This window comes from Biomphalaria glabrata, chromosome 16, assembly GCF_947242115.1.
Source record: "Biomphalaria glabrata chromosome 16, xgBioGlab47.1, whole genome shotgun sequence".
Classification (NCBI taxonomy): Eukaryota; Metazoa; Mollusca; class Gastropoda; family Planorbidae; genus Biomphalaria; species Biomphalaria glabrata.
This window is the reverse complement of record NC_074726.1, coordinates 19,468,117-19,612,295: the sequence shown is the minus strand read 5'-3', so window position 1 is coordinate 19,612,295 and position 144,179 is coordinate 19,468,117. Positions and strand designations below refer to the sequence as shown.

The 144,179-nt window shown below is 35.8% G+C and overlaps 5 protein-coding genes and 2 long non-coding RNA genes across 9 annotated transcripts; 4 read left to right on the top strand and 3 right to left on the bottom strand.

Annotated features, from left to right (window-relative positions):
• Window positions 1-42,189: 42,189 nt before the first annotated feature.
• Window positions 42,190-46,150, top strand: LOC106073526 (proline-rich protein HaeIII subfamily 1-like). The gene is made up of 3 exons (XM_056014368.1): window positions 42,190-42,285; window positions 43,900-43,954; window positions 45,204-46,150. Exons 1-3 carry the CDS (start codon window positions 42,190-42,192, stop codon window positions 46,148-46,150), a joined length of 1,098 nt encoding a protein of 365 aa, XP_055870343.1.
• An 849-nt stretch (window positions 46,151-46,999) lies between these two features.
• Window positions 47,000-47,776, bottom strand: LOC129923451 (homeobox-like protein HDP1). Its single transcript, XM_056014360.1, has 2 exons — window positions 47,747-47,776; window positions 47,000-47,455 (listed from the first exon to the last, which is right to left on the bottom strand). Exons 1-2 carry the CDS (start codon window positions 47,774-47,776, stop codon window positions 47,000-47,002), a joined length of 486 nt encoding a protein of 161 aa, XP_055870335.1.
• Window positions 47,777-93,097: 45,321 nt separating this feature from the next.
• LOC106076654 (alpha-crystallin B chain-like) lies at window positions 93,098-95,336 on the top strand. The gene is made up of 3 exons (XM_013237473.2): window positions 93,098-93,533; window positions 94,337-94,513; window positions 95,035-95,336. The coding sequence occupies exons 1-3, from the start codon at window positions 93,402-93,404 to the stop codon at window positions 95,155-95,157; spliced, it is 432 nt and encodes a 143-aa protein (XP_013092927.1). The 5' UTR covers window positions 93,098-93,401; the 3' UTR covers window positions 95,158-95,336.
• Window positions 95,337-100,076: 4,740 nt separating this feature from the next.
• On the top strand, window positions 100,077-103,858 carry LOC106070252 (heat shock protein Hsp-12.2-like). The gene is made up of 3 exons (XM_013230100.2): window positions 100,077-100,500; window positions 102,172-102,348; window positions 103,241-103,858. The coding sequence occupies exons 1-3, from the start codon at window positions 100,357-100,359 to the stop codon at window positions 103,361-103,363; spliced, it is 444 nt and encodes a 147-aa protein (XP_013085554.2). The 5' UTR covers window positions 100,077-100,356; the 3' UTR covers window positions 103,364-103,858.
• On the bottom strand, window positions 103,847-105,859 carry LOC129923322 (uncharacterized). 2 transcript variants are annotated; one of them, XR_008775254.1, is made up of 2 exons: window positions 105,775-105,859; window positions 103,847-105,617 (listed from the first exon to the last, which is right to left on the bottom strand). It is a non-coding gene; the product is annotated as an uncharacterized LOC129923322 (long non-coding RNA). The 2 variants fall into 2 exon arrangements; XR_008775255.1 differs by having other exon boundaries at window positions 105,779-105,821.
• A 20-nt stretch (window positions 105,860-105,879) lies between these two features.
• LOC106070250 (pre-mRNA-splicing factor CWC25 homolog) lies at window positions 105,880-129,802 on the top strand. 2 transcript variants are annotated; one of them, XM_013230099.2, is made up of 9 exons: window positions 105,880-106,167; window positions 118,042-118,105; window positions 118,656-118,771; window positions 118,884-118,977; window positions 119,912-119,981; window positions 122,967-123,950; window positions 125,428-125,579; window positions 127,744-127,899; window positions 129,016-129,802. In XM_013230099.2, the coding sequence occupies exons 2-9, from the start codon at window positions 118,047-118,049 to the stop codon at window positions 129,128-129,130; spliced, it is 1,746 nt and encodes a 581-aa protein (XP_013085553.2). In that variant the 5' UTR covers window positions 105,880-106,167; window positions 118,042-118,046; the 3' UTR covers window positions 129,131-129,802. The 2 variants fall into 2 exon arrangements, with proteins under 2 accessions (XP_013085553.2, XP_055869602.1); XM_056013627.1 differs by lacking the exon at window positions 105,880-106,167 and adding an exon at window positions 115,643-115,722.
• LOC106070251 (uncharacterized) lies at window positions 129,472-136,240 on the bottom strand. Its single transcript, XR_001218233.2, has 2 exons — window positions 135,928-136,240; window positions 129,472-131,299 (listed from the first exon to the last, which is right to left on the bottom strand). It is a non-coding gene; the product is annotated as an uncharacterized LOC106070251 (long non-coding RNA).
• Window positions 136,241-144,179: the final 7,939 nt, after the last annotated feature.

The window sequence follows — 144,179 nt, the reverse complement described above, 5'->3', positions numbered from 1 at the left end:
AGAAGAGGGAGTTCAAACAATTATTTGGCGTTAGTAGATTTTTAAATAAATTCGGAAATTTCTGGCGACGAATTGTAAGAAACAAAATCCGGAACTTTCTTTATCGATTACAAAACTTCTATGTTATGTTTTACAAGAAAATTAAATGTCTAAAAAGTAATTTTCAGTAATCAATTCTAGTAAATTACTTTTTTTAAAAGCCTTATGCGATTTCAAACAATCATTAGGCATAATTCATGTTTTATAAAACAATATCCGGAACATTTTTACACTTAATGAAATATAAGTCAGTATAGAGATTATGATTTAGCATTAATATGCTATTTACATAAAAAACGGAACAACATATTATTGATAATGTGTTTTTGCAACGTTTAAGCATGGAAATTGAATGTAATATAAGTTAGAAGAGCAAACAAACATTTGTTGGCGTTGATTAGTTTTGCACAAAAAAATCCGGAACAATCAATTTTAGATACTTAAAACTATTGTGATGTTATGGGAGGAACATTAAAGGGTAAATCAGATTTTCAATAGCTTTTAGAGTTCTAGTTTTTTAAATCTAATCGTGACGGACAGACCGACCAACAGACAAAACGCACAAAAATAAGCTTCTTTTATTCGGATGGGGGCACTAAACAAAAAATAAATAAAATCTGATTTTTAAAAAAAGTTTAAGGAATTGGTTTAGCACCTGATCATGTTGCGACGTTACGCTACTGCACGAAAATCGCTGCATAAAAAGTCCATTTAAAAAAATGTGCGTGATATTTACATACAAAGTGCATTATTAGCCTTTATAAACAAACAGAAATGTTTTCTTTTAATTTTAGCAGCTAGTTGACCAGAAAAAACGTCTTTAACTATTATTTGTATTTGTTGTAAACATTTCCTGTACATTTTAAAAATATATTTGACTTAGTGATACTGAAAATACACAAAAATTGTCCATCTTTGTTAGCATATTGTAACATTGCCTCCCTTACATTTACGTAATTGTTTTAGAATTGGTGTATTTTTATGAAAAAATCGCTTGCATAATTAATTTTATAAATTAAACGGTTTGCTTTTAGAAAACCAAAAGTAGCCGTTGCACCTAAACTTTTCAAGCCGGATTTAATGATGAAATAATATTTTTCATATCTCTTCTAGTTTTTGAGATCTGAGTGTGACAGACGGACAGACGGACAGACGGACAGACGGACAGACGGACAGACGGACAGACGGACATTTTGCACAAACCTAATAGCGGCTTTTTCCCCTTACGGGGGCCGCTAAAAAACGGCAAAGCAGGATATGTTTTAATGGCTTCTTAGAAAAATGCATAACTTTTTAAAATTCTTATGATATTGTTGAAAAATTGATTAAAAACTAAATTTATTTTAAAACATATGTAACACAAAAAGACTTTTTTTCTGTTAGAGATGAAATATTATTTCAAAATTGTCTAGTTATGTAGCTTATGAGGACATATAGGAAACCATCAGTGGTTGGACGCTACAATGACTTCATAGGTAATATAGAATAAAGAACAAATCTATTCACTATTCACATTGTGAGTTATGATACACAAGAAAAGTTTAGCCCGCAATTTCATTTCTATTTGAATCTAATTATAAAACTTTAAATAAAATACAAACCCAAGCCGAAAATAAGCGCATCTTTCAACAGTTTTGTGAAACAAATGATGAAAAAGATGTTAGACACTTGTTGTAAACTGAAGTTCGCTGGACTTCGAAAGGGGTTTGTTAATTTTATGGCTCGTTTTTTTAAGCTCTTAAATATTTTTTTTTTTTTTTTTTGAGAAACGGGAAGATTCAACGGTTGGCGATGACTTAAAGCAGGTTAAAAAACATTGTTTTACATGGTAGACATCTAACTCAAATGAATGAAACGAACCCCCGACTGCTAGGAAAGAGATTGACTTTTATTGATAACATCATTTTCTCTTTTATCGAGATATTAAATCTATTTTAAAGAGTTTTACAATCTCACATAACTTGTTTGTTGACAAATGAATTACTGCCCAAGGGCACCGATATCTATGCAATTCACATAACAATGCTCTATGAAGAAATTAAGATTCGCTTCTAAAATTAAAATATATATATATATATATAAATGACAATTGTTAAACATCTGTTACTGGCGTTCAAATTGAGTTGCATGAAAAAAATAGATTTACAAAACTATGTCTTCAGTAAAAAGAATGTAAACACAGAAGGCACACAGTGGCGTAGCTAGGGTGGGGGGAGGGGGGAAATTTGAAAATCACCCGGGCCCCCATTTAAAGGGGGGGGGCAAATTTTTTAATTAATTAAATTACTCAAAATGCAGCGGCCCCCAAAGATGTCAAGCACATTGGCCCCCAAACGAAGGAAATTCCTAGCTACCCCCCTGGAGGCACAACAGAGATGTGGCTGCATTGAAATGTTTCAGTAAAATACCAAAACTGTGGTCGAAATTGGAATTATGTTTTAGCTTTTCAATAAACATGGTTAACCTAGATTTAGTGCGTAACAAAGTTAATGAATAAGCAAAGATATGGACTGGATGTAGCAAATAGAGGAGACCTTCGCCTTGCCATGGCTAACTTAAAGCTTGAAATTTTTAATATTGTCAGACTGCAGGAGGCACAAGGTTACCATTAGCTTAATATCATTTTGCAGTGAATTCAGCAATAATAATATTTATATTAAAAAATAAAACTAAATTTACAATTAAACCTAAAAACAGTACGCCCTAATATTCAAAAATTTAAAAGGAGAGTATTCTTAGGATTTGAAAGAAAGTCTTTACAATTAATTTTTGTGTGTAATCCCTGTAAATTATTTGACATAATTCTTTCATAATGATAATATTGGCTGTTTTTGCCTTTAATTCCGAAGATTACGGTTAGTCCAGTGTTTTTCATAACTACGCAAACCGAACTGCGACCTACATATTTTCCCGAATTTTATGCAGACAAAGCCGTTGTATGCTGGCTTTTCTTTGAGCATCAAATGTTTGTCCCGCAAGAGCTCTCGAACTGTTTCTCTCAGAGGCTATCTGCTGCCAGAGAATGCTGCCAGGTACTTTCCTCTATGCCAGTGAGAGCGAAATGGCGCCTGAATAAATCTTTATAGCGCTCACGGGGAAGAGGGGCACCTCAAAGCTCGTCAGTCATAGGCCAAGCAGTTCACAACAATCGCCTTTGGCATGCGGTCGTCTCTCAAGCGGGATATTGACAGCATAAAAATTAATAGATAGATGATATTTTGTTCAAATTTGCCTTCTCACGCTTCTTTATAACTGTTTTTCTTTGAGGGGGGCGCTGGCGGATTTTTTTAAAGAAAAAATTCGAAAAGGGGGCGGTAGGCCAAAAAAGGTTGAAGACCACTGTATTTTAGACCATTCAAAGTTCTGATGCAACTGCTACTTTTTTTTTCCTGAAAGCGAAAATTCTAATTTTTAAAATTAATTATGCAAGCAGTTTTTTTATAAGAAAAAGCTAATTAGTATGCATTATATGTTAGACCTAATTTAAGACGAATAGTAATCTTATAAATATCATTTTCGTACACATTTTTCTATATATCAATAATTTTTTTTTTTTTTTTTTTGAGGATTCGAATATGAGAATGAACCTTTTCAAAACAATTAACTTATTTAGTTCGAACCGAGGGTCCCGGGTTCGAATCCTGGTGAAGACTGGGATTTTCAACTTCTGAGTCTACCCAGCTCTAATGGGTACCTGACATTAGTTGGGGAAAAGCAAAGGCGGTTGGTCGTTGTGTTGGCTACATGACACCCTCGTTAACCGTAAGCCACAAAAACAGATGAACTTTACATCATCTGCCCTATAGACCACAAACTAGTTAGGCCAGGTTCACATCTAACTTTAAAATTCACTTTCACGTATCCTTTGATCTGCGGGACGGTTGGGGCACTACACAAGATCTGTTAACCTTCTTTCTCCATTCTTATCTCTCATTTGTCTTTGATATAATTTCATTCGGATTTTCTTTCTGAAAATATTGAAGCCTACCTGGGTGGACCACTGGTCGTGCGGTTTGCGCGCTGGACTGTCGTTTGGATTTATCGACGATCGAAGGTTCAAACCCTGCCTGCTCCCATCCCCCGTCGTCCTGCGGGAGGTTTGGACTAGGAAGTAAACTATCTTCAACTCTGAAGGATTATCCGAATTATGTAAAACATTTTATTTCGGGGGCCGATTTTGAGTTTGTGTTTCCACACAAACTGTCTTTTGTAACCTTGTTTTTTTTTCATTTTGTATTTCGATGAAAAATCTGCGTGCATAGTTAATTTTAAAAAATCAAATGGTTCATTTTCGGAAAAGAAAAGGTAGCCGTTGCTTCACAACTGGAATGATCTAAAATAAATACTTTCACTCAATATAAGCAAGACTTTAAAATATTAGTTTTTTAAATCCCAGAATCAAAAGGCCCGCAACCCACAATTCGACTGACACACACGAACACTTCTTTGCCCATTAGTATCAAAGTAAATAAGTTCCCCTTACAAACCGATCTATAAGGCAGATGATGTAAAAGTCATCTGTTTCTGTGGCCCACAGTTAACAAGGGTGTCATGTGGTAAGCACAACAAACAACCGCCAGCTATTGTCAGGTACCCATTAGAGCTGAGTGCACTCAGAGGCTCCCAAAGATGCTGAAATTTAAAAATCCTAATCTTCATCAGGATTCGAAACCAGTGCCTCGGTTCGGTAGCCAAGCGTTTTACCGCTCAGCCATCGCACCTCCCAGTAGTTAAGTACTAATTAGAAATACATATAAAATCATTGATTTGTTTATGGATTTACAAACAATTGCAATCATAAGCGCTACTTTCATGCTGATAGCATGCTCAGAGCGCTTTGGTCCAATCTCGTGTGTGGACCAGTGAGGGTGGAGGGGGTATCTGGGAGAAGGTTTTCCGTGCTGCCTTTAGGCGCTCAGTAAACACAACTCTGCTTGAGTCGGGTGTCCAACCTCGAGCCCCCTTCATAAGTAGCAATGTCAAGCCAAGTTCAAGTGTACGTAGCCTCTTGACCACGCTTCTATAACCCCCAACACTGGAATGTATCACATAGTTACAACAGCCGTGGACAAAGCAAAGCTTTGCTTTAGTACCTTGGTTGTGATGTGGGGCTAATCGAAAAAAATCCCTTGACTTCCTATTAGAGGACTTGAGTTCCAATCATGATTAAGAGTTTCATTGTGTTTGCTGAGCGCCTAAACTCTGCAAGGAAACCTTCGGCCAAATATCCCCCCCCCCCCCGCTGGTCCACAAAAGACATTGACAAAAAAAAAATGCGCCATACAAAAGTAATTTAATACAAAAAATCAAGAATGCTTGGAGACTTTGAACAAGTCAACTTTATAAATAGCTTTCACCCTGTTGACACTATTAGATCGTTCTCTCTGCCACATACTACTCTCTCAGTTTGTTCAAACTCAAATTCTACCTTAAGAAATGTTATAACTACAAACGTGCCTAAAGTTTCGGCATTGAAACCAAGCTTATTGTCCCCGACCCTGGATTGTATCTAGCTAGGAGATCACCGAGAGGCTTTCGTGACCAACAAGAAAGCTTAAGCCCTAAGATTAAACAAAAAAAGCTTGAAGTTAATTAACCCATTGCTACTTCACAAGAGACCACGTGTTTATCCATCTCGACCAATAGGAACACAGATGCAAATCAACAAATCAAGTCAGCGATTATATTGTGTTTAACAGGGGCGGACTGGGTATCAAAATCGGCCCGGGCATTACCATATAAACCGGCCCACAAATGGCATGTCATATATTTTCGGTGGGGGGGGGATTTTACCTCACTCCGCAATTCATATACATATATATTAGTGTGTGTGTGTGTATATGTAATTAACCTTCATTACATTCTGATCTTTCAATCTTTCAAACGTTTTTTTTTTTCTAGCCTAGAATACTCTCTTCCTATAATTAGTGGAAAGACAGTACACACCGCCAAAGGGCAGCTAGGAAGTCCGGGGAATCCCCGGAACAAAGAATTATTTCCGTTATTTTAAGCTTTAAAAATGCATATTCTGAAGTATCTACAGTGCAATTAGCCTGCTACTCTTCCGCTAAAAAAATTCAAAAACCAAATCTGCTATTCAATGGAGTCCAGCGACTGGTAGAAAATGGTAAAATGCTTTAGTTTTTTTATTGGAGGGGGAAGGGAAACCACAAAGCCCCTTTTGGCTACGCTCATGAAATTTGGTGACTGTAGTTTGCTTAAGTTGGCTGCACTGGGCAGTAAGTAAAATTTCCTTTTCAGACAATGAGGTCTGAGGCAAGTGATGGTTTGAAGACCCTCCCCTCCCGGCTACGCCTATCTGTTATATTATAGGTGTAAGCCTAATTCTCTACAAAATATATAAAGTTTGATAACGCATCGAAAACTGGATGTTTATACATGTATGTAGTCTGAAAACTATAAACAATACAATAGCAGCCTAATGAGTTTGAAGCTTTTTGGTATTACTTACAGATTACAGACGTTTCTTCAAAAAATAAAATTGTTACGTCTTACGCATTTCATGTGTCAATCTAGTCATGTATGTTGATCTGTGACTTAAAATATGCTAAATCATTGGTTTTCCTGGCTGACTCAGGCAACCCATTCCATTAAAAGACAAGAGAAAGTAGAACGGTTAGAGAGGCACTTACTTAATGTGAAAAGCTCTTGCTTCCTCCAAGTACATTCTCAAAAACGCCATTTGTATAGGAATATACCATGACCCATTATTGAAAATATAAAACTCCTTTCATTAAATATCGGATGTGACAGCGCTATATAAATTATTGTAATTATTGTAATAATTTTCATCATTAATGAGTTCATACTAAGTTGCTCGACCGACTAACCCACTCTTTAGTGGACGAGGTCTTATCTGAAAGCCAATGTGGTTTCAGAGCCGGTAGAGGTACATCTGACATGATATTTGTTCTGCGACAATTACAAGAAAAATGCAAAGAGCAGAACCTCACCAATGCTTTCGACACAGTCAGTCGCGATGGTTTGTGGAGGATTTTAGCTAGGTTGGGATGCCCACCTACGTTTCTTTCCATTCTCAAGCAGCTTCACGTGGGAGAAAGAGGCCAGATCAGACTCAATGGTGCCCTTTCTTATCACTTCCCAATAGAAAAAGGTGTGAAGCAGGGCTGTTTACTTGCTGCTACTCTATTCGCTATCTTCTTTGGCGTAATGCTGGGTCAAATGAGGCAGCGATTGAACGAAGGCATCTATATCCGGTTTCGTTCTGACGGCAATGTGTTCAATCTTCGACGTCTACTATCCCATACAAAAACAAAGGAGATGATCATAACGGAGCTACTCTATGCCGATGATTGCGCCCTGCTAGCTCATGAACATGACTTCCAGAACGCGGTAAACGAATTTGCATACGCTGCCGCCTCATTCGGTCTATGTATAAACCTCGGGAAAACAGAAGTCATGTTCCAGAAGTCACCCAATAAAACATACTCAGCCCCAAGGATCACCGTAAACGGACAGCCCCTTAATGTGGTAGACCACTTCACATATCTAGGTGTGAAATGTGTCTAGTGTCAAAAAATGACGCCTTACTTTCAAGGGAAGTTGATAACCGTCTGGCCAGGGCCAGTAGCGCTTTTGGACGCGTTCAGGCGAGAGTTTGGTGGAACAGATCGCTCCGCCTGCCTACAAAAATCAGTGTCTACGAGGAGGTGGTTCTCTCAACCCTTCTGTATGGCTCTGAGACAGGAAACATCTAAGACTTCTTGAGCGCTTCTACCAAAGATGCTAGCGCTCTATCATGGACATACGGTGGCAAGACCGCACTACAAACAGCGATGTCCTCTGCGAACGCCGGTATGGACAGTATAGAGGGACTTCTTTTGGTTCGACAGTTACGCTGGGTAGGGCGCGTATCCCGTATGGGAGACGAACGTATGCCATAGGCAGTTTTTTTGGTGAGCTAAAAGGTGGTCGATGTAACAGAGGCGTCCCACGGAAACGCTTCAAAGACCAGCTTAGGCGTCAACTTTCCTTGGCTGGCGTAGAAGAGAGCACCTGGTTGAATGCGGCCTCAGAACGAGACAGCTGGAGGTCACTCACGAAGGCCGCGGGATACACATTTGAGACCAAAAGAAAATCTGCTGCCGAGGACAAACGCAGACGGCGGCAGATATATCTAAATCGACCACCTGCGAACAATGGTTATGTTTGCCCTGGATGTGTCAAAATATGTTGGTCTGAGCTGGGGCTGCGCAGTCAAGGGAAATACTGCATTCCTCTCTAATCTTCAGACTCGAAGACTAGCCTTATTATTATTACTAAGCATAAGTTTGCCATTAATTATAATAGTATAAAAATTGATTTAGATGTAGATTTATTTTTTTATTAAATATTTTAATTAAGTGTAGTATTTTTAGATCTATGTTATTAAAAATAAACAAAAAGAAAGAAGAGCTTTATACCCCTATTGAGCTGTGAATAAGTAGGGTTGTTTGCAATTTCGCGGCTGTGTGTATGTGTTAAAGTTAATTTCTAATTGTCGCGCCTATCTTTTTTTTTCAGCTTTATAGCAATGTTTTCTAACTTAACCTCTCTCATCCCTCTTTTTGGTTAAATTTCATTGGAACCATTAAAAGACAGGGGAGGAAAGGAGCAAAAAAAAATGTCAGTGCCATCAAAGGTCCATGCCGACCAGCAAAATGATTAGGCCAAACACAGTCTCGAAGACTTCAAAGCAGTCCATGCCGCTCGTGCATTGCAGAAAGTACGGTCTAACGTTTTGCAAATGATAATACGTAGGTTACAGTGTATAGTGTATTTTTTTTTTTGTTGATATTCTTGATGAATTTCAAACAAAATGAATTGTAATAAGAATTTAAAAAAAAAAACAACAACAAGAAAACGTGTTCGGGCCTTTGTGTCTTGCTGCTGTCACTTTTTAAAAAGTTGTCTGCGTTAAATTTTTTTTCTTTGGTCGCGACCAGACCGGCCCATTTGGTACCGGCCCACCGGGCATTTGCCCGTTTGCCCATATAGCCAGTCCGCCCCTGGTGTTTAAGGAGTCTAGATTTACAAGTATTCAAGTCAAGGGATATAACCGGTTAAATCTCTGTGAACTTTAAACATTTAAATCTAACAGGTTAAAGGATAAGTCTCAAAGGATTAACTTACTACTCAAAGGGTTTACGTACCATCAAAGACCGCATGTTTAAAAGTGTAGGCTTTCAAATAGAAAAAATTAACAAGATACAGGTCTACAGCACTTTGCATGTTGTATTGACCTCATCGATGCAGTTCAACACAGACTTATAGTTCAACAATTGGAAGTAAACATTTTGGGCCAATGAATATTACCCTCTTTTAATAACAAACAGAACATTCGTTTCAAATATTAACACTCAGGGCCGGATTTAGGTTAGTGGAGGCCCCTACACGTTGTCAAAGTCCACTAAGTATGAATAATAAAACTTGTATTTAAATGTATGCCATAGTTTAAAAGAAAGAAGTGGAGAACTTATAATTGTAATCTCATTCGACTCCATTATAAAAAGCTAATTAATATGTATTCTAGTTTTAAGATATAAATATAGATGACCTGCAAAAAGAATTCAAGCTGTTATCATTTTTCAAAAAAAAAAAAAAGAAAGAAAACTTATATTTGGCTAGCTGTCCTGACATATAGATCCAACATAGGTTTTGAAAGGATTATCGCCTTGTTGAAATGACTATTGCTTTCGGGAATTTCGGAATGCTAGGCTCCTCTGACTGAAGAGTTCAATAAATTAATGTCCATGAACATTTTGCACATCGTCTTCTAAGTTTAGATCTCAATCATAGACATAAATAAATATAGACTGGAAGTAGGAGGTTATTTTTATTTGGGGGGAGTCAAAATGTTTTATGTACTATATCTATGTGAAAAAAAAATGGCGGCGATTGAGCTATAAATTCTAGGACTAACATTTCAGCCAATATATACCTTTGATCTTTAGTTTTGAAAAGTGCAAATCTGCCATATTCCCAATATTTTGTCTTTGTTTTATAATCATAGACATAGGCAAATATATATAGGTTTGTGATGTGGATCTACACACTTATCTTTTCCCAAATATTTCCGATAATAATTTGTTCTTTATCGTCCAGTCTATATATATATGTCTATGATCTCAATGTATATCATTGGAATTGTATAAAGTGTATTATATTTTTATACATTCGATGAACCAGGATTCTTTTACGGGAGGAGGAGGGGGCGGATAAAAATTTTTTTCCAATGTATTTAAATCTAACATTCATTATTTTTTTAAGAGAAGAACAATTGCTCCATAAGTTGCATAAAGGAGGTGTAATCTTTTTAGAAAAGTATTTTGAATGTTTTTCTTTTTATACTTTAATTTTCTTGTTCTTGTGTCGCTTCTTCATCTAGACCAGTGATTCCCAAAGTGGTCTATATAGACCCCCAGGGGTCTACTAGGAGCTACGATTATAGATTTCATTTAAGCAGGTCGTGCCTTTAATTTTTACATCCCGTTAATGTAATTATTTCATACGCTAATATATTATTTGTACCATGGGCGTAGCCAGGATTTTTTTTCGGGAGGGGTTTTGGGGGGGATGCCCCCCCCCCCCCCCGCGGAAAAAAATTATATGTGTGTGTGTGTGTACATAATTAATCTTTATTACATTCTGACCCTTTCGGAAGACGTTTATTGTTTATTGTAGACTCCCCGCCCTTGCTAGCAAGGGGGTCTGGTGGAGCTCGCAGCGCTCCCCCAGCGCGGGGCGAAGCCCCGCCGCCGAGCACTATTTCTGGTATTGAAAGCCAACAAAATGCATATTCTGAGGTATCTACAGTGCATTATCTTGCTATTAAAAAGTTTTATTTCAAAAAGCTAATGTGCTATTCTTACTGACTTAGACCCTCTCGCGCCGTTCGGCGCATTTTCCGGAAAGCTGTTTCCGCAACTCTTATTTTGCGTAATTCATTTTGTCGGAGAACATGTCCCGCAAAACCTCATGCGACGCTCTGTCACAACCTTACTAAGGATTCGACTCCCAGTTCGGCATATGATTTCTTTGATTTAGACCCGATCTCTATGACTGACTCCTAAAATATGTCTTAGCCATCTTTGTTGAGCCACATTTAATGTTTTTCAATTTCGGCAGAAGACTATTCACACTTTATTAATGGAGCCCAAGCCACTGGTAGAAATGTGTAACCTTTCTTGACTACGCTTTTGGAATTACAATTATTACATGCCTGTATTTTGCTTTAGATTTTATATCGAAAAGGAAAGTTTTTTCGTCAAATCATCTGTTGAGGGGTTAAACTAAAAAATCTCTCTGGAGTTTTTTTTTTTAATTCAAAACCCCATTTAGCTACGATCATAGAATTTGGTGACTGTTTTTTGCTTTAAAATAATATTGAAGAGAGAGGTTTTCAACTCTAAACGCTCTGTAGGGGAATTTTAAACTCAAAACCATCTGGAGGGGTTTTTAACTTTAAAGAAAAAGCCATCTGGAGGAGGGGATTTAAACTCAAAACCCCTTTGACTGCGCTCATAGATTTTATAGTGTGTAATTTGCTTTTTTTTTTTTTATATTGAAGAGGTACTTTTTAGCTTCAAACCCCAACTGGAGGGGGGGGGGGTTAAACTCAAAACCCTTTGGCTACTCTCATAAAATTTTGAATGAGTAATTTGCTTTTTTATATTGAAGAGGGGTTTATCGTAAATTTTGGAGAGGGTTTTAACCCTAACTCTTCTTTAATTGTGCTGTTGGAATTTGGGGATTGCTGTTTGCATTTTTTTTTGTTTTTTTTTATAGAAGAGGGGGATTTAACTGCAAAAACCTCTGGTAGGGGGTTTAAAACTCAAAACCCCTGTAGGGGGTTTTAAACTCAAAGCCCCTGGTAGGGGGTTTTAAACTCAAACCCCCCCTGGTAGAGGGATTTGTATCTCAAAACCCCCTGATAGGGTTTTTTAAAATCTCAAAACCCCCTGGTAGGGGGGTTTAAACTCAAAACCCCCTGGTACAGGGTTTTTAACTCAAAACCCCCTCGGCTGTGCTGTGGTAAGTGATGATTTAGTATTAAAATCTCACCTAAAATAAACAAAATGAAAGCAAAAATCGGTCACTTAATTCCGTTCCCCCCCTGCGGGGGGGATTTCATTTCGGGGGGGGGGTTGAACCCCAAGAACCCCCCCCCCTGGCTACGCCCATGATTTGTACCTTAGTTAATCATTTAAATATTTGTCTTGCTATTCAAATGAAAAATTGTTGTATTTAATTCCAATAGTTATTTAAAGAGCTTATTTTTGTTTACATGTAACACATTTTTAACAAAAAGAAATGTAGATTGTACAGCGTTGGTTATTTAAAATTGGGATTCCTTCCTTCCTTGTCAAACAAGCGGTTGCTAAGTGTCTTATTTATGGCGATATGAAACCAATTACGCTGGAGGATCATTTGAGGCAATGTCACCCTTACAAAATAGATACAGATTTGAAAAAACTTTCGAACACTCAAAGATAAAAAAATAGAACCACAAAATACTCTTCGACATCATACAGAGAAAATGATGGTTTGTGAGAGTCATACAATATCTCTTGACTTATAGCAAAATACGGAAAACACAATATATAAAACATTGATTTTACCAGCCGTTGTAGTTTTAAAAACTGCTTTAGACAAACCTACATCTGATATAATTAAACGAATTTCTTTAAGAAACATTACAGTTCAATGGCACATTAGTTATAAAATTAAAAGCTTCTTATTCTTTGCATATATACAGTTTTGGATCAGCGGTGTCGCAGGCTCTGACAGGGTGTAGCACTGTTTGCTGCAAACTGCCTTAGGGTAGCCGGCTCCTAATTTTTTCTCAGAGTTGACCCACGAAAGCTTTCCTATGTTTTGGTATAGTTGCAAGTTAGCATAAGTTTGAATTCATGTGGGTAGCAAACCGAGGCTAATGAGCCCTTCCTGCTCAAAGCTTACAGGTTTAGAAGCCAGTTACTCACCTTCGACTCTTCTCCCTTAGTGACAACAGTTCCGCGGGCTCAATATTTGCGCCGCACGTGAAAGACTCTCAAGAAATACACCAGAAACTGCTCATTTCGAAAACTTTTACAATGATACTTAAGGCAAATTAATTAATAAATTAATATTTAATGTTTGAAGGACTACTTCATAGAACAACAAATTCTTATATGAAACATAATATCCTTAGCAATGGATGATTAATCCGGGAAAAAATCTCCAGTGTGTTTGATGATTCCAATACATATTTGTTGTTACTTTAATTGGTTTAAATTTGAATTTTATCAATAAAAAAGATAGATCTTGATTTGTAACTTTATATTACTTTTTCAATCTTCAAATTACTGAAGTTAGATATGCGTTTTTTTTTAATGTTAATGAATTGGCGAAAAATGCAATACAAATTAAGCAGGGGGTCTACCAAAAACCAGAAAACATGGCAAGGGGTCTACGAGACAAAAAAGTTTGGGAACCACTGATCTAGAACGTTATTCCAACACTGTGACTGGAGTTGTAATAACATATGGGTGACAGAAGTTTCCACACATATTTAATAGGAAATATTCACATTTTGGAAAGCAAAAAAAATAATAATAATTGGAATAATAAAAGAAATTCATCATCGGTGTCAATAGCATCAATCGCTTATATGCACTTGTAGATATAATTATGTGGCTGTCCCGTGGGCTGATTTTCTGAGGAGGCCTGCACATTTTGGAGGAATTTGGGAAGCTTGAATAAAAATACAATTGTTAATAAAAAAAATATGTATATCTAAAAGCAACCCATATTTTAGTAGGAAGAATTAAATCACTTATACATTGAATCTCATTTCCCTTCTTTACAAAAAATATTAAATATGTATATTTAAGTTTTAAAAACTGTATACTTTCAAGTTTGTGGAGTTTAAGTCCCATGCTAGACGCACTGGCGTAAATTCGGAACTGCCTTTACATATTTTGGGCTTTCTACAAGTGGAAACTTTTTAATCACAACAGTATTGCCAGCCGTAAGTTGGTCAGATTTCAAGTGTAAGCGGTAAAATTGCGATAAAAATGTTAGAGAAAAATTCAAAGTTTCTCTTTTGTAGAGGCCCCTTTCTTGTAGAGTCTCCGGGGCAGTAGTCCCACCTGCTCTCCTTTTTTTTCTGGCTTTGGTTCTGTAAATTATTTGATCCTAAACATTTTTTACGGTCTATAAATTATAAACCTTATAAATTGTGTTGCCCTATAAATTTTGTTACACTATAAATTTGTTTAGCCTTTAAACTGTGTTAGCCTTTAAACTGTGTTAGCCTTTAAATTGTGTTTTTTAATGTTAACAATAGCCTAAGTCTTTATTTCCACGACCACAGAGGAACCAGTAGAATAAAGTGACAGGTAAATGTGTAGCTCACCTTGCTTCCTGAGGCGTCATTATCAAGTTTTAAAACTAATGCATTGCACACATTGTATCTGACAGTTTCTGCACTTTCCTAGTCAGATAACTCTGTGGGATTCTAAAAGTAATCATTTTATTAAGCTTAAAGTTTCATGAAGAATGAATCAGAGTGATTCTAAAAATGATCATTTAATGATCATTTAAAGATAAGAGTGATTCAGAAATTCTTTAGCGAAATACTGTAAGTTTTAAGATGAGTGAATCAGAGTGAATTTAAGAGTTATATAAAATAAACTTAAAGTTTTAAGAGTGATTCTGAAATTCCTCAGTAAATGTACTTCATCCTTAGATCTTTCATGATGATAAAATCAGAGTGATTCTAAAAGTCATCATTTCGTTTTAGGAAAGTGAATCAAAGTTATTCTGAAAGTCATCAATGCATTAAACAGAGGCGGTCTAGGGAGTTGGCAAGTGGAGCAAGGCGGCCCAGACTGTGGGCCTTAAGGTGCCCCGCGATAAGGAGAATCTTTTGTCAACGCCAACCCTTCTTATAAATATTTCTGGTCCTGATAGTAGTGATATAACAATTGGGCCCACAGTCACACGCACAGCCGCCAAGGCATTAACTCATAAGATTTAAAAAGAATAAACCAAGAGTGATTCAATGTTTACTCTCACTTAGATCTTTGATTCAAAAGTTTCACATCGTGAGTTATAAGAACAAAACAAAGACGTGGAAACTGAAGGTATTGGTAGACCTAAGAACTACTCGAGTCTATCAATCAACATTTGTCTGGAGTTGCTTCCAGTGTCTCCCCTTTCCCCTTGCGTCTTTTCATCAGCCCAGCCCCTCACATTTTTAAGATTTTTTCATTGTTTCGTTGAAAAGTTTGAAACATGTTTTTAACTTGCTTCACTTGGAAGAAAAAAAAAGTTCTTTTATATTTAAAAGAATTTCACAGTAAAATGTATCCTCGGTTATCTGCTCTTACTTTACATTTGCTTCTATTTTACGTTTCTTGAGCTATACAATACAAATAAGGGAGAAAAAAGATGAGATTCAATGCAAGCCAAAGAAAAGTTATTTTGAATCAAATAGACTAACAAAAATAACAAAAATACTTTTAAAAATCTATTCCATTAATAGTATATATACAAAGCTTATATCAACTCACTCACCATTTGCCTGGTAAAAAGTGTGTACACGTCATTTCTTCCACACCCAATCTAGGATCAAGCTGGACCAGTTGAGAAAATGGGGTGGGGTGGAAGAAAGGGATATGTGGGTGGATTTTACCGTAATTGTATTTTTAATGCCTCCTCGGGCCGACATGCTAAGCACTCTGCTAGTGAGGTACCTTTGACTAGAGAAGATATATTGTTTCCGTTTAGAGCGGCGACCTATAAAAATAATATCTTTATTATCCATAAGGATACTAATTCAGCTTATACCATACCACCACTTCAATCAAGTACAACGTCTTTCCCTTGTTCGTGATACCAAACAAAATAATTAATTACCAATAGTTAATTAATTAATTGTCTTTTTTTTATTGATTCTTGTGTTGTCAGGTTAAAGAAATAATTCTCCCAAATTTCACCGTGATCCGAGATTGGGTGTCGGAGAAATAACGTGTACAAAATTTCTACCAGACAGAGACAGTGTGTAAAAAGTTGTATGGACTGTTGCCAACTAGTAATTAAACATTTACTTTGTACTGCAAGCGAAAGAATTTTAAAATTTTAATTCTATATTGCCAAAAAGTGCACAAAATATTGTAGGCTTTGATTAAAATACTTCGCTTATCAATAGCTCTTTAATCTGTGCACTCTAGTCACCAAATAGCTTGCTATTTTATCATTTACCTGTATGTATGAACATTTTCAACGCACGAGAAAGGTTTAGGAAATAAATACGCTCTACATAGCGTTTATATATTTTTTTAATCTTACCTCTATTCAAGTCAGAGCTTCATGGAGCCTTCAGGAACCATGGTACCCGAACACGGATGCTTATCTTAAAATCAACTCTAACAAATTTTCTAGAAATTCAATAGTTACCACTGAGAAAAGTATTTATTACTAGCTCTTTCGCCACTTGGGGAAAACTCTATGTTGACCGTATAATTTTTCAACGTAAAATATAAATATATGTAAATTAGGCTTGAGAACTAGACTTAGATTTAGAGCCAACATGGGTTTTGAAAGGACTATCGCACTATTTGAAAGGACTTTCGCGTTCGGGAAGTTCCGAATTTGCGGCAATATTGATTACAGAGTTTAATAAATTAATGTTCAGGAAAATTAGATTTAAAGGCCGATCATTGGAATTTTTTTAATAATAATTTTTAAAAAATTACATAGTCAGCCTTAGAGAACCGATATTATGCGATAACTGAGTAAATTTCCCTTTGCTTCAAGTTTATTGAAAGATTAGCCTAATATATAGGCCTATATATATATTTTTACGCAGATCTAATACAGATTTGATCTAGAGTCTGGGTCTAGTGTCAGATCTAGATGTCCATATGATAAAAATATCAATAAATATTAACAAATTATCTCACAAGTTTGCATTGCTCGCTTGGAGAATAGGAAACATTGTTCGTTCAAGCAACTGACGGTGTGAAAATCACGGGTTCGATTCCCGGTTTGATGGACATTTTTAATTTTTTTAAATTCTATTATAGTTTAAGTAGTTAATGGAAGTATTGTCTTTTAAAAACTTGGCTAATTATATATTTTTGTATTATGTTTGTCTTGTTTATATATAAAATGGGGGCGTTCTACACATTAAACCGAGTTTTATATTATGAACTAGCCAATTTGCATCAGAATGTTAGAGTGAATAGTATCTCTGTTACTTATTTGAGATTTTAACCTATGGCTATAACCAGTGATTTTTTTATTTTTTTTTGTAAAAAAAAAAATAAGTGCCGGTGCTCAGTGATTAGGTGCCGGTGCTCAGTGATTAGGTGCCGGTACTCAGTGATTAGGTGCCGGTACTCAGTGATGAATGGCCTAACTTTTAACTACTAATATATTCTTAATAAACGTTAAAATACAAGAACAGTAATATTTTTCCCCACATTGAAAAAGGTGCCGGGACGCCGTACTGGTGCGTGAAGTCTCAAAATAAAGCCCTGGCTTTAACTATAAATAACACTAATATGTGCTGTATCCTGTGTACAGAATGTAGGAAGTATTCATAAGCTCTGTAATCTAGAAGGTACATGTTAAATTGTGTACACGTTTTAGCACAATTAAATCCCATTTCTAATCCCTTTGGCTTTTAAAAAATTATTATTCAGTTGGCAACAGTGATCTTTAAATCTCAAGTCCTTGACATTGTCTAGAATCGTACATTTAACGGGAAAATCCGCAAAAGTATGTGAACATTTGTGAAAAGAACCTTCTGGTCTCAGCTGGAAACACTTAGGCCTACTGCTTTCCCTCCTGGGAATTGAGATGGGAACAAGGAATCCTATAAAAATGAAAGCTTCTAATAATACTAATGCTACGATATGAAACTATGAATGCTAGGATATCAGAGTTAAGAATGAGAACCCTAACCCTAAGAATGTTAGGATAACAGAGCTTAGATAGGTAGGATAGCAGAGCTAAGAATGCTAAATACAGAGCTAAGAATGCTAAATACAGAGCTAAGAAAGCTAAATACAGAGCTACGAAAGCTAAATACAGAGCTAAGAATGTTAAATACACAGCTATTGGTGCTAGGGTAAGAGAGTTAAGAATACTCAGATACAACATTAAGAATACTCAGATACAACATTAAGAATACTCAGATACAACATTAAGAATACTCAGATACAACATTAAGAATACTCAGATACAACATTAAGAATACTCAGATACAACATTAAGAATACTCAGATACAACATTAAGAATACTCAGATACAACATTAAGAATACTCAGATACAACATTAAGAATGCTAAGATGCAAAGCTAAAATTCTAAGAAAACGCTAGCAATGTTAAGAATGCTAAAAAGCTGGACTGCTCTTCAAGGTCTTTCAAAAATATCTTCACTGCATGGGGCCCCGTATCAAACTTTTCAGGTAACAATTTTAGACAAGCCACCATGCCATAAATGATAGGATGTGGCAACTAAAGAAATAAGACGGTGGGGGGGGGGGAGGGGGAAACAATAATATGGAAATTTGTCCTACCTAATTTGTATCCTTGAAAGACCTCCCTCCTTACCCTATATTAGTTAGCGCCAACTACTGTTATTATGTTTTCAAGCTGTCAATTACGTAACTTTTGAGAACAGACTTTTGGTAAGAATCTTCCTTGTCTTTAACTAATATGTGCGTGTTCAGTGTATACAATGGAAGTGAAGTGTTTGTTGTTATACCAATACTGTGATACTGGGGGACCTTGTCCTAAAAATATCAGATGATTCTCGATTCATTTTGTATGTACCTGGCATTAAAGTCCAATAATTAATCATTTTGATTTAAGATGCGTATCTGTATTGTGTATTGTGTATTGCTTGTGTGTGTGTGAGAGAGAGATGTAGTGAGGTTTCCTGGGATAGATAGTGTTATAAGTAAATTTTATAGCAGGTCTATAAAGGATAAAAACATTTTTGTAAAATTATAAATTTTTTTCGAGTGATGTGCAAATCAGATCGTTGTCATTCTGACCTTAGTTCAAACTGGTTTACCCTTAATCATTGACGTCATACAAAGGTTGAGCGGTAAAGCGTTTGGCTTTCGAACCGAGGGTCCAGGGCTCAAATCCTGATGAAGACTGTGATTTTAATTTCGGTAGTCCACCCAGCTCTAATGGCTACCTGACATTAGTTTGGGAAAAGTAAAAGCGGTTGGTCGTTGTGCTGGCCACATGATATCCCCGTTAACCGTGGCCACTGAAACAAATGACCTTTACATCATCTTCCCCCATAGATCGCAAGGTCTGAAAAGGGCAATTTTTATTTTTTTTAAAATCCTTGACAACATACAGAAGACGTTACAGTCTACAAATCTGAATGAACAACAGAAATGTTTATAACAAATGTCATGCACCGGGAACAAATCTGCCAACACTATTTCTGAAGGAGAATAGAGACGCTCACTCTAAAAGAAAAACTTGTTAGTGTAATGAGCAGAGACATTTGAATTGTCATAGAATTAAATCTTCCATTTGTGTTATGTAGATCTTGTGGTTTATGTTAAAAATGATTATTCATTGCAGGTGATATAATCACCGAGTTAAATGAATGCACATTGGAAGGTTTCTCAGAGACGAACTCCTAACTCCCATAACCACCTGTAACACACAATCTAATTAGCTGTCAAAAAAAAAAAAACCACTTCGTCTGATCAGCTTGTCAAGGTCACTCTGTACAGTGCAAATTTCAAACTTCCTTTCAGTTCTGGTGCTAACTGTTAAGTCGGGGAAACTGACTTTGACACGTCATTTATAGAGACTCGGGGAGCGAGAGAAGGGCTTAGTCTCATCAGGAGGTATACACTTGGTATTGGATTGTTTCCAGAACACAGGAGTAAAACTAACACAAGTCACAGCTTGAACGATTTGAAAACATATTTAGAAAACTGGTTTTAAATCTTCGATAGTAATTAAAGAGAAAAAAACAAAACGAATGACAGGAAATGTATAAATATGCTTTTAAGCAAAACTGAATAGTTTTTCTTGTATTTTTCTTGAATGTAATGTGTAACCAGGTTAAAAACAGAATCCTCATGTAATAATGCGAACTTACGTAAGTAGCATAGTCAAGGTGCTTACGCTAGGTTTAGTGGTACTTTGGGCAGGTGAAGTGTTGCCCAAGTGGTCTATAGGGCAAACGTTGTACAACCCGTTCACCTTAAGACTTAGCGGCATAGATGACGTGAAGTTTCCTCTGTTTCCCCACAATGAAATGAAGATGTTCACCATTATCTTTGAGTGTCTCTAAACACGTCTGCGTGATAACTGCGTGCAACAATTTAATCTTAGATTTAAATTAAAAAGTCTTAGAACGAGCTTTGTGCTGATGTTGATTAGAATGGAAAGGCCAGAAGCGAACAGAGAGAATTGCTGGATTAGTCTGTCACTTTAAAGAAGGCGCTAGATCTATTTGGCTCTTTAATTAATTTCACAGATTCACTCAGCGTCTGGGAATTATGGAGCTCATAGATAGGTGTGTATTATATTTGTGTATGTGTGTGCTTTCTGATGTGAGTGTGCTTGTTTCTAAGTAAATATGTGTATGTGGTGAACTCTTTTTTTTCCTGTTTTTTATTTCTTTATTTCTCAGCCACACTTAGGAAACGCCTTTGTTCTTTTCTTTCTACTTCTTTCACACGAGCGCCGCCTCTCAAGTTTGTAGTAATCTCTTGAAACTGGTCCAGCCAAAAAGAAGATCTTCCCGTGAGTCTAGCGATAGTTTATATTTCAATTGGCCAGCAGCTAAAAAACTTCAAATACAGAAAAAAACTGTTACTATCTCTGTTTTCCATTCTATACTTCCATCTTCTCAATCATTCCATCTACTTAATCATTCGATCTTCTCATTCAATCTTCTCAATCATTCAAACACTCAATCATTCGATCTTCTCATTCAATCCTCAATCAGCCCATCTTCTGAATTATTCCATCTACTCAATCATTCGATTTTCTAAATCAGTCCATATTCTCAATCTTTCCATATTCTCAATCATTCTATCTTCTCAACCATTTCATCTTCTCAATCATTCCATCTTCACAATCATTCCATCTTCACAATCATTCCATCTTCTCAATCATTCGATCTACTTAATCATTCCATCTTCTCAATCATTTGTTCTTCTCAATCATTCGTTTTTCTCAATCATTCCATCTTCTCAATCTTTCCATATTCTCAATCATTCTATATTCTCAATCATTCCTTCTTCTCAATCATTCGATCTTCTCGATCAATCCATCTTCTCAATCATTCGTTCTTCTCAATCATTCCTTCTTTTCAATCATTCCATCTTTTCAATCATTCGATCTTATTAATCCTTCCATCTTCTCAATCATTCGTTCTTCTCAATCATTCGATCTTATTAATCATTCCATCTTCTCAATCATTCGTTCTTCTCAATCATTCGTTCTTCTCAATCATTCCATCTTCTAAATTTTTGCATCCTCTCAACCATTCTATCTTCTCAGTCATTCGTTCTTCTCAATCATTCCATCTTCTCAATCATTTCATCTTCTTAATCATTTCATCTTCTCATTTATCTTCTTTATCATCCAATGTTCTAATACATTTCATTTTTTCCACGTCAGTTTTAACACTTCAATCAGTTTTATCATTTCTATCTTTCACTTCTTTACCCATTTATCTTTCTATCTTTCCTTTCTTCCCCCATTTATCTTTGTATCTTTCCTTTCATCACCCATTTATCTTTTTATTTTTCCTTTCTCCCCCCCATTTATCTTTCTATCTTTCCTTTCTTCACCCATTTATCTTTCTATCTTTCCTTTCTTCCCCCATTTATCTTTCTATCTTTCCTTTCTTCACCCATTTATCTTTCTATCTTTCCTTTCTTCATCCATTTATCTTTCTATATTTCCTTTCTTCCCCTATTTATCTTTCTATCTTTCCTTTCTTCACCCATTTATCTTTCTATCTTTCCTTTCTTCATCCATTTATCTTTCTATATTTCCTTTCTTCCCCTATTTATCTTTCTATCTTTCCTTTCTTCCCCCATTTATCTTTCTATCGTTCCTTTCTTCCCCCATTTATCTTTCTATCTTTCCTTTCTTCCCCCATTTATCTTTCTATCTTTCCTTTCTTCCACCATTTATCATTTCTATCTTTCCTTTTTTCGCCCATTTATCTTTCTGTCTTTCCTTTCTTCACCCATTTATCTTTCTATCTTTCCTTTCTTCATCCATTTATCTTTCTATCTTTGCTTTCTTCGTATATTTATCTTTCTATCTTTCCTTTCATCCCCATTTATCTTTCAATCTTTCCTTTCTTCACCCATTTATCTTTCTATCTTTCCTTTCTTCGCCCATTTATCTTTCTATCTTTCCTTTCTTTCCCCATTTATTTTTCTATCTGTTCTTTCTTCCCCCATTTATCATTTCTATCTTTCCTTTCTTCCCCCATTTATCTTTCTATCTTTCCTTTCTTCCCCCATTTATCTTTCCATCTTTCCTTTCTTCCCCCATTTATCTTTCTATCTTTCCTTTCTTCACCCATTTATCTTTCTATCTTTCCTTTCTTCACCCATTTATCTTTCTATCTTTCCTTTCTTCGCCCATTTATCTTTCTATCTTTCCTTTCTTTCCCCATTTATTTTTCTATCTGTTCTTTCTTCCCCCATTTATCATTTCTATCTTTCCTTTCTTCCCCCATTTATCTTTCTATCTTTCCTTTCTTCCCCCATTTATCTTTCCATCTTTCCTTTCTTCCCCCATTTATCTTTCTATCTTTCCTTTCTTCCCCCATTTATCATTTCTATCTTTCCTTTCTTCTTCCATTTATCTTTCTATCTTTCCTTTCTTCACCCATTTAAGTTTCTATCTTTCCTTTCTTCATCCATTTATCTTTCTATCTTTCCTTTCTTCATCCATTTATCTTTCTATCTTTACTTTCTTTACCCATTTATCTTTCTTTCTTTCCTTTCTTCCCCCATTTATCTTTCTATCTTTCCTTTCTTTACCCATTTATCTTTCTATCTTTCCTTTCTTCATCCATTTATCTTTCTATTTTTCCTTTCTTCATCCATTTATCTTTCTTTCTTTCCTTTCTTCCCCCATTTATCTTTCTATCTTTCCTTTCTTCCCCCATTTATCTTTCTATCTTTCCTTTCTTTACCCATTTATCTTTCTATTTTTCCTTTTTTAATCCATTTATCTTTCTTTCTTTCCTTTCTTCCCCTTTTTATCTTTCTATCTTTCCTTTCTTCGTCCATTTATCTTTCTATCTTTCCTTTCTTCACCCATTTATCTTTCTATCTTTCCTTTCTTCACCCATTTATCTTTCTTTCTTTCCTTTCTTCCCCCATTTATCTTTCTATCTTTCCTTTCTTCCCCCATTTATCTTTCTATCTTTCCTTTCTTTACCCATTTATCTTTCTATTTTTCCTTTTTTAATCCATTTATCTTTCTATCTTTCCTTTCTTCCCCTATTTATCTTTCTATCTTTCCTTTCTTCCACCATTTATCATTTCTATCTTTCCTTTCTTCACCCATTTATCTTTCTATCTTTCCTTTCTTCACCCATTTATCTTTCTATCTTTCCTTTCTTCACCCATTTATCTTTCTATCTTTCCTTTCTTCACCCATTTATCTTTCTATCTTTCTTTTATTCACCTTATGTCGTACTTTAACATAACAAAAACCATGTTAAATCTAAAGCTTTGTTACACTTAAAGACAGACAACTACACACATAATATATGAACAATACACAGTCTAGCAAATGTCAACAAACGATAGGGTGGACAATCGAATAAACAAATTCACGACACCCATTTATCTTTCTATCTTTCTATTCTTCATCCATTTTTCATTCTATCTTTCTCTTCTTCACCCAATTATCTTTCTCTTATTCACCAATTTATCTCTATAGCTTTCACCTCTTCACCCATTTATCTTTCTATCGTTCTCTTTTTCACCCATTTATCTTTCTTTCTTTCTTTTCTTCACCCATTTATCTTTCTCTTCTTCATCTATTTATCACTATATTTTTCTCTTCTTCATCTATTTATCTTTCTATCTTTCTCTTCTTCACCCATTTATCTTTCTTTCTCTTTTTCACCCATTTATCTTTCAAACTTTCTCTTCTTCACCCATTTATCTTTCTAACTTTCTCTTTTTCACCCATTTATCTTTCAAACTTTCTCTTCTTCACCCATTTATTTTTCTGTTCTTCACCCATTTATCTTTTTATCTTTCTTTTTCACCCATTTATCTTTCAAACCTTCTCTTCTTCACCCATTTATCTTTTTATCTTTCTCTTCTTCTACGATTTATCTTTCTCTTCTTCTACGATTTATCTTTCTCTTCTTCTACGATTCTTAACTTTTGTAAGTCTATTGATCCTCGCCTATAGAGTACATTGGAATACTTCTATTGCATGGATCACATCAAACGGAAAGCCAATGGAGACCGATATTCCAGGTTGAGAGCCTTTTATTTAAACACTTAAACAGTCGGCCCACACGACAGATAAGCCAAAACCTAAACCTTGGTCTCATAGAGCCCAGACGTGGGTCAATGAATTAATGCTTTGACTCGTGGAGCTCAAGTAGTCCAGTGGTAAGCTATCACCCAGGATCGGTATAAGACGGTAAACAAACTATCCGCCCATGTCTCATGATCTGGGGTTTGAAGGTCTTTGACCTTTACTTTATCTGACCGTTTAGGAAGGTCCACTGAGCCCATGGCTGGTCACGTAAATAAGCCTCACACTGTAGGGAGCCTGTTGTGTCTAGAAAACAAAACGTTTCATTGAAGCCTCTTGGCTCTACCAAACATGAAGCAAAAGGAATGGACGGGATGACAAAAACAACAAGATCTAGAGCTAATACAAACCCAGCTCAATCAAGCTCTTCGTTCGAAATTACATTCAGCAAGATTGTAAATAGGTAGGTAACAATTTGGTTGGTAGTCAAATAAATAAGTACATAGATATGTTGGCTGGTAGGTAAGTCTGTAAGTAGATAGATGGGTTGGAGGGTAGTAAGGTTTATACCTATAAAAGGCAGTTAGGTTGTTTGGTAGATGGATAGATAGATAGATTGATTGATTGATGGATTTATTGATTTATCGTTAGACAGGTAGTTAGTCAGGTAGATAGATAGATAGATAGATTGATTGATTGATTATGAATTTATTGATTTAAAGTTAGATAGGTAGATTGATTAATTGATTGATAGTTAGATAGGTTGTTAGTCAGATAGATAGATAGATAGATAGATAGATAGATAGATAGATAGATAGATAGATAGATAGATAGATAGATAGATAGATAGATTAACGCTATCCAACAGTATCAGACTGACATTCTTACATCAATGCATTGCTAAGTCTATAGCTACACCAAATGTTTCTATTTCAAGTTCTTGGTGTGAGTGTGCATATGTGTGTGTGTGTGTGTTTTGTCTGCAAGTGCATGTGTATAACGATCTAATTTGTTTCATGCACGTAACAAGTGGCTTGGAACAATCTAGAACAAATACATTAGAAAACAAGATAAACATTGGCTATTTAAAAAACAATTGTTAAACAAGATGAGAAGAAAATATTGTTATGTATTCAAACAAAATGTGTGCAAATAGTGAGCCAACAAAAAGGAAAACATTTCACATCGACAGTTTACTTTAAACTATCAAACTATTTTGTTTGCGTTCTTTTGGAACTGAAATATATTTTAATTATGCATTTAATGATTTTTCTATAACGAAATAAAACTTCTAAGAATAGATATTGTTTATTCTCTATATACATTGATATAAATATATATATATATATATATATATATATATATATATATATATATATATATATATATATATATATATATATATATATATATATATATAGATAGATATAGATATAGATATAGATATAGATAGATAGATTGATAGATTGATAGATAGATGGATAGATAGATAGATAGATAGATAGATAGATAGAGAGAGAGAGAGGGAGAGAAAGATAAGTATAGCAAATATATTCAACAATCATTCAAGTGTTATATATACTCCGTGTCAGATGTAAGTTATAATAATGCTTATATTAATTAAAACCTGCAGTAGCTCTAAACTATCCTTGAGAAACTCCAACTCAAAAGTTAATTAGAGTATTTGTAGAGCCAGTAGGATTAGATCTCTAAGAGCCCATTAAGAAATCTATTGATCTACTCTTGCAGTGGGCCTTAAAGGCCGAGACATTTTTGGGTCCGCTAAAGAGTTCAACTCAATAAATTCTTTCCAGACATCTGTTAGCTCATTAGTGTGAGATCTTTTTCAAACAGCAACTCTACAACTAATACATTGGATCTTAGTTTATGTTTGTGGGTGGTTTCAAGATTATCTTATTTTCAATTATTGGTGAAGTATGCACTTAAACTACGCTCTAGAAGAGTGGGAGTGAGCTGCTCGCCAACCAAGTTCGTTTTTGTAGGTAACAAAGAACTTCTTGTCAAGATTTTGAAGGCTATAGTATATATTCACTTCTTGCTTTGATTTGAAGACTATGATATTTATTCACATCGCAATGTTCTTAGAACTGAAGCTGAAATAACGCCATATAGCAATGCTTTGTTATTTTATATGTATCTATATGCCAAGGAGTTCTCTTTTCTCTCTTGTTTTTGTTTTTTTCATTTCATTTTAAATCTGGTGCTGAGAATGTTCATACTGTACATAGAATTAGACTTTAGTCATTGTAATGTACAAAGCATTGGAGGTAGGCTGTTGTATTGTACATAGAATTAGTCTCTAGTTATTTTACTGTACATAGAATTAGTCTCTTGTTATTGTATTGTACATAGAATTAGTCTCTTGTTATTGTATTGTACATAGAATTAGTCTCTATTTATTGTACTGTACATAGAATTAGTCTCTTGTTATTGTACTGTACATAGAATTAGTCTCTAGTTATTGTATTGTATATAGAATTAGTCTCTAGTTATTGTACTGTACATAGAATTAGTCACTAGTTATTTTACTGTACATAGAATTAGTCTCTAGTTATTTTACTGTACATAGAATTAGTCTCTTGTTATTGTACTGTACATAGAATTAGTCTCTAGTTAGTTTACTGTACATAGAATTAGTCTCTAGTTATTGTACTGTACATAGAATTACTCTCTACTTATTGTACTGTAAGTAGAATTAGTCTCTAATTATTGTACTGTACATAGAATTAGTCTCTAATTATTGTACTGTACATAGAATTAGTCTCTAATTATTGTACTGTACGCACAATTATTCTCTACTTATTGTACTGTACATAGAATGTGTGTTTAGTTATTTTACTGTACATAGAATTAGTCTCTTGTTATTGTACTTTACATAGAATTAGTCTCTTGTTATTGTACTGTACAAAGAATTAGTCTCTTGTTATTGTACTGTACATAGAATTAGTCTCAACTTATTGTACTGTACATAGAATTAGTCTCTACTTTTTGTACTGTACATAGAATTAGTATCTAGTTATTTTACTGTACATAGAATTAGTCTCTAATTATTGTACTGTACGCACAATTATTCTCTACTTATTGTACTGTACATAGAATGTGTCTTTAGTTATTTTACTGTACATAGAATTAGTCTCTTGTTATTGTACTTTACATAGAATTAGTCTCTTGTTATTGTACTGTACATAAAATTAGTCTCTACTTTTTGTACTGTACATAGAATTAGTCTCTACTTATTGTACTGTACGCAGAATTATTCTCTAGTTATTGTACTGTACGCAGAATTATTCTCTTCTTATTGTACTGTACATAGAATGTGTCTTTAATTATTGTACTGTACATAGAATTACACAGTAGCTTCCTTATAGGTCTCCAAGTCATTTATTGTAAGATATTGATTTATTATTTGATTTGTTGTTGTTGTTGTTTTTTTTTTTTGGGGGGGGGGGGGGCGGGGGGGGGGGGAAAGATGACAGTATTTGTGTAAAGTTCTATAAGAACGAATGGTCTATTGTCGAATAGATGACGCAGTATTTATAGAAGTATATTAAGTCTAGTTTTTCAAAAAAAATGTTTCGATATAGTTTATCTTTCCTACTTCAAGCGTGTTCAGTGTGTGCTCTGGTCTCACCTCTTTTGTGAATCAGTGGGGGGGGGGGGTATCTGCTTTAGGCGCTCAGCAAACGCAACTCTCCTCCGGTCGGGATTCGAACTCGAGCTCCCTCGATAGGCAACCAAGTGGCTTAAACCACACGTCCAACTTTCAAAGATATGATACAATATTTATTCAACTTTATAGGTCTAGAGTCTTCTTACAAAGAGAAGTTGCAGTCTAATGATGAATGTCAAGGACATTGTATGCAAATTTGTAGTCGTTTTAGAGTCTACTAAGTAGGTTTGAAGTTTTTTGCAATAACATTGTTTTGATTTATTTTTGTAAATAATAGAACAGAGGAAAACTCAAACTGAAACTGAAATGTAGGCGAAGTATTAAAAACTTGAAACTATCAATGACACACTGTCAACCTTGAAGACTTATGTATAAACAACCTACTTTTAAAAAAAAATTATAAGCTCTAAACTAATGACTAATTTGAACTACTCTAAATCATGCAAAATAAAAAAATGTGTACCGAGACCAAAAGACTATAACTTATAAACTACTAGTGTAAAACTTAGGTTTTAAAAACTATAGGATCGCACAGGATCTTGATTACATAATTGTAATTCATTCGAATGACAAATTTCTTTAGAAGGTTTTAGTTACTTCTGAAATTCACGCGAAAACCCCAAACTGAATCACTCTGAATGTCAGAATCATTCCAACAGTATGTGTGTGTGTTTGTGTTAGTATGAGTACACACATAAATATTTGTGTGGGGTATGCGTGTGATGTATTTATCTTTAGATATAAATATTTAGCCATAGATATGTAGTTATGAATCAAAGAGAAACATGTTTTGAGGGCTATTGGTATATAGATACCTCCATGCACAAGAAAACACACAAGAAAACAAACTGATGCACACAAAAAGGGAAGAGGCAGGGGAGAAGAAAACATGGAGCAAACTTGCAGACGACCAGCTCTTAAAGATAAACAGGGGCGTATCAACATTGAAACGGTTGGCTAAATGAAAGATTTAGTATTAGAGAATGACGTCTGGAGATAAACTGACAACGTAGGAGATATTCCAGATGGAGAGAGAGAAAGAGAGAGAGGAAGAGGGAGAGACAAAAGAGAGAGAGACTGCAGATGAGTGTAGTCAGTACAAAAGAAAAAGGTGAAAATAACGCTAGAATAAAAGTACTGAAAGATAGACAGAAAGGAGAAGGGTAGTAGTGTGTACATCTGTACATGATCTTTCAGCATGCCATCAATAATTTCAGCCATTAAACTTTTCCTAGGCCAGGAAGCCGTTGAATAGAATAAAAAAAAAGTATACATGTGGGTGAATTTATATTTCTTATACCAGTACCGAATTGCATTTTGGCGTTTCGTCTAACCTCTGTAAACGAGATGAGAGTACATTATGAGAGTACAACATGAGAGTACAACATGAGAGTACAACATGAGAGTACAATATGAGAGTTCAAGATGAGAGTACAAGATGAGAGTACAAGATGAGAGTACAATATGAGAGTACAAGATGCGAGTACAACATGAGAGTACAATATGAGAGTACAAGATGAGAGTACAATATGAGAGTATAATATGAGAGTACAAGATGAGAGTACAATATGAGAGTATAATATGAGAGTACAAGATGAGAGTACAATATGAGAGTATAATATGAGAGTACAAGATGAGAGTACAATATGAGAGTATAATATGAGAGTACAAGATGAGAGTACAATATGAGAGTATAATATGAGAGTACAAGATGAGAGTACAATATGAGAGTACAACATGAGAGTACAACATGAGAGTACAAGATGAGAGTACAACATGAGAGTACAAGATGAGAGTACAAGATGAGAGTACAATATGAGAGTACAATATGAGAGTACAAGATGAGAGTACAATATGAGAGTACAATATGAGAGTACAAGATGAGAGTACAAGATGAGAGTACAATATGAGAGTACAATATGAGAGTACAACATGAGAGTACAATATGAGAGTACAATATGAGAGTACAACATGAGAGTACAAGATGAGAGTACAAGATGAGAGTACAAGATGAGAGTACAATATGAGAGTACAAGATGAGAGTACAAGATGAGAGTACAATATGAGAGTATAATATGAGAGTACAAGATGAGAGTACAATATGAGAGTATAATATGAGAGTACAAGATGAGAGTACAATATGAGAGTACAATATGAGAGTACAACATGAGAGTACAAGATGAGAGTACAATATGAGAGTACAATATGAGAGTACAAGATGCGAGTACAACATGAGAGTACAATATGAGAGTACAAGATGAGAGTACAATATGAGAGTATAATATGAGAGTACAAGATGAGAGTACAATATGAGAGTATAATATGAGAGTACAAGATGAGAGTACAATATGAGAGTATAATATGAGAGTACAAGATGAGAGTACAATATGAGAGTATAATATGAGAGTACAAGATGAGAGTACAATATGAGAGTATAATATGAGAGTACAAGATGAGAGTACAATATGAGAGTACAACATGAGAGTACAACATGAGAGTACAAGATGAGAGTACAACATGAGAGTACAAGATGAGAGTACAAGATGAGAGTACAATATGAGAGTACAAGATGAGAGTACAAGATGAGAGTACAAGATGAGAGTACAACATGAGAGTACAATATGAGAGTACAAGATGAGAGTACAAGATGAGAGTACAATATGAGAGTACAATATGAGAGTACAAGATGAGAGTACAATATGAGAGTACAATATGAGAGTACAACATGAGAGTACAAGATGAGAGTACAAGATGAGAGTACAAGATGAGAGTACAATATGAGAGTACAATATGAGAGTACAAGATGAGAGTACAAGATGAGAGTACAATATGAGAGTACAACATGAGAGTACAAGATGAGAGTACAATATGAGAGTACAATATGAGAGTACAAGATGAGAGTACAAGATGAGAGTACAATATGAGAGTACAATATGAGAGTACAAGATGAGAGTACAAGATGAGAGTACAATATGAGAGTACAATATGAGAGTACAAGATGAGAGTACAATATGAGAGTACAAGATGAGAGTACAATATGAGAGTACAAGATGAGAGTACAAGATGAGAGTACAAGATGAGAGTACAATATGAGAGTACAATATGAGAGTACAAGATGAGAGTACAAGATGAGAGTACAATATGAGAGTACAACATGAGAGTACAAGATGAGAGTACAATATGAGAGTACAATATGAGAGTACAAGATGAGAGTACAAGATGAGAGTACAATATGAGAGTACAATATGAGAGTACAACATGAGAGTACAATATGAGAGTACAAGATGAGAGTACAACATGAGAGTATAATATGAGAGTACAATATGAGAGTACAATATGAGAGTACAATATGAGAGTACAATATGAGAGTACAACATGAGAGTACAACATGAGAGTACAAGATGAGAGTACAAGATGAGAGTACAACATGAGAGTACAATATGAGAGTACAAGATGAGAGTACAAGATGAGAGTACAATATGAGAGTACAACATGAGAGTACAAGATGAGAGTACAAGATGCGAGTACAACATGAGAGTACAACATGAGAGTACAATATGAGAGTACAATATGAGAGTACAATATGAGAGTACAATATGAGAGTACAACATGAGAGTACAATATGAGAGTACAATATGAGAGTACAAGATGAGAGTACAAGATGCGAGTACAACATGAGAGTACAATATGAGAGTACAAGATGAGAGTACAATATGAGAGTATAATATGAGAGTACAAGATGAGAGTACAATATGAGAGTATAATATGAGAGTACAAGATGAGAGTACAATATGAGAGTATAATATGAGAGTACAAGATGAGAGTACAATATGAGAGTACAATATGAGAGTACAAGATGAGAGTACAAGATGAGAGTACAATATGAGAGTACAATATGAGAGTACAACATGAGAGTACAATATGAGAGTACAATATGAGAGTACAACATGAGAGTATAATATGAGAGTACAATATGAGAGTACAATATGAGAGTACAACATGAGAGTACAATATGAGAGTACAATATGAGAGTACAACATGAGAGTACAAGATGAGAGTACAAGATGAGAGTACAACATGAGAGTACAATATGAGAGTACAAGATGAGAGTACAATATGAGAGTACAAGATGCGAGTACAACATGAGAGTACAAGATGAGAGTACAAGATGCGAGTACAACATGAGAGTACAACATGAGAGTACAATATGAGAGTACAATATGAGAGTACAACATGAGAGTACAACATGAGAGTACAATATGCGAGTACAAGATGAGAGTACAAGATGAGAGTACAACACAAACCAAATAAGTCTTTAATCTATACACAAATATTATACAAGACAACGAAAACTATTTTCCAACTGTGGGGAGGGGGGGGGAAGAAGGTAAGAACAACAACAAAAAAAAAATGAGCAACAGAAGCAACAACTCAAATATAGTTACAAGAAGTCGCAGTGAAATCTATTTGTTGAATCGAGTCGGCGTACAATCATAAATCTTTCTCTCTCTCTATCTCTCTCTCTTTTTCTCTCTCTCTTCTCTCTCTCTCTCTCTCTCTCTCTTTATATATATATATATATATATATATATTGGAAGAATAAAATTAGGTCAAAAGGGAGGAAATTCTATTGATAGAACGGCTAATACAATGTCCTTGATATGAAACGCCTACGAAACACATGTCAAACTTGACCTACATCGCAAGCAGCTTAGGCTGTAGCTATATGCTACAGAAGGATCCTAGGTTCTACGTACAAAGACCGCAAAGACTAGAGACAGAATCACGAGTCCCCCGATGACTTGCTAACCAGCGTAAAAAAACGCAATCAAAAGCTTTATGGCCATATCACAAGGCCTTATGGCTCGCAAAAACATTCCTTCATGGTACAGTTACAGGAAAAAGTAGAAAAGGCTGAAAGAGAACGCGATGGAAACATTAAAAAATAGACGGTCCAGTCATTGAAAGGGACAGAGAGGAATGGAGAAAAACATTTAACAGATCATGGGTGGTGCCCCAACGGTTCATTATACTAATGTCACTAAGGGATATGTGATGGTGACAGTGTGTAGCAAGCAACAGAAAACAAAAATCAATCAATATTACATGTATCGATCTAATACGTTTTTAACAAATCACATGTTGATCTAATGAAATGCATTATTGAAAGGATGTTGAAACACAAATGTGAACCTCTATTCAAATGTAGGCACATACACTTATTTTATAGGCTACACTCGAGTGGTGAGTCATATTCAATTCAACTCTACATGCTGGGCAAAATGCCCCTTTTGTTCCATTTCCTCTGCTTCCGTCTGTGTCTTGTCCCAAACAGACCCATTTTGTATGCAATATTTCAGTCTGTGTCTTGTCCCAAACAGACCCATTTTGTCTGTAATATTTCAGTCTGTGTCTTGTCCCAAACAGACCCATTTTGTATGCAATATTTCCGTCTGTGTCTTGTCCCAAACAGACCCATTTTGTATGCAATATTTCCGTCTGTGTCTTGTCCCAAACAGACCCATTTTGTATGCAGTATCTTAGTCTGTGTCTTGTCCCAAACAGACCCATTTTGTATGCAGTATCTTAGTCTGTGTCTTGTCCCAAACAGACCCATTTTGTCTGTAATATCTCAGTCACAATTCACATTCCGTTGTTCGCCATTCAAATCTTTCACTCATTTCCTAACTTTGCCTTGTATCTCCTTTGTTCCCTTTCTAGTGCCCCATTATCTCTCCTCATTGCCCTGCTTCACTCTAATGCCCCACCTTCTGCCCTCTTGCTTATTGCTCCAATGGCCTCCCCCTTTGCCTCGATCTTTGTGTTTCCCTTGTCCACGCCTATACCTCACATGGTGAGCAAGAAAGATGTACGCAAGAAAAAAAAAACTTAACAAAAAGCAATGACGTCATTGTTTCGCTTTGCATTTCACCCTATCATCATTGAGAACATGCAGTCTGTAGAGGTTTAGAGGTTTATCCTTACTTCACGTATACAAAGTCAACCTTAAAAAATAATGACGTCATTTTTTAAAATTGTATTTTCCTTTTTGTTTTATAGAGTCAGGGAGTCTACAAAGTGAAACTAATCGCATATCGTTATATATATATACTTGTTATCAGCGCGATAAACTCTATTTCAAGAAGCAGCCAGTAAATATATTTTAAGCTCTCAATTACTCTTTGGTTAGAGTGACCCACACGTAAAATATGTATGTATACAATGGTGAAAGGTTCTTATCACAACTTCTGTCCTGGTTTTTGACGTAAACACATACAAACAATAAGTTTAAAGGTAGCTCTTTATAAAAGTAGAATGTCACTGTAATAAATAAACTCAAAGTTTATGTAAATATGTAAAGTTCAAACAAAAGTCAACCAATCAGATCGCATGATGTGCACTGATGCACGTCATAGAAGATTTGAGTTGTAGCAATGAAGATGCACTAAATATCCAATGTATTTAGGGGGAAAGTTACAAAGTTTAAACAAAAAAGGAATGAAAAAAATAATTGATTTCAACAAAACTTGGTTGAAGTGGCGTTTTTTTACATTTGATAAAAGGCCACATCATTATTTTAATCTTCAACATATGCCTACATTACTCAAAGCCTTGCATACAAAAATAGTTTTAACAGAACTAAGAAAATCTATGTATTGATTGATTTATATTTTATATTTATATCACGAAATGTATAGGGAAATAAAACTACTTTCAAGTTTTCAAGTTTTGAAGCTCTCGACATCATTTAGTTTACCTTGTATTTTTCGTCTGACAAGGGACATTTAGTTTACTTTGTATTTTTCGTCTGACAAGGGACATTTAGTTTACCTTGTATTCTTCGTCTGACAAGGGACATTTAGTTTAACTTGTATTCTTCGTCTGACAAGGGACATTTAGTTTAACTTGTATTCTTCGTCTGACAAGGGACATTTAGTTTAACTTGTATTCTTCGTCTGACAAGGGACATTTAGTTTAACTTGTATTCTTCGTCTGACAAGGGACATTTAGTTTAACTTGTATTCTTCGTCTGACAAGGGACATTTAGTTTAACTTGTATTCTTCGTCTGACAAGGGACATTTAGTTTACTTTGTATTCTTCGTCTGACAAGAGACATTTAGTTTAACTTGTATTCTTCGTCTGACAAGTGACATTTAGTTTACTTTGTATTCTTCGTCTGACAAGGGACATTTAGTTTAACTTGTATTCTTCGTCTGACAAGGGACATTTAGTTTACTTTGTATTCTTCGTCTGACAAGGGACATTTAGTTTACTTTGTATTCTTCGTCTGACAAGGGACATTTAGTTTACTTTGTATTCTTCGTCTGACAAGGGACATTTAGTTTACCTTGTATTCTTCGTCTGACAAGTGACATTTAGTTTAACTTGTATTCTTCGTCTGACAAGGGACATTTAGTTTACCTTGTATTCTTCGTCTGACAAGGGACATTTAGTTTTCTTTGTATTCTTCGTCTGACAAGGGACATTTAGTTTACTTTGTATTCTTCGTCTGACAAGGGATATTTAGTTTACTTTGTATTCTTCGTCTGACAAGGGACATTTAGTTTAACTTGTATTCTTCGTCTGACAAGGGACATTTAGTTTAACTTGTATTCTTCGTCTGACAAGGGACATTTAGTTTAACTTGTATTCTTCGTCTGATAAGGGACATTTAGTTTAACTTGTATTCTTCGTCTGACAAGTGACATTTAGTTTACTTTGTATTCTTCGTCTGACAAGGGACATTTAGTTTAACTTGTATTCTTCGTCTGACAAGGGACATTTAGTTTACTTTGTATTCTTCGTCTGACAAGTGACATTTAGTTTAACTTGTATTCTTCGTCTGACAAGGGACATTTAGTTTAACTTGTATTCTTCGTCTGACAAGGGACATTTAGTTTAACTTGTATTCTTCTTCTGACAAGGGACATTTAGTTTACTTTGTTTTCTTCGTCTGACAAGGGACATTTAGTTTAACTTGTATTCTTCGTCTGACAAGTGACATTTAGTTTACTTTGTATTCTTCGTCTGACAAGGGACATTTAGTTTAACTTGTATTCTTCGTCTGACAAGTGACATTTAGTTTAACTTGTATTCTTCGTCTGACAAGGGACATTTAGTTTACCTTGTATTCTTAGTCTGACAAGGGACATTTAGTTTAACTTGTATTCTTCGTCTGACAAGTGACATTTAGTTTACCTTGTATTCTTCGTCTGACAAGGGACATTTAGTTTACCTTGTATTCTTCGTCTGACAAGGGACATTTAGTTTACTTTGTATTCTTCGTCTGACAAGGGACATTTAGTTTACCTTGTATTCTTCGTCTGACAAGGGAAATTTATTTTAACTTGTATTCTTCGTCTGACAAGGGACATTTAGTTTAACTTGTATTCTTCGTCTGACAAGGGACATTTAGTTTACCTTGTATTCTTCGTCTGACAAGGGAAATTTATTTTAACTTGTATTCTTCGTCTGACAAGGGACATTTAATTTATCTATAAAAGTTTTCAGAAAGATTGAAAACCTTGGGAAGAAGTCTCTATTTGAAATCAAATCCCCACGACCAGTAGAGAAACTTTTGACTTTGTTCTACAACACAAACACAGACACGAATTGTTCTACAACACAAACACAGGCACGAATTGTTCTACAACACAAACACAGACACGAATTGTTCTACAACACAAACACAGACACGAATTGTTCCACAACACAGACACAGACACGAATTGTTCCACAACACAGACACAGACACGAATTGTTCTACAACACATCTGTCCTAATATAACGCTTAACTAAATTACCAACATTTCACAAGAGAATAGATGTTGTAACGCTAAGCATGCAGCTAGTTATACTTTCAAACTTCAGCACTGTTAGTCATATGGCTAGATCTAAGACACCTTACTATGGATGAATCTTGCGTCTGAGTTATCTCCCTTTAAAACCTTGTCATAATCCAATCGAATGAGAATTGTAACCGATAGTACAAAGCACTACTAACACATAAAGCAATCGTAACATTATATAAATATTGTAACACTGTAACAGGTAGAGATCGATCTTAGTATACTACACAATCATGACACTCATAATAAATAAATCTTATATCTAAAATATTAGTGGTAGTGAATCGAGCAGGTAGTTTTCACCTCCAGACTACAGCTCCGACAAATATCAAAGTGACTCACTCCAAAAAGTTTATTATCAAACTTAAGCGTTGAAACACTTTGAAATTGTGTGAAAACAAAAAAGAACACTAAAATGACTTCTCGAATGATACACATTTCATATCAACATAATTAGAAGATATTTTTTTCTTACTGAAAGTAAGAATACGGGAAAAGATTTGCATGGTGAGAGCAGTCTAGGTAGACCTGAGTTCACCTCACAGTGCCTGCAGACACAACGACAATAGCGGCAACCATCAGAAGAAACGAAAAGATCTGGAAAAGAAAAGAAATGAAGGTAGAAGAAGAAAAAAAAATTCAAGGTAGTTTTTATCTCTTGCTAGTCTGTCTCTTCATCTCTTCCTTTCCACCTGTGCTCAGAGTTAAGTCTGCAAAACCTAAGGGGAAGTAACTGACTAAATGATGCATGCCAAGGGTTACAACCACTTGAAATGCAGCGTGGACCGCAAGGTTAAAGCATGAGTGGACCGGGGGGGGGGAGGATTTGTGGCTGAATGTCGGGTATACATTGACTGACCCTTGGAAATAAATTATATTATTTATTTAAAAAAAAAATGCTGCTCTAAATCCCCAGTCTTTAGTACAAAATAACCAAACTCAACAATTAAGAAACATCTTTTAAGATTGTAAGATTTAAAATAATAACTACAGCAGTGTGAAAACTATTTGGGACTATTTCCATCTCCAAAACCTTCTGCCACATTCCAACAGATTTTCTATTTCTGTCGAGGTAGTGGCTTTCTTACTGTCTTTGAAATAAAAAAGAAATAATTTGTAATGGACCAAAAATCAATACATCGACACACCAATACATCAACACACCAATACATCGACACACCAATACATCTACACACCAATACATCGACACACAATACATCGACACACCAATACATCAACACACCAATACATCAACACACCAATACATCAACACACCAATACATCGACACACCAATACATCGACACACCAATACATCAACACACCAATACATCGACACACCAATACATCGACACACCAATACATCGACACACCAATACATCAACACACCAATACATCAACACACCAATACATCGACACACCAATACATCAACACACCAATACATCAACACACCAATACATCGACACACCAATACATCAACACACAATACATCGACACACCAATACATCAACACACAAATACATAAACACACCAATACATCAACACACAAATACATAAACACACCAATACATCGACACACCAATACATCGACACACCAATACATCAACACACCAATACATCAACACACCAATACATCGACACACCAATACATCGACACACCAATACATCAACACACAAATACATAAACACACCAATACATCGACACACAAATACATCGACACACCAATACATCAACACACCAATACATCGACACACCAATACATCGACACACCAATACATCGACACACCAATACATCGACACACCAATACATCAACACACCAATACATCAACACACCAATACATCGACACACCAATACATCAACACACCAATACATCGACACACCAATACATCGACACACCAATACATCGACACACCAATACATCAACACACCAATACATCGACACACCAATACATCGACACACCAATACATCGACACACCAATACATCAACACACCAATACATCAACACACCAATACATCAACACACCAATACATCGACACACCAATACATCGACACACCAATATATCAACACACCAATACATCGACACACCAATACATCAACACACCAATACATCGACACACCAATACATCGACACACCAATACATCGACACACCAATACATCGACACACCAATACATCGACACACCAATACATCGACACACCAATACATCAACACACCAATACATCGACACACCAATACATTTTCATGATAAAATGTCATTTTAAAAATAACTTTCTTATACTGCAATGAAAAATTCTTATTCAATAGTTTTGTTGTTCTTACAAAGCTTCTATCAACTGGTTCTGTCCAGCTGTGTGGTCAAAAGTTTGTCCACGTTATTTCTACAACACTCCTACTCGGATCAAGCTGAAACTTTAAACAATTATTTATTTTACCTAAACTACATGGATTTAAAAAAAAAAAACAAGAAGTCAATTAATTATTGGTAATTAATAAAGGAAATAAATTCAACATTATTGACTGATACAGTTGTAAGTGGGGAGGGTTTTTTTGTGTGTTTTTTTTGTGTGTTTTTTTGTGTTTCATTTTCTTTTTATTTTTACAGTTCCTACGAGTAGCTTGACACTTTTGACATTAAAATATTGGAAGTTGGTCAGAAACTCAAGTTAAATAAATGAATTATTTATTTCTAGCTTAAATATCGCACCTATTAGTGTGGCTGAATAGTTCAGTTGATAGAACGAGATGTTTACTGTGGGCTCGACACACACTGGTCAATACTTGGTTTGTGTTTAGTTTTCAATGCTAGAAAAATATGAATCTTTAGTTTACTGTATTATATACACATAATTTAGGAATTGCTTTAAAAAGGTGTCCTTCGGTTGCTTTAAGCTGTGCAGGTAATCTTTAATCCCTATACAAAGTTCTGGTCGACAAGTTCCTTAATGGGGAGACAACTTCAAACTGGAATAATGATATCATTAGTCCTAATGTACAATTCTAGGAACACATGTAGTAACTTTACAAACCACTAAGTAACGCATAATGTCCTTACAATGTACCAACAGGGCCGGCCTAGGCAGATACCTAAGGGCCTCCAATTGGTGGTAGCCTCACACAGGACATATTACTTTCATTTTAGAGAAGAAATATCGAAACTAGACTTTAGTAAATATAGGTCGTGTGAAACTCAAATAATAGGTCAAAAAATGCTTTTTCTAAGAGCTTAGATAATAATGAGCAAATAGAATCCATTTTATTATGCTAGGACAAATTTGTACAAGTGCGCCTTCTTTCCTAATGCTATTAGAGCATGAAATAGGCTACCTGAATCAGCCAGAAAAATCAACGAATTGTTAAATTTTTAAGTCACTGATTAACATGCATGACTAGATTGACATTAAGACACGAGTAGGACTTAATTATCCTCTCTTTTAAATGAACGGATGTAATTATTTCGCTATGGATGTAATGGCCACTGAGTTCAAGACCCATACTAATGTTCATGAAATAGGATATAGTTTTAGTTATAACATCAAACAAAGGTTTGAAGATTTCAATGTTTTGATGTTTATTTGTTTTATATGTTTCGGATGTTCCTTCAGAGTTGAAGATAATTTACTTCCTAGTCCAAACAACTCGCAGGACGACGAGGGATGGGAGCGGGCAGGGTTTGAGCCCGGGGCCATCGATTAGTCCTAACGGCAAGTCCAGTGTGCAAACCCCACGACCAATTGCCTTCTCTGTCTGCCTCTTCTTCTTTACCTGGCACTGTTCCCTGAAGGAAGGACTTTGCGAGCCTTGAGAACCATGTGAAATGGACATAGAGTTTTAGTTTGCGTCACCAGTTGCCCTATATCGCTGTAGTAATCCTATTTCTAATCGTGTTTCTTATGTAATTCTGTAGGCAAACCTTAGGATCCTTCATCTCAATTCCATAGCTAGCGTCCTCCTCTCTAGTTCTGCCGTTTTCATCCAGGCTTCACAAGCAGACATGAATGTGGCCATGACCAGGGAGCGCATCAGTCGAATTTTAGAGGACTATTCCTTTGTCTTTCCATATTGTTTTGAGCTTTGCAAGTGCTGCTGTAGACTCTGGCCAGTTGTTCAGGTTTGGTTCCTACGTCTGAAACGCTAGCTCCAAGGTAAACACTTGGCAGCTTACCTTTAGGAGCGGTGATCAAGTCATTAAACGTATTTCAGTCAACGCAGTAGCTATGTGGCATTTATGGAATATTTGTTTCTTAACAATTATAATGATATTTGATGGATCTATGTGAACTTAGACTACAACATGACAAATCTAGAAAGTGCGGCTTCGCATGCTTTGCATTGTTTGCTCTATTCGTGGCCATAAAATATTTTAGTGATTCTAACTGTAGCAAGATACTTCTCAGACCTGAAGGTGTTAAACAGACATATACTTCTCAGACCTAAAGGAGTTAAACAGACATATACTTCTCAGACCTGAAGGTGTTAAACAGACATATATTGAGCTTGCGAAACAAATGGGAGAATAAATATCTCAGTCTTTCTATTTCAAGTTCTTTACTGTGTCTTTCACTTGTTTATGCTGGCGTGGAGTCGTGCATTCCATCCCTGGCAGTACTCTTAACAACTCAGAGTTCAAAGATCTAAGAAAGAGGAGAGGCATAGTTGAGTGTAATTGAGAGGATCAAGACAATGGCTCTGTTAGTTCCGGTATATACACTCTGATCACTTATAGAGACTAACACAGATGAAATAGTTAATATTTGATGGCAATGATGAGGCTGATAAGCTAATCAACTCTTGAAACTTAATGAAACAAATTTCATCCTTTAAAATAAAAAGAAAAAGGCCTATTTATGATTTTCTGATCTATTTTCTTTATTTGTATAAACAAGCTTTCTTTAAATTGTCGTTATCTAGCGTTTTTAAAATAACATGCCTGACACAGATCTTCAGAACGCTAATATGCAAAGTATACAAACCATTTAGATGCAGTCATAACTTAGTAAGCAGGCCAGGTGGGCAAAATAAAAAAGAAAAATGTTTGAATTTCAAAGAATTTTTTTTTTGCCAGCTAAGCGATGGAAAGACAGCTCTCAACTTGTAAACTCATTACAGAATCTGACTCTTGGGACTGTGAGACTACAGAAAGCGACAGAGCAACACGGCGCCACACTGTAAGTACTGGAGCAAGACTGGCTGTAGGGGCTGAAAGAGGCGAAAAAGAAATTTGACAGAAAGAAATCACACTGCCACCAGCTGCCAGTTACAACAGCTTGCTCCGATCACACTGCCACCAGCTGCCAGTTACAACAGCTTGCTCCGATCACACTGCCACCAGCTGCCAGTTACAACAGCTCCGAACTCAGACCTCGACAACGAAAGACGGGCAGACAAATTAATCCCACAAAAAACAAGAAAAATATAAATACACTATAAACAAGGAAACACAAACTCAAAATCGGCCCCCGAAGTGGTCCACCCAGGCAGGCTTCAATATTTTCAGAAAGAACATCCGAATGAAATTATATCAACGACAAATGACAGATAAGAATGGAGAAAGAAGATTGACAGATCTTGTGTAGTTCCCCAACGGTCCAGCAGATCAAAGGATAAGTGAAAGTGAATGTAAAGTTAAATGTGAACCTGGCCTAACTAGTTCCTCTTTCAGACCTTGTGGTCTATAGGGCAAATGATGTAAAGTTCTTCTGTTTTTGTGGTCTACTGTTAACGAGGGTGTCATGTAGCCAGCACAACGACCAACCTCCTTTACTTTTCCCCAACTAATTTCAGGTACCCATTAGAGCTGGGTGGACTGAGAGGCGCCCAAAGATTCCGAAGTTGAAAATCACAGTCTTCACCAGGATTCGAACTCATGGCCCGGTTCGAAAGCCAAACGCTTTACCGCTCAGCCACCGCGACTCCCCTGGCCTAACTGATGTCTTATAATTGATCTAATTGTTTTGAAAAGGCTCAATCTCTTTTTCGAATCCTCAAGAAAAAAACAACATTTTTTTTAAAAAAAGCTTTTTAGCTTTTGACTTCAGTTGTCGAGTTGTTTACATCCTAGGAATCCTTGGGCTTTTGCTTCTTTTCTTTTCCCCGTTTTTGGGCATTGCCTCTTTTTTGGGCTATTGGCCTCTTTATTGGGCTTTTTTCCCCCCTCTTTTCTTTTTAACAAAAAGATACATATTCTATTAGTACAAATTAAATAGTTACATTATAAAGTACAATGATTTACAAACTTGAAAAAAACATTTCCGTTAAAAAAGTGCACTGTGGAAATAAAATAACAATACAAATATAAAAACAAAAATTTTTGACAAAAATCTACAACTGTTTGCATAAATGTGTTGAATATATGGACGGTAGTTGCCTTTTTAATAACGAGCCACAAGTGTTTGAGTGTTTAATAGTTAATAGTTGTAAATGTGGTGTATTTTTATGAAAAAACTGCTTGCATAAGTGATTTAAAAAATTAGATTTTTCGCTTTTAGAAAAGAAAAAAGTAGCCGTTGCATCAAAATTTTGAATGGTCTAAAATATTGTGATGTCGGATTTTCACTATCTTTTCTATTTTACGAGATCTAAACGGGACGGACGAACAGACGGACAGACAGTTCACACAAAACTAATAGCGTCTTTTCCACTTTCGTGGGTCACTAAAAAAAAAAACACAAAATTATATTCAATGTAATTGTATCATTTAATTTGGATCAGTCATGTCATTAAATTTGTATTAAATCTAGACTAACAAAATAAATTAATTGTTACCAATTGTTTTTCTTTAGCTCTATTTCAAGCTGTTAGCTTTTGAAGACGCTATGATCCCATCACTTGGACTAGGTGTGAAAAGGAGGTAAAGAAGAAAAAGAATGGGGTAACTATCTAAATGTTAAAGTGATCACTTTTTAAATGCACTTATTTAAAAACAAAAGTTGAACGACCTGAGTTTGAACTTAAGAGCTAAAGCCTTTCAATCCTTCCGAGCCGATACACAAGCCACTGTCCGCATGAAAAAAAGAAGTTTTTTTTAGTTATTTATTGTTAGTTTCAAACTTTTCTATCTACAAAGTATAAAGATACTAATTCAACTTATACCACCAAATCAGTCAAGTACAATTTCTTAACCTTGTTCGATTTTAAACAAAATAATTAATTATCAATAGTTATTCAATAACTAATTTGTTAATTTTTTAAAAATTGATTCTTGTTTTGTCAGGTAAAAGAAATAATTTAGCAAAATTTCAACTTCATCCCAGATTGGGTGTGGGAGAAATAATGTGTACAAACTTTTTACCAGACAGACAAAACAGACAAAACGAGTTGGTATAGGCTTTGTAAAATTGATATTAGTTAAAATTAAAATAATATTTTTCAATTGTAATGTTCTCTCTAGAAACTAAATAGATTCCATCAGTCCATGTTTGACATAAAGAGAGCAAGAACTGAGTTTGTATTTCTTTTTCACTGAACGACTGAACATTGCCAACTTTAGTTTTTACTTTCCCCAGGCACTTTGTTTATACAATATGTCATTCAGTTAGGTTTTCTCTCTGAAGAGATTTGAGTTGATATTTTTTGGGCTGTCAGAGAGACAGAACGAGAGGCAGAAATAGAGGGTGACAGTGAGAGAGAGAGGCAGAAATAGAGGGTGACCGAGAGAGAGAGAGAGAGGCAGAAAAAGAGGATGACAGAGAGAGAGAGAGAGAGAGAGAGAGGCAGAAATAGAGGGTGAAAAAAAAGGATTACATTTTGCCACCAACGGATCAAACTAATTACCTTTGTGTGATGTGTTACTGAGAGGGGCCTATCCCATCCTGCTTATAATTTGTGTATCGTTGATGATAATGATCAATAATTTAATTATTAATATAATGCCTGTCTTAGTGGCATCCATACGGCCCTTTCTATGGCCCTACAGACCCATTCGGGTACGGACCCACTGGCCATTCGCACAAATGTAGCTAGAGGCAGTTTGCTCCGGGTGGCTGTGTGATATACTTGGCTACCTATCAAGGAGCCTCGTGTTCGAATCCCGACTCGAGCTGAGTTGTGTTTACTAAAAGAAGCACGAAGACCGCCTTCCCCACAGGTCCACAAAGACCTCCACCTCCCACAGGTCCACTAAAACCTCCACCTCCCACAGGTCCACAAAGACCTCCACCTCCCACAGGTCCACTAAAACCTCCACCTCCCACAGGTCCACTAAGACCTCCACCTCCCACAGGTCCACTAAAACCTCCACCTCCCAAAGGTCCACTAAAACCTCCACCTCCCACAGGTCCACTAAAACCACCACCTCCCACACGTCCACTAAAACCTCCACCTCCCACAGGTCCACTAAAACCTCCACCTCCCACAGGTCCACTAAAACCTCCACCTCCCACAGGTCCACTAAGACCTCCACCTCCCACAGGTCCACTAAAACCTCCACCTCCCACAGGTCCACTAAGACCTCCACCTCCCACAGGTCCACTAAGACCTCCACCTCCCACAGGTCCACTAAAACCTCCACCTCCCACAGGTCCTCTAAAACCTCCACCTCCCACAGGTCCACTAAAACCTCCACCTCTCACAGGTCCACTAAGACCTCCACCTCCCACAGGTCCACTAAGACCTCCACCTCCCACAGGTCCACTAAAACCTCCACCTCCCACAGGTCCACTAAGACCTCCACCTCCCACAGGTCCACTAAAACCTCCACCTCCCACAGGTCCACTAAGACCTCCACCTCCCACAGGTCCACTAAAACCTCCACCTCCCACAGGTCCACTAAGACCTCCACCTCCCACAGGTCCACTAAAACTTCCACCTCCCACAGGTCCACTAAAACCTCCACCTCCCACAGGTCCACTAAAACCTCCACCTCCCACAGGTCCACTAAAACCTCCACCTCCCACAGGTCCACTAAGACCTCCACCTCCCACAGGTCCACTAAAACCTCCACCTCCCACAGGTCCACTAAAACCTCCACCTCCCACAGGTCCACTAAGACCTCCACCTCCCACAGGTCCACTAAAACCTCCACCTCCAAGATAGACAGACAGACAGACAGACAGACAGATAGATAGATAGATAGATAGATAGATAGATAGATAGATAGATCTTATACACACAATCTATATGCTCATATCACTCTAAGTTTCTAAAGTCTAAAACTGGTTTCTGTATTCTATGATCATGTACTACACGAGACTTGCTGAAACCTGATTAAGAAATAAATCTCAGATTTCTTACGAAAACTAAACATCCCAAATTTCAAATGTCAACAAGAAATATTTTCTTTAACAAAACACAAACATACAAACATACAAACAAAAGCAACCAAAAAGATTAAGCAAACCAAAATCTGGGCAGCCATTTTGAAGTCTCTATAAACTAACAAAATAAACTGAGATCACGAGAACAAAAAAACCCCAACAAATTACTTAACAAGTTTGAAAGCAAGCAGAAAAGATTGGAATTACCTGACCTGCCCCCACCCTCTCTGTTGTGTGATTATTAGAGCCATGGATGATGGAGATAGTGTCTACATAGATACACTCACGGCTGGAAATGGTTTTTACATTACTCGAAGAATTTTAAAGTTGCTGGTGCTTGCGGTTTGAAACCAATGTTTTTGTGCTAACTTGACTGGTAGTTATGAGCTGGTTATCACCAAGATAAAAGTACCATAGTAGATGTAGACAATACAGAATATTTAGTCAGCAAAAAATTGAACATTCTACTGTTCTCTCTCTCTCTTTTTCTCTCTCTCTCTCTCTCTCTCTTATATGTATGCACAGGCCGCGCGTTTCTCTCAATTTATTTGATTTATTTACATCCAAAATGAAATAGTTTCTGGCTTTTATTCTTTGGATAGCATCGCTAGTTGACATAGTCACATTCTTATCCATCTTCAACCAACTCAATCAATTCATTCAACTCATCCAACTCAACCAATTCATTCAACTCATCCAAATCAACCAATTCATTCAACTCATCCAACTCAACCAATTCATTCAACTCATCCAAATCAACCAATTCATTCAACTCATCCAAATCAACCAATTCATTCAACTCATCCAACTCAACCAATTCATTCAACTCATCCAAATCAACCAATTCATTCAACTCATCCAACTCAACCAATTCATTCAACTCATCCAACTCAACCAATTCATTCAACTCATCCAACTCAACCAATTCATTCAACTCATCCAAATCAACCAATTCATTCAACTCATCCAAATCAACCAATTCATTCAACTCATCCAACTCAACCAATTCATTCAACTCATCCAACTCAATCAACTCATCAAATTCAATCAAGTCATCAAACTCAATCAACTCAACAAACTCAGCCTAGTCAAACAGCTCATCAAACTCAACTCAGCCAAGTCAAGCTACTCAACCAACTGATCGTAACTTTTGAACTGACAAAATGTTGTCGAACCAAGCCCAATGGACACTCATCGTTTCCATGCATGCAAGAGATGAAGTTTAAAACAAGAACACAAACATTTCTCTCGGCAAGAAGTTTCCAGACAAAATCAATCTGACAACAAAATTGAAAAAAAAAATATTAAAAAAACAAACAAATTGTGTAACACGTTTGACAAATAGATTCCTTTGATGTCTGTTCAATAGAATTACAAGAACAACAGAGATTCCCCACAGATACATCGTTTTTCTTAATAATCTTGTTTAGAGAAAACTCAGATACAATAAGATTGATGAAACTTGTTTTTAAAGTTATTATCGTTTTTTTAAATAAAGATTTCAAGAAAATGAATTACCAGGTATTTACTGAGGTCGACTTGACCTCAGTTGGGAGTAAAATAGCTTAACAAGAATAAGTTGGCGGGAGCCCGCATGTAGCATCAAAGTTCACGGTAGAATCAAAAGTTAATGACTAACACTTGAAAGTGATCATCTGGTTTCGCTCAAAACTTCATCAGTCTTGAAAGCCTGATCTAACCCTAACTTTAACCCTAACTCTAACCATTCTTTCCTAGTTTTTTTTTATCTTTTATAAAGAAGAGCTCATAGAAAATGATTAAAACTGCAGTAGTTCAGACCAAAGATTTCTTTGAGTTTATTGTCTAATGACTTCCGCCTGATTGCTAGCACATTGATGAAATGCGATGTCCGCCTGATTGCTAGCACATTGATGAAATGCGATGTCCGCCTGATTGCTAGCACAATGATAAAAGCCAAGGTGATGTTTCAAAGAAAACTAAACTTGAAGATAATAATGCATTTGAGATTGAGTGTTGATTGAATATTAAATACTTTGCTCTGAGACACAATATATTGTCTTTTCTTGGCATATCTGACGTTCAGAATTTATGAATTAGAAGTAACGAATTAGAAGTAATGAATTAGAAGTAACAAATTAGAAGTAACAAATTAGAAGTAAGAAATTAGAAGTAACGAATTAGAAGTAATGAATTAGAAGTAACGAATTAGAAGTAATGAATTAGAAGTAACGAATTAATAATGAATTAGAAGTAATGAATGAGAAGTAGTGAATTAGAAGTAATGAATTAGAAGTAATTTATGAATGATGAATCGCTAATAACACATGAATTTATTAATGAACTGATCGTTTTGGGTTATTTATTTAAATATTAGGCTAGTATGAGGCTAGTATGAGCCAGTTAAACCTCATAAGATTTGTATTCAATAGTACTCTTTTGTACTTTTTTATTTGGGGGGGGGGCGGGGGTGTTATTAGTAATTAGTGATTAACATCTTAAAAGTCTACCGGAAACCTTATTGAGTAGTGTACACCCACATAGGCGCGTACACACAAACACATACACATTCCTTTGCTTGACACACAATCACTGTTTTTCTGTTTGTTAGGAGACACACTTGGTCGACCAACTTTCTTTTAAAACGAACTAGAAGAGATGACTTCAGCGCCTCAGAACGTGCCCGAGTCCAGCCACAGCTCTAACCGGACAGTCCTAAAGGAAAAAATAAAAGCAATAGGTCGTTGTGCTAGCAGCAATACATCCACGTAGGTCATAGCAACAGGTCAGCTCCACATCCACGTAGGTCATAGCAACAGGTCAGCTCTACATCCACGTAGGTCATAGCAACAGGTCAGCTCTACATCCACGTAGGTCATAGCAACAGGTCAGCTCTACATCCACGTAGGTCATAGCAACAGGTCAGCTCTACATCCACGTAGGTCATAGCAACAGGTCAGCTCTACATCCACGTAGGTCATAGCAACAGGTCAGCTCTACATCCACGTAGGTCAAAGCAACAGGTCAGTTCTACATCCACGTAGGTCATAGCAACAGGTCAGTTCTACATCCACGTAGGTCATAGCAACAGGTCAGTTCTACATCCACGTAGGTCATAGCAACAGGTCAGTTCTACATCCACGTAGGTCATAGCACCAGGTCAGTTCTACATCCACGTAGGTCATAGCAACAGGTCAGTTCTACATCCACGTAGGTCATAGCAACAGGTCAGTTCTACATCCACGTAGGTCATAGCAACAGGTCAGCTCTACATCCACGTAGGTCATAGCAACAGGTCAGTTCTACATCCACGTAGGTCATAGCTACAGGTCAGTTCTACATCCACGTAGGTCATAGCAACAGGTCAAGTCTACATCCACGTAGGTCAAAGCAACAGGTCAGCTCTACATCCACGTAGGTCATAGCAACAGGTCAGTTCTACATCCACGTAGGTCATAGCAACAGGTCAGTTATACATCCACGTAGGTCATAGCAACAGGTCAGTTATACATCCACGTAGGTCATAGCAACAGGTCAGTTCTACATCCACGTAGGTCATAGCAACAGGTCAGCTCTACATACTCGTAGGTCATAGCAACAGGTCAGTTCTACATCCACGTAAGTCATAGCAACAGGTCAGTTCTACATCCACGTAGATCATAGCAACAGGTCAGTTCTACATCCACGTAGGTCATAGCAACAGGTCAGTTCTACATCCACGTAGGTCATAGCAACAGGTCAGTTCTACATCCACGTAGGTCATAGCAACAGGTCAGTTCTACATCCACGTAGGTCATAGCAACATGTCAGTTCTACATCCACGTAGGTCATAGCAACAGGTCAGTTCTACATCCACGTAGGTCATAGCAACAGGTCAGTTCTACATCCACGTAGGTCATAGCAACAGGTCAGCTCTACATCCACGTAGATCATAGCAACAGGTCAGTTCTACATCCACTTAGGTCATAGCAACAGGTCAGCTCTACATCCACGTAGATCATAGCAACAGGTCAGTTCTACATCCACGTAGGTCATAGCAACAGGTCAGTTCTACATCCACGTAGGTCATAGCAACAGGTCAGTTCTACATCCACGTAGGTCATAGCAACAGGTCAGTTCTACATCCACGTAGGTCATAGCAACAGGTCAGCTCTACATCCACGTAGGTCATAGCAACAGGTCAGTTCTACATCCACGTAGGTCATAGCAACAGGTCAGCTCTACATCCACGTAGGTCATAGCAACAGGTCAGTTCTACATCCACGTAGGTCATAGCAACAGGTCAGCTCTACATCCACGTAGGTCATAGCAACAGGTCAGTTCTACATCCACGTAGGTCATAGCAACAGGTCAGCTCTACATCCTCAGTTCCACACAAACCCTAAGTTTCATATCTCAATTTTACTCTTCGCGTTTTTCAATACATTTAACCGAAGACAAACTCTACAGCTACACAAACACTCTCTTAGTTTGTTTGTTTTTTTTTTGTTTGGTTTTTGTTCCAGCTTGACACAGCAAAAAATAGAATGTATTCAAGAAAAAAAAACCAAGACAAAATCAGACAAAAAAAAAGTTTGAGCTATCAGGTTCGTTATGACGGTGTGCTACGGTTCAATCCCAACTGCAACTTTCAGTAGAATACATCACACGATTCTTTCATGGCAGACAAAACATAATCCTTGAGCTAGTCCTAGAACAGCAAACTCTACAAGCAGATAGTTGCTACTAACTGGAGTTAATTAGATACTTTTTTTATTCAGTTACTTTTGCACTAACACGCCATTTTCTTTGCGAGTCGCTCATTTGTTATTCTGTTGTTTGAGACTAAGACTAAGACTAAGACTAATTAATTGCCTTTAAATTCTTTGTTTATCGAGCTACCTATCGCTCCCTCCCTTTGTTATCCCATCGATCAAGTCCGAGGTAGTCTCTGATAACAAAGTAAAGAACGGGGACGTACGCAGTGATCAATGCAATGTTAATGTCTGACTTCAACCAGAGGAGACAACTCTGGTACACACAGCGCTTATCTACCAGCACCCATTAAAGAAGAGATAACTGGGCGTCTTGATATCTTTGAGATTTAAAGCAATGTAGGGTCTAATTTAAAGAAAACAAATTAAAAAGAAAGCACAAAACAGAAACATTTAGTAAATATTTAGTAAGGGACATATTTGCATAGCCTATATTGAACATATTTATTCAAATGGTTCTAGATTTTTAAAAATGTTTTTTAACAAATGTGTATCAATAAATGAAGTGTTTTCTGTCCTATAAGTTACTTCTAAAAGTAAAAAAGTTCACAAACATTTGTAATTACGTACAATGCTCTAAAGGACATTTTATTTTTTCAAGAGATTCAATGCTCTAAAGGACATTTTATTTTTGGCTAAAGAGATTCAATGCTCTAAAGGACACTTTATTTTTTTTTTATAAATAAAAAAAAAAATCCTAAAAAAAGGACACCTTATGGGAAAATACAATTTTAAACAACTGTAAGTTCGACTCAAGCTACAGCGTATTGGGTACGTGACAAACGGCTGTCTCTGGTGTCAAAAGTGAAATCCATGCAGTGGTTGTTCTCGCCTGTTACCTGATATATCAACAGGGCATGGCCATTTTTCATGGTGGTTCATCCAGCTTACATCACAGCTGTAGAACAGGTGAATAACAAGTTGCCGGTAAATAAACTTCAGAACTAAATCACAGAAGAAATAATCTATCTGAAGTTCTTGCAGTGCAGATATGCCTAATTAGGTCAAGTTAATTGTAGCACTTAGATAACAAGTCCAATGCTAAAGTAGATACACTTTCTTTCAAAGTTTCAAAGAAATATTTACACGACAGGATCCGTGGTGGCTGAAAGGGCAAGCGCTTAGCTTTTGAACTGGGCGTTCCGGGTTCAAATCCTGGTGAAGACTGGGATTTTTAATTCAGGCTTCTTTAAGGCGCCTCTGAGTCCACCCAGCTCTAATGGGTACTTGACATTAGTTGGGGAAAAGTAAAGATGTTTGGTCGTTATGACGGACACATGACACCCTCGTTAAATTTGAGCCACAGAAACGATCTTTACATCGTCTGTCCTAAATGTCGCAAGGTCTGAAAGGGGAACTTAAGGCACAGGATGAAAACAGTGTTGAATTGAAAGAACCAAATGCACGACTAGTTTTTATTGAGTTTCTTCTATTCTCAAGCGAGTTCAAAGGTCGAAGTTTTTTTGTTTTTTTTTTTGGAAAGGAACAGGTGGTGAAGGTGCAAAGTGCATTGTGTCATCCCCTAGATCTCGGGTTCAAAGTGTGAAGGATAACTAAATTAGCCCTCAGTACTGGATGCCCTGCTCATGATGCCAAACTTCTTCCAATAAAAACATGGCACCGATTGATGCGAAGAAGGCTGTGCATTGTGTTTTCAACACAACATCCTCGTAATCATGTTTACTAGGAACCTGGATAACCCTGCGTCACCTGCTCTTTGCCACTTCCACTATCTTTACTTTCTTTATTTGTTGGGGGGGGGGGTGATGAAGGGGGTGAAATTATGATAAAATTAAAAATATCATACACACACAGCCAAAGACATATCCCGCTCTTCTATCTCTCCTAGTTTCCAAACAGCACCATCCTATGTTGTGGCTACTGATTGATGAGAGGGTCGTCTGCAGCGATCAAAGCCCAGATTCAAAGAAGTGCTAGTCTCCCCTTGTTGACTAACATCGCCCAGTAGTACAAGTCAAAGTCTACTACTTTTTAAGTAGAAAGGTTAGACGGAGTTGTCCCGCCTCTTCACCAAAGCTCGCTACAGAACGTGTGGAAAAGACATATGTGTGTTGCATGATGCGTTGTGTGTGTGCGCGAGTGTGTGAGTAGAAGACTTTCTACCATAATTCTTACCGCAATCATAAACAACTTTTTCGGGCGGGGGGGAGGGGAGAGTTTCTATTGAAAAATGTCTTTGTCAATTCTTTATCAAAGTGACTTTTTTTTAACACGTTTGTCAATGGTTTCTTTAGTTGTTTGTAAAAAGCTTCATACAACTCACTGTCTATCTGTCTGGTACAAATATGTGACTCGATATTTCTCCCATTTCCAATTCTCGGATTAAATTAAAGCTTTGCACAATTATTCATTGTCCCTAACAAAATATAAATAAAAGAAAAGTAACCAATTAATTAGTTAATTACAGGTAATCAATTAAATTGTTTGACTAGAGAAAAAGTAAAGTAATTCTCACAGTATTGATGGATTTGGCTGTGAATGTGCAGTTATTTCCCTTTTATAAGCTTTTTTTGTAGTACTGTTTATACTATTTGTCAGGCTATGTAAGTTCACAACAAAATAATTAATTACCAGTTGTTAATTGACTAATTGATTAACATTTTTTATTGATTCAAGTATTGTCTTCGCCAATGAACAATTGTACAAAATTTCAACTCTATCCGAGAATGGGTGTGGGAGAAAATAACGTGTAAAAACTTTATACCAGACAGACACACGGACAGACAGAGATGATATAAAGAGTAAATTCGGGTTTCTTTATTTGAAAACGTTCGTTCTCAGTTTAGTAATTCAATTCATTTATATTGTGTCTCTATACTTCTGGTTGTGTCTCTATATTTCTGGTGTCCTGTAGGATTATTTGTTTCCAGGATCAAGTCTGCGACATGAAATGATTTCATTTTCTCAAGTGGATTTCTTACGCTGGAATGTTATGTCACAAAATTCAAAAGTAAAGATCTAATTTTTAATAGCAATGCCCCAAAGATAAGACGTTGAGAATAGCAGTGCCCCAAAGATAAGACGTGGAGAATAGCAATACTCAAAAGATAAGACTAGGAGAATAGCATAGCTCAAAAGATAAGACGTTGAGAATAGCAATGCTCAAAAGATAAGACGTTGAGAATAGCAATTCCCAAAAGATAATAAGACGTGGAGAATAGCAATGCCCAAAAGATAAGACGAGGAGAATAGCAATGCCCAAAAGATAAGACGTTGAGAATAGCAGTGCCCCAAAGATAAGACGTGGAGAATAGCAATACTCAAAAGATAAGACTAGGAGAATAGCATAGCTCAAAAGATAAGACGTTGAGAATAGCAATGCTCAAAAGATAAGACGTTGAGAATAGCAATTCCCAAAAGATAATAAGACGTGGAGAATAGCAATGCCCAAAAGATAAGACGTGGAGAATAGTAATGCTCAAAAGATAAGACGTGGAGAATAGCAATGCTCAAAAGATAAGACGTGGAGAATAGCAATGCTCAAAAGAAAAGACGTTGAGAATAGAGATTCCCAAAAGATTATAAGACTTGGAGAATAGCAATGCCCAAAAGATAAGACGTTGAGAATAGCAATGCTCAAAAGATAAGACGTGGAGAATAGCAATGATCAAAAGATAAGACGTAGAGAATAGCAATGCTCAAAAGATAAGACGTGGAGAATAGCAATGCTCAAAAGATAAGACGTTGAGAATAGCGATTCCCAAAAGATAATAAGACGTGGAGAATATCAATGCCCAAAAGATAAGACGTTGAGAATAGCAATGCTCAAAAGATAAGATGTTGAGAATACCAATGCCCAAAAGATAATAAGACGTTGAGAATAGCAATGCTCAAAAGATAAGACGTGGAGAATAGCAATGCCCCAAAGATAAGACGTGTAGAATAGCAATGCCCAAAAGATAAGACGTTGAGAATAGCAATGCCCCAAAGATAAGACTTTGAGAATAGCAATGCTCAAAAGATAAGACGTGGAGAATAGCAATGCCCCAAAGATAAGACGTGGAGAATAGCAATGCCCAAAAGATAAGACGTAGAGAATAGCAATGCTCAAAAGATAAGACGTGGAGAATAGCAATGCTCAAAAGATAAGACGTTGAGAATAGCAATGCTCAAAAGATAAGACGTTGAGAATAGCAATGCCCCAAAGATAAGACGTGGAGAATAGCAATGCCCAAAAGATAAGACGTGGAGAATAGCAATGCTCAAAAGATAAGACGTTGAGAATAGCAATGCTCAATAGATAAGACGTGGAGAATAGCAATGCCCCAAAGATAAGACGTGGAGAATAGCAATGCTCAAAAGATAAGACGTGTCAAGGTGGGGATAGTAAAATGTGACATCGATGCTGAAGGGGTGGGGTTGGATTGGAGAGGTGGTGGCTGTGTTTTTAGCGCTTGATTGGCTAAATTAGTAAAATTGATTATTAATAGCGTGCAAATAAATTAATTGAATGCTTAGACCTGAGTGATATCTTGAGTGAGCTAAAACGGTTCGTCACAATCCTCCCCGCGAAAGATAGGTCTTTGTTAAAAGATCTATAAAGTGCTAACGTTGATATCACTCAAGTTTCGTCTACTGTCGGTCGTAGCATTTAAGAAAATGAGAATAGCAATGCCACAAAGATAAGACGTTGAGAATATCAATGCTCAAAAGATAAGACGTTGAGAATATCAATGCTCAAAAGATAAGACGTGGAGAATATCAATGCTCAAAAGATAAGACGTGGAAAATAGCAATGCTCAAAAGATAAGACGTTGAGAATAGCAATGCCACAAAGATAAGACGTTGAGAATAGCAATGCTCAAAAGATAAAACGTGGAGAATAGCAATGCCCAAAAGATAAGACGTTGAGAATAGCAATGCTCAAAAGATAATAAGACGTTGGGAATAGCAATGCCCAAAAGATAATAAGACGTTGAGAATATCAATGCTCAAAAGATAAGACGTTGAGAATATCAATGCTCAAAAGATAAGACGTGGAGAATAGCAATGCCCAAAAGAAAAGACGTTGAGAATAGCAATGCTCAAAAGATAAGACGTTGAGAATATCAATGCTCAAAAGATAAGACGTTGAGAATAGCAATGCTCCAAAGATAAGACGTGGAGAATAGCAATGCCTCAAAGATAAGAAGACTTTGAGAATAGCAATGCTCAAAAGATATTAAGACGTTGAGAATAGCAATGCTCAAAAGATAAGACGTGGAGAATAGCAATGCCCCAAAGATAAGACGTGGAAAATAGCACTGCTCAAAAGATAAGACGTGGAGAATAGCAATGCCCCAAAGATAAGACGTGGAAAATAGCACTGCTCAAAAGATAAGACGTGGAGAATAGCAATGCCAAAAAGATAAGACGTTGAGAATAGCAATGCTCAAAAGATAAGACGTAGAGAATAGCAATGCTCCAAAGATAAGACGTGGAGAATAGCAATGCCCCAAAGATAAGACGTGGAAAATAGCAATGCTCAAAAGATAAGACGTGGAGAATAGCAATGCCAAAAAGATAAGACGTTGAGAATAGCAATGCTCAAAAGATAAGACGTAGAGAATAGCAATGCTCCAAAGATAAGACGTGGAGAATAGCAATGCCCCAAAGATAAGACGTTGAGAATAGCAATGCTCAAAAGATAAGACGTGGAGAATAGCAATGCCCCAAAGATAAGACGTGGAGAATAGCAATGCCCAAAAGATAATAAGACTTGGAGAATAGCAATGCCCCAAAGATAAGACGTGGAGAATAGCAATGCACTAAAGATAAGACGTGGAGAATAGCAATGCCCCAAAGATAAGACGTGGAGAATAGCAATACTCAAAAGATAAGACTAGAAGAATAGCATAGCTCAAAAGATAAGACGTTGAGAATAGCAATGCTAAAAAGATAAGACGTTGAGAATAGCAATGCTCAAAAGATAAGACGTTGAGAATAGCAATTCCCAAAAGATAATAAGACGTGGAGAATAGCAATGCCCAAAAGATAAGACGTGGAGAATAGTAATGCTCAAAAGATAAGACGTGGAGAATAGCAATGCTCAAAAGATAAGACGTGGAGAATAGCAATGCTCAAAAGAAAAGACGTTGAGAATAGCGATTCCCAAAAGATAATAAGACTTGGAGAATAGCAATGCCCAAAAGATAAGACGTTGAGAATAGCAATGCTCAAAAGATAAGACGTGGAGAATAGCAATGATCAAAAGATAAGACGTAGAGAATAGCGATGCTCAAAAGATAAGACGTGGAGAATAGCAATGCTCAAAAGATAAGACGTTGAGAATAGCGATTCCCAAAAGATAATAAGACGTGGAGAATATCAATGCCCAAAAGATAAGACGTTGAGAATAGCAATGCTCAAAAGATAAGATGTTGAGAATACCAATGCCCAAAAGATAATAAGACGTTGAGAATGGCAATGCTCAAAAGATAAGACGTGGAGAATAGCAATGCCCCAAAGATAAGACGTGTAGAATAGCAATGCCCAAAAGATAAGACGTGGAGAATAGCAATGCCCCAAAGATAAGACGTTGAGAATAGCAATGCCCCAAAGATAAGACTTTGAGAATAGCAATGCTCAAAAGATAAGACGTGGAGAATAGCAATGCCCCAAAGATAAGACGTGGAGAATAGCAATGCCCAAAAGATAAGACGTAGAGAATAGCAATGCCCAAAAGATAAGACGTTGAGAATAGCAATGCTCAAAAGATAAGACGTGGAGAATAGCAATGATCAAAAGATAAGACGTAGAGAATAGCGATGCTCAAAAGATAAGACGTGGAGAATAGCAATGCTCAAAAGATAAGACGTTGAGAATAGCGATTCCCAAAAGATAATAAGACGTGGAGAATATCAATGCCCAAAAGATAAGACGTTGAGAATAGCAATGCTCAAAAGATAAGATGTTGAGAATACCAATGCCCAAAAGATAATAAGACGTTGAGAATGGCAATGCTCAAAAGATAAGACGTGGAGAATAGCAATGCTCAAAAGATAAGACGTTGAGAATAGCAATGCTCAAAAGATAAGACGTTGAGAATAGCAATGCCCCAAAGATAAGACGTGGAGAATAGCAATGCCTCAAAGATAATAAGACTTTGAGAATAGCAATGCTCAAAAGATATTAATGCTCAAAAGATAAGACGTGGAGAATAGCAATGCCCCAAAGATAAGACGTGGAGAATAGCAATGCTCAAAAGATAAGACGTGTCAAGGTGGGGATAGTAAAATGTGACATCGATGCTGAAGGGGTGGGGTTGGATTGGAGAGGTGGTGGCTGTGTTTTTAGCGCTTGATTGGCTAAATTAGTAAAATTGATTATTAATAGCGTGCAAATAAATTAATTAAATGCTTAGACCTGAGTGATATCTTGAGTGAGCTAAAACGGTTCGTCACAATCCTCCCCGCGAAAGATAGGTCTTTGTTAAAAGATCTATAAAGTGCTAACGTTGATATCACTCAAGTTTCGTCTACTGTCGGTCGTAGCATTTAAGAAAATGAGAATAGCAATGCCACAAAGATAAGACGTTGAGAATATCAATGCTCAAAAGATAAGACGTTGAGAATATCAATGCTCAAAAGATAAGACGTGGAGAATATCAATGCTAAAAAGATAAGACGTGGAGAATAGCAATGCTCAAAAGATAAGACGTTGAGAATAGCAATGCCACAAAGATAAGACGTTGAGAATAGCAATGCTCAAAAGATAAGACGTTGAGAATAGCAATGCCACAAAGATAAGACGTTGAGAATAGCAATGCTCAAAAGATAAAACGTGGAGAATAGCAATGCCCAAAAGATAAGACGTTGAGAATAGCAATGCCCAAAAGATAATAAGACGTTGAGAATATCAATGCTCAAAAGATAAGACGTTGAGAATATCAATGCTCAAAAGATAAGACGTGGAGAATAGCAATGCCCAAAAGAAAAGACGTTGAGAATAGCAATGCTCAAAAGATAAGACGTTGAGAATATCAATGCTCAAAAGATAAGACGTTGAGAATAGCAATGCTCCAAAGATAAGACGTGGAGAATAGCAATGCCCCAAAGATAATAAGACTTTGAGAATAGCAATGCTCAAAAGATATTAAGACGTTGAGAATAGCAATGCTCAAAAGATAAGACGTGGAGAATAGCAATGCCCCAAAGATAAGACGTGGAAAATAGCAATGCTCAAAAGATAAGACGTGGAGAATAGCAATGCCAAAAAGATAAGACGTTGAGAATAGCAATGCTCAAAAGATAAGACGTAGAGAATAGCAATGCTCCAAAGATAAGATGTGGAGAATAGCAATGCCCCAAAGATAAGACGTGGAAAATAGCAATGCTCAAAAGATAAGACGTGGAGAATAGCAATGCCAAAAAGATAAGACGTGGAAAATAGCAATGCTCAAAAGATAAGACGTAGAGAATAGCAATGCTTCAAAGATAAGACGTGGAGAATAGCAATGCCCCAAAGATAAGACGTTGAGAATAGCAATGCTCAAAAGATAAGACGTGGAGAATAGCAATGCCCCAAAGATAAGACGTGGAGAATAGCAATGCCCAAAAGATAATAAGACTTGGAGAATAGCAATGCCCCAAAGATAAGACGTGGAGAATAGCAATGCACTAAAGATAAGACGTGGAGAATAGCAATGCCCCAAAGATAAGACGTGGAGAATAGCAATGCCCCAAAGATAAGTCCATCTCTAAAGCAAAAAATTATAATTTTATTGTTTCTGGATATCGTACAATAGGCTTAGTGACTCATGTCATTTGGAGAAAAGCATATTAACTCCAGGTCGTTCGTTTTCAACGGTTGGACTGAACATTGGAGATTGTTTCAGAACGGTATCGTTAGAAAACTTTCAAGTCTTTTATTTATGATTATGATTTCATTGTTCAGGTTCTTGTTTGAAGATTTCCAGATTTCGCGTTATCATAATTTGTATGGGTTTTTTTAGCGGCCCCCGAAAAGGAATAGACGCTATTACTTTTTTTTTCCGTCCCGTTTAGATCTCGTAAACTAGAAAAGATATGGAAAATCCGACATCATAGTATTTTAGACCATTCAAAGTTTTGATTCAACGACTACTTTTTTCTTTTATGAAAGCGAAAATTTTAATTTTCAATATCAACTATGCAAGCAGTTTTTTCATGTGGCCAGGATTTTTGGGCAACTTTTGTAATGTGGGATTCATGGTCAGCTTTTGGGCCAGCTTTTATATTGTGGTACATATGGTCAGCTTTTGGGCCAACTTTTATGATGTGGTATATATGTTCAGCATTTCAGCCAAGTATTGTAATTGTGGTATATAACCCACCGTTGAGCTCAGCGAGTTTATATTTCACAAGAATTCAAACCTTGGACTTTCATGTGTGCATCCTTATTCCGTACCATCTACCTTATACCTCCAACGTAAGACAACGGTACAGTCGTCTATAACAGACATGCTCAAGAAATGATAGAATAGAGAGAGAGAGAGAGTGAAAGTCTGTAATACAGCGCACTGAATGTCAAGTTGTCATTGATGTTCATGAATGTGTGACATTTTGAACAAGGGAAATAACTTGCAAGAACAAAGAGGCGCCGAGTGGCAAGGGCAAGTCATGACGTTACCAGCGTTACGGACAAAATGCTGTGACCTTTCACCTGGCAACACCTTGTTTACACGACAACGTCTCTATGTCCCTATCAACAATGATAAAGCGAAGCCTGTGCAATTTAGTTTATGACATCGCCATGTATACTGTATAGACGAACTAATATAGGCAGGGGCGATTCGATTTTAGGGGCAAAAGGATCACGTCACACCTATGATATTGGGACTTCAATCATTTTCTTCAATTTGTAAGATTCAGATCTTCTGATTCCTTAGTTGTTTTATGTCATGTTTATATTTCTATGACAACAATGATACGACTAAGCTCGATAATTACAAATAACTGACAAAGACAAGTCTTTTAATTATACTCAATAGAAATAGCTCTTTGCGTATGAAATTCGTTCATTTACTTGTAAAGCTTTTTAACTTTAGCTATAGATCTGTTTACATGTAATAAGTACAGTAAAGTTCCACTTTCAGACCTTGAGATCTATGGGGCAGATGATGTAAAGGTCATCTGCTTCTATGGCCCACGGTTAACGAGGGTGTCATGTGGCCAGCACAACGACCAACCGCATTTTCTTTCCCCAACTAATGTCAGGTAGAGCTGGTTGAACTCGAGGCGCCCGAAGATCCCAAAATTAAAAATTCCAGTCTTCACTAGGATTCGAACCCGGGTCTTCCGGCTTAGAAGCCAAGCGCTTTACCGCTCAGCAACAGCCTCCTGATTACATGTAATCACTGTTTGTAAGATCCTGAAGTTAGTGGCCCCAAAACGCAAATACGTTTATTTTTCAGCACTAACAATCAATAAGATTGAACGAATTAAAAAGTTTGTCTTTCCAATAATGTGAAACAAAACCTTTTTTTTTCTGTTGTTTATGAGAAATGTTTATAACGGAGGCCGACTTTGCGCTGTGTGACACTCTGTGAATATCACCATGGCAACGTCGTCTTCTGTTTACCTAAATAGCTGTCAAACAAAGGGAGATGTGGATACACACTCAATTGTATGAAGTCAGAGTTGCCTACAAGTACACATCTCACGTATTTTGTACGCAAATGGACACGAAAATACGCGAGTACGGTTTATCATCTGAAAATACGCATTTCCCCATCTACAGCACACCCCCCCCACCTCGAAAAAAAAGTAGTTATTGCTAATCCTATATAGATCAGCGCATCAATGTCTGGCAATGGACTATTCTTAATGAATGTACCACGAGATAGTATCTTTTCCTTTTCGCGCGCACTGACGCGCGACGGTTTAAATATTTACTAGATCTTACTGATCTAAATAAAGCGGAGTTTCTTTCGATGTGTCAGTTTATATGAGGTCTTCAAACTGATTGAAAATTAATAGATTGATTAGATCTTATTCATCTAGACTGGATTTAGAACTAGCTAGAGATATTTTACAATGTCAGGCACCTATAATAGAATTTACATAAATCTAGATTTAGAATTAATATCTAAGATCCAAATCTTATTCTAGATCTAGGCTAGATGGGACCGTGTGTTTACTATACATAGATTTAGAACTAATCTAAATTAAATAACATCTAATAATAGATTTAGACTACTGACTAGATCTTGGTCTAGTAGCTCAAGGCTCTGGATATCTGTAACTAGATCTAGATCTTCTTTAATTTCAGCCATCTTATAAAGAGATTTATTGATCTCCTTACCATTTATGGAATCTAAAATAAAAATACGGTCAAATTGGCTATTCTAACTTTCTATAGGTCTAGATCTAGACTAGTATTTCACGACAGAGCTATTCTAGATATAGATTTGATTTTTTTTAACCATCAAATTCAGGAGAGATTTCTTTTGAGATGGAAGTAAGAAGGGCAGAAGTTTTAATATGGGAGAAATATTGGTTGAGCTTAATCTCTCTCTCTCTCTCTCTCTCTCTCTCTCTCTCTCTCTTTCTCTCTCTTAGCATGATAAAAGGAATCAAACTGATGTTCCCTAGCTTACAGAACGTATCTTCAGTGTTAGATCAAGGGCTACTGTTATAGACACTAACGACTAGCTAGGTTTCATTACTTATGAAGGCCTAAATTCAAAGAATGAAATCAGGGGCATTCAAGGCTGAGTGTGTTTGCAAAAGAAAAGCTTTAATTATGCTGACAAAACTTATTAAATTCTTGATTCCTTGCGCCCTCCTTCAACACATCTGTTTTGTTTTATAACACAACTTCAAGCACCAGAAACCAGAATAAATAGCTTTATCTCACAATAGCTATTCAGCAAGAGTCAATAGCTCAGCTTTATATTAGAAACACATTTAATGACTAATTAGGATGACCTGCCTAAAAAAAAATTCAAATGTTTGTTGTTTGTGATTGTAGAGGATGCCAAAACTTTCATTGCTAACTCTGCAATGAATTGTCTGAAAGAGGAAAATCTGAATTTTTTGTCAAAATGTGATAAACTATTTTCAGTGTCTGGATAACTTTTAAAGAAATTACATATAAACAAAGCTACTTTGATAGAATTTGATGTCACTGATCCAGCTAAGCAAGTCATTAGATCTGGTGTAAGTCTAATTTCACTTGTATCAAAAATTCCCATTCTTTTAAAGGAATTTTCTGTTGCGCTATTAAGGAATGTGGAATACATTAGAGACATTAAGATCATAAAATCATTCCCAAGTCACAAGAACGTCATCATTCTAACATAGTCTACAAAGATTAAAAGTGTAAATATTTTGACACATGTACAAAATGTCTTATGTAACTTTACGCTGTTTTAGGATTGCTACATTTCGTGTATGTTACGTGCTTGGATGAATATATTTCTTTTTATTTAGGAAAATACCCATTTGCCCCTTCAAAATACACATTTCTAGGTCTGGAATACACATTTCCCTTTTGGTATGTAGGCATCTCTGATGAAGTGCATTCTCGTGCAGTTATCTACTGGCTCATTCGGGTCACGTGTCTCTTGTTTTCATCACACTCTCAATTCACTTCTAAGTCATTGTTTGCTTTTCTTACAAATAGAACTTCCCACAAATAGAACTCCCCACAAATAGAACTTCCCACAAATAGAACCTCCCACAAATAGGACTTCCCACCAATAAAACTCTCCACAAATAGAACTCCCCACAAATAGAACCTCCCACAAATAGAACTCCCCACAAATAGAACTTCCCACAAATAGAACTTCCCACAAATAGAACTTCCCACAAATAGAACTTCCCACAAATAGAACTTCCCACAAATAGAACTTCCCACAAATAGAACTCCCCACAAATAGAACTTCCCACAAATAGAACTTCCCACAAATAGAACTTCCCACAAATAGAACTTCCCACAAATAGAACTCCCCACAAATAGAACTTCCCACAAATAGAACTTCCCACAAATAGAACTCCCCACAAATAGAACTTCCCACAAAAAGAACTTCCCACAAATAGAACTTCCCACAAATAGAACTTCCCACAAATAGAACTTCCCACAAATAGAACTCCCCACAAATAGAACTCCCCAAGAATAGAACTTCCCACAAATAGAACCTCCCACAAATAGAACCTCCCACAAATAGAACCTCCCACAAATAGAACCTCCCACAAATAGAACTTCCCACAAATAGAACTCCCCACAAATAGAACTCCCCAAGAATAGAACTTCCCAAGAATAGAACTTCCCACAAATAGAACTCCCCACAAATAGAACTCCCCACAAATATCATTACTCGCACACGTCGCAATAGATATAATTCAAAAGAAAAAAATTAATAAATTTCTAATTACTATTGCTACTGTGGCCAATCATTAGCGTGTACATAGGAGATATTGAAAACGTTGACACACACTAGATGAAGCAGTATCATTAGGTGAACATTCAAAGAGATAATTGAGCAATTATAAATAAAGTTTTATGTAAGTGTTTTAAAATGTGAATGCACATTTACCTAAAGGTTTTGTAAGAGCTTTAGCCTTGAAATGAAATGTTAAGAACAAATCTTGGAATCATAAAACTGAGATAATTCAAGGGAGGTAATAATAATTTTAACAAAATCCACCTTGTTAAATTTGAATTAACTCCCTTAACATAGAATGAGAATTATTTTCGATGAAATTTAGGAAATTGTGTTGACACATAGAAAAAGTCTTAGTAATAAATCGACTAAACATTATTTCTAGATGAGCCGTCAGCAAACTCGAAAGCTCATATTGTGTTTATATTGTTTGGATGTTTTATCAGAGACAAACACAAACATCTAGAGTTTAATAAACATGCCAAACACTCACATGACGAGCTATATATCCACTTACTCCATTTGTTATCAATCCTTGAGTCCTGTCTGCAGTAGCCACGCCGTTGAGTGTCTGGGGTAATGTCTTTAGAAAGTGTTGGACATGTCTACGTCACATGTCATGTCCAGACTCTACTTTCACGTATCAACGTCTGCCTGGTACTGGCCTGTGAAATGTGTAACAAATAAAGATGACGTCTGCTATAGATATTTAGAAAGCCTTCAGGACAGAAGACGCATTAGTAAAGTAGCAATCATACATAAAAAACTGAACCATAATCTTCAAATACAAAAACAAAAATTTTATAAAATACTCAGAAAGACACAAAGATAAAGGCACATTTCTCGTTCCATATGCTAGGACAAATTTGTACAAATACTCCTTCTTCCCTAGTGCTATTAGAGCATTGAATGGGTCTCCTGAGCTAGCCAGGAAAACCAGTGACTTGGCAGAATTTAAGTCATTGGTTAATATGCATTACTGCATTAGTTCTTTTTAAAGTAACGTCTATATTATATAAGATACGATAAGATAGATAGAGGGTTGAATGGAGGGGACACATATTTAGGTCGGATACAGAAAAAAAGGCGGGGCTTGTTTTCTTTCCTTTGAATGCTGTATTTTCTAGAACTTTGTATGCTATGTAGTATATGTTGGAGTATATTATGCTTTGGGGAGGGGGGCGCAATGGCTGAATGTTTAAGCACTTGGCTTCCGGACCTGGCGTCCTGAATTCGAATCTCGGTGAAGATTGGGATTTTGAATTTCGTTTTTTTTTTAGGGCGCCCCTCAGTCCACCAAACTCTAACGGGTACCTGACTTGGGGGAGAGTAAAGGTGGTTGGTGGTTGTACTGGTCACATGACACCCTGCTCGTTAACCGTTGGCCAAAGAAACAGGCGACCTTAACACCACCTGCCCTATAGATCGCAGGGTCTGAGTGTGGATCTTTACTTCTTTATTATATTATGCTGTGCCTTTTTATAAATGTTATATGTATATATATGTAATCTATGTTATGTATATGTATATATGTAGTTCTGTATATTTATGTATAAATGTATATATATATATATATATATATATATATATATATATATAAACTTGACCAAAGTTAAGGACTTCTTCCAGAGGCCATGAATACGAGAATGGCCATTCACCACTCCCACTGTCCATAAATAAACCATCAATTAAATGATATTTCAATCCCATTAGTTAGGCCAGGCTCACCTCACACTGAATCGTGTCCTAAAGGTTGATGTGTTGTTTTTTTCTTGGTTTTTCTTTTGACATATCGAACAAAGTTTTTGTTTAAAGAAAAAGACACGATATTTATTTCTGTTTTTAGTCTGTCAACCAAGTCCGTCAGTCCGTCACTTACCTCCCTTCAGTGCAAAATGTGCGCGAGACTTTTGCGACTTCATTGTGCACTGTTATGTCCAGAGGTCGGAGAGGATTCCCGTGCAGTTGTTAGAGCATTACTTTATCACTCAATGTCGCTAATTTACTAATACTTGTTGAACTTCTGACAAAAAAGTAAAGTTTACATTTTTACCAAGCTTACATCAACTCACTTTGTCTGGTAAAAAGCATGTACACGTTATTTCTCTCACACCCAGTCTTGGATCAAGCTGAAATTTCTTTTACCTGACAACACAAGAATCAATATGAAAAGAAAATAGTTAATTAACTTATAGTAATTTATTATTTTGTTTGGTATATCGAACAAGGGAAAGATATTGTACTTGAGTGAAGTGGTGGTATAAGCTGAATTAGTCCCCTTTAAAGGTGACCGCTCAAAAGTACCTCACTAGCAGAGTGGTTAGCACGTCGGAAAGCAGGTTTGAGCCATGAGTTCGAATTCAGGTCGTTCCCCCCCCCCTTTTTTTTTTCTAAATGCTTTTAAAAAACAATTATGGTAAAATCCTCCCAGATATCTCTTTCTTTCGTATGTTTTCTTGTTAAACATATGTTTTATATCTAGTATTATCTGGTGATAGTCATAAAGACTGTCATAAAGACTGTAATAGTAGTACGTACTAAGACAAGATTGAATAAATGTGAAACATTTAAATTCATTTACTATCTCTTTGGTCTCTATAAAAGTATAAGCACTCTACAGGCAGTCCTTCCTAAAAAAACACTTGCTCTGCAGGTCACAGATCCAAGTAACAACAAAGGTCATATAGTACGAATCTAGTTTAATACAAGGGGACACATAATAGCTGTACTGGTCAGCTGGTCACTATCACGATCAAGGCCTTTTCTGGCCAATCACATTCTTTGAATGATTTGAAACTAAGATCCATTGGCTCGGTATTTTATGTATTGATAGTTTTGCTTTTCGTTGATTTTATTTGTTGATCTTCTTATTTACGAACTGTCCTTAAAATATGGTATGAAATGCTGTGTATCAAATAGATTTACTTTGTTGAAGACTGAGGATTTAATAATACAAGAATTGTGTATCAAAATCTAATTTAAAAATTTAGTCAAATTGTATTCGCATATCACAGTGTGACTTAAAATATTTTGTCTATATATAAAATCTCATTTTAATTATAAAAATAGTTTTTATATATATGCATATGGGCATTTTCTAATTTCGAGAGTATAACGTGACAGTTTGTCTGATATGAAGCTGTGATTCGTTACTTTGCACTTTCTGCTGACAAGAAGATATACACTGCATTTGTTTAAACATAGACTGTGGTTTTAACGAGCAACGCAGCAATGTTCCTGTCTCGTGGTGCGGTCCTTATTTCTAGTTTTTAGATTTCTTACTTACTTCATAGCACTATCTACTTGGTCACTTCTCTAAATCTACAAATCAAAATCTCGCGCCACAGTTTAAATGTAATTGAAAACTATGTCACTACAAACCTTACAAAACAAAAGCAGCAAAAATTCACGAAACTTTAAACCATAAAAAAAATGTTTTATAAAAAGCTTCTCCTATTATATGTTCAATTAATATGGTTCATTAAACTATAACAATTTATTTTTCATAATTTGGGTCATGGAAAATTATTTTTAAAAAATATACCTTTATGGAGGTTGAATTAAAAACATTCGCGTTATTAGCACGACGCTCTAACCACTGAGCTAACACAAATATCTAGATCCAGACTTATAGCTCAATGAATGGAAAATAGAAGTAGCCATCCAGTAAATCTGAACAGTTCTTTTCACCTAGCGTAAAAAAATGTTCATGAATCCAAAAATGTATTAAGTGATCTTTGTAACATTTTAATTAAATGTGTTGTCGAAGCTGGTTGGGGGCCTAGGCCCCAGAAGAGACCACAGGCAGAGATGAGTTGTCGAAGCTGGTTGGGGGCCTAGGCCCCAGAAGAGACCACAGGCAGAGATGAGTTGTCGAAGCTGGTTGGGGGCCTAGGCCCCAGAAGAGACCACAGGCAGAGATGAGTTGTCGAAAATGTTAGCCAACAGTCAAAGGAATTGAAAAAATAATTAAAGATTTAGAAGTGGAAAGTTAAATTTTGTTATTACCAACACTTTAAATCTTATTTTGTCTTATATACTACAGACGTTACTTCAAAAAAAAAGAAGATGATTAGCCTACGTCCTACGCGTGTTCCTATGTCAATGTAGTCTGCTAAGTCGTTGGTTTTCCTGGCTGATTCAGGCAACCCATTGCATTCTCTAAAGGTACTAGGGAAGAAGGAGCACTTGTATGAATTTATTTTAGCCTTAGGAATAATAAATGTGCCTCTATCTTTGTGTTGTTCTGAGTGTCGTGCGCGCGTGAAGTTTTCTTTGCATTTAATATTGGTGTTTTAGCGTATAGGAAGTAGTTTCTTTTAAGTGCGTTTTGTTGCCTAGAATATTGTGTGTGTGTGTGTGTGTGTTTACGTCATCCTTAGTTCCCGCAAGAGAGAGAGCTTCTTTTGTGAGCTAGGTAGCTGGTTGTTTGTTTTCCCCTTGTAAGGGTACGTAAGTATATAGTTTTATTAAGTAGGCTGATCTTTCGGTACGAGTGTCGCTATTGAAAAGTTCTTTCTTGTAGCGGCATCGCTAGATCTAGGTTTTCTTGTCGTTTCAGGGTGTTAGGCTTTGGGCTATGGAAAAATGTGTCGCCTCTCCGCCCTTGGAGTTGTGCAGTAACTATTGTTGTTGAGGTGTAGGGAGTTGAGGTTACGTTGGGCGCCGAGATGGAGTGTGAGCGTGAAGGTGTGTTATGGAAACTTATTGGCGTGATATTAGACTAATTATTAATTCAATGATGACTTCAATGATAGTGATGTATATGTAAATATGTTGATAACTTATAATTCATTATTATTAAATATTGTTCATATTGATAACTGTTGTTATTCACTAACTGTTCAGTTGAATAACTGTTATTCGATGTTCGTATTTTACATGCCATTACCTTTAGGTTCTTGTGTTACTCTGTTCAGGCTGGGGATACGGGACCATCATATCATACCCTACTTAAGCGACTAAACCCACCTGACACTGAGTATTTCATTAGGTTTTGTTTTTCTATTTGTAAATTATGGTATAGTGTTTTATGTATTATAGCTACTTTAAATTTTATTCTTCTGTCCTGAAGTGTCTCTAAGTTAAGTCAAATTGAAATATTCTTTTGTTATCAATCTCACTGTTCTATTCTGTATTTGTTCTAGTATCTTTATGCTTTCTTCTTCTCATTAAGGGAACCCAAACAGAGAATATACATTCTAGTATTGGCCTAGGCCCTAACTAAAGTTAAATAGCATTTTAATTTTATGTTATTGTTTGATTTGTAATTTTCTTTTTAAAACCCTAATGTTTTGCTTGATTTTTTTTTTTATTTTATCAATTTGGGGATTCCATGATAATTTTTTATTTATTATTACACCTAGATATCTTGAGTTTTTAGTCTGTGTGACTGGTTTACCGCGAATAAAGTAAGTAGTTGTTGTTGTTTTTTTAAATAGTTTTTTGTTACTTTTTATAACTGGCATTTTTCTGCATGGAAAGGCATGCTCCAATCTGATCCCATGTCTGTAATTCATCTAATTCTTTTTGTCAAATTTCTGTATCTTTTTACAGCGCGTTGATCCTACATTTTGTTTGTTAACAGCGCTTCATAAATAAAATTATTATTATTATTATTATTATCTTGTGTTGTATTTACTGTTCTATATATTATGCAATCATATGCAAATAATCTGACGTCTTCATATCAGGCGATATCTAGTCGTTTCCTTAATGAATGATGCATGCAAGTTACATCTATACAAAGACAGCACTATGACCACATTTTTTATGACAGAAAATGGGGAATTAAATGTAACGAAATAAGGGACCGCACTGACCAGGGCACAAACCAGTGACCCTTGATAGGGCAACACCGCCTTTATATTTGTAATATGTAAGCATTATTCATTGTTTCAGCACTTAGCTTCTCATTTTATACATAACTAGGACAATTAATAACATGAACCACTAAGTCACAAAATTGAGCTGTGAGGTTCATAATAAACGAATATTCACATTTGACAAGAGCAGGGATGGGCAACCTTTTTCAACCGAGGGTCGCATTAATAAAATTTGGGGACCAGGCGGGCCGCATATATATATATATGTAACGTGAACACAAGAGTTAGCAATTTCTTGAAATAATTTTACGAATTATGTATGGTTTAAATTATGGTATTACCCATTTACATCCATCATTTCAACACGAATGTATAGTAGTACTTAATATGAAGTATATAACTGTTTACTCTCGTGCATAATGTTCCGGAACCATGGAACTAGCTTACTAGTTGTTTTTCTTGTGACTACTGTCAAATTATTTTCAATAAGCATGGATCTGTTCTAACATTTGATAATTTCAAACAAAAAGAAAAGATGAATGTGGTTGCTTAAAATGTGAAAGTTTTAAGTTTCTTAAAGTGTGGATATACAGCTTCTGTCACCCTTAAAACTCCCGCGAAGGAACTGACTATAACTTCTCTTTCAGGTCATAATTTGCTTGGAGGTATGTCATCTGGAGCTGAGTCAGCTTCTGCATTAAATGGTGAACTGAGGCTATTGAAAACTGGTTTCAAGTTCTTGAGGTCATAAAATTTGTTTTAAAATTCCACAATCAAGGAATCCAAATAAGTCTTGTACTTTTCAACCATTTCACTAGAAATAGTTTCACCTTTCAGCTAAGGTAAAATGATAAAGCCTTAATTTCTTATGCTGGCCTCAAGAAATGGAATAGCTTTGTTTGAAAAGATTTAAGATGCACGTACATTTCATGTGCAAACAACAAATTGTAATGTTTCCGATGATAAACATGAAGTCTCTCTTCAACTCTTGATTAGAAATATTAGGAAAAGGTCACAGTCGATGTCCATCAAGGAACCTAACATTTTCTACCTTGAGATTCCATATTGATCTAATGATTGGCCAGCGGATACTACTGTGTTACCGAACATCAGAATGTTTTGTTTCCAAATCTTCACGTACTTTTCGGAACTGCCAGTCGGGGCCGGCCTTGGATACTTGGAGGCCATAGGCGAAGTGAATTTGGGGGCCCCGAATAAAATATAAAAATACAAAATAAAGGGAAAAAAATAAAATTATGCAATTTAATAAAGACCTAGTGTACTTCGAACAATAACATTGAATTCAAGTTTAGCTGTTTTCCTTCTCTATAAATCGAAACGTATTTCCTTTGCGAAGTCCCCATCAGTCATGGACCTTAGCAGTTGCATACTCAGACTATGCCTAGGGACGGCCCTTCGCGTAATACACGTTCCTCCTTTTATCGTATCAATACGTTAGAATTCAGTGTAGTTTTTTGTAAAATTTTTAGTTACTAGTTTATGGTTGGGATATTTTCTTTATTTTATGAAAAAGGTTGTTTTTCTCAGTCAAAGCTCCATCAGTTGTTACCCTTGCCATCTTGTACAAGCCAACCCAACTCTTTCAACACAGTTCTTCATAGCATTGAATAAATACTGGCCTGGGCTTATGTCTTTTACTGAATTTATCAAAATATTGCTATTAAATATAATGTTCGTTTACTTTAAACTTTTTATAAGGACGTTTAGAGACAATGTTTCTTTAGCCTCTTCATTATAAGTGATAAGAATCAAAAGTTTCAATAATTTCTATAGATATTTACAATGATTTATTTTTAACATATTTGCAATTTTATGTGTAATGTGTGGGCAAACTTAATTTATTTAGGTTTTCGCGGGCCGCATAAAACACTTCGGCGGACCGCATGTGGCCCGCGGGTCGTAATTTGCCCACCCCTGGACTAGAGTAACACCTTTAGTAAAAACACTAAATGTAGAATAGGACAGAAGACTTAAAAGTAAAGTAGCAATTATACATAAAACACTTAACCATAATCTTCAAATACAAAAACAAAATCTAATAAAATACTCAGGAAGACACATTCCTCATTCCATATGCTATTACAAATGTGTATAAATGCTCCTTCTTAGAGCATGGAATGGGTTGCTTGAGCCAGCCAGGACTAGATGCATGACGCGTAGGACGTAATCTTCTTCTTTTTTGAAGTAACGTTTGTATTATATAAGATAAGATAAAATTTGCATATTGTGGCATGCCCCAGCCTTTAAAAAAATATAACAGTGTTAGAATAAATTTAGTTTGCCCCATCATATTATAAATAATACTTCAAAATCAAATATATTTGGATTTCAGGTTTGCAAATCTTATAGTATATTTTCATTGATCAAATTAAATTTACGAATCAAACAGGGACATATATAAAATACTATTAACCTTGGTTAGACCAACATTAAAATATGCGTCCTCTGTTTGGGACCCCTGAACTCAGGAAAACAGATTTAAAAACTAAAACAAAGGCAAACTAGAGCCGTGAGATCCATGACAAGTCAATAGTCATGTTTCATTTGATTAACACTAATAGTAAACTTAGAGACATGACAGAAAACTACAAAGTAAATTAGAAATACACAAACATAAAGGCAAATTTCTAATTCCATTTGGTAGGACAAATGCGTACAAGTGCTCTTACAGTTGTAAGAATCAGTCTATGATTCAAGTCTCTATTTATCGAGCACGTCTATAAGAGTATAAGAATACGCGTAAGAATATTTTTTTTCTTTTTGAACGTCTTCAACTTATAAGATAAGACGATAAAATAATTTATAACATTTAATTGATGTTTGAAGTAATTGACAAAAAACTCGAATTAATTTTTGTTCATGTTGGTGTTGGTGATAATGTTAATGATGATGGTAATCCTGATGTTGATATGTTGATATGTTTGCGTTTGTTTTTTAAAGTATGTTTTATTAAAAATATTGTCAGTACGATTCCAATAAAAGCAATACTAGTGTTACATGCTAGGATTACCTGTTTGTTAATATCTCAGAAATCTTCAATGGATGTCACCCGTCGCCTGCTTCTCGTCCACTGGAAGTTGGAGCAAAGTTTTCCAACACTGCGAAGAGTTCACGGTGGGTGCCGCAGGTACAGACGTGCGCCAGTGCAGGATCGGCCCGTCAGCCACCTCACTAAATGGTACCATCTTCACCGGGGGGTGCATCAAACGCTGCCGGTGTTTACGTCCTGGGACTCACCTGTGAACACCGGAATCATTGCCATATTGCTCCAGACCCGAGTTGAGGGGGCCCCTAGTCAATGTCGCGACAACTGTTGCCAGTCAGACACGTGACCAAAAGTTTTGTTTGTTTTGACTCATTGGTAAGTTTGAGCTTTAGCCGATTAACAATGGGGAGATAACCGAAGAGGAACATAAGAGTTTTTAAGAAACTGTCTAGCCAGACTAGTCTTGATGCTTATTTTAATAAACGTTGTCTAGGCAGGCTAGATTTGATGATTATTGATCACTATAAAACAGAGATTATAAGCAATAAGTAAAACTGGTAAAAAAGTTTGACACGTTATTTCTACCACACCTATTCTAGGATCAAGCTGAAACTTGGCACAATTATTCATTGGCATAGACAAGACATGAATCAATTTTAAAAAAAACAAAAAACAGTAAATTAATTTCTGGTAATAAATTATTTTGTTTGATACCAACAAGGGAAATTAATCCTTCATTTTTTACAGATACGGCTAAATATGTAGGGTTTCGTTTCCTCACCTTTGATAATATAACACGTTATTTCTCCTACACCCATTCTCGGATCAGGTTGAAACTTTTAACAATTATTTATTGTACCTAACAAAACATGACTCAATTTAAAAATTGGTCAATTAATTATTGGTATTTCATTATAGTTTTATTTCCAGTAAGTGAAATAACTTGTATGTTATAGCCGATAGTGCGTTTTTTTTTCCTTACATAAGTTTTTTTTAAGGATTTGTTTGTTGTTGTTTTTTCCCTTGTTGCCAATTGTTTTTTTTTTTTTTTTTGCTTGTTGCCAATTGTTTTGTTTTTTTTTGCTTGTTGCCAATTGTTTTTTTGCTTGTTACCAATTGTTTTGGGGTTTTTTGCTTCTTGCCAATTGTTGCGTTGTTGTTGTTTTTTTTTGCTTGTTGCCAATTGTTGTGTTTTTTTGATTTGGTGTAATTTCGTGGTTTTGTCTTTCTCACTACGCTATGATCATATCACTTGTCTAGACTAGTAGGAAGGGCGAGGGGAAAAAAGAATGTGATATATGCGTGATCGCTTTTTAAATGCATTTATAAAATAAAAGGTGAACTACCTGAATTCGAACTCAAGGGCTAAGACCTCCTCAGCCTCATCAAGCCGATACACTAACCAGTGTGCCAGGGAAGTGCTTATGAAAATAGAAGGTTTTAGAGTTATCTATTGTTAGAAAAAAAAAGCACCACAAAGTATTAAGGAATCACGCGGACTAATTCAACATACCACCTTATCAGTACAATTTATTTCCCTTGTTTGAGACACCAGACATTTTTGGTAATTAACTAATTGGTTAATTTTTGTATTGATTCTTGTTTTATCAGGTAAAAGAAATAAAAATCGTGCACTATTTCAGATTGATCCGAGATTTGGTGTGGAAGAAATAACGTGTCCAGACTTTTGACCAGACAAACAGAATGAGTTGATATAAGCTTCATAAAAACGAATTTCCTCAGGACCTAGATATGCCTTTAAACTGGTTTGTCTCAGTTTGTCAGAAGCCTCCAAACTTCTTAAACGATATCTCGTTGAGCTCTTGTGCTTTATAATAATCAATATCGATTAGAGGATCTATAGTTTTATATTGCCTCGCCTATTTCTGACAAGGTCGGTATGTGTAGCTACATGCGAGCAAAGTGTTTCCAAAACTAAAGCTGATCAAGAATTAATTGCTATAAAGGATGACAACTTTACGACTTTCTAATTTCATGAATAAATTTCGATAGTTTTTGTATTGATAGTTTTTGTATTGATAGTTTTTGTATTGATAGTTTTTGTATTGATAGTTTTTGTATTGATAGTTTTTGTATTGATAGTTTTTGTATTGATAGTTTTTGTATTGATAGTTTTTGTATTGATAGTTTTTGTATTGATAGTTTTTGTATTGATAGTTTTTGTATTGATAGTTTTTGTATTGATAGTTTTTGTATTGATAGTTTTTGTATTGATAGTTTTGCTAACAAGAAGGCGCGTAAAAATTCAATTGAAATATCTTTTTGTATAATAATATTTTTGCGTATACTCTTAACAATAAACACACATTATTTTGGGGAAAATGGTCTTTTTGCAGTTTTATTCAGATTTGTTTTATAAGGCCATCATTAGGAGTTGCCGCACCAGGCATCACATACCCTAGCTACGCTACTGATTTAACCAATTACAAACAATGTGCTTTGCGTCTCACGTCGGGAATTCCGTCATTTGAATTGATCTTGTTGTACTGGTGCGTTTCTTTAAGCACACCATGGGAAGCACTCTGGTGTAAACAAATAATTATTGTTGTCAGTTTATTATATCTTTTCGAACACAATGGTAATACATTACAGACATACAAATACAAATCGAATCTGTTTTCTGAACGTATGAATGTCTAAATGTTTATATATTGCACAAGCTTCTTAAATCACTGGTCTAGATTGAATAATGTCTATTTGTGTTTGGTTTAAAACCACATGCTTAAATTTGGTTAAAAGAGACGATATGAAATTTATAACAAGATTGAAACTCGTGTGTCCCCCCCCCCCATCCCCTTTTCTTAAGCTAGATAAACTAAGGAGTGCCGGATGTTGGCTTGGATGCCCCCCGCCCCCACCCACACACACCAAGTCTTCGAGTCTTGTCCTACAGGAATTGATTGTATTCCTAAGTCATCAAGTAAACTGTTCTTTGTTTACAGTTAAATTTTGGTTGTTAAGATCTAATTTACTTTCTGTAAGTGAATACAATATAGTGAGTCAGTCAGTGAATACAATCTAGTGAGTCAGTAAGTGAATACAATCCAGTGAGTCAGTAAGTGAATACAATCCAGTGAGTCAGTAAGTGAATACAATCCAGTGAGTTAGTAAATGAATACAATATAGTGAGTCAGTAAATGAATACAATCCAGTGAGTCAGTAAATGAATACAATCCAGTGAGTCAGTAAGTGAACACAATCCAGTGAGACAGTAAATGAATACAATCCAGTGAGTCAGTAAATGAATACAATCCAGTGAGTCAGTAAGTGAACACAATCCAGTGAGACAGTAAATGAATACAATCCAGTGAGTCAGTAAATGAATACAATCCAGTGAGACAGTAAATGAATACAATCCAGTGAGTCAGTAAATGAATACAATCCAGTGAGACAGTAAATGAATACAATCCAGTGAGTCAGTAAGTGAATACAATCCAGTGAGACAGTAAATGAATACAATCCAGTGAGTCAGTAAATGAGACAAAAAGACATGAAAGCGAGTTGGAAGAAAACAAGAAAGAGAAAAATGGTTTTTAAAAAGCTTATCTGAGGGAAAGAACCGCTAATTACTGCCAATTATCTCAAGATGGTATGGTTAAGCTCCCCTTCTGCAAATTAAAAAAAAATAAACTATAAGTAATAATTGATTAACTAACTGGTTAATTTTTTTTATTGATTCGTGTATTACAATCGACTATAAATAATTATGCAAATTTCAACTTGATCCAAGAATAGGATGTGGAAGAAAAAACGTAAGGAAACGTAATAAGGGGATTCACGCCATATATACATCCGCATCTCTCATTAAGTAACATTTATTATCCCTTTAATTAATTACCTATTATTAATTAACTAATTTGTTTATCTTTTTGATTGATTCATGTTTCGTCAGGTTCAATGAATAATTTGTGCAAAGTTTTAACTTGATCTGAGAATGGGAAGTCGGAGAAAAAAACATGTTCAAACATTTGACCAGACAGACAGATAGACAGACAGATAGACAGAGAAATAGACAGATAGATAGACAGAGTGAGTTGATACAAGCTTTGTAAAAATTATAATGAAAAGAGAAATATTGGGATTAAGATAAATCAACACAATGTCAAAGACACTATTTGGAAAGATCACTTTTGCCAGCAGCGCTTTGGACTATGAGCATAACAGCTTAGAAATTCTGCAGGGCTAAAAAGTAAAAAAAAAATACATGCTTTAGAAAAATAACTTAGCTTATCAATACTTCTGTTGTTTAATTGTTGTTGTTGTTTTTTGTACACCTGACACAATAGAGTCCATTATTACAAATCCTCTTTAACCTCTGTTGATGTGCTCCCCAAAACTTGGGCAGGTCTCAGAACAAAGTGTTCTTTGCAATCTCAGTCTGATGTGAAATGTTTGCTGTCCGTGGGACAGATGATGCATTGCTTGTCTGTGTCTGTCTGTGTCCATTATATTTGGATTGATTCAAGGGCGTAACCTAATTTCAAAATTTCAATTTTTACTGAGTTTGGAACTGGGGATCCATCGGCGCGTAAAGCACTTTACCAAATAATTCTTTTTTTAATTCTAGTTAAGGATTACGACAAAATTTAAAGACAGAGAAAGAGAGAAATAGTGACACAGAGAGAGAGAATGTAGAAGATAGGGAGAGAAAGAGAGAAAAAGAGAGCTGGACAGAGAAAAAGATAACACAGAAATAGAAAGAAAAACATATAGAAAATGAGAGACTTAGAAACAATGAAAGAGAGACAGAGTGATAAATGGAGATGAAGAAAAAAGACAAAGACAGAGAGAGAAACAGACAGACAGAGAGAGAGACAGACAGACAGACCGACAGAAAGAGACAGACAGCCAGATAGAGACAGAGATAGAGAGACAGAGAGACACAGAAAGAGACAGACAGAGAGAGAGATAGACAGAGAGAGAGATAGACAGACAGACCGACAGAAAGAGACAGACAGCCAGACAGAGACAGAGAGAGAGACAGACAGATTGAGAGAGCGACAAACAGAGAGACACAGAAAGAAACAGACAGAGAGAGACAGACAGACAGACAGGGACAGACAGACAGAGAGAGACAGACAGAGAGACATACAGAGAGATACAGACAGAGAGAGAGGCATAGAGAGATATACACAGAGAGAGAGAGACAGACTGAGAGAGAGACAGGGAGAGAGACACACACACAGACAGAGAGAGACTGGGAGAGAGACAGACAGACAGACAGAGAGAGACAGAGAGAGAGAGAGACAGAGAGAGTCAGACATAGAGAGAGAAAGAGAGTCTGAAATGAAGTTGACGTCATTTCTCAATAAAATTTTCCTTCCCATCCATCTCTCCCCCCCTCTCTTCCCCAAAGTGTCAGAGGCGGAAGAGGGAAGTGGGCGACACAAGTCTACACCCTTAACAATAATCTACGTCTTGTTTACAAGTGTATAGAAATCTAACTTAACATAATAAACAGATCTGCTAGGATCGCCTGACGGTGCTGTGATCTCCCAGGTAGGCACCTGTACCACCTGATGTGTGTTTTCTTGCCTCTTGATTGGATTCAATATTTGATTGTATTCAGATTGGACACCTGTAACGTTTTAGTATCACTACGTAACAAGGATATTGTAACAATATTACCTGCTTGTTATTCTTGCCCAATGACGTCTTGTATATTGTTGGCAATGTGCATTCTCAGACCAGACAGAGTTATGGTTCTTGTTGAGTTTTAACATAGTTTGCTATTTTAACTCTCGGTGGCGCTCTTTGATCCGAGGTATCCCTCTGTTGGTGTCAGGGTGACACATCACAACTTTCAAGAAGGTTTAAAATGTGTTCTCTTTTGTTGTATCGACTCTACTTCTATAATGTTAACAGAGAGACATAAACAAACACACCAACACACTTTTAAACTTTGTTGTAAGCTTGAACTTAAACTAACACATGGATATACGTAGAACGCAGTCATAATATATAATTATATATTGTAAACACTTCAATCCACTGTACTTCTCTACACTTCACTTTATTACTTCTCTGCCCTTCACTTTACTTCTCAGCGCTTCACTGTACTTCGTTGTACTTATCTGGCCTTCACTTAATTTCTTTGCCCTTCACTTAACTTCTCTGCACTTCACTGTACTTCTATGCACTTCACTTTACTTCTCTGCCCTTCACTTAAATTCTCTGCCCTTCACTTAACTTCCCTGCACTTCACTGTACTTCTTTGCGCTTCATTTAACTTCTCTGCACTTCACTTAACTTCTCTGCACTTCTATGCACTTCCCCTAACTTATCTGCTCTTCACCTAACTTCGCTGCTCTTCAACTCACTTCACTGTACTTCTTTGCGCTTCATTTAACTTCTCTGCACTTCACTGTACTTCTCTGCACTTCACTTAACTTCTATGCGCTTCACTTAACTTCTATGCGCTTCACTTTACTTCTCTGCTCTTCACCTAACTTCTCTGCTCTTCACTTTACTTCTCTGCACTTCACTTAACTTCTATGCACTTCACTTAACTTCTCTGCACTTCACCTAACTTCTCTGCACTTCACCTAACTTCTCTGCACTTAACTTAACTTCTAAGGGCTTCACCTAACTTCTCTGCACTTCACTATAGCCTACTTCTCTGCCCTTCACTTAACTTCTATGCACTTCACTTAACTTCTCTTTGCTTCATGGTAATTCTATGCACTTCATTGTACTTCTCTGTACTCCACTGTTCTTCTTTGCACTCAACATTTCTGAACTGTATCGACCATTTCCCGCTCTACTCAACTGTATCGACCATTTCCCGCTCTACTCAACTGTATCGACCATTTCCCGCTCTACTCAACTGTATCGACCATTTCCCGCTCTACTCAACTGTATCGACCATTTCCCGCTCTACTCAACTGTATCGACCATTTCCCGCTCTACTCAACTGTATCGACCATTTCCCGCTCTACTCAACTGTATCGACCATTTCCCGCTCTACTCAACTGTATCGACCATTTCCCGCTCTACTCAACTGTATCGACCATTTCCCGCTCTACTCAACTGTATCGACCATTTCCCGCTCTACTCAACTGTATCGACCATTTCCCGCTCTACTCAACTGTATCGACCATTTCCCGCTCTACTCAACTGTATCGACCATTTCCCGCTCTACTCAACTGTATCGACCATTTCCCGCTCTACTCAACTGTATCGACCATTTCCCGCTCTACTCAACTGTATCGACCATTTCCCGCTCTACTCAACTGTATCGACCATTTCCCGCTCTACTCAACTGTACACATCTCACATTAACTCAGTGTCGTAGCTAGAGATTAGGGTGTCCTATATTGACATTCAGCATCATGACATGATATATTGCTATTGCTAAATATATAGGTACAATTTCCAATAGTTACAGTTTATAAAAATAAAAAATTAAAAAAAAAATCTTTAAGATACTTTTAATGAATAATGCCGGGGAGATAATGCACAAGTGACAAATATCAATTCATATCGCCTCGTGATGTGCTTTCTGTGCAGCAAAAGCATCCATAACATCATCTAGATTCTAGATCAATGCTGTTTAGTGTTATTGTCTCCAAGTGAATAGCAAGATTTCATGACAACGGCGTAATATTCAAATAAAATTTGGACATTCTTTTGGGGGCCTGAGGCACTGGCGGATCCAGTGGGGGCGGTTAGGGCGATCGCCACCCTCCCAAGGGGCCGACCCTCCACCTGGGACAGATGAATTTTATCAGAGAATTTATTTTTTACAGTGGTCAGCATGTCATCGTGGATTCCAATAGCCGTTGTGATCCTGATTTTTTTTTTTTTTGTCTCCTTGTTTGTGATACGTTGTAGATAATACCTAAGATCTTTCTTTCGTATCTCAACTAAATTGTTAGGGTCACCCTGTCGAGTTCTGCAGTCAGCTTCTAAGATTCGCAAGCATATAAAAATGTGGCCATGACCATGGAGCGCGTCAGTCTGGTTTTAGTGTTGAGGGCTATGACTTTAGTTTTCCAGATTTGTCTTGAGTTGTGAAAGTGCTGCTTCGGACTTTGCGATTCGTGCGATTATTTCAGATCTGTACCGAATTCTCTTGTCCTGTTTCAGAAACTGGCTTTACGGTGGAAGAAATGAAGGGCAAAGGGACAATGAAAATCAGCCTTCTTCCATTTGATATTCGTTATTCGTAATTTAGACAATCGTCTTCGCCAACGACTTCTGTACGGGGAGTTAAGTGCAGGAAAGCGCTCTCAGGGAGGTCAATACCAGCACTATAAAGACTTCTCAAGAGCTCCTTCAAGGAATGCGATATCGACATTCACGGCTGGGAAGCACTAGCTCTTGATCGGTTCTCATGTCATGAAGCTGTGAGTCTCGGAGTCTCAAGATTCGAAGCAGGAAGAGTGGCCAGAGTGAAAGAGCGCCGAACCAACAAAAAGCTGAGAGAAGAAGCAGGCCTGTTTGCAATAGACCAAACCCACCCATGCTACGCATGCGGCGGCTTTTTAAAGCGAGGATTGGACTTAACCGTCATCTTTGAGTTAATAGAATAATGAGAAATGTGCTCATCTTCGATCACGAAGACGCGGGCTGAAATATCAATATGTAGCATATATAATTTATATAATCAACTATTTTTTTTAAACAAACGTATAATTTCTTCACACACACACTTGGCCTCACGCCCTCAAAATATTAGCGTCGGTCAAGTAGAGGAAGGGGAACTTGCATCTATCGATTTCACTCTGACAACACACCTCCAATCCGACAGTGAATCAAGACATGCATTGTCTTGTGTTGAAATGTTGGGTGGGGTCACTCCAGATAGCATGCACTCATGGGAATGAAATCTTTTTCTTTACAGTCAAATGCCAAAGATACCTTTTATTTCTTTGATATTAAGAAGAATATCTTTTTTTGTTACAAAGCTGCGAAATAAGTTAAGAAGGATAACTCATCTTGGCTTACATTTGACGTAAAATATGCTTACTTCCCTTGATACAAGGTAGGTTATTATTCGAAAAATAGTTACGGGGTTTTCCCAGGAAGCTCGTCAGACAAAAGGTCGCAGGTATTATGTCTTTTTATCTATAAATAGTATCCTTTACCAAACTGCAGCACATTTGAAGCTTGTATGTCTGTAAGTGATCTACGGCAAATCATTAACATTTTGTTTCGCGGATATTCTTTTTATGTTCCTTTGATACTTATTGACCATATCTCTCTAGAATATAGATTCTTTTAGTTTGTCTGGCATCAGTAATAATAAATAGGCAATAAACAGAATCAAAGATGTCATATACTGTTTGATTGCGTTAAAAAAAAGGGGGGGAGCTGTTTTACATCAAAGAGTTGAACTGTCTTATCTAGTAGCTATAGTTAAAATATGAGAGAAAAACAATAGATGTAAATCGTGTATCTTGTATATTTGCGTAAGGAAACATTCACATATTGTTGTTTTGTTTTGGATCCATCGGCGGCGTCCTCTGCCATTAAGCAAATATTGGCAACAAGTTGCACATGTCTGGTGAACATACATGCAAGTGTCAAGTGATAATATGATGCAGCACTCGGTAGACGTACATTGGTTGTGGGAGACAATGATGAGTTCAATGTGAGGAAATAATGGAAAGACCTGACCAGGGCACGAACCACAGACTTCCTGCCACTGCAGAAGTTGATGGTGATGCGGCTGTGGCGTTGTGTAGGCGAGGTCTCTCTGAAGCTTGATGCAGGTGCAGAGCCAGCATTACATTTTCTTTTGGTTGTGTGGGGTGGGGGGGAGGACTTTGGGGTACGATGGAGGGATTCGCTGCGCTGGCTCAACCGAAAAAATGACGAAATAGCAGGTCCATGAACATGCGAGAGCAGCCAGGAGCGCTCCAGGGAGCATAGAAGAGAGCTGGGCACGTCGTCCTCTTTACACAATCTGTCGTGCTGACAAGCGCGAGGCTCAGAAACAAAGGCAGTCATGGCGTACGATGAGCGCATCAAGCCCAGACGCCGCGTATTTATGACAATGCGATATATTCCATTCCATTGAGAAGTCCAAGGAAAAGAATGCGAAGACCGTTTGACTAAGCTTGTATGACTTCTGAACTGACCAGAAGTAGAAGACCGTTTGACTAAGCTTGTATGACTTCTGAACTGACCAGAGGTATATTTTTCAGGCCCTAACCCTGGAAACAGATAAACTAACATGGAAAAGAAACATTTCTTCAAGTGGGCAGCCACGGAAAGTTCTAGCAGACGTTACAAGTGAAGAGGAACTTAGAAAAACTCCTCTAAACCATCCAATTCATCATGTAGTTCTTACGGCCCTCTTACGGTTAGTGGGGGCACATTATAGGAATATTAAAGAATTATAGTCGACCAAGTGGGGAATCGGCCTGGTTTAAGAAGTCGTCAACCACACTAAACGTGTATGATAAATATTCATATAGTAATTATAAATGATGTGACACATGTATATATATAATTAATCTTTATTACTTTCTTTCGGAAGACGTTTATTGTACCCTAGAATAGGTTCTTCCTGGAGTTGGTGGAAAAAATGTAAACACCCAGCTCCGCCTGTAATGAAATTTTAAAAAAATGCATATTCTGAGGTATCTACAATACATTATCCTGCTATTAAAAAGTTTTAGTTCAAAAACCTAATCTGATATTCTTACTTACTTAGGACTTAGATGATAGATCCTCCCAAGCCGTTCGGCGCATTGGGCGGCAAGCTGCCTCCACAAAATTCTGTCACTGGCAATGTCTGAAACCTCGTCTCACTTGGAGTCCACTGCTCTAAGTTCCTCGAGATTTAAAGCAAGAAGAGTGGCCAGAATGAAAGAGCGCCGAACCAATAAAAAGCTGAGAGAAGAAGAAGGCCTATCTGCAACTGACCTAACCCACACATGCCACGTATGCGGCCGGCTTTTTAAAGCGAGGATTGGACTTTACAGTCATCCTCGAGTCCATTGGAAATGAGAAATGTGCTCATCTTCGATCACGAAGGAGGAGCTATATAGTATTTTTTTCAATTTCGGCAGGTGACTATTCACTGCACTTTCTTAAAGCAACGACTGGTAGAAGTTTGTGACTGTAGTTTGCTTTAGAACAATATCGAAGAGATGGGTTTTCAACCTCCAAACTATCTGTATGGGGATTTTAAAATCAAAATCTGGAGTGGTTTTAAACTTAAAGCCCTCTAGAGGAAAAGGGTTTAAATTCAAAACCTACTTTGGCTACGCTCATAGATTTTTAGTGTGTAATTTGCTTTTTTTTTTTTAATTGAAGAGTTTTTTTTTAGCTTCAAACCCCACTAGAGGAGGGGTTCTAAACTCAAAACCGCTCATAGAATTTTGAGTGTGTAATTTGCTTTTTTTTTTTTTTTTTTTAATGTTGAAGAGGTGGTTTTTAGCTTCAAACCCCGCAGAATGGGGTTTTAAACACAAAGCTCCTCTTAATTGATACAATTACACTTAGTAAAAGGTGGGGGGTGTTGTCGTTGTTGTTTTTTTTTAGTACTTTGTATGTTTTTCTTGTCACATAATGTAAATATCTGTCTACGAAACATTTTTGGGTTTCCTTCCAATACTTGATCTACTTATCAGTTTATTTGAGTTATTACAGAACATAGCATTATATATGTATTCAATGCATACTGCATAGACGAATCACTTAGCTCTCACTATATAGAAATAACATTGATAAGTGTCTCTATCTATATCGTCATCTAGTTTTCTTTTTCCACTCTTGAGTATACTATGACCAAATTCTAGATACAAGTACTGGGCCTAGGCACGTTACTTAACTCTTTCTCTCCTAACTGACGATACCAACGTTGATTCCACTACAATGTGATACATAATTACGGAGAGAAAGAGTTAAAAGTAAAATGAGTGATTCCACGAGATATGCCTTCCCTTATTAAATACGTCGATGTGTATTTCAGCCGAAACAAAACATTCATGATAGATAGAGAATAAGACACATTCCAAACATTGGTCAACACCTCGCGACAAATCAGCGCTGCATGCAATTAACAACAAAATTAGTTTATTGTTGAAGATAGCAGTCCATCATGACCTCCTAATTGCTTCTACTGATTCCAACGTACCTCAATGAGATATCTCATTGCTTTATTTGGGACCAAAGGTTTGACTATTTGCTGACGATTGCAGAGTATCAGTGGCGTGCGGAAGGATTTATGAGCGTGAACCAGCAAGGGGCAGGGGCGGACCGAAACACTAACGTTATTCTCTATAGTCATTCTATTCTTAGTTTACTTTGTAATTTGGAAAGTCCATGCATATCTTTGAATTTATTTGTATTGCATACAGCAGGGGTGGACAACTGTTTGTCATGTAAGGCCGCATAAAAAAATGTGTTTTTGGTATGAGTGGCTGCATATGTCTGTGTCAGTGTTCAGTTTCCATATCTTCAAGTAGTTCTCTGAACTGCCTTTTTGTTTCAACCCCTAGCCCTGATAAAGTTGAACACTATAGGTCAATACATGGGCGTAACCAGGATTTTTTTCGCGACCCCCCCCCCTTCCCGGCCATAGATAGATAGCGAGAGAGCGAGATATAGAGATTTAGAAATGTGTGTGTGTGTGTCATGGGCGTAGCCAGGGGGGTTGGGGTTCAACCCCCCCCCCCCGAAATGAAATCCCCCCCTTGGGGGGGGGGGGGAATCGGAATTTAGTGAATGATTTTTTGCTTTGATTTTGTTTATTTTAGGTGAGATTTTAATACTAAACCATCACTTACCCCAGCACAACCAATGGGGTTTTGATTTAAAACACCCCTACCAGGGGGTTCGAGTTTCAAAACCTCTACCAGGAGTTTTGAGTTCAAAATCCCCTACTTGGGGTTTTGAGTTTTAAACCCCCTACTTGGGGTTTTTGCAGTTCAATCCCCCTCTTCTATAAAACAAAAGAAAAAAAAATGCAAACGAAAATCCCCTAATTCCAAGAGCACAGTTTAGGGAGATTTTGATTTTAAAAACCCCCTCCAAAATGTACGATAAACCCCCTCTTCAATATAAAAAAAAGCTAATTACGCACTCAAAATGTTATGAGGGTAGCTAAATGGGTTTTGACATAGTTTTGAGTTTAAACCCCACTTCAGCGGGGTTTGAAGGTAAAAAATACCCCTTTAATAATAAAAACAAAGCAAATTATACACTCAAAAAGTTATGAGTGTAGTCAAAGGGGTTTTGAGTTTAAACTCCCCTCCAGTGGAGTTTGAAGCTAAAAAGTACCTCTTCAATATAAATAAAAGCAAATTACTCACTCTAAAATCTATGAGCGCAGTCAAAGGAGTTTTGAGTTTAAACCCCCCGCCAGGGGGGTTTGAGGATAAAAAATACATCTTCAGAGTAAGAAAAAAAGCAAATTACGCACTCAAAATGCTATGAGCGTTGCCAAAAGAATTTGAGTTTAAACCCCCATTCAGAGGTGTTTAATGCTAAAAAATACCTCTTCAATATAAAAAAAAAAAAGCAAATTACACACTAAAATTATTTGAGCGTAGCCAATCCAATCGGGGGTTTTGAGTTTAAACCCCTCTTCTACAGATGGCGTTTGTTTAAAGTTTAAAACCCATCCAGATGGTTTTGAGTTTAAGATCCCCCTACAGAGCATTTTGAGTTGGAAAACCCCTAACAGATGATTTTGACGATAAAACTTCTCTTTTCGATATAAAATCCAAAGCAAACTACAGTCACTTAATTTCAAGAGCGTATTCAAGAGAGGTTACACATTTCTACCAGTGGCAGGGCTCCCTTAATAAACTGCAGTGAATAGTCATCTGCCGAGATTGAAAAACACTAAATGTGGCTCAACAAAGATGGCTAAGACAGATTTTAGGAGTCAGTTATAAAGATCGGGTTTAAATCAAGGAAATCCTATGTCGAACTGGGAGTCGACCCTTTAGTAAGATTGTGAGAGAGCGACGCATGAGGTTTGCGGGACATGTTCTCCGACAAAATGAATTACGCATAAGAAAAGTTGCAATGATATCCTAGTACTACTTGACGCCACACATTCATGGAGGTCCTCAGAGCAGGTGGGAAGAGGCTTCAGACATTACCAGTGACAGATTTGTATGGAAACAGCTTGACGTCAAATGCTCCGAACGGCGCGGTAGGGTCTAAGTCAGTAAGAATAGCACATTAGGTTTTTGAAATAAAGCTTTTTAATAGCAGGAAAATGCACTCTAGATACCTCAGAACATGCATTTTGTTGGCTTTCAAGACCAGAAATAGTGCTAGGCGGCGGGGCTTCGCCCCGCGCTAATGGAGCTCCTAGCGCTCCCCCAGACCCTATTGCTAGTAATGGCTGGGAATCTACAATTTTATGGAAACAGCTTGACGGCAAATGCGCCTTTCAGTATCAGAAATAGCGCCGGGAGGGAGGGGGGTAGGGGGGAGAAAAAAATCCCCCCCAAAACCCCCCCCCCCCGAAAAAAAATCCTGGCTACGCCCATGGTGTGTGTATATATATACATAATTAATTGTTATTACATTCTGACCATTCATTCTCTCGGAAGACGTTTTTTGTACCAACCACAGTGAGTGCTCTGCTAGAAATGTAGATCACAGTTTTCTGTTGCACGTGTGGATAAAACCAAGCACCAGATTGCAGATCGTCATTTTCAATTGAAGCTACTATAAAGCCTCCATTAAAATATTCTCCTACATTTAAATACTTGTTATATAGATCAATTCGCAGCAGCTAAAGATACTTTTGCCTATCATACAGTTTATCATCATGACAGTTTTCAATCAATGGACTTACTGCACTCTGAAATTACTTTAAAATGTATGGACCCCCCCCCCCCCCCCGAAAAAAACAACAAAAAAAAAACAACGTGTAAGAACCAAATGTAAACAATCGTTACAAAAGGTTTGGCTCCAATATAATGAATAAAGTAAAGAAGCACGTTAGTGATGCCCAGTTTTTGACAGTGGTTCACGGATGCTTCGAGCACAAACTACAGTGAGATTGTTTCAACTGTTGATTCAATTCTTTGAGCCACTTTAAAAAAGAAAAGAAAAAACAAATTCGTTGATTTAGAATAATCTGAATATAGCAGAATTTCAGACTATGGAAAGACAGGTGGTAAGGTCTGAAGCCTTCGATGCAGAGATTATTTAAAATTATTCTTATTTGAAATCATATTTCTTTTCACAAGAGAGGTGCTCCACATAATCAAAAACTTTTTTGAAAACCCGTGTCAGAATTGTGGCTACAGTTGATATACAACAGTGATGCCCAGCCTAATTCTACCTGCGGGCCATTTAAGTTTGCGACACTAGTGTCACATGACCGAAAAGTACAAAAAACGTAATGAAACGGAACTAAAACTATTTTATTAGAAACCCGTGGATCTAGCACTTACATTAATTAGTGAGATGTTTGAAGTTTGTCTTCTTTTCTACCCTTCGGAACAATGGCTTCATTTCTCTACGTACAAAGTGAGCAACATTCTATCTAGCTTAACCACCGACTCATTTTCTTATCTCTTTGTGGCAACTATTCAATCCTTCAATCTCTAGGCGTAGTTTAACAATATTTTATTCGCGGATCAAATCAAGAATGCTGCCATATTTGTTTGTTTTTTTAAAACAGCCACACTTTCTTTACAAATCAAATACATTGGCTCATTGTCATGTTCCGCAAAAAAAAAAAAAAAAAAAAAAAAAAAAAAAAAACTGTTAGATAATACATTTAGTCTCATTTCATAAACATACAAAGGTCATGTTACCAATCCATCAGAGAAAAAGTTAGGGCCCTAACGTAGGTAAAAATAACTTTATCAACCCTTTGGAGAGGGGATTTCCTACACTTTGTGCCGTCGTTTCGAGGGGCCGGATGGAAACACTTTGCGGGCCGGATCTGGCCCGCGGGCCGTATTTTGGGCATCACTGATATACAACATTCCGCCAATATTCCATGTAGCAGTTTTGCTTATTGAGGCACATAATTGTCAGTCCTCTTGAAGTCTCTTCTGCTCCTGAAAGAATTACGCATGCGACTTAACAATTGGATGACGCGAGCTGGTTAGAAAAAGGGATGCAGCAGTGACAATTGTAAACTTGTACGAAAATTGTACCGAGTATTTCAGAGACAGAAGCGGCCTATTATTAACACTTTCAGATAGATCCCACAGAAATATGACCTATCTTGGAAAAAACTTTCAGAAAGTCTGCAATTATTTAAGTTATTGTGTGTAAGTCTAAATTGTGTTTGACGGTGAACGATTTGCCTGTGAATGATTTGTCATGCAACCGCCAAATTCATGTCTCTAAATGTTTCATCAACATTTATAAACAGATCTTTTCCCGTAGATGTTTAGTGTATACTGACTAATCGACAAGTAAATGCACTAACATACTTAGTTTAGAGATTGTGACTATGCAACCACTAGTTTGGGTCGTTTTTTATTAGAAATGTTGCACTTATTAACTAGGTACACGCTGACAACATGATTATGACACTCTCCTAATGCACTCTCGGGAACCGCTTGTGGACGCAGAGTCTCCAATCTACCAAGTCAAGAAATCGGAAGAGAAAGTTGAATTTAGAATTTGAGTTTTCCGCTAGGCTGCAATAAAGTTTTCATTTTCATTTTTCATTCTTTCTAAAATGCTTTAAAGTATTGTCAAAAAAGGGAGATTTCTTCAGACTCATACGGGACCAACCTAGTCCTCTGTACAAGAACCGCACGCCACTGCGCAGTATGTAGAACATTCTAAAAAAATGAAAAAAATATTGCTAAAGAGAGTTAGGTCAACTATAAAAATGAGAATCAAATTAAAACATGTCTTTCTACACATAACAATGACAATTTTTGAAGATATCCATGAAGCCTGCCTAGCATAGCCAAAAAAAAAATATTTTCACACCACTGCTGCCGAATGTCCAAGTAGGTCTGTCTATGTTTACTGTTTTTAACAATGATTATTTATCTAATGTTGGTACTAAATGAAACGTGAGTAAGTACATCTTCATGTATCTTATTTAAAGTTTTACCAGTGAGTTTTCTGACGTCATGTGACCCATGCCTAATTTCTTTGATGCTGTACAAAAACTGCCAAATGGATTCTCATCTCATTTTGAGAACTTTCATGCTTATGAAGCTAGAAGAATCCATTGTCAGCTGACATCCAGGATACAAATAAAATCATTGGGCTGCAAATGAACAAAGCTGCAGACACTTCATGGAAGACCATCAAGCGATATATTTTCACTGCTGAAGAAGACGTTAGCAGCGTGAATGATTCTTGCAGATCATACAAATGTAAAGGAACATTTTCAAGATTAGATTTCCGCAAGAATAAGCTGTACTCCATGTTCTCCTATGAGACTAGACATCAACAATTCAATCTTGCAACATTTTCAAGATCACGTTTAAAGAATGCAAATAAAATAAACTCGCAGAAATCAAATTAACATTAATATCTATTAGAATATATAGAGAGTTACAGAATCTGTTGATATTTCTTTTTAAAATTTAATTTACAGAAATATCTATAGAATGTACAACAGCTGAATAATTAAATATTCAAAGACTGCATGTACTATTCTACTTATCTTCTGTAGCATTGTACCAATTTTTTTAACTGCCACCCGTCATTGGGTCTTTAAACAAATGTGTGACCCGCCAAGTTAAAATACTTGCCGACCTCCGACTTTGCATGATTGTAAGAAGATACATGCACATACATACGTCGTGGAGGTGGGGGGTTGGGGGGGGGCTTCCATAAAAGATCATTCTTACAAGGCATACACAATACAAAATCCGGCACTAAAACAAAACAAACAAAAAATATTGAAAATAGATTCCCCCTGTAATACGTTTTTTTTTTTTTTAAACAGGGTAATTTTTTTTTTGAGGATGCTACATTACTATGAGTTCCAAGATACACTATGTACAGCCATTGTATGTAAAGTAATAGGCCTACTGTGTACAGCCATTGTATGTAAAGTAAAACTGTGTACAGCTATTGTATGTAAAGTAAAACTGTGTACAGCCATTGTATGTAAAGTAAAACTGTGTACAGCCATTGACTACTTAGTCCATACTGTGAACAACCATTGTAGACATACTGTGTACAACCATACTTCATACAACAGACGAATACAAAAAGAAGAGTTGTGATCGATTGGTCTTAGGGCAAAGCTATTGCTGGGTCAATGGCTGGATAAAAGTGCAATAGTACACAGAAACAAGGGTTGATAAGTGTCTCGTGACTCGTGTTGATACACATTTTTTGCAACCGAAAGTGTAGCGCGACCATTACTAAAAATTGTGTTGTCCGATAGTAAGCTTATCAAAATGTGTCGTCTTAAAATGTCTTTAGTAAACATTGTTTGGGCTTGTCCACAAGCACACTTTTCTATACAGGGCGACAGTCAGGTTGAAACACACTGGTGTTTATATCACTGTCCTGCAAACTTGGAAGCAGCAGGTCGTGACCTGCTTGGAGCAGACATGGATGACGTAATTGTCCACTTTTCACTTGGGTTCAGTTTAAAAATAAAAAAAAGCCACGAGATTTCATAATTAGTTGTGTAAGAAAAACTGACCAGTAGCATAGGGCTTACATATAATGCATTTTTTTTTTACACAAGCAGACTTGTTTTTCAGTAGGTAAATTTTTATAGGCCTATCTAATAGCTATTCACAGGTAGCCTATCGTATGCATTCTCTATGCATACAGACAAGAAAATCTTACTGAATTCTGTTTATATCGACCTGTGATACGCATTACAATAATGATGTCACGTGACCTTGATATCTGCTTATGACACGCAAGGATATGTTTGTTAGTTGTGTTATTGTTATTTTTTTTTTGTATTATTATTATTTATAGCTTATTTTGTTCTTATTGTTATAAAAAAAATGGTGATCGTTAAAATGTGGCCCATTTATTTAATTAAAATAAAAAAGAAATGGAAAGGATGTTCCCGCCATGATAAACCATATAAAGCCTGGGAATAAATTTACGGGCGTATTCGGTGTGTAGTAGCTCTTGGCCTACTATTATCCAATATTTGTAATCTAAAAACAAGTTATTTAGAATAAGAATCATTCGGACATTTATCAAAAGAAATTAAAATCATATATACTACCCTACCCCCAAGCAGGTTAATCGTGCTCCACGAGAGGGAAGGGGGTAATATCTAGTTATAGTAACCCCTCTGTCCCCAGAATAGTCGCACACACCCCCCTTTTTTAAATCTAAATGTGTCGCGTCAATAATTTGGATGCAGTATTGGTGAATTCGTTATCAAAACAATACTTCAATATTACTGTAAAACACTGGCTTATGTTGAATTTGGGGGGGGGGGGGAGCTTGCCTTATAGACAGATTTCAAGTTAACCGTTTAATTAAGTTAAAAATTTGATACGCTAATATATGTATTATAATATTAAAAGGCGATATGTTGTACTTATAATCAAAATTTTTAAAAAGTTTTACCAGAATAAATCAACTTCGTTATGCCTATGCCTATGGGTAATCTAGACTAGATCTAGAATATAGAATCTAGATCTAGCCTAAATCACCTTTATAAATAAATAAATCTTTATATATAATTTTAGATATTTCTCATTTTTATGGATATATACATAAATACAGACAAAATAGCATTAGAAGTTTACAGTAAACTTGTTTACTTGTTCATGTACACACTTCTAAGGGGAAAAAAAACGGGTTTGTTTCTCGAAATCTCTAGAAGTACATGTTTTTCAGTAAAGTGGGCGGAGCTAAATGTGTTTACATCGTGCTGGTCAACATAACTGGCTGGCTGGGAATATTTTGAGGGATCAAGGCCAAGCGTCAAGGACTATTTTATTTTCTCGTCGCTTATTGAAAAGTCTATGAGTAGAATATAAAAGATGACCACGCACCACACCCCGATCAGATTGACACATAGACCTATTGCTGAAAACGTTTGGATAAATCTTCACAAGTCAAGCGTCCGTGCTCACCCACAGTTCAGACTGACAGTACTGAGACCCCAAGACCAAGATATCGAGTTCGATCTTAGCAATTGTTCGAGGTGATTATCATTGTCAGTTTCCTCTGCAACCATGTTCGCTATTACACCAAGAATTGATGACTGTGGCTTAATTCGTTTAGCCGATGAAATGGCAAATCCATGGGACTTCAGAACACCTTTGTGGCTGAGAGAGGCGACTGCAGCTGCCAGCCGAGAATCTGAAGTAAGTTCTTATCTTCTAATGATGACTAATCTATCACTTTTAATGATTTGACTATAACTATAGATCTTTAGTTTATTTACAAAACTAGATCTAAGTCTAGAGTCTAGATCTATGCAGAATAATATTTAGTTTAGACCTAGATCTATAGATTATAAATAGTAACAATATTCTTGTATAAGTAAGAGTATGTCACAATTCATTTTAGAACAGTAACTAGAGTTAACTAGACTCTAGAAAGAACTAGATTTAGAATAAGATCTCTGTAATCTGTATTCTAAAAGCCAAGTGTCTACACATTACAAGCTCTGTAATTAGTCTTCATGTGTCTAATTTAAATTCCTTGGACTATAGATAAAAAGATAGATCTACTAATAATGTTCTTGTAGTGTATCCTATGCATAAGAAATCTGTGTGAGTCATCAGAGGGATGGGTTAGGGATGTTCATGAGTATTCTGTTGTGATTTTTTAAAGTACGTTTACTTATTCTTTTTACACCTGATACTGATATGAACTTAAATTGTGAGTTGATAAAAAGTATTTGATTCTCTTACTATTTCTAGTTCCATATACCCCTTCTCTACTTAGATTTAGTGACTGTGAAATTACACCAGTGCCAGTGCAAAAAAAAAATAATTTTTTAATTCAAATCTCTATATCATTTTTGAGATTTTAAGATAATTAAAAACTGAAAATATTACTTATAGCTTTTTATGTTTATTTCAATATGCTTAATCTACTTTAGAAAAGTAAATTTTGGTCTTATAATAAATTTTAATGTTTTCTATTTTTGTCTAATCTTCAGGTTCAAAACACTGATAAAGAATTTAGAATCAGATTAGATTTGCATCACTTCAAGCCAGAGGAAGTCAAAATCACATCAGAGAACAACCGTGTCAAAATTACTGCAAAGCATGAAGAAAAACAGGACAATCATGGCTTTGTGTCTAGAGAGATTTGTAGAGTTTACAAGTTACCAGAAGTAAGTAGGTGGAGGGTTAAGTTTGTATGTGTTTTTTTATAACCTTTTGTACACATCTGGGTTGATGATATGGTTTAGAACTTAAATCAGTTAAACTAATTGCAATGTCTCCCCAATTATTAGTTCTTGTATATTATGTGCTCAAGGTCTATATTAAAGCTTGACAAAAGGCTCTATTGATCTAAGTATTCAGTTCTAGTTACTCTAAAGTGAGACCCGACTCAAGCAGAGTTGTGTTTACTGAGTGCCTAAAGGTTGCACGGAAAACCTTCTCCAAGATACCCCCCCCTCCCTCCCACTGGTCCACAAATGAGATTGGGTCACAGCGCTCTAAGCATGAAAGTATATAAAAGCTATAATTATTAAAGTTGATCACTTAAAACACTGTGATGTGTATATATATATATATATATGTGTGTGTAGCCTATATATTATATATATTAATATATATCTTTTATACTTTGCATTGAATTGCATAAAATTGCAGTTTGTTTTGACCAAACCCTATTTTTCTTTTTCAGGACGTGGATGCAAAGTCTGTAACATCAACAATGACTTCACAAGGTGTTCTCAATATCAGGGCAACCAAATTAGCTATAGAAGCACCTAAAGAAACTGCGATCCCTGTTGAATTTAAGGGTTGAAGCTGTTTTTCTTTCAACCATTTGCATATTATTTACTTGTTAGAGCTTATGTTATTTGTTAATTTTTTTGTATATTTTTTTACTGTATGTACATGGAAATTGTACATTTCTACAATGTAATGCAAAAAGCATCGCTTTAATAAATGGCTCATTTTTGTTAATAAACATTTGCTTGCATATGATTTTGCTTTGTTATTTTATCTATTTTATTTTTAATGTATACAGTTTAAACACAATTTGTTTAAATTATACATTTTTGTGTATTTTAGTTTATATCACAAGTGGATGATAGTGTACACAATACAAATTTAAGACCTTATTTATTTTAAATTAAAAAAAAAAAAAAAAATTTAAACCTATATAAAATTTAAAATGCGATGGCAATTGTCCTAAAACTGTTCAGTAGCTAAAAATATTGGGAAATTGAAAATATAATAGACATTCTGAAAACTGAACGGTGTGGGCGCTAAGACACAGCCTTGTTTTAGCCTATTGATTCTTTGAAGAGCTCTGATGGTTCTCCACTTTCTTGGACATGAACCTTTGTGAAATAGTCTCACCATGGAAATGAATTTTGTGGACATCCATACTTTGACATGATCTTCCGGAGTCCTTTTCTGCTAACCTTGGAAAATATATTCATTCATGATAAACTGCATCTACTTTTCAAAATTCGATATTGTAGTATTGTTTGTGCATAATATGGCAGTAACATCTAGAGGTAAATTGAAACTTGAAAGAAATGTCACCTATTCCAATGTCAGCATTTAGAGTGCATCCTTTTTGGAAACAAAATTATGTAGATCAGATTTTAAGAATTTTTATTAACGTTTGGATATTTGACTCTCTTTGCTTTCATTCTAGTTTCCATTTAAGTTTGGATATTTGACTCTCTTGAATTTCAATTTCTCTGCTTCCATTCTAGTTTTCACTTAAGTTTGGATATTTGACCCTCTTGAATTTCATTCTAGTTTTCACTTAAGTTTGGATATTTGACCCTCTCTGCTTTCATTCTAGTTTTCACTTAAGCTTGGATATTTGACTCTCTGCTTTTCACTTTGGATGAAACTTGCTGTAACCCATTTTTTTCTTTGTCTAATTGCAGTTTCATTCAATTCCATTTTCTGAATATGATATAGTTGACTCTTGATGGTCTGATGTTAAAATAAATCTGTTTCTGTGGGCCACGGTTAATGAGAGTGTCAAGTGGCCAGCACAGCAACCAACTGCCTTTACTTTACCCAACTAATGTCAGGTACCCATTAGACCTGGGTCAACTCAGTGGTGTCCTAAAGATCCCAGAATTAAAATTGCCAATCATCTCCATCACTATAGCCTCCACATTTTTTAACATATGCTTTAAATAATGCAGTAATTCCATATTTTCTTGGAAACTCATTACATCAATTTTCCTAGTGTCAAGTATTGTTTTTTTTCTCCTGGTCATAACTTAACAATGATAATTATGTAGGCTTTAGCCGGTACTGTAATAATATAGATTTAGTACTGTAATAATATAGATTTAGTACTGTATTAATACAGATTTAGTACTGTATTAATATAGATTTAATAATTAATGGAAAAGCTTAATGTATAAGAGGAGAGGAAATTAAAAGGGCCAGCAGCGGCTATCTTATTAATGTCTGCTTATATCTAAAGTAGGCCTGCCCCTAATTCAGACTCTAATCTATATTGAGTAGATTTACATCTAATAATAATAATAATATATAGTCGAAATTTGCCCCTAAATGAAAAAGCTACATAAATGCCTAATGTAATTAAACATTTTGTTGAAGGAGTGTTTATTGAGATTATATCGAATGTTGCAATTAGAAATATATTGTTACTGTTTAAATCAGGGACGTTCTCTTCTTACTTTGGATTTTGTGATTTTCTTTGTATTTACTGTGTTTTGTTTCATTTTCCTTGGTTTTTGTGTGTTGACTCCGTTTATTTTTATTTTTTTAAAATCATATCTATAAAGACACGCTTGATTGAACGCAAGGATCTGGAGGGTGGTTTGGTCCACCCACCAGGCACTTTGCTACTAAAATTGTCCGGACAGGGAGCAGTCAGAGCCTCGATGGCGTTCAGATTTTTCAATCTTTTGCTGAGGAAGGTTCCAAATTAGAGGTGAGATTGGGCAATACGGATAAATGGGTGGCGTGGTTAAAACCACGAAAAGGGGTCGAGCCGCCACATTATGTCCAACTCAAGTATGAGAGCGATCCAAGGACCAATAATTAAGGTTCTGGTCACAACCCCTGGAAGAAGGCAACAATTTTGGTTTTGTCAACATGAGGACCACTGGTCTAATCAATTTCCGAAGAGGGCTATCAAAAAGAGCAATAGGAATAATGAAAAACTCCAAGAGTCTCAGAAGGAAACTTACGCAGCGGGAGGGTTAGGGAAGTAATACACGCACAAAAATGAAAACATGGGAGACGGTGTGGGAATGCAGAACCGGAGCGAGGAATTGGTGGAGAGGAATGGTTTCGAAATTGTAAAAAAAACAGGAAAAAAGATACAACAAAGGAGTCTTCCAGTAGCAGTGGGAAAACCACCCCATCTACCCCTTCTCCCAGAAAAGTTGTAGAAAGATTAAACATCATAGGAAGTAATACACGCACAAAAAAGAAAACATGTGAACAAGCAAGATCGGAGCCTAGCTCTCCAATAAAAACAGAAAGAGAACTCTGTCTTTGTCCTGGTCGTCCTACGACAGGGGTGAAGATCATGAGGGAGAAGTAGAAAGAGGAGAAGAAAAAAGATGAATTCTCAGATTCCCCTACACCTTTAGTAATCGACGATGGGGAGGACCCTGACCCACCCCAAAGCACATAACTTAAAACAACAAAGCAGTAGACATACACACACACGTAGAGCTAGGAATACATACACACAATCAAGTCATTAATATACAGTCATGGCAGACATTATACAGTCCTTTCATTAAACATTCGTAGCTTGAACAACAAACATAAATGTATAGTCCATTTAGCCAACACACACAGACCAGATTTTATTTTTCTACAAGAGACCAATATAAATTCAAAATATAAATCTACTCGAAGTACATCAGACATGGGTTTCAGGAGAGGTTATTTCAGTTTAGGGGAGAAAGAAACGGTGAGTAGCCATTTTACAGACATCTGATAGATTCAAAGTAACATACACACATAGCGATAATAGTGGGAGGGTGGTTATAGTCAAGGTAGAAGCACAAAAATATACACACTTTTTAACATATACGCTCCGACTCTGAGTAGAGGAGAGAGACCACACTTTTTCGAAACTCTGAGCGAAGACACAGCAGACACATAAAGGAAAAATTAATATTTGGGGGGGGGGGGGTAGACTTAACTACATAGAAACACATTTAGACAAGCAATACACAAACACACAGGGTCCACTCCCTCGGTCAACGGGTGAAACTTATGATTTCCTAAGAGAAATCAAAGGAACTTTTCGCTTGGTGGACGCATATAGAGCGTTACGGCCAGAGGAAAGGGAAACTACCTTAAAACATAGCTAATACCCTGCGGAGACAAGAATAGACAGATTCTACACAGTAACTTGTAAACTATTTGGAGCTACACACATCCAAGAGACTACACGGACCACAGATGAGTGCTATTAAGGCTAGGAGGGAAACAAGGCGTCCAAAAACAAACGGACACACATTCGAAGATTAAAAAGAGCCTTCTACAGGAAATGTTTCTTTGGTTTGTTATTATCTATCCTTAATAGTTTGCATGTGTATTTTAGGCCTTCCCTGTCCTTACCCTTCTTCTTTATAAGGGTCATTTTGTAAATTAGTCTGTAAGCCACTTCCCTTGCTTTCAGAGTTATGTTTTTATTGTGCAATTGCACGCAGGCGGCCACAACCCTAGCGGTGGTGTGTAGCGAAGTCATACAGTATCTTATAAGAATTCTGTTTCCTACATAGATCACGCTCAATAGCAAGAATTATCAAATGTTTTAATCTATCTACGAGAATTAAATTGTTGACCTCAAGTAATTCTTAATTAGTTTGAGGCGCGAGAAGCTTCTTTCACTAGATTCCACAATTACGGTAACGGGTATTTCATAATGCCGTTTTTTTTTTTTTTTATCGCACGTAGGATTAGCGTTTTCCATATTGAATGATACACCAAAATGACAATTTTTGTCTATGTAGTTCAGGAGATTTGTATGAGTTTTCAAAAGATTTTAATTATTTCCGGATATTTCCAGGACGTTTTCCTATATTTCAGGAGATTTCCGGGAGCTCCTGGTAAATCACGAGGCCGCGAGAAATCTATTATAAGTTATAAATGGTTTAATTTAATAATTTATACACCTAGAATTAGCGCGGGTCCTATGAAACGGGCCACACTGCGGACGCATATAGGTGCAGTGGCCTAAGGCCGGCCCTTCAAAATAGCGGCGTATGCTACGCCACCGGTCGACTAGTATAGATTATATGAGAACAAAGAGGAAGTAAAGAATCTGCGTGATTGGGATCTAGTTTAGGTCGTCATATAGGCCTACATATTAAACAGTAGTGAGGGGCGAGTTGATTATAATTCAAGTAATCATATATCGGATAAATGGCTTTTAGTGGAAAAAAAGTTATTTTAATTGAATAATTGTATACAATTTTCATTTTTTCTGCGGACTCTAGTAAAACTCTGGTTACTCTAGTCTGAGAACCAGTGGCACTGCTATAGAATAGATCTAAATAATGTAGATCTATATTATATTTTAAAACTGGTCTAGTCCATAAAATATGATATATTATAGATCTAGATAAATATAGAATCTAGATCTTGATTAAATATTCAGTAGATTGCGATTATAAAAATAATAATTTAAACATATGCTCAATATGACAATTTGTTTCCCGAAAGCTCGAGAACCTCATTTTTTTATGAAAATGGGCGGAGCCTATCTACTTAAAAAGCGTGCTTAGCTACACGGCTGGTCAGGAACGTTCGGAAAGCTTCTCTCGTAGTTTCTTGAACGATCTTTCGACAAGGTATAAAAGTTAAACCTCATAATGCCTCATCATAATGCAATCAGAATCAACCACAAGACACAACGAATTAGATTCTACCATAAGATACGACGGCGATCATAGATTAGTTACTAATCATTAGTACCTGACTTAAAACTTTTACAAGAAAAGTTAGGATTAGCTGAAAACTGCTAAGATTTATGATGTTTTCAATCACACCAAGACTTGATGACTGTGGCTTGTTTCGTCTTGCTGATGAACTGACAAATCCATGGGAATATCGAACACAATTCAACCCATTGTGGCTAAGAGATGCATCTGGAGCTATAAACAAAGAATCTGAAGTAAGTGAATATATAATATATTCATATTCAATGATATTCATATGTTATTTAAAATCTAAATATTACCTATAGCCTATGGATCTAGATTCTTTGATTAAAATTCTAGATCTATAATAGATAACTAAGATATCTAATAAGAACCATATCCTAGAAGTAGAGTTAAGAGTAGTTGGTATATAAGCTCAATATCATGGTCACTGACGATCTTTTGTGGAGCCATGTAGTACAGTCTATAGATCTTTAATATTTGAGTAAAAGGTGCTATTCTATCATGATCACTGAAGATCTTTGATGATGATAGATCATTAGATGTCATGATGAATAAGCTCTTGAAGTAGTAATGATTTTGAATGAACTTTTGCCTCTTAGATAACCGTGATGCCGAGGATTAGAAGATGTCAGTTGTCTAGAAGAATTACTGTGACTAGCTAAGGATTCTTATATTTAGATCTAAATGCAATCTAGAAATGAATAGTTAAAAATCCTTCTCAATTCAAATACAGAAACTTTTAATTTAAAACTTGAAACAGCAATATACAAAAATTACATAAATAAACTGTGACTTAGATACAAATATTCAAATGATTTCTACTGGATTTTAAACGATCTACATAGTATGAGAATCGGCTTGAGAATTATTTAAATTTCTTTTCAGCTCGTAGCATAGCTACACCTCTTCCTGTCCACCTTCCAATCAAAATCACGATATTTAAACTTTAGCTCACATCTCAAACCAATCAGAAATTCTCTATCATACAATGGGTGCATGGTTTGGAATTCCAGACAAAAACCCGGCTAATTAGGTCTGCTGGGTCTGCAAATCGACCTCGACCCAAGCTACATTTTAAATAACTAAATGAAACAAAATAATTAAAATGTCTGACAAATGATATGTGACACTCAACTAGATCTAGATAATTCTAGTTTCTTTAAGCCAAGATGTGACAAATGCAATGGCTAATGGTGAAAGCTTACTTATTTCTGTGCCCAAATAGATATAAAGCAGTTAATTGATGAGGGTGTGTGTTCATGTTGCCATTGCAATGACCAAATACCTTTTTTCGTCCCTTAATTATTCTAGCTATAGATCTAGTTAGTTATGTTAGGATTATAGCTTATCCATCATGGTTCGATGATGACCATTTCTTTGCTTTGCACTGGGGTTTGTGCCTTAATGTGGCTGGTGAGACCTATGTGAGCCTTGAATGTTCAGCTGCACACTGGACAGGTTATTCTAGCTAGAGCTAGTGTCATTGGCCTTGCTTTCTTCTCTGGTGCTTTTCTTCTGCCAGCGCTGTTCTATTTTCCTCAGCAATTTTTGTGCCAGTTTTCACAGCGTAACGCTATGAACCTCTGTCATGTGCATCTGTCTCCCAGGTGGCTGTGTTTATGCTGAACACTTTTCAGAGAAGCTTTGAGGGTGTCCCTAAAACGTTTTCCTTGTGAGCGCTTTCCTTCCCTTAATTGGCCATACAAGAGTCGTTTAGGGACATGACCTGTCTAAGAAAAATACTTAATGTTAGGGTTATTTCATATATGTTAGAAAGAATTTGATTATTAAAAGTTTCTTTTGCAAAGTTCTACATTGAGATAAAATGTTGCTCCTGAAAAAACATTGTCATATTTGAGCATTTAAACAATTTTTCTCATTTATGTGTTTCTTATTACTAGGTTCAAAACACTGATAAAGAATTCAGAATCAGATTAGATTTGCATCACTTCAAGCCAGAGGAAGTCAAAATCACATCAGAAAACAATCGTGTCAAAATTACTGCAAAGCATGAAGAAAAACAGGACAATCATGGCTTTGTGTCTAGAGAGATTTGTAGAGTTTACAAGTTACCTGAAGTAAGTAAACTAGAACTTTAAAAAAAAATTAATTAAAATTAAAATATGCTAACCAGTATGTTAATTATATTGTCAAAATTTAAATATGGTGGAGTCGAGATAGACTTGCACAAGTCACACAATATTAGAATTTCTATTTTTTTTTTGCTTCTTCCTTGTTGGTAAAGGTTTATTTGAAGTCAGTTTTACCCTGTTTCTTGTAATGTAAAAGATTTTCTTTTTGTGCACTGTACAATTTTCACAAACCCATAAAATGCCAGCAGTCTCTCCTTTAACATTCTGCCATTAATAGATTGTTGCTTAGAAATTATGATGAACGCTTTATCAGTGGAACAATAAAAGAACCATGTGCAAACATAAAAACAAGTTACCCTCCCGCTTGAATATTTCACTAACGAGAAGCAATGTTTTAGGATATTCAAATATCTTCTGTTGTTGAAGTGTAATTTTGAAGTCTTTATTTGGATCCATTAAGTTTCCCTTGCATTTTGAATTATGCAGATTCCAGTAAAGATATACATGTTTGTACATCATTGCTGGCAGTTGTTTGCCAGCTTTACTGATTTCATTGCTTATCCAGAGTTGAAATCACACCACATTCACAAAACAAAGATTTTATTATTTATGCTGTATTAACACATTATCAATCTAGCCAAGATAAATCTGCTGATATGCAAAGGCTTTTAAAAGATATTTCAGTTAAAAATTAAGTTCTAAAAACTTGTGTATTTTATCTTAACTGAAGAAAAAATTAGGACTTCTTTAGGCTTGTGAAAGCTTTTCATTTGAGTAACTAGAAACTGTATTTTATAAAGTAATTTAAATAAAAACGTAGACTACGGTAACTATTTATAAAAAAGTTAAATAAAATGTTTTCAACATTTTTCTTCAGGATGTGGATCCAAAGTCAGTGACCTCAACAATGAACTCACAAGGTGTTCTTAGCATCAAAGCAGCCAAATTAGCTTTAGAAGCACCTAAAGAAACTGCTATTCCTGTTGAATTCAAAGGCTAAAATTTAAATATGATCTATTTGTTAAGATTGTATTGTTTGTTTTATTGAAAAGTATCTCAATTTCAAATGTTGAGCTTAAATTTTGTTCATTAAAAAAAATGTTTGTTCTCAAGCTACTTTTGCTTGCTCATTTACATTGATAAATAAATTAAGCCATTGCTACTAAATGCTCACTTAGAGAAAAGTTGTAATTTTCCACTTTTGAAAACATTTTTGTTGTTCAATTTTGCTTCAAATTGTATTGGATTTCAGGACAATACTCAAAAAGTATCTGCCACTGATACAATTCATAATCTGTTGTCATGGTTTGAGAGCTGGGTTCATTGAGCTTTTAGCATTCCCACATTATTTTGTCTGTGTCAGAATGCTTAGCAATATTATACATCTTGATTGTTCACTTGAAGTTAATTGTTTTTGTGTGCAATATCTTGATAATGTCATGATATGCTTTAAAATTGACACAAGTGAAAAAAAAAAATAAAATTCTGTATTTTAGTTTTGTTTTTTATTTTGTACTAGACAAAGCTTTGTAATGTAATGTGTAAGTTTATTGATATTTAATATTTTTTAACATATGGGAGTTACAAAAATTGAAACAAAAACAAACCTTAAGATTCATTAATAAAACAAGAATGTTGATTAGATTAATACAATTTATCTTTCATCTCAAACTATTTACTATGAAATTGTGTCTTTAAGACAAGTTCTACAGCTGCAGTTTTGTTTCAAAATGGATGTTTCACAATAATTACTACAATATACTATCTTATGAGCACTTGTATACTTGTATCTATTTCATTTTTTACAAAAATTATAAACCACATGGACCTACAAATGCTTTCAATTAGAGTAACAATATAACATAATACAATGTGACCAAAAACAGTGTCATTTCTCATACACCTGGCTGGCTGCTATATGTGCTGTCAAGTGTGACGTATGATACACAAATCTTAGTCTCCAGCATCAAATTTAAAGCATTTCTATTAATCTTCGTTGTTCTTTATTTGCAATAACTTATTAAATTCCCTTTTTTTTTTTAAAGGCTTCTACAAATGTCTAATGAATGACATCGCTTTCTCCATTTTTTAAAATTATTATTAAAGTGCCTAAAGATGTTTAAAATTGATTTCTCATTAAGAAGTTGAAAAAAGATATCTTCTAAAATGTATTAAAAGAAAAAAAGCCACCCATTTTTAAATCAATTACTAGCATAACCCACGGCTATGGCCATTGATTTATTCCCGAACTATAAATTGTTTATTTTGTCATGAAACCCTCCTTTTTTTGTCTCAACTTTTAATATTAATAGATATATAGATCAGGTGTCAAACAAGAAAATCCTATGGCGAACTGGGAGTCAACCACTTAGTGAGGTTGTGACAGACAGAACTTCGCGTGAGGTTTGCAGACATGTTCTTCCGCTTATCTTGCACCATTCACACTAACAAATGGCTAACTTCTCACCATCACCAAAGAAACACACACACACACACTACAAGCACACTCAAGTCTGGCCTGCGAATTAGACTATACAATTTAACAGTTCTCCACTACAAAATACTTGAAAGTGTGATCAGTACAGTTCAGTTGCTGCCATCAACTCACACATGGATCCATGGGTACAAGCTAGCCCTCAACATCTTCCCACCACAATGACTTAAGAGTTATAATTATTCCCCATAAAACACCTGTTCATACCTCAAATGATTGTTTTTATAAAATGTCTATAATAACAAGTTATATATATATATTGGGCCATGGTGTGTTATTGAAAGTTACACACAAAAAGAGTTTAAAGTTAAACTAGTGCTTATATACGTAGCCTATACAAATGGAAGAAAGTATAATTTTTAAATATTAGTAATATTTCAACTTTATACAAACATATTTGGACAAAACTGTGAATACAAAATATATTTTGAGAAATTTAATCACTTCGTTATTGATCATGAAAAAGGCTTAGTAAGCCTTATAGTTGTTCCATTTTTACACGATAAGTAAGGCTAAATTTTCATATTAGTTTAAAACAGAGGCGTACATTATTGGTGGGCCATAAGTATAATATTATGTTAACTTGAGTCATTGTAAATAGTATTTTGATAGCGTAACAATAAAATTAATACAAGTATCATTTATTATTTCAATACGTAAGACCTTGACTTAGAATACCAGTAAGTCGTGAGTAAGTGAGTAACGGGTACTGCATATGTTTTTCACTTCTTCTTGGAACTGAAAACACCTGAGACATGTTCTGTAAAAGAAATTTACAATAAAATCTTTGAATAAGACAAAATCCTAATTTCTTATCATTTGGGCTTTTTTAAAATTATTTTTTAAAGGTAATTTTAAATTACATCTAGCCTAATCTAGGTCTATGTGTTAGCTCTACAATAGGATAATACACATACATACAATAATAATAATGAGCTCTTTCCTCCCTTTGTCTCTTTTACGCGTAAAAACATAAAGAGACCACAGACAATTTTTTTTAAACTGCTACGAACTGCATAGAGGCTCATGTCCAATGCTTTAACCTAGTATGAAACAAGCTAAAAATACTGTACTACAGTGAAATCTAGATCTATAAAATCTAGTCTAAGTCTAGACCTAGATACTGCAAGAACTATTCAATTAGAATTAATTAGAACTAATAACTCTAGATCTTTTATGATATAGTTAATCAAGTCGAAATCTAGATCTCTTTAAAACCCGACAGTCAATCTATTATCTAGATCTAGCTAGAACTTCATTCAACAAGAATCAAACTCAAAGAATCAACAAGATCGAACCAATTGAAATAGGTAGGAATGTGAAATAAAAAAATTATGGTAATCATGAATGTGAGCGTCAAAAATTATTTATCGCGACATTCCTTGTTGTCTCTTCCTGGCCAAAAACAAATCCAGATTTGCTTATCAAAAATAATTTTGGCATTATTAAGTGCTGCCAACTAGAAATGAGAAACGGTGACCCATTATTTACAGATGTATTAATGTTAGACAAAATAATTTAGACCACAATAAAATAGTTCTTTTTTTTAAAAGATTTATTGCAATCAATTTTTTTTGTGTATGCTAAATAGATGTTACTTTTCATTGTCACTGAATTATGAATTATTACATTCTCTGAGTAAATACTTTTTTTGTGAAGTACCTACCTCTGTATTTTATACTACAAGATCTGGATTAAAAATTAAAAAAAAATAGCTTTTATGAATTGCTAGACCAGATTCCATATTATTTTAAATAGTTTTTATTTTTATAAAGAGCATTTTTCATGCTTATAGCATGCTCAGAGCACTATGGTCCAATCTGTTTTCAGGATCACTATATATATAATAGGGGGTGGGGGGGGGGAGGTATCCAGGGGAAATGTTTTCAGTAATGCTTTTAGTTGCTCAGTAAGCCCAACTCTGATTGAGTCCGATGTTGAGAACCTCGAGCCTCTTTATATGTAGCTATCACAAGCCCAAGCGTTTTATGTCTCTCACGCTTGTCATATAGCGATTTCTATTTATTTATTTCTCTTGCTGTATTTTGAAATTCCGGTAAACGATGTTAAAAAGGGTAATTAATTTATTTAAAAAAAAAAAAAAGCTTATTATACAGTGAGTAGCATACGCCGATATTTTTCAGAGCCTGCCTTAGGTCACTGCAACCTATGCGACCGCAGTGACCCACGCACTGCCATAAAACCCACTCTAATCCTAGGTGTAAATTATTAAAACGATACCATTTTATAACTTACAACAGATTTTCCGTGGTCTTCTGGTTTACAAGAAGCTCCTGGAAGGGGACTTCTCACAATTTATGGAAAAAAGATACTTGCATATGTAGGCCTACTGTAATAGTCCTGCCTTGTATTTGTTGATGGCTGTCGGACTTCGACACTCTGGAGGCCTCAGACAGGACAGGGGTGAAGAGCCTTTCTAACCATCAACGGGATAATGGCGCCTACAGCGCCGACGCCCTACTGGACTTCACTGAAGGAGGCATGGGCAGAGGCGGCCTTAGCAGTGCGCGGGGCCCTAAGCCGTAAGTGTAGGCTATATATCCATACCACATCACGCTAATGTCTCGTGCGCCTCTAATGCTGTAGGTCTTATTTTTGCTACAAAACATAGTACCTTACGTATGTACTGTACTATTGTCCGTTTGACTACATTACATAATGTACTTTATGAAAGATTTTGCCTTAAAGTTTAATCAACGTAACTAATGATTAAGACATTGTTCATGAACAATCAACAAACTACATAATAATATTTCTGCTAAACACTCTTAAGGTTAAGATTATGGCCGCCGCAAGAAGAGCGCAAAAGGTCATTTGTTAATAAGAATAATGTGTGCTTGAACGCCTTGGTGCTTTCCCTTCAAGTTTACACCATGTATTTGTATCCCTGGACACGACAATCGGCGATGTCCTGACTAGCGTTCACTAGCGCAGCAAGAAGCGCCATGACAAACCTTTCCTGTTAAGTTGTCAACATTAGGATACGTCCAAAAAACTCAATATAGGGGACATCAGCTCTTTGTGGCTAGCATCAGGTGTGTAGTCAAGAATGGGAAAATATTTTGCAAGTTTGATTTAATCAATAATGTTCCCTTTTACTTCTGATGCCATAATGTTCATATGTTCGTTTTGAATCCTATGCCCGATGTAATGGCCGTGAGCCTCGGCGTTCTTAATTCTTCGAAGATGTACTTGCATGGTTGGGTCGACTTGGGCTATCACCGTTGTTCGTTTGTTTCTCTGTTCTCCCATTATATGCGGTGTTTCCTTAAAGGTACTGTACAATCGCTAGAATTTTTGTCAAGACTGCGCGCTACATCAGTTTTACTTTTCTAATTTTTCTTGTATCACGTTATTCGTTGTGCTACCATTGGACATTCTCAGAGCTAAATCCAACCACAAAGTCACACACTTAACGGGATGTACAGAAACCTCGTGCTGCTGAAGTTTATGTCATGTTAAGAGCTTACATAGAAATAGTATTTGGTATTATAAAGATGCCTGGAAATATTTCCAAAGATATTGAGTATATATGAGAACTGTTCTGGTTTTCGAAGCTGACAGTGTCAAGGGAATCTCCAATCGCAGGGAGGTTGTCCCACTTGCTAACCCCTAAGGCCGCTACTAGGCATAGGCGTAGCCAGGGGGGTTGGGGTTCAATAATGTTCCCTTTTTCTTCTGATTACATCAGGTCCATAAGCTGTTTGGAAACTGTCATATCTTTGACATTGGCTGATAACGCGAATGTTTATTTGTATAGCATTAGGGCCTCTTCTAGCCTTGTTAGAATGTTTTTTGTACAAATATCAAATAACTTTATCCTGATCAATTTTGTTGTTGCGTAGTGCCACTATGTTCACTGAGTAATTAGACCACAACACATATATTTAGAAGCAAGCATCGTCTCAACAGACAAAACGTTTAATAATCATAATAAAATAGTGCATAATAACTTGTCAACTTCAGCCATGGATATACATCACTTAGAACCCATTTATATTACATCTCGTATCTCTTACACAATACATACATACATCTCCTTACTCTCAGCTGAGGTTTTCACCCCGTGGTCAAATACAGACCAATTATTTCTTCGTAAATAAGGCACGAGATAGTCAATGACTATTAACTCACTTCATGTCACATTGAATCTCAAACGAGTATGTGACAGAAACCTATGCCAGATGTTATGTTTTGGTGTCTGGGCTGTAAATTGTTTGATAGTTAATTTCGAGCCTTTCCTGTTTCGTGCAATCTTTAAGCGCGAGAGAGAGTTGTCATGTTTTTTTACACCTTCAAATCAATTAACTTCTGATACGAAGCAACTTAGCAGTGATTTCACTGGAAATAAAGTTTATGAGGATAAGCTATATAATTGTAATAAACTGGAATAAGCTAATCTGTAGTTCATGTCCGACCATGCACGCTTTATTATGGGCTTGCTATTCAAAATTCTATAGCACGTAGTCGTGACGATTTTTTTTTCATTTGCACATAATTATAGCTATCATTATATTTAGTAAAGGCCTAGAATATGATAAAATGTTATTTTCTTTTTGTCTTGGAGGAAAAATTCTAGTCAGCTGTCAATTTGAGAAGATCTTTGAATTGGATGGCTGCCTGGTCGTGCGGTTTGCGCGCTGGATTGTCGTTCAGATTTATCGATGGTCAAGGGTTCAAACCCTGCACGCTCCCATCTCCCGTCGTCCTGCGGGAGGTTTGGACTAGGAAGTAATTATCTTCAACTCTGAATGAACATCCAAAACATGTAAAACATTTTACGAACAAACAAAACAACATGTTTGGTGCATTTTAAAATAGTTAGGCCTACTATAAGTGAAACCAGACAAACTGCTTTATGTGTAATCAGTGCCTGCTTCTCGTGTGCTTCTGATGTGTGTTTTAATTATAATCAATTATTCATCAGTTCTTGAACCAGTTTCTGTGTTGTACGTTGCAGTCTTTCCATCTTAGCATAAGTGGCCGCTCAAAAGCACACCAGCAGTCACATTAATTTTTTTACCTTTACCTATCTCTTAGTCTGTTGGACAGTTGGGGCACCAGGCAAGATTTGTCAACCGTCTTTCTCCATTCCTCCCTTTTTTTTTTTTTTGCCTTGTTTAGAACCTCTCTCAATTGCAGGCCCGTCCACATTAATTACATAATCAAAATCCAAACTGACCATGGTTAGGAACACTTCAGGGAAGGCGAGACTATTGGCAGACAAACTAGGTAATGAATTAGTGCTGCCGATAATTTGTAGTCGACAGACACACCAAGCAAAAAAACATTTGTTTGGATTTTGGGATTATTAAAGAACACTGCTTTACAGTCCGTATCTGGATTCGTTAGTTTCTTCGTTAACGTCTCTCTTGTCAAGCAATACTAATGCTCAGTTCAACCTGTTTTGTTTACATCCTAAAACGATGCAAGAGCATGAAACAAGTATTTATCTACTTATCTTATATCATACAGACGTTACTTCAAAAAAGAAGATGATTACGTCCAACGCGCCATGTATTTACAGTGAAATTAATATCGTATAGGTGGGGGGGGGGGGGGGGGGGGCGAGGGGACACCAGTTCTTTTCTTTAATATGCTCGGGGGGAAAAAATTGAAGCTACGACTTTGAGCCATAGGTGGCAACTTGGATCCCCCTTCAAAAAATCCTGCGGGCGCCCATGAACACCCGAAATATCTTGTCTATGAAATATACAATGAAATATGTCTTGATGTGAAATGAAATCTACATGTTCTTAGCAGCTTGTTGTCCAGATACTTAACTACTATTAAAGACGAGCACATCAATTTCAACACATAAAACTAGTCAATTACTTCATACAGACTTTTATAATTGCTTCTCACGTGACTTCTACTGTGACCTAATCACTTTTCTTTACATCGCTACTTTTCTAAAATCTTCTAACTCTCAGGTCGACCGACTACTGGCCTACGTTAGTTACTAGACTTTTAACAACTCTCAGGTCGACAGACTATTATATAGCCTACTTAGTTACTAGACTTGTAACACCTCTCAGGTCGACCGACTACAGGCCTACTTAGTTACTAGACTTGTAACAACTCTCAGGTTGACAGACTACTAGCCTACTTAGTTACTAGACTTGGATATCCTTCTACGTTTTTTTTTTTTTCACGCCTACTACAGCTTGACTTTCTTCTTAAATTGCTTATAGCCTGGCCGATTCTTTTATCCGTGGTTCAATAGAAGCGGGTCACAATGTCATCCTTTCACGCTCTATATTGGCCAAAATATTAGAAACTGCCACATGATTACTATTTTACCAGTGACTCAAATACAACAGAACAAAACATAATATTCATCTAAAAATTTAGATCTAGGCTATATAGACTTAACAAAAAAAAAAAAAAAAAGCAAATCAACACAAAAAAAAAAAAAAACAAGTTGAGCATATATTTGTGTTATTGCAACTTTATTAATATAATTGTTAGAAAAAGGAAAGAGTTTATATAGTTAATTATATAATTTATGCCTAAAAACAAGCGTGCAGCACCGGTTTAAGCAAGTGTAACAAAAAGAAAATCTCAGAATACTAAGTTGGCAACAACTCCATGACATCATTGTAAACAAAATGGCAGCGTGCTGGGCAACCTTGACGTCGCTAATGCTTTTTGTTCATGTCATATAAATATAAAAGTTCTCTTTTTTACAAGCAAATCTTTTAAAAACATTATTTATATTTATTAATTGTATTTAAAAAATTTTTTTTTAATTTTCGGTGAATCAATAATTTTTTACGCTCATCTTCATGATTACCAAAATTATCTTTGAAAAAACAATTTTTCGTTAGTACATCATTAAAATACTTTGAAAGAACTTTCCAATGGTGTATAAATTATGAATGTAGGTTAAACAGTTAGAAAGTTACGATTTTTTTGTGGCGTTTTGACCTAACATTGGTTGACATGGAACAATGAAGATGAGAGCGTCTAGCTCGCTCAGCCCGCAAGACACACCCCCTGCTCAAAATGTTAAAAAGTTGGAATTGAGTTGGTAGACGATAGATCTACTTATTAAATAAGAAATTTAATAGTAGATCTAGTATTCGTAGTAAATTTCTAGCTCACAAATCTGATTTCATTTATATAAATATTTATGAACTTCACATGTTTAGAATGTAAATATTGATGAAATTAAACAATTTATCGGGTCTAGAGCTACAAGAAATGTCAAGGGGTGTGGACAAAATGGCGGCTTTGTGATGGCAGAAAATAACCAAATATTTAAAAAGTGGGATCAAAATTGTCTGAAACAATATTTTTCAAATGCGCTTTAAAATTATAAAAAAATAGAAGAAATAAATTAAACTCTTTAAAAGCTTTTTAGACCTATACATAATTGCTATATCTACTAGCCTAGGCAAGATTTAAGTCTTAAAATAGTTTAGTTTTCAAAAAAAGTAAAAAATAAAAAATCCCATAGGGAGCAGTGCAAATTTATATAATCGATAACAATTGAAGAAATAAAGTTATCGTGATAAAACTTGGCAGAAATATGGCCAGATATATTTTCTATTAGTACCAAAAAAAATCAGCTTTTAAAATGTTATCTGAAATGAGTATCAGTAAAAAGAAAAATACATATACTTTCAAGTAAAAAAAAGTAAGAAAATACACATTTTTTTTTTTTAAGTCCACATGAAAAAAGTGTTCCTCAATATAAAATGAATCCATATTCACCTCTTTTAGCCACGATTCCAATGGATTTAAAATCATAATCGATTTCAATTAAGGGCCTATGTACAGAAAGTAAGAAAAAAACATATCTAAAATAGGATGTTTATAGCATTATAGTATAGCCCCATGCCATAGATGATAGGGAGGGGAAATAAAATATTTAGATTTATCTTTGAAAAAACAATTTTTCATAAGTATATGATATTAATATAATTAAAATACTTTAACAGAACTTTCTGATGATGTATAATTTATGACTGTATGACAGTGTATGTTCAACAGTTAGAAAGTTATGATTTTTTTGTGGCATTTTGACCTAACATCAGTTGACATGGAACAAGAGAGAGGAGAAATTGTTGCTGGCTTAGCCGGCAAGACACACCCGCAGCTCAAAAGTTAAAAAGATGAAATTGAGTTTCGTAGACGATAGACCTACTTATTAAATAAGAAATGTAATAGTAGATCTAGTATTAGTCTACAATAAATTTCTAACTCATAAAACTGCTTTCATTTATATTTATGAACTTTACTTGTTTAGAATGTAAATATTGAAGGAAATAAAAAAATTATCGGGTCTTGAGCTTCAAGAAATGTTAGAGGGGTGTGGACAAAATGGCGTCGTTGTGATGGCAGAAAATAAATATTTTAAAAGTGGGATCAAAATCGTCTGAAACAATTTTTTTTTCAGATGCGCTTTAATATTTGTGCGTAAATGTTTAGTACACAAAACTATTTAAATATATGCAGAATATTAGGCTTTACAAAGCCTGACGTTTTTTTTTTATTCATAAAATTTTTCTATATAGTCAGAAATCTATCACCAAAACTGACCATGGCATTTTCTACTTTGTAAGTGTCACGTAAGACTTACAGCGATAAAACTTGGTAGAATTATGGCCAGGCATGATATCTAATATATGGAAAAAAAATTAACATTTGTACTCTATCCTAACTTCTGTATTGGTGAAAACAAAAAAGTAAAAAAAAACTAACTTTAAAAAAAAAAAAATCCTCATTAAACATTTTTTAAGGCCATTGTCTAAAGTAGTCAATGACACATCTTTAAGCCTCTTATATTTCATTAATAAAGTCTAATCTATTTCTAAGTGCAACCTGTGTTAAAAAAAAAAAAGAAAAAAATGTAATGTCAAGTTTTTAGGTCATTTTCTACTCCACCATTCTGGGTTTTTCCCCATACCTAAACCAAATCTAACTAATTAATTACAGTGCCTTGAGCCTACATTTTGTTTGTTAACAGCGCTTTATAAATAAAATTATTATTATTATTAATCTATTAGACTATTAATAGTTAGTATTAATAATTAATTGGATGGCTGCCTGGTCCTGCGGTTTGTGCGCTGGACTGTCGTTCGGATTTATCGACGGTCGAGGGTTCAAACCCTGCCCGCTCCCATCCCCCGTCGTCCTGCGGGAGGTATGGACTAGGAAGTAAACTATCTTCAATTCTGAAGGAACATCCGAAACATGTAAAACAAACAAACAATTAGATCAACTCACTATCTATTATCTACTAATCTAGATTTATCAATATGACACTGATAGACTAGATCTAATCTTTGAGAAAAAAAAGAGATTATATTCTATTTCTATTTCATAAACCACTTAGACAAACATAATGTCCTCACACCATACCAACATGGCTTTAGGAAATATAGATCATGTGAAACACAACTAATAGGACTAATTGATGATTTTTCAAAAGGTTTAGATAATAGTGAACAAATAGATGCTATCTTACTAGATTTTTCTAATGCTTTTGACAAAGTTCACCACCATAGTTTGCTTAAAAAATTAAAATATTTCGGCATTAATGGTCCACTGCATCAGTGGATTAAAGATTTTCTGATAGGGAGAGAACAAACTGTAATAATAAATGGCTCTAAATCAACACCGATAACAGTAAACTCAGGTGTACCTCAAGGAACAGTCTTGGGTCCACTACTATTTTTAATTTACATAAATGATTTACCAAATTGCATTACTTCAGGAACAAAAGTCAGATTATTTGCAGACGATTGCATAATAAATAGAACAATAAAAACAACACAAGACACAGATATTTTACAAAGAGAATTAGATGAATTACAGAAATGGGAATCAAATTGGAGCATGTCTTTCCACCCAAAAAAATGTCAGTTGTTAAGAGTAACAAAAAAACTAAAACAAATTAATTCTACTTATCTTATTCATGGCAAACCAGTAACACAGACTAAAAACGCAAAATACCTAGGTGTTATAATAAATGAAAAACTGTCATGGAATCCACATATTGATGAAACTACAAAAAAAAGCATTAGGATTTATTAAAAGAAATTTCTATAAATCAAATAAGAACATAAAACTAAAATGTTATTTAACCTTGGTTAGGCCAATAATAGAATATGCATCCTCCGTTTGGGACCCCTCAACTCAAGAAAACATTAAGAAACTGGAACAGACACAAAATAGAGCAGTGAGATTCAAAACAAAATAATATTCACATTTGACTAGAGTAACACCTTTAGTAAAATCACTAAATTTAGAAAGCCTTCAGGACAGAAGGCTCAAAAGTAAAGTAGCAATCATACATAAAACACTGAACCATAATCTTCAAATACAAAAACAAAATTTAATAAAATACTCTGAAAGACACAAAGATAAAGGCACATTCCTCGTCCCATATGCTAGGACAAATTTGTACAAATACTCCTTCTTCCCTAGTGCTATTAGAGCATGGAATGGGTTGCCTGAGCTAGCCAGGAAAACCAGTGACTTGGCAGAATTTAAGTCATTGGTTAATATACATGACTAAATGCATGACGCGTAGGACGTAATCATCTTCTTTTTTGAAGTAACGTCTGTATTATATAAGATAAGATAAGATCTAGTGCCTATATAAACATAGATGCACTCATCATATAGTAAATGGAAATGCACCATTTTTTGTCTTAAGGACAGCACTAGATAATGATAATAATAATCTCCCTTGTTTGACCTTTTTAGTATTTGCCAAATTTTTTGTTTACAGTTTGTATGTGAATAAACATTAAAACACATAACCTGACAGTGTAATAGGCAAGTGTGATTATTCTGCTTTAACTTTGTCATCAACATTTCTGCAAGTCTAGGTATCAAGTCACGTAAACTATTATCAATCTAATTATTAATGATACTAATTATTATTAGTCTAACAGATTAATAATAATAATAATTTTAGGCATTAGCATTCTATTGAAAATGACTGTCTAAAATAAAATAAAAAAGGCTTGTCTAAAATAAAGATTAAAGTCTGCTAACTTACGTTACCATGTCCATTGAGCCCTTTTATGCGTAGAAACACTTAGATCTCAATGACAGATTAGATGGATCCTTTCTAATACAGAAGCAGCTTATTGAAATATCCAAAAATGAGGAACTAAAAACCTACGTCTGAACAAGGATACCACATATTCTGATTTCGAAAACAGAATCCAATTTTATTTCCTTCATTATGTGTCATTGTACAGAAGTTGTTAAAACTTTTTCTCATTTTCCTTTTTATAGAGTAGAGCATTGACAAATAAAAGAAAATGACTAGAAATTTGTGCTAGTGGAGCTTTCCAGTTGCTATTTACAAACATTGAGCCAGAGATAATCTAAATACACTCTTAAAATCACATTTATTCAAGCCATTAATTTGTTTAAAACTTTATTTCAAACAAAAGTTACAGTTTCAATAAACACTCCTTCAACAAAATGTTGTTCTTTTTAAATTTGTAATTTATATTATATGTATTTTTGTAGCTTTTGTACTTAAGGGTCTGTGGGCAAGTTTTGACTATATAAAGGGGTCTCTAGGTCAAAAAAATATGAGAACCTCTGACATATGATATGCAGTGGGAAGATAATTCAGTGAATTGACTCCTTATTGAAAGTGATATATAGATTCAGTGTAGAAAAAACTCAAAATTGGAATAAACACACAGAAATAGTTACTTGAATGCAAATGTGCATGCTAGTACCATGTGGAAATAGGTGAAAATTAAATCTGGAAACAAGTCTACAGCCTTTATACACAAATACACAACTCTTTTTGACTAACTTTTCTTCTTTTTATATACTTATAAATAAATTATTTCATTACTTTATATATAAATTCTCCAGAAATTTGTTATGTTTTATTTTTGTTTATTTTATTAATTTTTTTTCCCAGCTCTGAGCTTCTGACTTCAAAAGTTGGAATATTTCTGTTAGAAAAGATTTTTTCCTGATTTTATTAGAAGCACCTTGTACAAGTGTATCATGTGATAGTTACAGGTGTAACATGAGATAGTAACCATGTCTCATATGCTTGTTAATTTATGCTTGACTCAATCAATTCCAAAGATTAAGGATGAGTCCAGTATTTCACATGAATATGTAAACCCAGTTGTGTTCTGCATATTTTGCTCATCTGATGCAGGCTAAGCTGTTGTTTGCCAATGGTTATTTAAGTACTGACCACTCATAATGACTGTATGTATATTAATTTGATAGACTCAACTAAAGAGGAGTATTTGGACAATCTATTTAAATGATATATTTTGTAATGATTACTTTATCAGAAATAAAGTTGGTATAAAAGTTGTGACCAATATCCAAATGAAACAATATCTAAGGGTTATTCACAAACATTAGGAATAAATCCTATAGTATATTTAAATTGTTTAATTATCTTTTCAATTGTATGGACAGTATAGAGGGTCTTTTTATGGTCTGACAGTTATGTTGGGCAGGCCACTATCCCTTATGAGGGACGAATATATGCTAAAAGCAGTCTTTTTTTTGTGAGCTGAAAGGTGGTCGACGTAACAGAGGGGCCCCATGGTAACGCTTTGAAGACCAGCTTTGGCAATAACTTGCTTTAACTGTTGCAAGCGGCTTCAGAATGAGACAGCTGGAGGTCACTTATTAAGTCCTCGTGATACACATTTGAGACCAAAGGAAAATCCGCTGCTTAGGACAGATGTAGATGGCGAAAAGAAAATCTAAATTGACCACCAGCTGACAATGAGTTTACCTAAGTTGGATAAGGCACAATATGTAGGTCACAGCTGGGAAATACTGCATTCCTCATTTATCTTCGGACAAGCCTTATTATTATTATTATTGATTACTATCATATGTTGAGTTTAAGTTTGTAGTTCACTTCTAAAATTATAATAAATTCTTGTAGTCTATAGCTTACATTTTTTTGAGATTCAATCTAGACAAGACTATTGCTATAGGATTTGGTGATGTCACTTGCTTTCTTGTCTCTGGTTTATATCAGGATTAGTTCACATTTCTATCTAGTTATTTCATTTATATCTGTAGAGAGAAAAGAAATTGTTTCTAAATTGTCATCTCTCTCTTTATTTTATTTTTTATTGATTAATTTCTTTCATATATATATGTTGTCACTTTATTTATTTTGTTTGTTTCAACAGTGACGATGGATAAATTAGATGTGGATGAAAGGTTGAAAATAGCAACTCTTCAAAAAGAGAAAGGGTAAAGCTTACTTTACAATGTCTAATAGAGGTTAATAGTTTAAAAACAATATCATTTTAAATTTAGTCCTTTGCAATGGATGTACTTTTTAATAACAAACTTAGACACAAGCACTAGATGCTCACAGAAATGTTGTCTCTGACACTATCAAGAAATCAATGAAATAATGCTCAAAAACAACCTTGATGCTAGAAGTTGTTTTAATTCTGAGTGCAATAGCAAATGACATAAAACAAAGGACATACCAGTACAGCTAAATCTTCCCTTCTCTGTGAATAAGTTATAGATACAGTAAGACAATTCAAATATAGGAACATGCACTGAACAACTCAATAACATTAACAATGTAGTCACAGAATATTTTAAATTTAAGATATACATTTTCATGGAAACCATTTTTCATATTAAAAAAATTGAAATGTTTGTTTTAGAGAATCTCATGCTTGTTAGTGCACTGATACAACTATTAGTTTTTCTAGCAATAAGATTTGCCTATTTCTTCAAGTATGATTTTCAGAAGTTTATATTTAAAAAAAAAATATTTTTCTAGTGATACAAAGTCAGGCATAAGCTGGATGTACACAGGTAGCAAGCCAGACAGTGAAGAATATTTACTTGGTAAACGAATCGACAAATATGTGGAGGGTGAACAAGACACCAAATCAGGTTTGACAAATTTTAATTGATCGGAAAATTGTAAATGAACTGAAGATGAAGTTGTTTAATCCCCTTGTGACTGTTAGATATACTAATTAGTAGCTCTATTTCCTACTTTTAGCTGATCCTAGTGTTATTTTTGGTGAAAGAATTAAGGCCAACATTGCATTGGATGTTGCTGCTAAAATGAGAGAGGATCCCTTGTTTGCCATAAGGTAGGCACTGGTATTGTTCTACTGTAAATGCTGCAGAAATGTGCAATCATTAAATTTTTAATGAAAAAAAAAATGTATTTACCGAGCTTATATCTATTCAAATGGTCTGTCTGACTAGAGCTTATATCTATTCAAATGGTCTGTCTGTCTAGAGCTTATATCTATTCAAATGGTCTGTCAGTCTAGAGCTTATATCTATTCAAAGGTCTGTCTGTCTAGAGCTTTTATCTATTCAAATGGTCTGTCTCTCTAGAGCTTATATCTATTCAAACAGTCTTTCTGTCTAGAGCTTATATCTATTCAAATGGACTGTCTGTCTAGAGCTTTTATTTATTCAAATGGTCTGTCTTTTTAGAGCTTATATCTACTCAAACTGTCTGTCTGTCTAGAGCTTATATCTATTCAAACTGTCTGTCTAGTCAAAATCGTTTACTTTTATTCTCCCAATTTCCATTCTCAGATTAAGCACAATTATTCATTCATGATGACAACATAAATTAATATAAAAAAGTAACCAATTAGCTAATTTATTCATTTTGTGTTATATGGAAAATGTACTAAGTTAAAGGAAGATAAACTTTGCAACAATGAGAGATATGGGAGCAATTGAACAGTTCTCTCCCCCCAAAACCTCAACATGCTGGTCAACATGCAAGATAGTAGGCGGGTAAAAATCTCAAGACCAGGAGAGTAACTTATGCAACTGTGTACAGTTATGATTAATTCAAAATGATGCAATCTCAATCAATATTAAGTTGTTGTTTTTTTTAAGTAGTTTTCATATATAACTTGTTAAAAATTTTCATTTGTTTCCAGGTTGCAAACATTAACCATTGGTTATGGTTTAAGAACCTAATTAAGAAATAATCATAAAAAATGTTTTTCATGCTGCTAACATTCAATTAAAGAGTTATGCACTATCATAATTTAACAGGCGCAAAGAAGAAGAATCAAGGAAAAAGCTGTTAGAGAATCCAGTCAAAATGAAAGAGCTTCAAAAACTGGTAAATATAAAACCACAGGATTACTTTTTTACAATTCCTCTTATCAGCTTCCAAATTCTTCTTGGGCAAAACCTTGGTAGACACGGATCTTAAAAATGGCTCTAATGATTTTCCTAGAAATTTGACAGTTTATTTATATCTTTAGGGAAAAAAACTAGCTTATTGGCCACTGAGGGAAAAATCCAGTGGCGTCGCTAGGGTATTTGATGCCCAGTTTGGTAGCTCCTCATGATGCCCTCCAAAAACACAATATAAAAGCAAAAAGATGTTTTTTTTTCCAAAAATAATGCTCAAGTATTGCTAATTGTAAAAAATCAAATTTAACAAAAAAATACCACAAATGAATCTGACGTTTTCTTTAAATTAAATTTTTCACCATTTTTTGTTCAGTGACCTACATTTCTAAATTAGTTATTTGTAAATTTGTCATCGTTGATTGCAAATAATCCTTGATCAACTTTAGTTTGAAAAATCTTCGCTCGTACATAGCCACAATCGTCATAAATATACTAATCAAGTTCAGGATTGAACTATTAGGCTGATATTTTTTTCTTAGAAAACTCAAGAGCTCACCAGGTTTTTGTTTCGGAAATTTCTGAAGCCTTTGAAAAACTTCAATAAACCTTTGAAGCCTCTTTTGCTTTAAAACAAAATTTGCTTTTGTTAATGGGGTTAAGAGCATTGTCAATATTTGTGAATGTAGACTTGTGTGTAGTTTAACTCAGTGCCAAAATCACAAGGTAGATAATAAAATAAAATTAAAAGATTGCATAACAACTAACAATTTGCAAGAATGGTTTGAGCAAGTAATGAATTCTGTTTTAGGATTGACTTCTAGAACACATTTTTGGACACTGTTGTGCTGACCTTTCATGACAGCATCATTATTACAGCTGTTCTGGAGTGTTTGTATGGTGATGGTGGGAAGTAGTTAGAGATTGGTTGTTAGCAGTGTGAAGGATGTAAGATAAAAAGTTTGTTTTACATGTTTCGAATGGTGACCGGTCACTTCATCCCCGGTCACTTCATCCCCGGTCATTTCATCCCCTGGTCACTTCATCCCCTGGTCACTTCATCCCCCGGTCATTTCATCCCCCGGTCATTTCATCCCCTGGTCACTTCATCCCCCGGTCATTTCATCCCCTGATATTTTCATCATCTGTTCATTTTATCTAACAAATTGTAATTTTAAAAAGCATTAAATGAGCAATATTTAATGTATTCCTTTTTTATTTAAATGACAAAATGTTGGCTATTTGAAATAGAGAACTGCTGATCACTTATAAAACCTAAAAACGATGCTGTGGAGTGGGAAAAAATACATCAGATAGACGCCTACTGGCAGAGAGAGAGAAAGAGATAGAGAGAGAGAGTCACACCCTAAATATACATGCAAGATTATTTCCAATAAGCACTCAAACAATTAATTTTAAGGACATATGAAACTCATCATGACGGGCATTTATGTTCACATAACTAGAGGCCCCCCACCAGTTTCGATATCTACAATGAATATCAATAAACAAAATACATACTTACATTTACTTGTAGAAATGAAATATCGATAGAAATAGTCCTATAACACAATTTGTAACTTTAATGTTTAAAAGTAAGTCCGCCTTTATTAGAAAAAAATAAAACCTTATTTCAAGGCTAAAAATGACTCGCCCATTTTCAGGAAAGAGTGATTGAAAAATAAAATAAAGTGAAACATGGTCGTACTTTCACCACACCTTGGCCTTTGATGGTTAGTTATCAGCCGCATGGTCAAAATTATTCTAATTGCACTTCTATCTCTCAAAAGATTTCCACTACTTGAACCACACCTTGGCCTTTGATGGTTAGTTATCAGCGGCATGGTCATAATTATTATAATCGCACTTCTATCTCTCAAAAGATTCCCACTACTTGCACCACACCTTGGCCTTTGATCATTACGCTATAGATAAGTGCACATCCAGATTTACCATATAATAGAGTTCTTATTAAGAATACAAAGTGGAAGAGGAAACACCATAAACGCATTAGTAATATGTCATTAAATGTCAAAAAGAAAGCATTCTACATAATCATATTTATATATAAAATATTTAATTGGGGATGAAGTGACCAGGGGATGAAATGACCAGGGGATGAAATGACCGGGGATGAAGTGACCGGGAACCGTTTCGAATGTTCCTTCAGAGTTGAAGATAATTACAATAAATTAGTTTTGTATTTGTGTAAGTTTGGTTCCACAAGAAATCACCTTAATATTTGTCCTTCCAATTCTTCTAGCACATCCACTTTCTCAAAACTCTTTCGTCATTTGGCATTTGCTTTAGATTGAAAGTGGACATGTAAAAGTATGTAGCCTTTAGAGATTCAAACAAGGCTAGTAAATTTAATTCAAGCTAATCGTCAGTTTACATTTAATTTTAGAAAGAAAAAGGAAATTAACAAAGTAGCTAAATAAATAATGTTTGATTTACATTTCAAATAGATTAGATTGTGTTTTTTAGTGTGTTGCTTTTCTGTGAAACTTTGTCCTCTGTATGATACCCCTTTTCACTTGATGCCCTGTGCGGTCAGCAACACTCGCATTTAATTTGGTCTGGAGGCCTAGACAATCTATATCTTATACACACATCAGTGGACATTCCTGATCATATGCACTAAAGAGTTAAAAAACAAAACAAATAGACATTCAGGAACATTTTGCGCACTATTGTATGTTTCTAAGTCTGGATCTATATCGCTAAACTATCTTTTATACCATATCTTTTGATTTAGTATTTTTGCAAGTATATAACCAAACTAGAGTCTTCTATACCATATTTCTAATTAGATCTAGATCAAGTAATTAATATTACAAAACGCCATCTTTTTTTGAAAAACTATTTTTATGTTACTTATTTGTTAGTTCCCTTGATTGAATGTACTTTTTACCCCTTAGAATGAAATACTTTTGACTCATAGATTCCTGTATCATTGTTTTGTTTTCAGATTGAACAACAAGAGAAACAAAAACAGGAAAAAAAGAAAAAGAAAAAAAAGAAAAAACACAAGAAGCACTCGAAGTCAGATGAGAGTGATAGCTCCAGTGAGGATGAGCTTATGAAAAAATACCTGGCCATCTTGACCTCCAAACATGGGAGTGATGGAAAGTCTGAGAAGAAGTCAAAGAGACATAAAAATGAGGACAGCAGCGATGAGAGCAATGCCACCAAACAAAGGCACAGTGATCGTGATAAAAATATTAGCTCAGTGCATGATAGATCCAAGCAGGGTAGAGACACTAGAGACAGACAAAGTCAAAGGTCAAATCCTCAAAGATCTTGCTCTAAGGATAGACAAAAATCCTATGATAAATACTCTGACACTAAAAAAAGGAAGAAGTCTAAACACAGTAGCAGTGAAGAAAGCAGCAGTGACGAGAGAAGGAACAGAAAACACAGTAAAGACAATCCTAGCAGCAGTCAACACAGAGGACACCAACATACATTACATAAAGAAGGACAAGATGACCATGTCAATAAGAGGTCTGATCAATATTCACACAGAGACTCTAAGAACAGTGAAAGTCTAGAGAGAGAAAGAACAAAACACAGACTGTCTCACTCACAGGATAGAAAAGCCAACTCTAAAAAAGATGAAAGAATTGGTCGGAAATTGTCTAGGTCAAATAGTAGGAATAAAGAGAGACAGAGAAAAAAAAGTGATTTACATAGAGAGAAAGATTCACACAGGAAGAAAGATTCACATAGAGAAGAAGATTCACACAGTAAGAAAGATTCACATAGAGAGGAAGATTCACACAGGAAGAAAGATTTACTTAGAGAGGAAGATTCAATCAGGGAGAAAGATTCACACAGAGAGAAGAGGAAAGTCAGACATTCAAGATCTTCATCGTCGTCTTCATCCTCTCCCTCACCAGATAGACTCAAAAATACGACTGGAAATGAACACAGAAAAAAATATGGTCTAATAGTAAGTTGTTTTCTTTTTACTTTGTGACACACTGACGTTTTTTTTAGCAAGAAAATAGTTCTGTTCCACTTCCCATAACTCATGTCAGGAGACCTGGATTCCAGGTAGTTATCACTGTGATACTAAAGTACAGGGCCGGCCCTAGCATTTGCGGGGCCCTATGCGAAACGGATCGCGTGGGGCCTAGTCTGGGTAGGGATAAGCATAATGTCAAAATTATTTTTTTTGAATTAGAAAATAGGCCTACTTTCGTCTTCGCAATAAATTTTTATCAAATGAAAGCTCGCAATGCCACTTTTTATTTATTGGCACCCCAAAATGTCAATTTCGTCTATTCTTCAGGAGATTTGAATAAATTCAAAAAAAGTTCAGGACTTTATCGTATATTTTGCCTTTTCATGAGATTTCCTGGAGGCCCTGGAAAATCAGGAGGTTGTGAAAACCCTGTTATTTTACATACGTAATAATGGTTTAATTTAATAAAGTACACTTAGAATTAGCACGGGGCCATGAAAGCGCGGGGCCCACAGTGACCGCATAGGCTGCAGTGGCCTAAGGCCGGCCCTGCTAAAGTACAACCAACCAGCAAAATTTTTAACAAATCATTAAACAGTCTGCTTTCTATTAACTGGAACAAAACTAATTAGAATATAAATCTATAAGTACAAAAACTTGTATAAAAATGTTCTTTATGAGTCAATAAGGCAGAAAGAAGACAGTCAATATGGCAGTCTGCCATTTATCAAGTTTACAAAGCTGATTATAAAAATAAGTAAAATATGTACCTAATGAATCTAATGTTAATGAGTCTTCTTTCAATGAATGTAACTAAACTAATTTGAATCTAAATCTGTTGAATAAAAAAAGTTTAACAGTAACAAGTTGTATGCTTTCCAACTTTGAGATCTTTATATCTAGATCCAGCTAATTCATTGCCAGGGGAAGTTAATTACCCTCCATTCTGCCTTATTCTCCTTCTACAAATGTTTTTTTGGCTTCTGGTTGGTTTGTGTTCTTTGTGGTCACTTCATAGCGAGAAGCTTGATTTGTTTCTCTGTCATGTAACCTACTCAGTTTTCTAAAAATAATCTAATACCAGGGTATGGAGAAAGAAGTTTATTGTCATAGCTAAGTTTTTCTTTTAGTTTTTTAGTTCTTTTAAATGAAATGAAACTTCAGGGGAAATGTTTTAAGACATGGAGCTATTTTACAAAACATAAGAAAGTGAAACATTAATTACAAAACTCTAGATGGTTTAGAACAATTATAGAGTTTGTATTTTTTTTTAAATACTAATTTATCCTCATCATTCTTATGTATAATTCTGACTGTTAATGAGTTAAATTTCTATGAATTAACTGTCTATGTGCTGTCTCGGAGTTAACAGTCTGTGAGATAACTGTCTATAAGTGAACAGTCTATGACTTAACCAAGTGTGTTCTCTGTTTCAACTGACACTTGTCTGTGTACATCTTAGCTCTCAGGCAATCACCAACCAGCATCAAAAAGACAACGCTCATCATCATCTTCCTCCTCCTCCTCCTCCTCATCATCATCAACACACAGAAAGAAAACTAAAGTTGAAACCAAACCAAGTGTGACAAAGAAGCCAGTCTCACCTCCCAGAAGGTTAGTTCTTTTCTACATTGCTAATGCACATTTTTTTTAAACTTCACAGTTCAGAACAATTTTAATTGAAATCTCAAAACCAAAGCCTCATTCCTTAAATCACTGATTATGTTAAACTAAATAATAATGTATAAAATATATAAGGGAAATATTCAGCAATCATCAGTTCACCATAAGGACGAAGTATTGACATTAGTCATCCTCGTTTTTTTTTTCTGAAATCATCCAACACAGTCACAAAAACATGTATCTATTTCTGTGCTGCTTCAATATGTCTAAAAAAAAAATCTTAACTTTTAATACCAATGTCTAAAAATATTTTTTATAGGATCTAAAAATAATGCATATCAAAAGTTTGCATCTTTTCTGTTTCCTCCTGGTGTAGGTATGCATACTTCTATTTCATTGCTTAAGTTACAAATAATAACAATTTTACTTTGAAAATGTGTAGAAATTTCTAAATTTTAAACAGTGAATCTTGACCTTCAGTTTCTAAATGTTTACAGTCTTGTCCTCCAGTTTTTAAATGGAACATATCACATTAAGTACTTTCCAGAAAAAAAAATATTTGTTTTAATTATGCTAATTAGGTATCCAATATCAGTTTATACAACTTGGATGGGGAAAAAGTTACAATATAATTTGCCAGAATCACTCTACTTATTAAGCACTATACATCTCATTGTGTGATACATTGAAGATAGTGAAAACATTAAAAATTATGGCAACAAATTATCTAGCTCATAGTCTTAAAATAAATTGATTTCATAATAGCAGAGGTCTTTATAGTCAACCTGGAAACCTAGTTCATGATTGCTTAGGCCCCATTGAATATTTGCTTGCTATAGATAGGAACTGTCACTGTGGCAGTAGAATGCTATTGGCATGATTCCAATATAGAGTTAAATTAGATCTCTATGTCACATGTTGAATGTTGATGTGTTTTTATTTTGCATATTTCATATTTGAAATACAGTAGCAATATTTTCAAAATTGTGTTTTGTCCCAAATTTTGTTCAAATAGTTTTTAAGTGTACAACATGAGAGGTACTCATAGTGGGTCTTGGGTTGGTATTTCAAACAAGGGAATGAAATTGTACTTGACTGAAGTGGTGGTATAAGCTGAATTAGTCCCCTTCATATTATGTTGTCATATGAGGCTTAGTGAACACAAACATGAAATAGAAACAATAGATAACTATACAATCTACCATGTTCATAGACTCTTCGCTAGCAGAGTGGTTATCTCCTTGGCTTGAGTTTGAATTCAGGTCTCTCCCTTTTAAAAAAAAAAATACAATACATTTAAAATGCGCTAACCCAGATACCCCATTCTCCCACCCCCCACCCCTTTCCAATTCCAGATAAATGATAGGATCATAGTATATTGAGAAAGCTAAAAGCATTAAATTTCGCTAAACAAAAACTATTGTTAGTCTAGATCTATTACAAATTTAATTACATGACTGGTCCAAACTAATTGGTGCACTTAATATAAGCTTTGTTGTTTTTTTTAAAGTTTTTTTTTTTCCCTTGTTTATACACCGGTACACAACATATTAACTAATATACTCCTTGATTTTTGTATCAGATGGGAACATGTCAGCCCACCTTTATTTCTTAAAAATTAAAATCATGTATTTTTGCTTTACAAAAAGATGTGTAAATATAAGAGATGGGTGGAATATTTATTTTGTTGTGGAAATATAAGACACGGAAAGACATGTATATTAGATCTTAAAGCATTCTCTTAGGTCATGTTCACTTTTCTATGACTTGTGTGAGATTATGAGAAGCTATTTAATATTTGTAGATAAGTTTATTATTAGTTCAAAGCTGCTAATTTATTTTCTTGCTGGATGCAATAAGTCCATATGCTGAAAATCATCAAAAGAGATCTTAAGTGACAATTTTATGTGGGTTTTTTTTTCCTACTTTGATCTAATCAACTTTTATTTTATGGCTGCCTCTCTATTTCTTACCTTAGGTAGTCCGTGACCTCCGTGTATGTCGAAGGCGCCGGATAGTCCATTTCTTGTTTTACTAAGCTTGTTAGTGTTTTAACTTGTGAATCGTTACTGTTTAGAATCTTATAGCACTCATTTTGATTCACAGTATGTAAAATTTTGTTATCCACTTGGCCAATTTTCCTGCTTTTCTTTAGGAAATTAACACAAGAAGAAAAGAAGAAAAAACTTGAGGAAATGATGCAGAATGCTGAGTGGAGAGAAGAGCAGCGGGTGAGTAATGTCAGAAGATATAAAGAGGAGGATTCAGAGAAAGAAAAGAATGACAAACAAGGAGGCAGTGGATTCCTCAGGTAACTTTTTTACAATAAAATTCAAGATTTTGATGATTAATATTATATTAAATTAAATTATTTTGTTTTAATGACTGCAGATCATATTCAGCTCTTTTAATCCACATATATTTAATGTAAAAATAAAATAATTTCTCATTGGCTTATGTATTAAATCAGGAGGCATGGTGGCTGAGTGGTAAAGTGCTTGGCTTCCATACCATGGGTCCCAGGTTCAATTGCTGGTGAAAAATTAGAGAGTTTTACTTTTGGGATCTTTTGGGTTCATCTGAGTCCACCTAGCTCTAATGGGTACCTGACATAGTTGGGGAAACGTAAAGGCGGTTGGTAATTGTGCTGGCCACATGGCACCCTCCTTAACCATTGGCCACAGAAACTGATGATCTTTCCTAAAGATGGCAAGGTCTGAAAGGGGGAACTTTTTCTTTATGTATTGAATCAAACAGGGAGGCACGGTGGCTGAGCGGTAAAGCATTTGGCTTCAGAAACGGGGATCGGGGTTCGAATCCTGGTGAAGACTGGGATTTTTAATTTCGGGATCTTCGGGCGCCTCTGAGTCCACCCAGCTTTAATGGGTACCTGATATTAGTTAGGGAAAAGTAAAGGCGGTACAGATGACCTTTACTTTATCTGCCCTATAGACCACAAGGTCTTTTTTTTTATTGAATCAAACAAGGCCACTGATGTTGTGTGGTTATTATGTTGTTGTAATTCTAGATTTAAATCTAGTGGCACACTAAAGTGTAGCCAAGGATCCATTGAATAGTTTTCATTCACTATACATAAATCCATTTTAGAAAATTGAGTATCACGAAACTGAATTATAGATAAAATAAACACACAGGCTACTTCAGATTTGAAATATCAAATTAACAGTGATATTATTTAACATAATATGCTACTGATTCATTACGGACAATCTTTCCATTTAGTTCCTATTAATACCAGAACCATCCTGATTCTCTGTATTTGTTTACATTATATGACACTTGCCTGTATAAAAAAGAATAGCACAACTAATGTTTGCTATACTGTTATTATTTGTTTATTTCTGTATTTGAGTTGATTGAAATAGTTTATTTGATGTTACGTAACTGAATTTTTTGGTCATTTCAGCTCTATGATGGTCAATCATGCATCTACAAGCTCAGTTGAGGACAGGATCAAACGAAACAAATATAATATACAGAGAACTAGAGTAGAAATGGATAAGAACTTTGCTAAAAAATAAAGAAATAAACATATTCTTTCACTTATGGCAGAAATTTGGCTTTTGAAAGTTTTCACTGCAGAGGACAATAATTGTTAATGTAAATGTTGGAAATGAAATTTTTATTTATTTAAAATAGAAGAATATTATGTTAGTATTTGCTATCTAAAACAACTTGAACCCCTTTTAATGTAACAATGTTAAGCCCTAAAAATTTCAGTAAATATGATTCATATATTTACACATTTTATTTTTACTTAAGATTTTAATTTTGTAAGCACAAAAAGTGTTGTTGTTTTTTATCAGACTACCATTGAAATGAGGATTGTTTTAAGAACCAGTTGTTTGAAAAGCAAAATGTGAAGAAGCAGTTGTTTGAATAGCAAAATGTGAAGAAGCAGTTGTTTGAATAGAAAAATCTGTCTATTTGCAGGCACAACTACTTGTTTTAATTTCCTAATCAGTACATTCTCAAGCTCAGCAATGAAACTTTTCCAATGACTTCAGTCTCCAAAAAACTTTCATTATGTTGAATGTGTTTAAGACAGTCATTTTACATACTGTTAAATATCTCTAAAGTGTGAATTGTAAAAACTGAGTAAGCTTTGGCTACTTTTTTGAAGTAGCTTGTTCAAATATCTAAATCATTTCATGTGTGAACTATACATGTAAATAAAAACATAATAAATTGTTCATGTTTGTTAATTTGTTTGTTGTAACACTGTAAATAATCTCTTATATACATATATTAGTTTCTGTTTTAAGGATTTCCTATTTGAACAAATTGTTTCAAAGTAAAGCATAAGTGGAAAAACTAAGTACTCAGTCAATGTTTTAGCTGAATGTTTAAAAATAATGTATACCTCGTTAACAAACAAAAACTAATTGAACTAAATAATTAACATCTCAGAATCTAGTTTTGTCTTGTAGCTTACTTTATTATCACCTGTTAAAACAAAACACAGCATTTGAAACAATTTGACAATCCTTGAAGAGACATTTCCACCATCAGAGACTCAATTGATAACAAAGAAATGTATGCACACAGTGCCAAAGAGTAAACCCATTACTTAATACCAGCATCTGGGTCAGAGTTTACAGAGCTTGTTTATCAGAAAACTCCATTCAAACTTCAGGAACTAGCATTCTAACAAGTATAAAGGTGAACTTCTATACAAAATCCATAGCTATACCAAACAGAGCAAAGACTTATTTATTTGCCAAAAGTCTTTCAGACAAATCATGCATTTTGAATCAAATCTCACAAGGCAACATTTCATCCAGCTTTACAATAGAAGCTAAAAATAACTGTACAATAGTTCAACTCCTGTTGACAAATTCATGGATTAAACATGATGATAAACTAGTTCTAATGAGGTTTAGAAGCAAGCAGTTAAAAACCTTGGCTAAGCATTGAAAGTAATGTTAAACAAGGATTGGGTTTGACAGACAAAAATGATGCTTGTTACCTACTTGCCCACCATGACCAATAAATTATTGCCCATTCAGGACAGCAGGTTAAGGCGACACTGGTTCAAAGATAAGGAGTTGCTCACGAGAGTGGACAATGTGTACTTCATACAAGTTAGCCTACTTTTACAATATCTTCAGTAGGGTATTTCTAATGAATTTCTGCATTAAACAATTTTAATTTAAGGATATGCTGGTGTTTAACCAGGATAAACAAAAAAATAATGTGCATTCAGCATCATTGGAAAACATGAAGACAGTACTGGTGCTAACTTAACAAATTGCTCTAAATCTTTGGCCAGAAAGGTGTCATCAATTATATTCTGTCTCATAATGAAAATGATCTATATTTGTACCATTTTAACACATCCCAAGGAACATTTTTGTTTAATGCTTTACAAGTAAACATAGATTGTGTCAATATGCTATAAGTATTATATTCTAACTGCTACACAAAATTAACACAAGTAAAAAAAAAACCAACAACATGCAAGTAATAGCATTAAAGACAAACAAAATGAATAGAAACTGAAGTCCCAACATCACGTAACAATTTTTTGTTTTTCTCTTTCTGCTGCTTTGCTTTCTAGTTCTGCTTCTTTTTCTGTACGGGTCTGTTCTCTAATCCTTTTTCTAATGTCCATGAGAGATTTTCTGTTACTGACCACAGAGTCTCTGGCTAATGTGAACCCATAAAGACCAACAGAGATTATCACTGTCCTGTAGGAAAAAAAAATGGTAACAGGTAATTGTGAAAAAAAATAAATGTACCAGCAGGTAAAAAGTGTGTAATGTTTTATATGTTTCGAATGTTTCTTTGGAGTTGAAGATAATCTTCTTCCTAGTCCAATCCTCCCACAGGATGACAGGGAATAGCAGTGGCCAAAGTATGAACCCAGGACCATCGAGACAACAGAGAGAGTCCAGTACAACTGTACAACCAGTCAGCCATCCTGCCATGTTGTGGATGGTTTCTCTAATATGGTTATTTATGAATATTTTAGTAAGTTGAAAGTGTTGATGTTAACTATAAAATATTCAATGTAAATTAATATTAATTAAACAGTTATACGTGCCCCGTACAGGATACATATATGCAATATGGAAGAATTGGAGAAACTTGGCCAGAAACAAGGTGCCTTGAGGAACAAACAGGAATTACAGGCAGAGATAGATCTAGATCTTAATCTTAGTATTTTAGAATAATCTAGATCTGATATATATTGATAGATTCTAATTTGCCTAAAACTAAAAGGCATAAAGTCAAAGTGACTCAAAGGTATGTAGATAATATAATATAATATTATTATACTATTACTAATTACTAAATTATAAATAAGTAATAACTAAATCTGTATAAACTTTACACTAATTACCGGTACAGTACTAGATCTATAGTAGACTACCAGATCCATGGGCGTAGCCAGGATTTTTTTTTTTGGGGGGGGGGGGGGGGGGGAGGGGATGTTATGTACGTCATTAATTTTTATTACATTCCAACACTTCATTCTTTCTGAAGACTTTTATCGTACCCTAGAACAGGGGTCAGCAACCTTTTGAGTCGTAAGAACAAAAAATTACACTTTACAAAATTTCAACGTTTTTAAAGAGCCACAAGATTTTTTTCTTCCAAACAATAAATAGTACTTGCATAAATAAAGTGTTTTGATTGAAAAAACGAATGTATTTATTCATAAGAAAAAATATCAATTTATAATAGTCTTTTACGCAACAAATTATATATACACTAACCTGTACTTCAATAACAAACAATTGAACAAACAAATTCAGTAGTAACTATGGCTTTGCATGGTCTTAGAAAGTTTGGATAAATTTGGCTCATATCTTGTTTTTAGTTTCAAACACGACTCTAAATTTCATTTGTTAGTTGGCTTCTTACTTTATTTTAATTATATTTATGCAAGAGATCGCTTGCTCGCACGAATATGCCAATCCGACGATAGTCAGCTTTCCAAATGCCAACTATTTTAACTGAATATAGCAATCTGGAAGACTATTCCATGCGTTGAATATAAGTGCCTAATCTTGTGGCATTTCTTTTAAAGCTGTCCACTTTTGTTGCTTTACATACATTTCCATCCATCCATCCCAGTGGCGCTACAGCCCATGGAGGGCTCTGGCCTGCTTTAACACATCCTTCCATTCAGATCTCTCCTGGGCCTTTCGTCTCCATGCCCTAACCCCAAGCTGCTTCAGATCTGCTTCCACGTCATCTATCCATCGTATTCGGGGTCTGCCTTTGGGTCGCCTGCCTTTTGGTTTTTGCCTGTATACGATTTTCGCCCCTCTGTTGTCTGACATTCTTTCAAGGTGACCTGCCCAACGTAGTCTGTTCTTTCTTATTTCGTTCACTATTGGTGGGTCTTCATATAATTGATATAACTCATGGTTAGTGCGTGTCCTCCACCCTGTTTCATCCTGTATGGCACCATAGATTTTCCTAAGGATTTTTCTTTCCCAAGTGTTAAGTAAATTTTCAGATGTCTTACATACATTTCGGGACCTTCAAATCTTCCAACCTGATTTTCAACTCTGTATATTTTCCACCCCACAAAGCTTTACTTTTCAAATTGATCAATAGCATGTCTAGAGATCCAAATGGCTCGATGTGGATTTCGGTACTATTAGTGTTGAGAATATTTTTTCTAAATACTAAAGTTGTTTTGTTTGTTTTGAATTGCTCAAATCTGTCAATAAATTCATCTTTAATTTTTCTTTATAACTGTGCTGAAGTAACTCGTGTCAACAGTTGCACTGGTTTTATCGCAATATTGCTTTAAAAATAGAAATTGAAGTAATTGACCGCATTGATTAACAGAGAATATTTTTTTTCTTCAAAACAAACAAATTCTTCTACCAAAACATAGGCTGCGTACTCAGGAGGTCGGAATACTGAGTCTCCATTTCGTTAAGAATTATTAAAACTGACCATGGTACAGTGCTTTTGACAAGATACTGTTAAAAATCTTGATTACCAAAAACATAACCTCAACTATTTCCGCCCGAAATGTTTGGACACAAAGTGCTTCTTGGTGTATTATGTAGTGAAACGTAAGAATTTCGTGTTTTTCATTTTGCACCAAAGAATCATATTTGTCCCCTTTTTTTCTGTCAGTTACCATTGAAACGATTTTATTTATATTGATTATATTGTTTTCAAGGTATTTTTGCATGACATTAGCTGTATCTTCTCCTCTAGTTTGTCACAAGAGTGGTAGCAATCCTAGAAGTTCTTCTTTTGGATCCTGGGAAGACATATAACTGACAAAAAGGTCAACTTGTGCGGTGTCTTTTATGTCGAAAGACTCATTTATATCAAGTAATTTGGTGACGTTAATTTTTTTTACAGAAGAGAGGGTTTTAAATTCAAAACCCCCCTGGAGGGGAATTTTAAACTCAAAATCCCCTTTGGCTGTGCTGGGGCAAGTGATGGTTTAACATTAAAATATCACCTAAACTAAACAAAATCAAAGCAAAAATCATTTCGGGAGGTGGAGATCAGCAAGTCTGGGGCAGTCATACAGAATATGAGGCACGGTTTCCTCTTCTTCCCCGCAGCGGGGGCACCGTGAATCAAAATTTGGCCATAGCCATAACAAATATGAGCCGACAGGACAGTGGCCGGTCCTGCACTGTGCTATAATAGCTTGCTCAGGCCTGGACAGCCTCCACCACGGGGAAGTGTGGTCAAGGAGCCTCATGCGCTCTCAGACTCCATGGGCTTTTTGTGTCTTGTCCCAGCACTCAAACCACTTTTCCATTTCTGTTTTTTTTTAATTATACCATTATACTAATTATAGCCATGGCATGATCATTCATGATGAAAACTTACAGCCTGTTTAGTTGGTGGAATTAGCCCTCCCTGGTGGGCCAAGGAATCTGCATAGTGTTGCCAGTCACACCTATGTCACACTATGTGACTCGGTACCCACTGCATTATTATTTATTAATATTAGATTTCTAAATCATTTATTAGTCTACACTAGTCTACAGTAAACAAGGTTACAAAAGACAGTTTGTGTGGAAACACAAACTCAAAATCGGCCCCCGAAGTAAAATGTTTTACATAATTCGGATAATCCTTCAGAGTTGAAGATAGTTTACTTCCTAGTCCAAACCTCCCGCAGGACGACGGGGGATGGGAGCAGGCAGGGTTTGAACCTTCGATCGTTGATAAATCCAAACGACAGTCCAGCGCGCAAACCGCACGACCAGTGGTCCACCCAGGTAGGCTTCAATATTTTCAGAAAGAACATCCGAATGAAATTATATCAAAGACAAATGAGAGATAAGAATGGAGAAAGAAGGTTAACAGATCTTGTGTAGTGCCCCCGAAGTAAAATGTTTTACATAATTCGGATAAGCCTTCAGAGTTGAAGATAGTTTACTTCCTAGTCCAAACCTCCCGCAGGACGACGGGGGATGGGAGCAGGCAGGGTTTGAACCTTCGATCGTTGATAAATCCAAACGACAGTCCAGCGCGCAAACCGCACGACCAGTGGTCCACCCAGGTAGGCTTCAATATTTTCAGAAAGAACATCCGAATGAAATTATATCAAAGACAAATGAGAGATAAGAATGGAGAAAGAAGGTTAACAGATCTTGTGTAGTGCCCCAACCGTCCCGCAGATATACGTGAAAGTGAATGTAAAGTTAGATGTGAACCTGGCCTAACTAGTTTGTGGTCTATAGGGCAGATGATGTAAAGTTCATCTGTCGTTGTGGCCTACAGTTAACGAGGGTGTCATGTAGCCAGCACAACGACCAACCGCCTTTGCTTTTCCCCAACTAATGTCAGGTACCCATTAGAGCTAGGTAGACTCAGAAGTTGAAAATCCCAGTCTTCACCAGGATTCGAACCCGGGACCCTCGGTTCGAACTAAATAAGTTAATTTCTTTGAAAAGGATCAATCTCATTTTCGAATTCTCAAAAAAAAAAAAAAAAAAAAAAATTTCCGCTATATAAAAAATTTTTCACGAAAATGATGTTTATAAGATTACTATTCGTCTTAAATTAGGTGTAACATATAATGCATACTAATTAGCTTTTTCTTATAAAAAACTGCTTGCATAATTGATTTTTAAAAATTAGAATTTTCGCTTTCAGGAAAAAAAAAAGTAGCCGTTGCATCAGAACTTTGAATGGTCTAAAATATTGTGAAGTCGGATTTTCAATATCTCTTCTAGTTTACGAGATCTAAACAGGACGGACGGACAGACGGACAGACATTTCGCACAAAACTAATAGCGTCTTTTCCCCTTTCGGGGGCCGCTAATAATTAATAATATTATTAAAATATAATAAATTCAAAAGATGAAGATCTCACCAGCCAAGAATTATCTTTGTACTTGGTGTCAAAGTAAACTTCATTTTGACAACAATTAAAATTTAAAATCTAGATCTAGTCTTAAATAGAATATTCTAGAGTCTATGGTATGAGATTATACTATAGATCTAGATCTAGTCTAGGTCCAAATCTTGTTTATGTTTGGTAGCACTTTCTTTGAAAAGGTCATTATTGGTTCAATCACAGACCTATATTTCTATTGTTATGCCATTCTATGCTATTTACTCATTTGCTTTCAGAGTTTATGGTTTGAATTGTCAGTGCTGCCAACTCAGAATTTTTAATAGCATTACATAAGGTTGCCATAGACATATCATTATACCCATGGCAATTATAACTAATCTTTATATTATGTCGTTCCTCTTCTGGTATCTTGGCCGTTTCTGTGCCTGTGGTGAGTGTGTGTGTGTGGGGGGGGGGGGGATTACAGCTACTGCCCTCCCCACTCTAGACTTTTGAGTGGGATGGGCGGTCCATTTTTAAGCAGAAATTATAGTGTATGAACAAAATAGTTGAGAATCTTTATAATCTAAGCTATTTATTGATATTTGAACCCATTTGAATATTATGTCACACCCCACTGACATCTCAAATTAAATCATTAGTAACTATAATATGAAAGAGGGTTTTACCAGGTGGTAGGGGCGATAGATGTAATCACCTTCTCACTACCGGGCAGACCAACACTTTAAATTTTCTTTTGTATTTTAGTTTAGAAATATTTTTTTTTACAAAAATTAAATTTGTAACTAATACAAGTTATACATTCTATAAATTACATTCTTTTATCGAGTCGCCCTGTAACATAATAGTATTATATGTACATTTGCACACTAGCGCGTCAGTGCAACACCGCTTGTGTTTACGTAATAAACGGAGTTCCTAATATGTCTTCCCTCTTAAACACTAGTTTGTTATTTGTGTAATACAAATATTCTACATGGTGTCAGAATAAAACTTAAAAAGCTGTCCAGACAAAGGTTTTTATTAATCTAATAATGGCTTCTTTTTATTTTGAGCAACCAATCTTGAATTGGAATGCTAAAGATCTGTATCAAGAGTTTTTAAGGTTTCAACAGCAGGTGAGCTTTTGTTTCAAAGGACCGTTAGCTGGTGCCGATAGTAAACAAAAAGCCGGATGGCTGGGAATGTGGATAGGCCAGCAAGGCCGTGAGGTTTACAAAACTCTAAATATTACTGATAGTGAAGAGGGAGATCCGCAATTGCTATTAAAGAAAATAGAAGACTACATAAGGCCAAGACAAAATAAAAGAGTGTCTAGATTTAGAGCACATCAGAGAAAGCAGGTAGAAGGAGAAAGTTTTGATAACTTTGTTAAAGACCTAAAGCTTCTCATTATGGACTGTGAGTATGACAACCCAGACGATATGCTTATTGATTTGATCATTAGTGGAGTCATACACGAAAAGGTACAATTAAGACTTCTTGATCAGGGACAGAAGTTGACCCTTAACAAGGCTATAGAAATAGGACAACAATATGAGATGTCGCAAAGCCAAGTGAAAATGTTTAGGGGCCAAGAAGTTCTAGCGATCAAGAGAGGGTCACACAATGTACTCAAGCAGAAGTCTAAAGACAACTCAGATAAATTATGTAGTAAATGCGGCAAGAACCACGAAAAGGGAAAATGTCCAGCAATAGGAACCACATGCAATTTCTGCAAGAAGAAAAACCACTGGTTTCAAATGTGCAGAAAAAGACGCAACGTCAATCTAGTAGAAGATGACAGTCACAGTGATGAAAATATTATACCTGTTAGCACTGCAAGTAGCCAGTATAGAAAGGGTAATATTGAGAACATCAATGTCGTCGAAGACAAGTGGACTGTAAAACTAGTCGTGCATGGCAAGACATTAATTTTTCGTATCGACACTGGTGCAAGATGTAACATTCTTGTCAAGTCAGAGTTTGAAAAGCTCAAAGACAAAGTAAAACTTGCTTATTCAGCAAAGTCGCTCAAGTCTTACTCTAATCATGTTATTAAGACTTTAGGAGCAGTAGTGCTACCTTTGAAAAATAATATCCAAGAGGTGAAAGCAAGGTTTGAGGTAGTAGACATTAGTCAAGAGAACATTTTGAGTGGTGACACAGCAGAATGTTTAGGACTACTACAACGGATAGACAGCATAGAATCCAAGGCAGAAGACGAGTTACAAAGAGAATTTCCTGAAATGCTGAAAACAACTGGAACACTGCCAGGAGAATACAAGATTCAGTTACAGGAAAATGCTAAAGGAGTTATTCATCCACCACGTCGCTTAGCAGCATCTCTACGCAATAAAGTTGAAGAAAAACTTAAAGAAATGCAAGCTGATGGATTTATTACTGCCGTACATGAACCTACTGAATGGGTTAGCTCCATGGTTGTTTCGTTCAGGAATGACAAAGTTAGAATATGTATTGATCCAAAAGATCTCAATAAAGCAATCAGAAGGGAACATCACCCGATGAAAACTATTGAAGATGTGATCACTAATATTCCAGATTCGAAGATATTCTCAGTTCTCGATGCCAAGTCAGGGTTTATGCAAATAAAGCTTGAAAGAGAATCTTCATTTCTCACAACTTTCAACACACCTCTGGGAAGATATAGATGGTTACGATTACCTTTTGGTATCAAATCAGCGCCAGAAATTTACCAAAGAATTATGGATGAAATGCTTCAAGGAATTGAAGGAGCATATGTCATCATAGACGACATTCTAGTAGCTGGTAGAGATGTTGAGCATCATGATCACATTTTGAAACAAGTCATGCAAAGAGCAACGAAGTACAATCTAAAGCTGAACTATGACAAGTGCAAGATAAGGCAAAACAGAGTACCTTATATGGGTCACATCTTGTCAGAGAAAGGTTTAGAACCAGATCCAGCAAAGATAAAGGCAATTATTGACATGCCAGCTCCTCAAGACAAAGATGGAATCAGAAGATTTCTAGGTTTAATTCAGTACCTAGCAAAATTTATTCCTAATCTAAGTCAAGCAGATGCTCCAATACGAAAGCTTCTAAAAGATGATATAGAATTTCAATGGAATCATGAACAAAACAAGAGTTTCAAAGAATTGAAACATCTTTGTACAAACCCTCCAGTTTTAGCATATTATTGATGTCAAAGAACTGTCACAGGAAACTACATCAGATATCATCGAAGCAATGAAGAGTATATTCGCATGCCATGGAATACCTAGAAAGTTAAGGTCAGATAGCGGGCCACAGTTCTCTTCAAGGGAATTCCTGAATTTCTGTAAATCATACGGAATAGAGCATGAAATGTCGAGTCCTCATTTTCAGAGTTCTAATGGTGAGGCTGAAAGAGCTATTCAAACAGTGAAGAAACTTTGGAAGAAAAGCGAAGACAAATTTCTGTCGCTATTAGACTACAGAACTACTCCACTGAGTAATATTAATTTGTCGCCAGCACAATTACTCATGGGACGCCGACCCAGAAATTTGTTACCTTCTAGCGAGGAAATACTCACACCTAAGACACCAGATCTCAAGGTGGTGAAGAAACACTTTGACTCCGAGAAACAGTCTCAGAAACATTATTATGATAAGAGGAAAGGAGTTAAGAGTCATAATCCACTACAAGACGGAACGGCAGTCAGAATGCAACTTAATTCTAAGTGGAAACCAGGAACAGTAGTTTCGAAGCATTCTAAGCCTAGATCATATAATGTCAAAAGTGGAAATAAGGTCTACAGAAGAAACAGAAAACACATCAGAAAGTCTTCTGAGAAAGCAAACAGATTTGACAACAATTATGACTTTCCAGATGACATCTCAGAACAACCAGAACCACTAGATCTAGAGAGTCCAAGATTACAAACTACACTAGATTTTGAGCCGCCACTACACACTGCTTCTTCTAACACCTCTAGACCAAATGAACCTTATGTAACACGCTCAGGCAGAGTAGTTAACAAACCCAAGAGACTTGATTTGTGATGAACTGATTAGACTTTTTAGTTGACTAGTTTGTTAGTTATTCTGATAAATAGATTTTCTAAATTAAAGAAGAGAGATGTAACATAATAGTATTATATGTACATTTGCACACTAGCGCGTCAGTGCAACACCGCTTGTGTTTACGTAATAAACGGAGTTCCTAATATGTCTTCCCTCTTAAACACTAGTTTGTTATTTGTGTAATACAAATATTCTACACGCCCCAACCCATACTCTTTCATTGCCAAATGCAATCATTAGCAATGATTATAAAAAGGAGAGAGGACTCTTACTTTCTCTTACATCAGGGGTGGGCAAATTACATGCAGCCCGCCGAGGTGATTTATGCGGCCCTCTCACACCTACAGAAATCAGGTGTGCCTACAGTATATAGATATAAAAATGCAATATTAAAAAAATATCTAAATAAATTATTGAAACTGTCTCATTATAAAAAGTTTTAAGTAAACGAAGATTATGCTTATTGGCTATACATCAATACACTCAATTCACACAATGTCTGAGTATTGGGTAGGCTTGAAACAAGATGACATTAAGTGTAACAACTAATGGAGCTCGATTTTTTTGACTGAAAACCATAAACTTGAAACATGAAAGTTTGCACAAATCTGCATATAATTTGAATATTTAATGTCGGCAAAGTAGAAGTAATGAAACTTATTAGAGCTAGCCGAGCTAAACACTGGTAGTTCTGATTTATGAATAAATAATCCAATGTACCCACTAGCCTAGTATGGGCAAGGCAAAGGAGAAGAATATAAAATCTCAAGGATGAAATTGTTATGTTACTTGAAGGGCATTGACTGTGAACTTTATTCCAATATTTCTAATGAAGAGTGGAAGACAAAATTTCATGTCTCTCATAGTTGCTATTTCAATTGGTTGTTTACATATGAAATGTAAATGCATGTTAAATCTTTTCAAACAAGGCTTTTCCATTTCTACAGGCAAGCAAAAAAAAAAAAGGTTTTCTCATTTTCTTTGCTGAAAGGTGAAACTATCTTTAGTGAAATGATTAAAAGTACAACACTTATTAAGAGAAGCCGATTCAGCTCCAGAGGACATAACTCAAAGCAAAGAGAAGCTCCAGTCATCACTGCCACGGGAGTCTTATGGGTGCCAGAAGCTGTATTTCCAGACTTAAAAAACCTTTGCTGCTGTTCACACTATTTGGGTACACATACATCAGTTCTTCTTCGTTCTCATTTTACACGTTGAAGGGTTCAGATCAGTAATCCTATATCTGAGATGAACCGCGTAGTGGTTTCCAGATCAGGCAGTTCTCCGAATAGTCTTTGGAGAGTCTTGTTCGGGTCTCTTGATGTAGTATGCAACATTGAAGGACATGGTCAGCATTCTCTGGTGATGTTCCACAAGGGCAGGCTTCGCTCGTTCCGGAACATAAATTGTCTTATTCAGTGAGCAAGCATTCTGTCTCTCTCTCTCTCTCTCTCTCTTTCTCTCTCTCTCTATCTCTCTCTCTCTCTCTCTCTCTCTATATATATATATATATACTATATATATATATATATATATATATATATATATATATATATATATATATATATATATATATATATATATATATATATGCGGCCCGCCATTCCCAAACTTTTTAAAATGCGGCCCTCGATACAAAAAGGTTGCCCACCCCTGTCTTACATTATTGTTTCCACTCTACCGGCCCCGACGAAAACATGACGTTTTAAAACAGGTTAGTTAACTATGGCGAAAGAGTGTATGTAATTGCGCATAAATTTAAAATAATTATTGATAGAAAATGCTTTGGTAAATTTAGAATTCATACAAAATTTTTTAGTATAAGAGTAACAATTGAGATGAGTTCTGAACCCAAATATTTCTTTCCTAGTCGCCTTATCCCAACCTTTACTCAATCTGCAATGTTTCTATTGGATAAATAACTTTGCGACTATAACTCACACTTTTATACTTGAATGCTAAAATAAAAATAAAAAGATTAGAATCTAATTGGTCTACCAGATTTCTTCTCAGTCTTCCATTTTTTTCCCCTCGGTGCTTTGTATTATAGTTCTTTAACAAAACAAAGTTACAAACAGGCGTTTTGAACCAAATTAATAACTTATATATGAATTTTTTTAAATATTATTTTTCAAAGAATTTTTTTTTTAATTTTCGGCGACCCTCAAAGCATAAATCTAAATATGTGGAGTATCTTTTCTTTTCAAGGAACACACCTGTTGTATTTGCAATGTACTTATAGGCCCTATAAATTTACATAACAATTTTTAAAGCAAAAACATTATTCAAAGGGTTCTTAAAATTTAGACATTTTGCGCGCGTCAAAACAGTCGACTACCTAAAGAGCGTTTAACCATCGTTATTATGGCGTTATTTATTTATTTATTTATTTATAGTTCGTCCATCGTGGTTCGATGATGACCACTTTGTCATCCAGGGGACTGAGGGCTTTGCACTGGGATTTTATGCCTCCTCGTGTGGCTGGTGTGACCTATGTGAGCCCGGAATGTTTGGCTACACACTAGGCAGGTTATTCCAGCTGGAGCTAGTGTCATTGGCCTTGCTTTTCTTCTCTGGCATTTTTCTTCTGCCAGCGTTGTTCTCTCTTCCTCAGCAACCTGTGCGCCAGTTTTCACAGCGCGACGCCATTATTGTCTGTCATGTGCCTCTGTCTCCCAGGTGTCTGGGTCTATGCTGAACGCCTTCAGAGAAGCTTTGATGGTGTCCCTGAAGCGCTTTCTTTGACCACCTTGCGAGCGCTTTCCTTCGCTTAGTTGGCCATACAAGAGTTGTTTAGGGATGCGGCGGTTTTTCATTCTGCAGACGTGTCCTGCCCATCGCAGCTGGGACTGCATCGGGATTTTGTGGATGCTTTGCAGACCCGATCTTCGAAGGACTTCAGTGTCTTGCCATTTGACATTCAGTATTATTCTAAGACATGTCATGTATAAGTGGTTCAGTTTCTTTGCATGTTTTCTGTACACTGTCCACGTTTCTGAGGCATAGAGCAATGTAGGGAGGATGACAGCTCGATAGATCCCTAGCTTTGTATTTGTGGTGATACCACGTCTGTTCCAGACATTTTTAGACAGTCTGCCATAGGATGCACTGGCCTTGGCGATACGCAGATCGATTTCATTATTGATCTTTCCGTTTCTGGAGAGTGTGTTGCCAAGATATGTGAATCTGTCCACTGCGTTTATATCATGTCCATTTATAGTGATGCTTGGATCCGAGTAGGTTTTCCCTGGAGCAGGTTAATATAAGACTTCAGTCTTATTTGTGTTAATGGTAAGCTCAAAGTCTGAGCATGCTCTTCAGAAGTCACTGACGATGCTCTGCAGATCATTTTCAGAGCAGGCATTTAGGGTACAGTCGTCAGCATTACTGATTACTGCTGATTTTTTTTTTTTTTTTTTTGCTTTGAGCCGCCTCGGGTTAAATAGGCCACCATCAAATCTGTGTGTTATATTTATCCCGTTGTTTTCTCTATTTGTGAAAGCATCTGTTAGCATAGCAGAGAACATGATACTGAACAGTGTAGGTGCTAGGACACAGCCTTGTTTTACCCCGTTCGATACTTCGAAGGGCTCTGATGGTTCTCCACTTTCCTGGACACGAATCTTCATGCCATCATAAAATAGTCTCACCATGGTTATGAAATGTTGTGGACAACCATACTTTGACATAATCTTCCAGAGTCTTTCTCTGTTAACAGTGTCGAATGCTTTTGTTAGGTCGACATATATGGAGAAGAGGTCAGCATTTTGTTCTTGGCATTTTTCCTGGAGCTGCCTTGCTGCAAAGATCATGTCAATGGTTCCACGCTCTTTTCTGAAGCTGCACTGGCTTTCTGGTAGTAGACTGGAGTACCCTGGCTACTAGTGCAGTTCGTCTTTGTGGTCTTTCAGATGTGTCGTTTGCAAGTAGTGTGCGCACACTCCATGCACATATGGTAAGAGGAGACGTCCGGAGACGAGTTTGGGTCCAGTGGATGACCAGAGACTTTCTGTGTGTCTTGTCCTGCTCTAGAGTGCTCCACAGCACTTTGCTGGTATTTGCCTCTCTGTCCGATTTGTCTAGTTTTGTGACGTTACGCACAGGCCGCCCAGTCCAGACTTCATATGCTAGGTTTGACAGAAGCTCAATGTACTGAGTGCCATGGGCACGTCAGATACCCTCTACCTGGATTAGCTGGCAAGTCAAAGCTGTTTCCGAGGTGTGGCCGCTGCGCATGCTAC

Excerpts from the sequence above, each read along its gene's own strand:
- LOC106070252 (XM_013230100.2), top strand. The coding sequence starts at position 100,357 with ATGATGTTTTCAATCACACCAAGACTTGATGACTGTGGCTTGTTTCGT. Across the intron at positions 100,501-102,171 it reads CTATAAACAAAGAATCTGAA|GTTCAAAACACTGATAAAGA; the intron begins GTAAGTGAATAT and ends TCTTATTACTAG. Across the intron at positions 102,349-103,240 it reads GAGTTTACAAGTTACCTGAA|GATGTGGATCCAAAGTCAGT; the intron begins GTAAGTAAACTA and ends ATTTTTCTTCAG.
- LOC106076654 (XM_013237473.2), top strand. The coding sequence starts at position 93,402 with ATGTTCGCTATTACACCAAGAATTGATGACTGTGGCTTAATTCGTTTA. Across the intron at positions 93,534-94,336 it reads CTGCCAGCCGAGAATCTGAA|GTTCAAAACACTGATAAAGA; the intron begins GTAAGTTCTTAT and ends TCTAATCTTCAG. Across the intron at positions 94,514-95,034 it reads GAGTTTACAAGTTACCAGAA|GACGTGGATGCAAAGTCTGT; the intron begins GTAAGTAGGTGG and ends TTTCTTTTTCAG.
- LOC106070250 (XM_013230099.2), top strand. The coding sequence starts at position 118,047 with ATGGATAAATTAGATGTGGATGAAAGGTTGAAAATAGCAACTCTTCAA. Across the intron at positions 118,106-118,655 it reads ACTCTTCAAAAAGAGAAAGG|TGATACAAAGTCAGGCATAA; the intron begins GTAAAGCTTACT and ends ATATTTTTCTAG. Across the intron at positions 118,772-118,883 it reads TGAACAAGACACCAAATCAG|CTGATCCTAGTGTTATTTTT; the intron begins GTTTGACAAATT and ends TCCTACTTTTAG.
- LOC106073526 (XM_056014368.1), top strand. The coding sequence starts at position 42,190 with ATGGAAAGACAGCTCTCAACTTGTAAACTCATTACAGAATCTGACTCT. Across the intron at positions 42,286-43,899 it reads GAGCAACACGGCGCCACACT|CTCTATTTCAAGCTGTTAGC; the intron begins GTAAGTACTGGA and ends GTTTTTCTTTAG. Across the intron at positions 43,955-45,203 it reads GATCCCATCACTTGGACTAG|GTCCACAAAGACCTCCACCT; the intron begins GTGTGAAAAGGA and ends CCTTCCCCACAG.
- LOC129923451 (XM_056014360.1), bottom strand. The coding sequence starts at position 47,776 with ATGTATCTGTGGGGAATCTCTGTTGTTCTT. Across the intron at positions 47,456-47,746 it reads GGGGAATCTCTGTTGTTCTT|GCTGAGTTTGTTGAGTTGAT; the intron begins GTAATTCTATTG and ends CTGTTTGACTAG.